The sequence below is a fragment of the Panthera leo genome, chromosome C1 (genome assembly GCF_018350215.1).
Source record: "Panthera leo isolate Ple1 chromosome C1, P.leo_Ple1_pat1.1, whole genome shotgun sequence".
NCBI lineage: Eukaryota > Metazoa > Chordata > Mammalia > Carnivora > Felidae > Panthera > Panthera leo.
In genome coordinates this window covers 186,558,534-186,702,712 of record NC_056686.1, presented here as the reverse complement: position 1 = coordinate 186,702,712, position 144,179 = coordinate 186,558,534, and the positions used below count along the sequence as shown (strand labels likewise).

Sequence of the window (144,179 nt, the reverse complement as noted above, 5' to 3'; positions counted from 1 at the left end):
AGGCGCTCCTATAATTCAGTTTTTAATTCAAGGGATGGTTTCCAGATAATTTTATGACACATTGACTTATAGTTACAGAAAATATGATTTCTGGCTGCTCTGTATAACTTTGGTATTTAGTAAGGGTATTTTAATGTGGAGGAGATGCTTTTGAAATCTATACCTAGTTTAAATTTGTTACTTAGGGGGCGCCTGGGTGGCTCAGTCAGTTAAGAGTCTGACTTTGGCTCAGGTCGTGATTTCTCGGTTTGTGGGTTCGAGCCCCACGTCTGGCTCTGTGCTGGCAGCTCAGAGCCTGGATCCTGCTTTGGATTCTCTGTCTCCCTCTTTCTCTGCCCCTCTCCTGCTCACACTCTCTCTGTCTCTCAAAAATAAATAAACATTTAAAAAAAGTAAATTTATTAGTTTGCAAACTATAACTAGTATTGGCATATTCAAGGTTCATAGTTGTAGCAAGAATAATTCAAAGGTGTTTGACAGTATTAACATTTGAAAAGATAACGATCAAGAAAATAAAGTACCAAATGGGTCATTTTGGTGGTGGTGGGAGGTAGGGTTCAGTTGCATCATGCAAGCCTCTTGTTTCTTAAGTAGATACAAGCAATGTGAACTGGAATCCCTTCTGCCCAGATTGCAGCCTTTCAAAATTTAGGTTATCATTTGAGACATCTTTGGTCATTTTGACTGTTAAAGACACGAGTGTGTTAAAAACTTCACCAAGACATGATTTCAGTTTCGTGTGGGTAGGTGGAAAGAGTACTATTAAACTACTTTTTTTGTTAAAAAACATGGGTTTGATGCAGTATTGCTGCATCCATTCTAAAGGAGTTTCCAAAGAATATTTCTGACTTGTAAAAACCTTCTATAATCCTGTATTAACATGACACTAGGTAAGGTATGAGTTAAAAAAAAAAAAAAAAAAAAAAAACAACCACAAAGGAAGGTAAAGAGTGGTGATTATTGAGATGGTGTAAAAGAAGGCCTGTTTTTGTGTAGTATGAGGTTGAACCCCTTTCTCAGACACTCAGAGGAGTGCTGTGAGGATTTTAATGACTTTTAGATCATTTAGCCCTTTTTATAATTTTGTGGAATTAAACCTTGCACATAGTCCAACTGTATGAGAGATTTTTCTGGTAGAGCTTTTTGGTTTTTTTTTTAAGCAATTTTTTTTCTTGTCACTCTTCTCCATTGATCACCAGATGATTCAGTCATCAGTGATAAGAAAGTAGTAGATTTTGTAGGATATCAGTCCTTAAGAAAATACACCAGGGTAACCACAAATAAAATAGTAACAAATTCTGGCATGGTTCTTTTTAGTGTTGCATTTATTTTCCTATACCAATCTCTTACTCATTTCTCTGTGTATATCATAGTGCTGTCTTTACCTTATGTCTTGATGTTTCTTGCATCACACAATTGGTAGATAAGCTGAACAGTTGGTAAAGTAGCTGAACTAATTGATCCAAGTGGGTAGAACAAAAATATTTAAATTAGTCAGGTAATTACTCCTTGTTTGGGCTCTTGTAAAGTTATTCTTTAATGTATTAAAGACTTTTTTTTTTTTTTGAAGGAAACGTATAGTTCTCTCAACTCATGAGAAAAAGACTGGGTCTGTTTCATAGAATTTCACTTGGCTGCCAGTGAATTATGTTCAAAGAGATCAACTTTAGTCTCATTAATTCCACAAATTATTCAACTCATGCTTCCATTATTACATATTTAAACTATAAAAATTATTAAATACAAAGATTTTTTTCTTCTGAGTCATCATGCATTTCTTTGTTTCACATGAACTCCCTATTAGGAAGGTGGGGGTTAGACCCAATAATGGCATCTGGGTGGGTAACTTTCATTCCAGGGTTCTTCCACAACTTAAATTTTTGTTGAGCTGAATTCTTAACTAAACTTAGGACAATTGCCCAAGCAAATATGTAACAAAGATGATAATAGCAGCTCTTAAAATAGCAATAAAGTAAAATAATCCAGCTGCACTTTAGTGGGAAAGGGATAAACTGTGGTTTATTAATACAATGAAATACTATCCCTTAGTAAAAATGATGTATACTTATTAATGTGGATATATCACAAGTGTATAATAGTGAAGAAGCAAGTTGCTAAAGGATGTATATGATATGCATTTATGTAGTTTTTTTTTCTTTTTTCTTTTTTTTTTAAGTTTATTTTTGTGAGAGAACATGTGCATGCTCGCATGCGCTGGAAGTGGGGGGGGGGGAGAGAGAGGGGGAGAGAGAGAGAGAGAGGGAGAGAGAGAGAGAGAGAGAGAGAGAGAGAGAGAGAAAGGAAGAAAGAATCCTAAGCAGGCTCCACACTGTCAGCACAGAGCCCAACTCTGGTCCTGTTCTCAGGAACCAACCATGAGATCATGACCCCAGCTGAAATCAAGAGTCAGATGCTCAACAACTGAGCCACTCAGGCACCTGGCATTTATGTAGTTTTAAAACAGTATAGCTTACATTGGTATATATTGATAAATATGTATCTAATGAAAGTACATGAAAGTATAAGACTGTATATGGAAATGAGACACATTAAGTTTAGGAATAGTGGCTAACTCTGGGAGATAGGTTTGGGTGGTGCTCTTTCAGAAATCTGTGTAACTTTTCCTTCTATTTTAAAAACAGCTGAAGCATTTTGAATATAAAAATACGTTAATATATGTTAAAACTGAGTGATGGGTAGGTACATGGATTTGCTCATTTTTTTACAGATTTGTGTATGATTTACAGTTTGTACCATCCCTGGACTGGTGGCCAGTTTTTGTAAATAAAGTTTTATTAGAACACACACACACACACACAGTTTGTGAAACTAGCACTTGAAAAATTTTAATTTAAATTCTATATAATTAAAGAGAAATTTTGTAAAAATACAATTTTTATTGGGGTACCTGTATGGCTCAGTTGGTTAAGAGTCCAGCTCTTGGTTTTGGCTCAAGTCATGATCTCACGGTTCGTGAGATCAATCCCTGTGTCCAGCTCTGCGCTGATAGCACAGAGCCTGCTTGGGATTCTCCTTCTCTCTCTGCCCCTTACCCCCTCAAATAAATAAAACATTTTTAAAAAATACAGTTTTTATGTGTAATTAGGGCTTTCTTCCAGTATGTTTTATTTTACTTTTTAGTCTCAAAGTAGTTGACTCTGGAAAAAATAATTCTTTTCTTTCTGCAATAGGGAAAGAATGTGTCAGTGTAGTTCCACCGTGTAAAGCTTTTCTAAGGAGAGAAGACCAATTATTTAGTCAATTTTATTTTCCTGTTTGACTTGTGCCCCTGGGAAAATGCTTTTCTTAAGATGAGGAATACTGCTTCTTATAAGGCTGCAGAGGAATTTAAATTCTAGAGACTCTTGGGGAATGCAGGCATATACTGATCATGACCTCTCAAAGGATAGGGAAGCAGATTATATCATAAAACCCTAAAAGGAATTTGATCAGAGTGACTCAGATGCAAAATTACCACAGATATCATGTGGTCATTAACACTTTTTAAAGTTTGGGTTGGTTATATTTTATTACAATGTGGTAAAACTGATTTTATACTGTGAATGCGGTGTCTAGTTATTGCTCAAAGAAAATTAATTCTCTCTTTATAGGTATCAATAAGTAAACATGATGAGAATGCGTTAAATGGTTTGAGTAGTGAATAATAAATTTAATAGCCAGTTCCTAGTATAACCTCAGTGTTTAAACTTGTGAGTTAAAAATATTTCATCCTGATCAAGAATACCTGTTGCTAGCTCTTTAAAAATAAGTGAAACCTATATCTCCAGAGCACTGTTTTTTGGCATGTATACTCCCTGTCAAGTTATGTGGCCTTGTGATTACCTTAAGCTCTAGATGTTATTGATTGATAAAATAAGCCAACATGCTTTGAACCGTGTTTCTGTAATATTGCCTTTTTTAGAAAAAATTGTGGCCATTTAAATGAAAGAACAGTGGCAAAATATTAAAGGAATAAACAATTTGTATCAGCAGTTATATTCTATCATATAATAACAGACACGAATTGTTGCAGTACCTGAGAATTTGAAATTCAATTCCTGGTATTTTTTTTTTTTCTAAATATAATTTATTGTCAAGTTAGCTAACATACAGTGTATACAGTTTGCTCTTGGTTTCGGGAGTAGATTCCCATGATTCATGGATTACATACAAAACCCAGTGCTCCTCCCAACAGGTGCCCTCTGCAATGGTCATCATCACCCATTTCCCCTCATCCCCGCCTCCCCTTCAACCCTCAGTTTGTTCTCTGTATTTAAGAGCCTCATATGTTTGCCTCCCTCTCTGTTTGAAACTATTTTTAACCCCTTCCCTTCTTCCATGGTCTTCTGTTAAGTTTCTCAAATTCCCCATATGAGTGAAAGCATATGGTATCTTTCTCTGACTTATTTCATTTAGCATAATACCCTTCAGTTCCATCCATGTTGTTGCAAATGGCAAGGTTTCATTCTTTCTCATTGCCAAGTAGTATTCCATTGTACATACAAACCACATCTTCTTCATCCATTCATCAGTTGATGGACATTTAGCTTCTTTCCATAATTTGGCTATTGTTGAAAGCACTGTGATAAGCATTGGGGTCCATGTGCCCCTATGAGTCAGCACTCCTGTATCCTTTGGATAAATTCCTAGTACTGCTATTACTGGGTCATAGGGTAGTTCTATTTTTAATTTTTTGAGGAACCTCCACACTGTTTTCCAGGGTGGCTGCCCCAGTTTGCATTCCCACCAACAGTGCACAAGGGTTCCCGTTTCTCCACATCCTTGCCAACATCTGTTGTTTCCTGAGTTGTTCATTTTAGCCACTGTGACTGGTGTGAGGTGGTATCTCAATATGGCTTTGATTTGTATATCCCTGATTCAATTCCTAGTATTGTACTACCCATCAAAATGTTTTATTTTATTTATCTGGAAAAATTTACCTTAAAAAAAATTTGCATTGGATACAAAATGGAGCTAGGTGGGCATCACTAGGCATTTATTTTACCAAGTTTAAACACAACCTCCCCCCGCCCCCATGGGTAATATCCATTTTAGAGGATTTTCACAATCAGTAGAGTGCAGTGTTAGTACTTTATAGGGTGAAAATAAGCAGGCCATAAAAAAGACTATGAATCTTAAGTGTCCCTGATGGCACCAAAAAGTGTCTCCATGTACTAAGGAGAAAGAGGCTGTTCATTCCTGGGTTATATAACATTTGTGAACTGACATGAAATAAAAGGATCTTAATTGTTAGGGAATACCATTAGCAAATTATGAGTTTCTGCTGTGTAATTAGACACTTTACTTTTATGTATGATACTGACTTTTATTACAGGTACTGGAAATCTTCTACATCATTTGGAAACCCATGGATTGGAATTTAAGACAAAGTGCTATCTTTCATGGAGTACTCACTTAAATGTAGCCTGTTTGTACCTAGTGATTACTATGGATACGAGAATGTACCAATGAATAAGTCATAGTTTCTGACCTCTCAGGAGTTTATAATATATTTTAAATCAATGATTTTGGGGGGGGGGATTATTCCATTAGTAACAACATTATAGATAATAAGTACTTTCTAGGCTAGCCTACTGACTGACTTTATTCACTGCATTAACTTACTGGATTCTTGAACTCTGGGTCAGTATTTAAGGGGCTAGTCAGCTCCCATAGTGGTATCAGGCATTGCTTTCCAGTTAGGGCTGGGAGAGCTGGGTTTTGAAGTGGCCTCATCCTTTGGTGATTGGTTTGTCAAGGCTGCAGTGCAAGATGAGTGTTCTCAACCTTCATTAGTGGATGGTAAAGGCTTTGGTGGTGGTATATCCAGGAAGTAGCAGTTGTTGGTGTATAGATTAGTTGTAAGTCAGGTGTTTGAGTCAAAAGTTGCCTTGATCCATGTGTCAATATATTGACTGAGTCTCTAAAAGAAAATATTTATTCAACAATAACCATGTGTGCAATGCCATAGTGTCTTAAAAGTATTGTTTACTGCATCCACAAATGTAAACTGTGGTTTACTACATTTTAATAAAATGCAGCCAATTCAAACTTTAAAAAGAAAGTGTAAATGCATGAAATCTGTAGTAATTTTATTTTGCATTCAGTGTATGTCCAAGTTTCTTTCAGGGCATTATGATACAGTTTACCACTCTATTATTTATTGTCTTTCTATCTTAATGTCTTATTATTCTAATCTCCAAGTATCATTACTCTTGTAGTTACAGTTATTGCAATAGTTTTAATCAATATACCTATTTTAAACCAGTAAGTGAGATATGAGGATAAGACTGAAAGTGCTCAACTTTGCTGCTTTTTTTATGCTTTCAGGGTGCTGTCCATATAGAGAGCCATCATTCTTGTCAGAAAGACAGAACATGATAGCATGTAAACTCCTTAAGGACAGGAACTCCTTTATTTATGTGGGCCTAATCTATCTACAAATATTTATTGAGTACCAACAGTATTATACATCAGGACTATGTTAAGTAGCTGGGCTATCCTAGAGAATAAGATATTTTTGGCTTTCATAGAAATTTTAGACTGGCATACCTGGAACATAATAGATGAAAAAAATACATGTGGTGTTGTTGAAATTTTAGCATTTGAGAGTTAATATGCTTATGACTCATAAATTTATCTTTCACTAAATCATTAAGGGAAGAGGACTTTATCCAGAGAATAAAGTTTATTAGAGATGAATAAATAGAATCCTACATGATTTTAATTTTCTCTTTGCATTTGAGAGAATAGTCCACTAGCACATTTCTGTTCCACATTAATTTTTTTAAAATTTGTATTCTGCCTTGTTTCTAAAAGGATTTAATGCGGTATATGAAAATGTATAGTATGGCAAGATAAAATAAAGAAACGGAATGACTGGAGCCGGGAATGAGATTAGAATAGATAGCACACATATACTGGGAAGTCCTACTCACTTACACATGCTTTTTCTCTCAACACTGAATCTGTAATCCTGTCTGTATCTGTTAAATATATGTGTGTATCTATAATCTATATCTGTTTCCTTTCTTATTAAAATGTCAGCCCTTCCTCTTGTGAAAGATCAGTCCCAAAACGTGTTCTGGATGTCATCCTTTTCATTTTGTCCAGGACTTTGGTTCTGCCCTCTGTCCTCTTGAATCTGGGATTGGTGTCATTGTCAATGCAAACATGTTCAGCTGTCTCTCACCTCCCCAACCATACACATACAGGAAACACCCTTTATCTTCACATTCTTCTCCAGCTTCTGCTCTATTTCTCTGTCATTTCAACAGAGTTTTTCAAAAGAATTCTTTATATGAACTTAATTTTCTTGTTCTCACCCCCCATTTATAGTCAGCCTACTCCAATCTGGTTTTCAGTCCCCTGCCACCACTGAAACTTTGACCATGCTCAACAGTGATATCTGTGTTGGCATATCCACTGGACAGATTTTTGTTCTTAACCTGAGACCCCAGCTGCATTGACCTAATCGACCAGGCCTTCCTCCTGGAAACACTCTGCTTTGCTTTTATGTGCCCACAGACTCATGCTTCTTCCACCTTTCAGATCACTTCTCACTCAGTTGTCATTGCTAGTTCCTCATCCTATCCAATCTGTAGATGCAGAAGCTCCTTACAGGTTGGTCCTGTCCCTTTCCTTTCTCCTATTACACACCCAGTGATGTTGTTATCCATTGCTTTGATTTCACATATTATCTATATGCCTTCCCAAGTTTATATCAATAGCTGAGACCTTTTTTCTGAACTCCATACTCACATATTCAGCTGCTCTTCATAGGTACTCTAGTATTTCTCACTGCCATCTTGAACATAAAAAAAAAACTTCTTCAGACTCCTATCTTTTTTACTTTTCCCGTTTTGGCAAATGATACCGCCAACACACAGTGGTTCAAGGCAGAACCTAGAAATCATTTTTGATACCTCCTTCTCCTTTATCCTCCACTTACGTCTAATATATTACCAAGTCGTAGTTGTTCTAGGACAAAGGACCTCTCATTTGTTTACTGTTTTCTCTTTTACCAAGTTGGCAGCCTTTTATGAAATTAAAAGCGCTCAGGCTTCCTTCTTCCAGTGAGAAGATGAGCCAGGTGAGTGTTTGCAGGCAGGCTACTCCCTGCAAAATTAATCTGGGCACTATATGCAAGTATGTTTACCATAAAATAGACTTAAAACTTTTGAGACAAATGTAAATCATCACCATTAGAATACATAGTTAAAGCACTTATAGAAGGTCTTGTAAGCAACGCAGCTTTCCAGTATACTCTTCAAGATGAAGTTGATGTTAAAAGTACATAAAAGAAACTAAAGGAAGTATAAAATAGTTAAAAGTTGCGGACTCTCACCAAAAATGATAGTTGTTTTAGATTACAGGTTTCTAGTGGCACCTGGGTGACCTCAGTCAGTTAAGTGTCTGGCTCTGGATTTCAGCTCAGGTCATGATCTCGCAGTTCGTGAGTTTGAGCCCCACGTGGGGCTCTGTGCTGACAGCTCAGACCCTGGAGCCTGCTTCAGGATTCCGTGTCTCCCTTTCTCTCTACTCTTCCCCTGTTCGTACTCTGTCTCTCTCTCAAGAATAAATAAACATTAAAAAAAATTTTAAATGAATCTGGTTTTGTAGTGTAATTCATAGAACTTAATAGCTGGAGGGAATGCTAGAGTCTCTTTTGCTCATTTTACAGGTGACTTTGATCTCTGGAAAGGCTGTGCAAGGCAAAAGAGGACCCCGGATTTTTGACTGTACAACACACAGTTTCTTTTTTTTTTAATGTTTATTTACTTTTTGAGAGCGAGCGAGCGAGAGAAACAGAGTGTGAGCGGGGGAGGGGCAGAGAGAGAGAGGGAGACAGAATCTGAAACAGGCTCCAGGCTCTGCACTATCAGCACAGAGCCTAATGCAGGGCTTGAACCCACGACCCATGAGATCATGACCTGAGCTGAAGTCGGACACTTAACTGACTGAACCACCCAGGCGCCCAAACACAGAGCTGGTTTAATATAATAAAGACCTATGAAGGAAAGTTACTATAATAGAAAAGTAGCAGAGTTTAGGGATTCTGTTCCTCAAAGGAATGTAGAATGAGAACCTTAAAATTCACCTGGTAAGATATATCCCCAGAAGAAGCCCCATGATTAGACAATTTTGTAACGATTAAAAATGTGAAGCAATGAAAGAGGATACAAAAATCTAAATGCGATTTGAATGCTTGAGGCAAATCTTAAAGATTTCCTGGATTGGGGATCATAAAAATATTAGAAAAACAAAAATTTTGGGTTTACTTTCTCTATATGGATACATAGTTGAGAAAGAATGTTAGATTAAATAGAGTTGGTAAATGCCACTAAATGCCATTAAATATAAATTTAAGTATGTAAGGTAAAACTTTATAACATAAGCTTCCCACATTTATCTGCAATATTTTTTTTAGTTATGTTTCCTTAGCAGTCATTTCTTTTTCCCTTTGCTGTCTTTGAGACTTAGGCAGACCTGTCTTCTTGTAAGTCAAACATAATAAATACCATTAAAACAAAGTGAGATAGATTTATAAATACTAATCTAGGAAGATGTGTACAAAATAGTATATTGGCTAGCTTTCTGTTTATTTAACAAATTGCTACTAATCTAGTGGCTTAAAATAACACAGACTTATTATTTTGCAACTCCTTAGGTTAAAAGTGTAACACCAGTCTTGCTGGGCTAAAATCAAGGTGTCAGCAGGGCTGCTTTCTTTTCTGGGGGCTCATGGAGAGAATCTGTTTCCTTGCCTTTTCCAGCTTCTAGAGGCCACCCCCATTCTTTGGCTTATGCTCCCCACCTTCCCTTCTTCAAAGCCAGCAGTGAAGAATCTCTGACATGTTTCCTTCATCAACTCTCTTTCTCTCTCTCTTTCTCCTTTTGTCTCCCTCTTCCACTTTTAAGGATGTTTGTGATAACCACGCAGATAACCAGGGTAATCTCCCTCTCTTAAGGTCAGCTGATTAGCAACCTTAATTCCCCTTTGCCCTTAACCTAACTTATTCACAGGTCTGGGCATTAGGATGTGGACATCTTTGGGAGCCATTATTCTGTAGCATATATAGTATTTATATTGCCTAGTATTTATAGTTATTTACTATAATGAAAGTTTCAGAACAGTTTCTGTGGTTTTAATTCCATTTGGATTTGAAAAAAATGTGTGGTGGTAAAAAAAAAATATGGCATAAGATGAAAACCACATTAAGAAATCTTTGTATTCAAAAAATGTGGCACTAAAAGAGGAAAAAGGTTGACTGTTTTATTCACTTCGCTAAAAGGTTCTCAACATTTTTGATTGTCAGGTAGTAGGATAAAATCCACTTTACATCCAGTGAATCAGTGATGGGAGGCAAAGTGTGCTTGTGCACTTCCACACCCTCCCAGAGGAGTTCTCTGCTTTTTACCTGGTACTGTTTAACTTTAATCAAGGGAGCAGTTAGTTACTCCTTGATCTCTGACAGATAAGCACAGGTTAGATCTGTCTTCAGAATTTCTCTGTAAACCGTGAACTGTACATTTTAGTAAAAGCTAATCATCATCACACACAAGGCATAGTACCACTTAATCATCATATTTATTAAATTAATAGCATTTATTAAATCTATTCAGGTATATGTTCTGTTTACATGGTACCCTTCATCCAACTTTGAATGATTCACCATCTTTCTAAAATAAGCATTAGGTAGAGAGTAATTTCCTCCAGATATACAGATGGTAAACGGTAAGAATTCACAGGCAACCTGGAGTAAACAGATGGCTCTTACATCACTCCTGCTGGTGTGGGCTGTTTTCAGACTACAGTGACCATGCCATATCCTTTGCAGAAAAACCATACATTTGGCCCGAGTATTTTTATGGTTCTCACAAATAAAACATCATTGCCTATATTTTCATGATTTTTTTGGTGCCCTTAAAAATGTGAATTTTTAGTTGAATGCTTTGAGCATTTTTGTCTGCTTGTTTATTTTCTGTCTCTTCATTAAACAATGAGTTTCTAAACTGATGGGTCATGATATTCGTGCCATAATTTTCATATAGCTCTTTACTATTAAATGGCGGATTTTGAAACAGCTATTTTATTTTTTTAATTAATTAATTTATTTTGATAGAGAGCAAACAAAGGTGGGGTAGAGAGAGAGGGAGAGTGAGAGAATCTCAAGCAGGCTCTGCACCACCAGTGCAGAGCCCCATGTGGGGCTTGAACTCATGAACCTTGAGATCATGACCTGACCTGAAATTAGGAGTTAGATGCTTGAGTGACTAAGCCACCCAGGTGCCCCTGAAACATATTTTAAAATCCAAATTTCTTTCTTCCAGCCCTTTGGACTGTGGTTTTGAATGGAGGTTGATATGTGGAAAATACTGCTAGTTCCAATAAATAGAAAAGATACTAATTTTAATGGTGTGATTTTGTGTGTGTGTGTGTGTGCATTGCTGAAAAATGTAAATTAAAACTACCTGAGTCTGAAACATTACTGAAGAGATTTTAGAAATTCTTTCCCAATTGGTATTTACATGTTCATGTGTTCCAGAAGCATTTTAAAAGTAACCTTAATGTATATGAAATGAATATTTAACACTGAGTTTTCAGATTGAACTTCCTTCTTTATACTAAAAGCCAAAACCTGTTGCCTGACAAAGTACATCTTAATCGTAGGTAGTCTTTTCTTCCTTTGACATTATATTTGGTGGTCAATAGGCATTTTTATAAGCTCAGTGGGCAGGCTCAGTCTAGATATTCAACTTTGGCAGGCGGGATATGAAATAGTTGAAATAGTTTCACTGCATATTTATTGCCCAGTGAATGTGCACTTGTTAGAGGGCTGTCCTTTTTTTTTTTTTTTTTTTTTTTTTAAATCTGAGAAACGAAGTAGCAAAATATTCTTTCATTGCTCTTTGTGCTTACCTGTATTTTGCCATTTAGGTCTTTATATGCCTTTTGCAAAAAAGAAATGATTTGGTGATGGAGTGCTGCTGCCCCTGACCGATGGACTCAAAGAAGAGAAGGTAAAACCATTTTTTCCTTCTCCCTTATCCTTCTAGGAAAACGCAAACGATTCTACATATGTGTAGCTTCTCTTCAGTTTAATTTCTTGTTCGTGGTTAATAAGTAGGAATAGTGACATTTGTGTTGATTGGTAAAGAGAGAAAGATACTAAAATAAAGCTGATTAATGATCAGCTTTGTTGCTAGTTTCTTATGCTTATAAAAAGACACGAGGTGTCTTCATCATCTTAAAGCTTTTGAAGCCATTTTTTCCCACAATTTTAGATCTTCAGACAAAGCCTTATTAATTTTAATCATCTTCTATCCCTAGAAAACTAGTCATGGATGATATTTAAAAAGGAGGATTAAGTTTGCAGCTTTCCTTTCATAAAACCATGGTTATGCCTAATCATAATTTAGAGGAATATTACCTAGCAAAAATAGAGAAATCCCTAGGTATTATAAAATAAATAAAACCACAAAAGTTTCTGTGCCTCATTAAAAAATTGGCACTAGTGTTCTAGAAAAAAAGAAAATGAAAAAGTATCATCAGTGGCAAGACAGGGAAACTTGGTGTAAAGGAAATGTAGGGTGTTTTATTACGCCTCTTTCTTGGAAGGGGAGGCAATTATAGTATGGTTGTTATTATGAAGTTGTGTGTTTTATGTTCTTTGCACTAGAGTCATCACATGGATAGAATTCTTTGGCTAAAACATGAGTAAAGCACGCAGAGTTTTACTGTTGCTGGTATAAATTTGATTCTTAAAAATTCAAATAGCAATTATAGAGCTTACTCAGTGTAACGTAAAATATGGATCACTGTTCCTTCTTACCAGATACTTTTTAGTACATTAAAAACTAAAATTTTAAAATAAGACTCCAACTTGGGACATGCTGTAACTTTACTATCTAAACAAGGACTTAATATATTGAGAAGTTAGAATCTTAAAATTTTGTGCTATTAAATCTAAAACTTCAAAAAATAGCCCAGATTTTGTTTGCTCCTTAGATAAAGTAATTTGTGGTTTAGATTGTCCTCAAGCGTTTTATGTAAACAGTTGTTTTATTTCTGCCCCTGTGTCCTAAGCAAAGCATTAAATAGGTGCTAAACCATCTGACCCAGTCACCTGTGCTGGTAAAAGGTACAGATCTAATGAAATATCCCCCCAAAATACAGTTTTAATTACAGGAAAAATGAAGTGGTTTTTCTTAATGTTTGTAGCTCAGTAGAGGCAGAAGGATCCAAAGAAAGAGGCCTGGTCCATGTCTGGCAGGCAGGATCCTGTTCTTTAGCACCAGAGAGATTGCCAGGCTGGGGAGGAAAGACTGTTCTTCAAGCAGCCCTGGGAGTGAAACATGGAGTTCTTCTGACTGAAGGTATTGAAAAGTGTGGCTTAACAAATTCTAACTGAAATGCTAACAATACCTGGGTGTGTAAGGGAGTTACTGGACAATACCTGGGTCAGGTAAGGGAGTTACTGGATACCAGGAATTCTTAATGAAGTTCATTGGGGCTTAGACGTTTTTTGTTTTCAAAACATGTCCTTACTTCCTTTATCAGAAATCAGAGTAGTTCTTAAATTTGAGATACATTGTAACTAGAATAAAAGGGAGAATTATAGTTTGTAAATTTTATAGCAATAAGTACATGAAAAATTAACTTTTGAAACATTCAGAAACTCTTTTGTTGGACCTTTGTTCATTAAATGTGTCAGAATGATAATGCTAATAATAGCTAACGTTTATTAAACAGTGATGCGTGCCAGGCACTGTACTGAGCACTTTATGTGTCTTACCTGATTGAGTTTTCACACAACCACCTTATGAGGTAGCTAGTGTTGTTGTCCTCACTTCGCAGATGAGGAAGTTGAAGGTTAGGGAGGTTAAATAATTTCCACAAGCCCACACAGCTATTGGAGTGTCAGAGTCAGGATTGGAATTCAGAGAGTCTGATTCCAAAGCCTCTTTTTAAGCTGCTTGGCTGTCTTGTCTCGGTACAGTTTTTCTTAGACATAAACAGCAGCTCATAAAAACATGTAATAAAATAAATCTATAAGAGATAGAAGCATAGGTTATAGTTTATAGAGTTGCCTTTAATTTTGATAGCAGTTTACCAACTCAATCATGGCAAATTTGGTTTGAGCTGGGACTGCCATCAACTAATTTATAAATTTCTGTTCCATAAGCATTTATTAAGTAGTTGATAATGTTTTGATATTTTCATTGTAGGAACTAAGGGAAAACAAATTCTAAGAAATAAAGCTTAAATCTGACCTTGGTAATTTTATGGGATACACATGGAATTCTTTCTAGCCTCTTTTTTTCTTTTTTTTAACTTTTTAATTTATTTTTGAGAGACAGAGACAGCGTGAATGCGGGAGGAGCAGAGAGAGAGGGAGACACAGAATCCCGAGCAGGCTCCAGGCTCTGAGCTGTCAGCACGGAGTCTGATGTGGGGCTCAAACCCACAAGCCATGAGATCATGACCTGAGCCAAAGTCGGACACTTAACCGACTGAGCCACCCTGGCACCCCTAGCCTATTTTTAATTATATCACTTTCATTGTAATGATATACAATAAGAATATTATTATTAGGCCAGAATTTGGAAAAAGCCTTATTGTAAAAAAATGAACTGTTTTCAATACCTACTATAGGGGCTTCAAAATACACAGTTCTCAAGCATGTGCAAGTAGAATTCTCTTGTTTTATTAACTCTTCGGTAAGAGATTCAGGAATCCTTTATGAACGTGATCTTTAAACCTCTAGAATCATACCTAAAAGTGGGACAACAGAGGGAAAACATCTAAAAAATATAAATTGCCTATCATTGTTCATGTTTAAGCAGTGTCCTAGTCTTAAGTGTCAAAGTTACAAAAAAGATCTCATCTCACATAAGTGTGTAGTTTGAAATGGGAAAAAGATCTCTAGTGGTATCTTTTCCAGATGAGAAAATGGTACTCATGGAATGCTGGAAATTTTCAAGCTGCTTTGTCTCTATTCAGTTTGACTATTAGCTCATAATTCAGTGAGGACACTTCATTAAATCACTATTTTTGAGGTACTCCAGGTAGAAAAAAGGGAGGATACAAATATTTCTGTGCACTATTTCTCGTTCTAGTGGAATGATAATCATTGAAAGAGTTGGTGAACTGTTGCAAGTGTGTATTGCTGTATCTTTTGGGAAGAAAAGTTTAAAAGAACTTAATTAATGAGCTTATTTTCTCAGTATTTTTTATCCAAACTGGAAATTCCCTAATAAAAGCTCATGTGTTCCCTCTAGCCACTTTTGTGTTCTTTCTTACATAGATGTTCTGGTGAGTTAACTTGAGTGTATAAATATATTTGCTATTTTTGCCGTGTATAATAGGCCCAAGATAAAGAATGCATTTTATTCATCATCAGCTCAATTGCTGTTTTGTGGGGGAACAAACTCGTATAAATTTATTTCATTATTTCCTTATTAATTAAAAAAAAAATGGATGAGTCTATGGTTATATGGAAAAGGAGGGATAGTTGGCGTGGCTTAGTATTTTTCAAAACCCACGGCCAAGTCTTTATTTCCATTTGAGTTTTTTAGGTAATACAGGTCATGTGCACATGCCCCTAAACTACCACAATACTTCAGAGAGATTATGACTTGATAGCACACCTGGACAGAAACAAGTCCTCATCATTCATGTGCCCAACTCACGGGCCCCTTTACTTGACTTTTAAAGCCAGCCAGTTGCCCTTTGTTCTAAAGCTAGCTAATCATAGTTTTATTGGGGATTTTTTGCTTGTTTTGTTTTGTTGTGAAGATTTGCTTTTTAAACAAATGGCACCTCAGAAATGCTATATCATACACAATGTATATTCTGTGTAATATTTAAAATTATACACGGTATTCTACACGACATGAAGACAACCATGTCTTGTTAACACTGGTGCTTTCTTATGACCTGGAAGTATAAAGCTGATTTCTTAATTTTGGCCAAAATAAACCTCTAGTATTTTTATTCTACTGCATAATTTTCTGCTGCTCTGACCTATTCAAATAGTAGTGAATGTTTTAGATGTTAGTGAATGTATCTATTTTATTCTCTGCTCATTTTATCTTATCATGGTCATTATTTTGTCTTTGAACACTTGGAAACTGCTCCTGTAATAGCCTACAATGGTAGCCACTTATAGTGGATCCATTCTAGGACTTTGTAGGATGAGGCTGAAGGAAAGGAATAATAACCCTTCATTTTCATTTGAAAGTAGCCTCCTCCAGTTGGTAGAATTCTCATTATTTTTCAGAATGTTACAAGGTGATATTTGTTAGAAGATGAATACCTGTGGAATATTCTATGCTTGAACCAAATTCTCTACAACTGTGCTTTTGAAAATTAAAAAAAAAAAAATCAGCAACAACCCTATTTTGTTAAACCTAGAGGGGCCAGAAGTTTGCTGATAAAATTTCTAGTTAATTCACTAACTCCTTCCTTTTTTTTTTTTTTTTTTTTTTTTTTTTTTTTTTTTTTTTTTTTTTTTTTTTTGTAACCTTCAGATGGTGAGGTCTACAGCTTTGGGACTCTTCCCTGGAGAAGTGAACCAGCAGAGATTTGTCCGAGTAACCCCATTCTAGAAAATGCCCTGGTCGGGCAATATGTTGTTACTGTGGCATCAGGGAGTTTCCACAATGGAGCAGTGACAGAAAATGGCGTAGTGTACATGTGGGGGGAGAACTCTGCAGGCCAGTGTGCTGTGGCTAACCAGCAGTATGTTCCAGAACCAAATCCTGTCAGCATTTCTGATTCTGAGACCAGTTCTTTGCTAGCAGTCAGGATTTTGCAGCTGGCATGTGGTGAGGAGCACACTCTGGCATTGTCAATAAGCAGAGAGATTTGGGCATGGGGTACCGGTTGTCAGTTGGGTCTCATTACCACCACCTTCCCGGTGACAAAGCCACAAAAGGTGGAACATCTTGCCGGGCGAGTGGTGCTACAAGTTGCCTGTGGTGCGTTCCACAGCTTAGCGCTTGTACAGTGCCTCCCTTCCCAGGATCTAAAGCCAGTCCCAGAAAGATGCAACCAGTGCAGCCAACTCTTAATTACTATGACTGACAAAGAAGACCATGTGATTATATCAGATAGTCATTGTTGCCCATTAGGTGTGACGCTCTCAGAATCCCAGGTAGAAAACCAGGCCAGCACTGCCATCAGCCCCTCCACTGAAACCCTGGACAACCAGGGAGAAGTATTTGAGAATACGCTTGTAGAAAATGATGTGCCTGTTGCTACCGACGCCACGAGAGGTGATGCCATTTCCTCCCAACAAGACATCATGGGAACAACTGAAATTTCTTCTGCCAGAAATACACCATCGTACCCTGATACTCAAGCAGTAAATGAATACGTGCAAACACTGTCAGATCGTTCAGTAAGAGAGAACTCAGAGAACGGCGAAAAGCCAATGCCATCTCAGGTACCTGCTAAATTTTGTAATATAAAGGCATTTCTGGAGTTAAACCATCTGAAGTTTTGTTTGTTTCTTTGTTTTTTGGCAACTTTAAAATGCTTAAGGCTTGAGTTTGACTATAAATCTGTTTTATCATGCAATCCTAAATAAGGAAAAACCTGGATTAATTCAGAATTACTTTTTATGTTCAAATTCTGCCCTTTAAGATATTGAAAGATATCATGCTGGGCTTCTTTTATAAGTAGCAAAATTTCATTTATTTTTTTCTAGTACTTCTTCTCCCATGGCTAAATATACTGAATTTTGGTGGGCTCCTGGGCACTGTTTTTGGTTTTGTTTTTTCTGAATACTTAAAATTTTTTTTTTTAACGTTTATTTATTTTTGGGACAGAGAGAGAGCATGAATGGGGGAGGGTCAGAGAGAGAGAGAGAGAGAGAGAGAGAGGGAGACACAGAATCCGAAACAGGCTCCAGGCTCCGAGCTGTCAGCACAGAGCACAGAGCCCAACGTGGGGCTCGAACTCACGGACCGAGAGATCATGGCCTGAGCCAAAGTCGGATGCTCAACCGACTGAGCCACCCAGGTGCCCCTCTGAATACTTTTAGTATAACTATATATTAACAAAGATTCATCTCACCTGTACTGTATTAACTCCAGATTCTGTAGAGAGAAGTCCTTTTCTTTTTTATTAGGGAAGATTACTATGTGGTAGATCCCTCAGTTGTAGGCAAACTTAAAACCTCCTGGCATTAAATATTGTTTGGATTTTTTTCAGTTTACTGGGCTTTGTTGTGGGACAGGGCATTAAAATTTTCTTCATCTTATTTAAACTACTGTCATTTTGAAAACTTATAAATGGAGGAAAGCTATTTACCAGTAGCATACAGTAACATTTTAGTCTCCCTGATTAAACCAAATTGTTTTAAAAGGATAATTTGTTTTTTACTCTTTGTGTAAGCCTTTCAGGTTTGCTTTTACCAAAACTCTAAGAAAATGAAACAAAACAGAAACCTCTAATCATAAAAGAACTGTCCTGTGGTGTTTATTCAGGTTTTTGAAACCACACATACCTCTTGATTGTTTATTCGTGTTCTTTACTCTGTCAGGATAAGAACATGGCTTAGAGGTATTTTTAGAAATAGTTTTTATTTCACAGTTTACTCATTGAATCTTGTGGATATCGATTTTTTTTTTAATTAAGCTGTTTAGAGAAAGGTATTATTAAAATCTAAACAGAAACATTCTTAGACTTGAACATGCTTATAAAAAATTTGGACTTTGACTTTTTAGAAGTCGTTCTGCTAATTTATTAAATTTGACATTAAAAGTTAATTGTATACAGTTTATTTTATTATTATTGAAATTGCATTTTCCTTTGGATATATTTTGTTAAATATGTAAATTTTTTGTAGCCTATGCTAATTTTGGCAATGTCTGTTTATACTAAATTTAATTCAGTTTTTGTAAATAGTATCGCAATCATACAGCTAGGACAGGTTTTTTCTCCCATGGCCAGATGTAACCAAAAGACTATCTCATTTTTGTGAAATAAATCATATTTGGCATTGAAGCATATATCTCACAATTGAATTTTATTGATTGACCAGGACTCCTAAAATTATGTCTTTCATCAAAATTACTGGCTATGTATTTTTGTTTTGTTGATTTATTTATTTTATGTGTTGCTAAATATAAGTAGAGGAGCCAGTAAGAACAATAAAGTTGATTGAAGGTAGACTTTCCTTGGTCTGTTGGTAAGAACCCCCTATGATAGTCACCTAAATACCATCATTGTTTCTCTTACGATCCTTCATACACAAAGGGTAAAAATAGTGACCTTAGTTCTTCTCAGCAAGTTATCAGGGAACTGTATCACCAAGGGATTAATAGGCTTTGTATTTACCTTTTGCTTGATATGGTCTATTTGTTTATTTTGTTGACTATTTTAAAGAGTCCTTTGCTCCTCTGAATTTAGTATTTAATTCAGCAAAATGTATTGAGTACCTAAGGTACTGTGCAGGCAACAGGAATTATTTCCTTTAAGAGAATCATAAGTTGATGTTAAAAATTTTGTTTGTGTTTGGCTTTCAATTTAGGACTAATTGAGGAATGTGTATATATGCCCTTTGGGACCTTCTGACAGCGTAAGAGGGAAATTTTTCATTGTGAGCTATGCTAACAAGCCAAAAGCTTTTTTGTGTGTTTAATGACTTTCCTTTAAGTAAACAATGGTGCTTGAGTAAGTTTTAACTGGTGTTCAGAGTAAGTTTCAACTGAGCTTTTACTAAGATATTAGAAAACTTTAGTTTGACTTTCAAATACAGCTGTGAATAACACAAAGAACATTGGTCCCAAATGTTTAATTATTAACCTACCACATTTACTCTGTCATAGTGAGAGCAAAAGTAATCTGTCAGCTTAGATAGGTCCTGGATCATGGAAAATAACACATCCATGAGGCAGCAGAAAGACTTGAACTGAAGAACAGAAGTTGGGAGGCAGATAGGTCAGAGGTATAGCATTTTTTTTTTTTTTTTTTGCCTGTATATGCTATATCTAAATTACTATTTATAAAACATTTTAGGAAAAGCTTTTTTTTAATGTATTTTTTTCTGTATTTCTTAGTAGCAATCTGTGTAAATTTTCTTGAAACTCATCAATAATAATATTTTTGAAATTTATTTTATGTATTGTTAACCCTATCACCCTTATATATCCAGGGCTGTCACAGTGCACCTCATATTAAAGGCTATGTTTTCCAGACCTTTCTTCCCCTCTCTGCTTCTGTGCTCAATGTTATTAAAGCAGCTGGGGCTTACGTTTGAATAGCATGGAAAACCACAACACTCAAACAAAAGGAAGTACTTTTGATAAGGAGCTGTATTTTGAGTATTCCTATCCATATAATGTATTAGTTAAATCCAGTACCAAGAAGGGATACCTTTAAGTTGAAGATAAAGAGACCTTTGTTTTAGAGTCTTATATTTGCAAATATGGATGGTTTTGGTTAAACTTTATACTGATTGCTGATTGTATAAGGGATTATATTTTTATATACTTTTTTGTGTGTATATTTTAGCCTCTTGTAGAAGAAGCAGTTCCTAATCTTCACAGCCCACCAACCACAAGCACCTCAGCCCTAAACAGCCTAGTAGTCTCTTGTGCATCTGCTGTTGGTGTGAGAGTGGCTGCTACATATGAAGCCGGGGCCTTGTCCCTTAAGAAAGTTATGAACTTCTATAGTACGGCCCCTTGTGAACCTGGAACTCAGGCAGGCAGTGGTTCCATAGGCCCGGAAGGTCTGAAAGATAGCAGAGAAGAACAGGTTAAGCAGGAATCAATGCAAGGAAAGAAAAGTTCAAGTCTTGTGGATATCAGAGAAGAAGAATCAGAGGGAGGCAGCCGAAGACTCTCCCTCCCTGGGTTGTTGTCCCAAGGTAAGGAAATAGTCACGTTTTGTAAACTGACTTTTGGTAAATCCAAAATGTTGCTGACATCATGTGCTATATTATAATAAATTAGTAACCTTCCAGATTGCTAAAGCTGACATATTCAAATGTCAGAATTTATTTCATTTTGGTATTTAGGTGGTTTTAAAAGAAAGTTACATATTTCTCTGCTTTAGAAGTAACTATAGAAGCTAATTTTTTGTGTGTTATGTCTGCTTCTGCTTATGAACCTTATTAGGAATCTTATTTTATTGTTCTTGAATGTAGCGATAGCCTCCTTATATCATAGTTGGGGCCTATAGTCCAGACAGATGAAGGTGCAGATGTGGCCATTGGGTAAGTAGGGATTTACTGTATTTGACCTAAAAGTGGAAATAATTTTAGGCTTCAATAAGAGAAAATTTCATTTTCGGATACAATTAGCAATAAACTTCTTCTAATATTAAGACTGTTAAGCAGTTGGTTCTTCAGTGTTTCTCAGTTGGTTCAGGAATCTCAGTCATTTAGATTTTGGCTTCTCAAAATGTGACCTGCACCAGAAACAACAGCAGCATCTAGGAATTTGTTAGAAATGTAGGATCTCAGACTTAACTTCAAACTTGTTGAATCAGAATATGCATTATAACAAGATCCTCAGGTGACTAGTGTATACCTTAAAGTTTGAGAAGCATTGGGTTTACACCAGGAGTTGGTAAACTTTTTCTGTAAAGAGCTAAAAAGAAATACTGTATGATTTGCGGGCCACACAGTCTGCGTTATATAATTACTCAGCTTTGCCATTGTTGCTTAAAACTATCCATAAATAATACATAGATAAATGAGCAAGGCTATATATTCCAATAAAACTTTATTTACAAAGCAGACAGTGGACTCTACCAATCCTTGGTTTACACTATTTTGGGCAAAGCTCTAAAAGTTTCTAGACTATACTAAAACTTTTCTGCTCTGCCCTATTTCTTGCACTTCCACTTACTTATGGCACTGTTGTGTCAATGAGCACTTCTATTGTCCTGCCTTCTAATTCTCATTGCCCCTAGATTTTCATCTACACAAATAAAGGACATTTCTGTTTTGAAATGGGAAAAATATTTGTCAGCCTTAGTGTAGAATTTTGTAAAGCATATTCTTTAGAATGCAAGTTACCCAGGATATCACATAGACTTTCTATATAACCTAAATGTTATACAAAAAGGGATTCTGTAGCCGAATGCTTGGAAGTGGGGCTAAGTTAAATTTAAACAAGTGTTTTAATTGCAGGACTTGTCAGGGCCTTTAGCATGCTAATGTGTGTGAGTCTACAGGGGGATAGAATGTAGTAGACAGCGTTTACCAAACTCATGTGACTATTAAATCTCCATAGAATTTCCTTCACAAAAACCATGTTAGTGTATTTCTTTGAAAACCAAGAGTTGGTCAAAATGGTATCTTTTTTCCCACCCATCTACTCCCTCACTTCATCTCTGATTTGTTTTCAGTTTCCCCCAGGCTCTTAAGAAAAGCTGCACGGGTAAAAACTCGGACAGTGGTTCTGACCCCTACGTACAGTGGAGAAGCAGATGCACTCCTGCCTTCTCTGAGAACGGAGGTGTGGACCTGGGGGAAAGGGAAGGAAGGACAGCTGGGGCACGGTGATGTTCTGCCTAGGTAAGTGCTGCCAGTATTTACTATTAGGAGTTGGCTTTAAGGTCTCTATATCACCATTTCCTCCAGAGGAAATCCTGTCCTTTCTAGCTCCAGGTTATTATATATTATTAATAGGGATTTAAAACAACAGCAAACCTGTCATGTTAGTCTTGAATTTATACGTAACAGTAAAGGACTTAAGTATCCATGGTGTACCTTTCCATCTCTTCTTTGATGTGTATTCATCTTGGAACAGAAAGGGATGTTTGGGATAAGATTGTATTTCATTGAGGGGCACCTGAGTGCCTCTGTCAGTTAAGTATCCGACTTCTGCTCAGGTCATAATCTCATGGTTCATGAGTTCAAGCCCCACGTTGGGCTCTGCAGTGACAGCTCAGAGCCTGGAGCCTGCTTCAGAGTCTGTGTCTCCACCCTACCCCCCCTCCCCCCCACCTGCAATGTCTAAAACATTGCCGTAATGAATCATTTAGTAGTCTTTTGATTCTTAACATTCTGAATTATGATTGTTAATTGGTGATTGATTGACAGAGATTAAATTAAAACCATCTAAGATTACTGATACTATTCAGGAGTAAATTGAATATATATTCGGTATTTTAATTTTTTAATTGTTTTTTTATGTTTATTTTTGAGAGAGAGATAGAGCGTGAGCATGGGAGGGGCAGAGAGAGAAGGAGACACAGAATCTGAAGCAGGCTCCAGGCTCTGAGCTGTCAGCACAGAGCCCGATGTGGGGCTCAGACCCACAAACTGTGAGATCATGACCTGAGCTGTGATATCATGCCCTGACCTCTTAACCAACTGAGCCACTCAGGTGCCCCAGTATTTTTATTTTAATGTTTTCTTTTAAAATGTTTATTAAATTTACTCAAAAGCATTTACTCTGTAATTTGAAAAAGGTCAAGATTCTTGCTGAGCCTTTTTACTTGAATTTGTGTGTATATTTTTTCTTTAAGGCTTCAACCACTATGTGTAAAATGTCTCGATGGGAAAGAAGTAATCTATCTGGAGGCAGGGGGTTACCATTCTCTTGCACTTACTGCGAAATCCCAGGTAGGATGCAAACTATTAAAAACTAATTTTAATTTCATGGAAGGTTAACATGACCAAACTGGACCATCATTTTTTGAGTGTGTACTGTGTGTCAGGCAACAATACTGTATCTCATTTGATCTTTGTAGTGTTTTACATTGCACTGTTTATATTATTTCCATTTTACAGATAAAGAAAGGGAGGTTCAGAGAAATTACGTAGATTGTATAAAGTCACACGGGTGATAGTAGAATTTGATTCAACACTGGTCTACCTAACAAAGAAAGTTTCCATAATGTGCTCTTCCCAAAAAATAGAATTCAAGACTTTCAGGATATTGATGAATTTTTACTTGTTTTTTGATGAAGAAAATCTGTAAATAAAACACTATGAAAAGAAAACAAAAGGTATTTCTTTTTTAAAGTTGTGGGACCTGGGTGTGCTAGGTGGCTCAGTTGGTTAAGTGTCCAGCTGTTGATTTTGGCTCAGGTCATGATCTCACGGTTCACGGGATTGATAGCACAGAGCCTGCTTGGGATTCTCGTCCTTCTTCTCTGTCCCTCTTCTGCTTGTGCATGCATACTTTCTCTCTCTCAAAATAAATAAACTTAAAAGATATGTTTATATGTTGTTAGACTAGAAACAGATCAGTGAAACAGAAATATACCTGTGGACTAGAAATAGACCCAAGTATATATGAGAATTTAGTATAGGATAAGTGGGCATTTCCAATCATTTGACGAAGCAAGACTGAATAATCAGTAAATACTGTTGAACCATTGGCTTCTTATTTGCAGAAGAAAATTAAAGATAACTTCACATAATCTATTTCCAGGTGGATTAAAAATGTAAATGTTAAAAAATAAGACCTTACATGTGTAAGAACAAATTTAGGTGGGGTTTTTTTTCCCCCAGTAACCTCAGGAGTAGCAAAGGACGTGATCATCAAAACCAGAAATTAGAAAGTAAAGATATGTTAGCCTATGTGATAATTCAGACCGTGTAAGTAGCAAAAAACACCGCAAACAAAATTAAGATACATAACAAACTGGAAAAAAACATTTGTAACATATATGATAAAATGTTACTACCTAATACTAAAGAAAAATTGTCGAATGATATTTATATTCCATTCATAAAAGAAGAAATAGAAATGACCAGCGATGAATAAAAAGATGGTCAACCACTTAGTAAACAAATATACATTAAAACAACAGCAAAATATTTTCTTACCTGTCAGATTAGCAAGGATTGTATTTAATACTGTGTGCTGGTGAGGATGTAGGAAAAAGATACAGTGCTGACAAGAACATACATTGGACCTTGCTGGAAGACAGTTTGTTAGTATGTATCAAAAATCAGAATGTGGAGATTCATGGACCCAGACTTCTTTGCTTAGGAATTTATTCTAAGGAAATAAATAAATTTACACAAATTCAAGGATTTTCAATTTTTTATATTAAAAAATTGGAAAGAAATTATGTTTACTTCATTAGGTAATTGAATAAACTACACCCACAGTAGAGTTCTATGTAGTTATCGTGACTGATGTAGCTCTATATTTACTGACATAGAAAAATATCAGTGCATAGCATTAAACACATCCATTCACTTTTTCTTTGTACTGTGACAGTCTTGTACAGTGACCATGAATTGCTTTTAAAACCAGAAGAAACAAAACCATTTTCATTAAACATAGGCACTGTAATCCAGTTTCTTTTGTCTGTAGTGGAACATAGGTACTTGTGTTTCTCCTGCAATGACTCTGCATATATGAAAAGGTGTTCTAGTTATGTCATAGTATTCCTATCTATAGAAAAAAGAATCGTTGGGGTGCCTGGGTGGCTCAGTAGGTTAAGCGTCCAACTCTTGGTTTCCCCTCAGGTCATGATTTCACGGTTTGTGAGATCGAGCCCCGAGGAGGCCTCTGCACTGACTTTGTGGAGCTTGCTTGGGATTCTTTCTCTCTCTCTCTCTCTCTCTCTCTCTCTCTCTCTCTCTCTCTCTGCCTCCCCCACTCATGCTATCTCTCCTTCTCAAAATAAATAAACTTACAAAAAAAATCATGAGTAATTTTTCTTTATAGCACTTATCCGTATTTTTTATCACTTTCTTTGTAAGAGGCAGTGTAAGACAATTCCTGGGATTATATCCTGGCTCTGCCACTTATAAATTTGTGACTTCTCTGAGCCAGTTTCTTTATCGGTAAAGAAAGTATTGTCATGAGAATTAAGCATTAGTTAATACAAAGAGAATGTTGAGAACAATACTTGGCAGGTAGTAAACACTTGAGACATGTTAGTTGTTGTTTAACCCTTGGACTTTGTCTTCTAGTGTACTGTGCTCATTATCTCTGGTCTTGTTTAAAAGGGAATTTTCTCAGTATCTCTTATTTTAAAGAAGAAAGTAATATATGTGTAACTATTGGTGTGTGTATATATACATAGATACACATGTATATGCTGTAGAGGTCCAGAATTGACATGCAAAATCAGATTTACAACTCTTACCTACTTTCTTGTGATTTTCTAATAGGTTTACTCATGGGGTAGCAATACCTTTGGTCAACTTGGGCATTGTGATTTTCCAACAACAGTTCCTCGTCTTGCAAAGGTACTTTTGAGAACTTGGTGATTTTTTATAGCAACTTATTTCAGAATTCTAAGTTATAACACTTAATATTTCTCTATTTTGTGTTTTAAAAAATTAGGATTTTATATTTGTAATCTAAATTTGTTTTCACGTACTTCAAGTTTTTTTTTTTTTTTAAAAAACATGAAGCCCCTTATTTTCAGGCTAAATATTCTTTTTTTTAGATAATATGTTTATATTTCTTTTGTTCTTAGCTTCCATTGTACTTTGAATATTCATAATTTTTTGTCTTTTTAAAAATAAAAATGAAAAGTTCTTTCTTTTAAAACAAATGTTTCTGGGATTGTGATGTTGACTTTTGAGCTTTACACTACCAAATAATGCTTATTACTCTCTGACTTTTCACTTAAGTTTGACTTTTATATAACGTTATGGTGGTGGTATTTTTTTGGTTTTTCTTACACACATCGTCATAGTAGTAAAACCTTTTTATAAATCTTTTCATTTTTTGTAGTCACGCTAAAAGTATGGATGATTTCTTCACTGTGTATGAATTGGTTTTAGTTTTCAGTTTATGTAATGCTGTTCAGAGATTGGTTGCTTCTATCTAGTTCCTGTGATGCAATTCTAGAGGAGTGTCTATACTAAATTCTCATCAATAGTATTGGTTCCTTTTGTTTTTTTTAATGGTATTGACTCCTTATGCAAGGTTGGTTTGTTTTTTGAAGGGTAGAGGGCGAGGAGTACACATAGTGATAGCCTAACAGAATGGAATATGGAACTCCTTATATATTTGTAGTTTGATTGTGCTATCTCCCCCATCCCAAGACGTGCTCCCTCCACTGAGGGACTATAAAAAGGATGGTTCCTTCAACTTCAGGAACATGATTCACATGTAAACTACAGATAATACATATTCCAATAATTCACGTTTTCAGAGTGTCTGGTGCATCTATCACTTCATAAGACTTATTTGCTGCCTTTCCTTCTAGTGCACTTCATTTCACTGAGAGGGAAAGACTTAAATAAAACATTAGGGAACAGTTATTACTTCCTAGTTCCAATCTGAAATGTTTTCAGTATAGAATATTTCAGTGGTAAGCTATTTAATTACTGATATTTTATAACCAAAAAAAATATGGCTTATCATTGTTCCCTGTTTTTTATTTCAGAAAAGCAGAATGTGCATTTATTCTTACCAAGGCAAGTTTCGTAACATAGAATGGAGACACTCTGGAAATCAAATTTTTACTTAACACTATACAGTTAGACAAGAGAGAATAAGATCTTAGTTTTGTTACTCATTAACTGTACATATAAAAATTACATCACTGGGATTTTGGTTTTATATTTATGGGAAAGATGAGAAAGACATTCTGAAGTTGTTCTAATTTGTGAATTAAAAGTCAAGGTAGAATGAGATCTGAATTAGTTTTGATTAGAGACTAGAAAGAGGACTCTTCTGCAGAAATTTTAATCCATTCTTTACAAAGTTAACAGGAAGCCCGTTATTTGGATAGCCTGGATTTGAGGAGATGGTGTCATGCTGGAAGAAGATGGCTGTAAAGTAGTAGAGACATGCACACACACTCACACAGTCACCTAATCACCTAGGATTTGGAGCCCATCTAGACACAAAGAATCCAACAGATTAGAGGATTTTTGCTTATCAATATAGAAATCACAGCTAAAGCTGGGGCTGGAGGTTGGGGCGGTAGTTTTCATAGAACACTTTCTTCAAATGAAATCTGTGTAATCCCATACATAAACTGGATAAACATGGAGCTACTTTAGTTGAAGGATGGAGGGGGAATGGGGACAGAGTGCTGGCACCTGCATTTCCATGGTGGCTCCTGAATCACTACGTGGAATCCTAAACTTTGAAAACCATTGGTTTAAGACAGGGGTTCTCAAACTTCTACACACATTGGCATCACCTGGAGAGTGTATTAAACCAGATTGCTGAGTCTAACCCCCAGTAGTAGCTCGTTGGCCTGAGAGTTTGCATTTCTAACAGGTTGTAGGTGATCGCTGCTGCTCTGCAAAGACTGCTCGTTGAGAACCCCTGGTCTCGGGGATCCCTGTAGATGGGCTTCTAAGGGGTTCTGCCTGTTCCAACATCCTGGGGCTTGGTACAGTGAAGTCACATCTGAGAGGTAGTGAGTTCCAAGTGGGAAAACTGAATTTTAGCACTCAAGGGTTTAGTTGGTTAGAGTGGAATTTTGTCTTGTTAGATTGTTTCTTTCTGTCTTGATTTTTTTTGTACACGGTTCAATGTGAATGGACAGAGGTGTGTCGTAGCTGTCAGAATAGGGCTCTAGAAGTTTCTGTGCCTCCTGATTGTAATACAGGCTAAGAACTGTGGGGACTCCCACAAATAACTATTAAAAATTAGATCTATGGTTTTTCCTTTTTAAATTCCAGTTTTTCAGATTTTTATAAAAACAATCCAGTTCTAAATTTAAAAGCTGAGGGGGTGCCTGGGTGGCTCAGTTGGTTAAGCATCCAACCTCAGCTCAGGTCATGAACTCATGAGTTTGAGCCCCACATTAGCTCTGCATTCAAAAATAAATAAACATTTAAAAAAAATAATAAAAGCTGAACAAGGGATTGCATCTGTGCTGCAATTGATCAGGCACATCACTGGGTGAGTTTTGCCCTCTGAGGTGTGAGTGACTTTGCACCACACCTGTTTAACCTGACATTTCAGTTCTGGTAGATCTGAATTTCTCTTTAATTCCTTCTCTTATCAGATAATTTCTTGCTGTTGTTACAGGTGAACAGTGAAAATGGAGTCTGGAGTGTAGCTGCAGGCCAGGATTATTCCCTGTTTTTAGTGGACACAGAAGACTTCCAACCTGGGTTATATTATAGTGGCCGACAGGACCCTACAGAAGTTGACAACCTTCCAGAGAATCACAGTGGTACTAAGACTCCAGTACTTCTCTCCTGTAGTAAGGTGAACAGGAATTGGATCCTAAGGCCCACATTCTGTAACACACGGGCAGTTTTGTTTTTGTTATTATTTGTATGTATGCCTATTATTAAGTATCTCACTACTATATTTAAAATTGCAAACCTTCCCATCCCCCTTTACTCCTTATCTCCTTTTTCTGACTTCTCTCCACAGTGCCTATCACCATTGAATAACCTATATAATTTACTTTTTTTGTTTATTTTCTGTCCTCAACTGTAAGACTCCTAAGAGGAGAGATTTTAAGCTCTCTCACTTACTGCTGTATTCTCAACAGCAAGTCCTTTATAAGTGTTTGTTGAATTAACACTCTTGTAGGAATATAAAAAAGTATATTTCATAATAAAATTTCTTGACTGCATTCATGGAGCTCTCAGAGGTAAATTAGAATAGAATTGGAGAGATAAGTTTTTTTTTTTTAAGTTTATTTTTGTTTATTTTGAGAGAGAGAGAGAGGAGAGAGAGTGGCAGAGAGAGAGGGAGACAGAATCCCAAGCAGGCTCCACATTGCCAGTGCAGAGCTCAATGCAGGGCTCAAATCCTTGAACCGTAGGATCATGACCTGAGCCAAAATCCAGAGCTGGTTGCTTGGGGTGCCTGGGTGGCTCAGTCGGTAGAGCATCCCGATTCTTGGTTTCGACTCAGGTCATGATCTCGCACTTCGTGAGATCAAGTCCTGCGTCAGGCTCTGTGCTGACAGTGTGAAGCCTGCTTGGGATTCTCTCTCCCTGTCTCTCTGCCTCTTCCCCATGTTCGTTCTCTCTCTCTCTCTGAGCTCTCTCAAAATAAACAAACTTAAAAAAGAGTTGGATGTTTAACTGACTGGGCTACCTAGGCGCCCCAAGAGATGAGTGTTTAATTGTAAACGGGAAGTAAAAATTGCATAGGCCCATGGTGGGCTCATGGCAGACCCAACGACTACCAGCAGTGCTCTGTTTCCCATTCCTTCCCTCTCTGTTAACTTTTCATTTATTTACTGCTGTTTACTCCCTTCTTTTTCATTTGGATTTCTCTGCTTTCCTACTTCCTATCCCTTTTTCATAAACAAACCACTGGCATGTTTCTGGTTTTCTTTTTCCTCATTAAAGTAACTCACATCCTCCAAGTGATAATGCTGTAAGGGAATTAACCCTCAAAGCTAGTACATTCTGGGTTTCTTATTCTTACTGAATAATATATCCTACGGATTGTTTTTTTTATCTTTCATGTTTGTTTTTTTGGCTAAATGTATAAGCTCTGATTGTATAGGGACAACATCTTTCTTGCTAAAGGCAACACTGGCCAAGATTTGGCTCCTGACCTATATATAACCTCTTATTTGAGACATACTAATTTACTCTTTGTAGTTGTTGGCCCTGGCTCCACATTCCCCATGAAAAATTTCAGTCTGGATAAATGATGAAATAGGCTGATAAGACGAACAAGGCTCTAACGTGTATTTTTAGTTACCATGGGGCATTAAGTAGCTTATTGGGTCTGCAGCTTGGTGTTCTGGTTTGTAGGGATCTGTGTATGCATTCATTATTTTTGTTTAGTGGTGTAATAGATAAATGACAAAAAGTCCCTTTTAAAGAAAATCCCATTATGTTGTACTTTTAAGATACAAGATAACTTTTAGACCCTTAATATTTTGGTATATAGCATAGAGATATTTTCTGCTTTCGTTTAACCTATTTCATAAAAAAAAGAAGGTCCCTGAGACATGTATCTCTGACATTTGGATCTTTGTATATTTAGGGTGTCTGTGGTTCTAAACACGTGTAATGTGAAATAAAAGATATTGTGGCAATAAATAAAAGCATAGATATATATAGTTGTGTATAGATCCAGATACACATATATAACAGTGTTGTACTGGTTAACCAGCTGTAAAACAAAACAAAACAAAAAAATTAGCCGTGATTTGTAGTGTTTGCCAATTTGTTTTTGGTAATTTTACTGTTGCTAATTTCAAGCTACTAGTAGTTTAATAACTAACTTGCAAAATTCCTGAATATTTCCCATTTGGCTCTTGCTAGCTGATATTAGCCAGTGTTAGCACCCAAATTGCTGCTAGTAAATTATATTTTACCTTTAATCTTTTTATTCTCTGTTTCAGCTCGGATATATAAGCAGAGTGACAGCAGGAAAAGATAGCTATCTAGCTTTGGTGGACAAAAATGTTATGGGATATATTGCCAGTCTCCATGAGTTGGCTACTACAGAAAGACGGTTCTATTCAAAACTAAGTGACATCAAATCTCACATCCTCAGGCCTCTTCTTAGTTTAGGTAAGTAGAATCTCCCCTGAACTCCCTCAGTTATCAGGACTCTTACCTGTTCTTCCTGTGTCAGAAGTAAAAAAACTTCTTGAGTCATGGTTTATTCCTTTCTTTCCATTCTCTTATTTTTTTTAAGTTTATTTATTTATTTTGAGAGAGAGAGAGAGAGAGAGAGAGAGAGAGAGAGAGAGAGAGAGAGAGAATATCCCAAGCAGGCTCCGCGCTGTTAGTGCAGAGCCTGACGTGGGACTTGTTCCCATGAACTGTGAGATCATGACCTGAGCCAAAACCAAGAGTTAGACGCTCAACCAACTGAGCCACCCCAGGCACCCTGTCCATTCTCTTATTTTTGTACACAGGCAGTCAACAACTTACAAACTGTTTGCACTTTGTTAGTAGCCCAGCTGCCCCTAAGTATTCTACCACTCCCACAGCTCTTTGTCCTTGTGGAAGTAAGATGTGGCACTTTCAGGATATTCATGGCAGAGAAGCAGAAACAGCTTTGGGAAAGTTGATCCTAGGAACTAGACTTCTAAACAACATTTCTAGCCCCACGAGTCCTAAGATGGCTTACATTATACTACCTGATTTTTTCTTTTTTTTTTTTTGTTCTAGTTCTTAGAATTATACCAAGTAGAGATGCATTTAGATTTACAAGTAGTGTTTTAAAATGTGGATAAGAGTGTTCAGGGTCTTATCCCACATTACTACGAATTGGCTAAATCTGACTTCTTTTCTTAGTTGTCGTCAACAAGGAGGGATTGGAGATGAAGAGATAATACAGAGGAAATGGATTACAGTAGTTCTAGAGGGGGGGCTACTGTCCATGTACACTAGATCCCAGGAGTTTCTAGGAGGTTAGAGAGGAATACAAAATGGAGGTGGGGGGAGTGGCCATTGAAGATCAAATTTCATTAATTCAAAAGTTTTTATAAGTTTGGCCCTGCACATAGAAAATAGAGAGGAACTTTTCTTTATCTTTCCTGCACTCCTTGACCCTCTCTGAGGATCTAGAATTCAGGTCAATACTGTGATACTTAAATTCTGCCTTATTAGCACATCAGATTTTCCACATTAGGTTGACATTGGTTTGTGTGGGTCAGCCCATTTTATAATAGGAAAACCACTATTTTTTCAAATAACCAATTTCAATAACTTTCAGAATGCCCCCTTTTGTAAATTAGGGACTGTCTGCATTTGTTTTGTTTTATTTTGGTTTTGGTTTATTTTATTTTATTATTTTTTTGAGTTTATTAATTTTTTAGTAATCTCTATACCCAGTGTGGGGCTCAAACTCACGACTCAGATAGTCACATGCTCTTCCAACTGAGCCAGCCAGGTGCCCCAGTTTATTTTAGTTTTTGATATGTTTTGCCTTTTTAAGTGTTGTAGAGTGCTTGTTCTATAAATTCTTCTCCAGTGGGTGGGCCTAATATCCCAGGAGTTTGGCAGGGGAAAAGCAGCAATCTAAGCTGGAAGCTTCCTGAATTGCTCTAAAAGAAAAGTGAAATCATCCTTGTCCTTGTCCTGATTCCTGATTTCTGTATTGTTTTTCCCTTGTCTGCTCATCAGCCTCAGTGCTTAGAGAGATGTCCTGGAAACAGAAACTTTGGACTGGGAAAAAGCAAATAATCTCCTGGTGCCCTGTATAAAGTTCAGAGCATTCTGGTCAGTCTGATTGGGGGATTGACCTCTCTGCACTGAAGTGTTGGGCTTGTCCAAGGAGCAATAGAGCAGAAGTCAGTACAAAAAGTTGAAAATATTAACCAAGATATAACTACAAAAGTGAGTTTGATTCCTAGCTGTTACTTTCCAGTTGTGTGAAATTGGATAATTCATTTCCCCTTTCTTGGCTTCAGATACTTCTCTTAGAATCAGAGGAGAGTTGGATTTGCTCAGTGGTTCTCAAATTTGGCTGGTCTTCACAATACCCTGGACAGCTTTTCTTCTGAATGTATCCATCCTGGGATCTTAACCTTGGCCTACTGAGTCAGAATCTATAGAATCCCTGTGAATATATTTTTAACAAGTTTCTCAAATGACTGGATTCTATGATCTCTGAAGTTGCTTTCTTTACCACTGATTATTTGAGTTCCACAGTTGAGAGTACGTCTCAACATATTAAGTATTTTTAGAAAAGGAGGATTCATAATCTTGATCATAAGAAAGTATTCAGGTAATGAGTCTTCAGGTTATGTCATCATCATCATATTGTTACAGACAATTTGGGCACTGCAAGTACAGTCCAGCTGTTGCAGGAGGTGGCGAGCCGGTTCAGCAAGCTGTGTTACCTAATTGGTCAGCATGGAGCCTCACTGAGCAGCTTCCTTCATGGGATAAAGGAAGCCAGGAGTTTGGTCATTCTGAAGCATGCAAGTCTCTTCTTGGATAGTTATACAGAGCAAGTATCCAGTCCCGTGTCATGTTCAATCTCTGCAGGGTTATTCTGCCAAGGAGAACAGCTCCTTAATCAGAAGAGACTAGATTAGGGACAGTGATATAAGGTAATAGAAATTGCAAAGCAGTATTTTAATCTTAAGCCAACTATAGTTCTGCATTGCTAAAATTTTAGTTTTCTTTAAGGGGAAAGAGTCTTAAAAATAATTATATTTCCTTCTATAGTTTAGCAAAATGGTTGATAGTCTACTTAATTTACATAAAATATACTATAATAAATATGGTTCTTTAGAGAACAGTGTTGCTTACTTAAGTAAATTATGCTAAAATTAGAAGAAATAAGTAACTGAACAATTATTTTAAGACCAACTGCTAATGGTAAATAATGACTTGTTCCAATGTCTTTTTTATTGTTGTGTAAATGGAGGATTTAAAGACCATACTGTCTTCAAAATAAAGATATTTCCTTAATAAAATCTAGGATAGTTATCCAAAGTTCTTTTCATGTTTTTCAAGTAAAATATACCAAATGTATTTGAAAATTTAAATATTTCTCACTTTTTCTTAATTTGTATATTGACATTGTGACATGAGGCATAATTTGTTATTTTAATGTGTATTAAAATAACATTAATGCTTTGATCTGAAGTGCAAATTTTATTCTTTATTAATACCTCATCCATCTAGCAAATATCGACTGAGTACAAACTAAGTACCAGGCACTGTGTAGAGCTCTGAGATCATGCAGCCACAGTGCAGAGCCGGTGAAAAGGAGTTCATGTTCTATTGAAGTTATTTTTAATATAAGTAATGTTTGTTTATTATTGAAAACTGTATAAATATAGTCAAAAAGATATTTAAAGTTGCCCGTAATCTGATCACCAGAAATAGCCATTCTTAATAATCTTAGTATATTTCCTTTTGCATTTATGCATGTATATACAGATAGATCAGATGCATGTGATTTTAATTCTAAATGAAATTGAATGTATTTGAAGCTATTGTCTGAGAGGAAATACCCGAGTTGAAGCCTTTTAACTCATTGTCTATCAGACATGAAAAATACATAATTTGATACCAATTTACTTTTTTAAACAAGATTTTGTTTGTGTGAAGCTTTCAGCTTTTACTAGTATAGTTCTTTTTTATCTTTTTTTACTTCTTTTGTTTTGTTCTCTGATACTTCAGGACCTATAATTAGAAATGCTTTTTTTTTTTTTTATACCTTGGACTATTTTTTTTTTAACACAATTTATTCATATTGATGGGACAAGTAAAAAAATCCTGATTTGTTTATGAATTTTGAAAATAATTTTTAATTGTGGTAAAATACATGTAACATCAAATTTACCGTCAGGACCATTTTATTTATTTTTGTTTTATTTTTAATGTTTATTTTTGAGAGCAAGAGAGAGAGTGAGTGCGGGAAAGGGGCAGAGAGAGAGGGAGACAGAGGATCGGAAGCAGGCTCTGTGCTCAGAGCAGAGAGCCCGATGTGGAGTTTGAACTCACAAACCTGAGCTGAAGTAAGATGCTTAACCAACTGAGCCACCCAGGTGCCCTAGTAGTACCTTTTTAAGTGTATAGTACCATGGGCTTTTTTTTTTTTCCCGTAGGCTCCATGCCCAATGTGGGACTTGAGCTCACAACCCTGAGATCAAGACCTGAGATCAAGGGTTGGATGCTCCACCAACTGAGCCACGCAGGCACCCACTTTGGGCTGTTTTAAATAGGAATTTACCCTCTTTCTGAAAGTCAATTGGTTCCATTTTGCCATCCTGGGAGTATGGTAGAAGTATACACAACTCAAAACAATATATCAGGACATTCTCTAGCAATTGATCAAAACTTCTAACCGACATTTTCTAAGTTTCACTCGAGCTCTTTGAACATATTTTTGTCTTCTCTATTATTTCTGAAGACTTAATTTTCACTAAAATCCAACAGTTTAAATCGTATTTTCTCAAGTTTGTTAAGTTACCAGAGTAAAATCTACCAAGCAAATTCTAGGATCTTCTGCATAATTTTAGGTGTATTTTAAATTTATAATTTATAGTAATATCTTTACTAAAATGGCTTTTCCCTCCTGCCTGAGTATTGTGATTATCACATAACCTGCCCTTCTTTTCAGTCCTTTACAGTTCATGAATGTTGACATCACAAAACTACTGAAACTTATTGGTGAGATACCAAAAAGTATCTGCTCCAGTTGCTTGTTTGAAAATTCTGAAGAACAAATTTACATTTTAATGCTAACATATGTGTGTTTTCTCTTTTGCTCAAGGTATTGCACATCTATTACAAATTTCCTGGTTATGGGAGGATTCCAGCTTCTTGCTAAGCCTGCCATGTAAGCAAACACTTATCTTCCCATTATTATTCTAACAACCAAAGATCATATTTTATTGTGTTCTGTGTTTTTGAGTGCCTGGGAAAAGCTTTGACTTCGTCATTTTACCAAATGAATCAAAATGTAGACTTTCACTGACTCTTAAAAGGACTGGTATTATTAGCTCCTGATTATCATTGGAAGTAGTGTAGTACTGAAAAAACTACAAGGTCTGGGTCCTTCTTTAGTGCTACCACTTATTATCCCTGAGATGTTAGACAACTCTCTTCACCAAATTGAGCATAATTTTTTTCATCTGAAAGAAGGGAATGTTTTTGCCCTGGCAAGGAACAAATAACGTATGTGATGGTGTAGAGAAAAACACAAAGTGTTGCACAGATAGAAAAATTCTGCATTTAGTTTCTGGATAATAAATATAAAAGCACCTTACATGAATCTAATCATTCTGAACTATGTAGATTCTCAACAAGTGTTGACCTACAGACAAAAGCAAGTTTAAAAAATTCAGATGTATTTTAATAATAAACACATCAAATATGTACTCACAACCCAGATTTCATAGACGTTAGTGTTTTGCCATGTTTGCTTTTGATTTTATATCCTAATAGAGTAATAACATCCCAAGATCATTTCTGATCTTAAAGAGGATAGTTTTAGCATTTCTTCATTAAAGATGATTGCCTTAGGTTTTTTGGTAAATATCATTTATAGGGTTAAAAGATTCCCTTCTTTAAGAAAAAAAAAATGGCTCCCTCTATTCCTGAAAGTTGAAGAGCAATTGATTTTTTTAACGGTAAATATCCTTGAGTTCTCAAGATAAATTCAGTGGCCTGTTTGTATTAGTTTTTCAGTACGTTACTGACATTTGCTAATATTTAAAATTTTTGCAACTATGTGAATGTGAGGTTTTTCTTTTCTTCTGAACTTGCTCGGTTTGGGTAAGAAGGTTGCACTAGCAATTACAAAATGAGTGTGGGAACTTTATTTTCTGGAATAGTTTGCATGAGATAGGGAATATCTGTACTTTGAGATTTTGTGGAATTCATCTATGAAAAGATAGGGCTTTCATGGGGGCATTTTTTTTTTTTTTTTGATGTTTATTTATTTTTGAGAGAGAGAAAGAGGGAGACATAGACTCCGAAGCAGGCTCCAGGCTCTGAGCTGTCAGCACAGAGCCTGATGCGGGGCTTGAACACACGAACCGTGAGATCATGACCAGAGCCGAAGTCGGATGCTTAACCAACTGAGCCACCCAGGCGCCCCTTTGGGGGCATTTCTGTAGGGGATTTTTAAACTACCAGTTTAATTTCTTTCATAATTAGATCTGTTCAGGTGTTTATTTCTTCTTGTGGCTTTAATTATTTGTACTTTTCTGGAAAATTGTTCACTGCATCCAAGTTTTCAAATTTATTGGCGTAATATTTCTTAAGATTATTTTCACCTCCATAATAAATGTAGTTGTTTTTCATTCCTCTTATTTGAGCCTTTTATCTTTTTATCTTAGTTGATTTTGTCAATAGTTTACCTTTTTTAAATCTTCTTTCCAAAGATTAAGCTTTAGTTTTTCCATTCTTTTTCATTAATTTTTGCCTCTTATTTCCTTCTTCTTTCTTTGTGTTCTCCTGTTAATATCTCCCAACTTTGAGTTTAGCATTTAGTTCATTAATTTTCCAATCCTTTAATTTTTCTGATGTACTCATCCAAGGCCATAAATTTCCCTCCAAGTGTTGCTTTGGCTGTATCTTAAAGTTTTGTTTTTATAGTCATTAAATTATAAATGTATTTCTAATTTCTGTCGTGATTTTTTCTTTGATTTGTGTCATGTGCTCATTGATTTTTTTGACTTATGTCATGTGCTCATTCATTTCCAAAATAAGGATTTGGCCTTCATTTTTTTAATGACAAGTTAGAGAGTGTTATATTTTAACCTTATGTAGTAACTTTTAAATCTGTGATCTTGCTATTTTGTTTTATATTAATATAATGACACCAATTTCTATTCTATTTTAACCTGCCTATATTGTATTGTAGTTTTTTTGTGTGTGTTTCTTATAAATAGTAAATTGATGGACTTACTGCTTTGTTGTTTTTTTTTTTTAATCTGAGAGCTTCTGGCTTTTAACTGACAAGTTTACATTTGTTACAATTTCCAATTTTACATTTATAATCTGTACATTATAATGACTAAAAGCTTTTTTAACCTTTAGTGTTGGTGAAATGGTGAATCTTGGCCAAAAAAGTAGGGGAAAATAACTGCAGTCAAACCAATAATTAAATGAAGAAAAAAAAAGGAATGGTTATTTTTGCAAATAGTAATGCTTGAGGAAAAGCGATTTTAGTTAATGCAAAAATAGGTGACTTGTGGTGGTTTAAAAATGGGGTTTTCTTGCCTACTTGAGGGACTCTGGTAGTTGCTGACCCTGGTGCCTTATTTTGCCTTACTTTATTTTTTATTAACCTTCCTCTACTATTTCAGAATTCAGTTCACAGTACTCAGGAGTTGACCTGACTCATTGTCAGAGCAGCTAAAGCAGATGATGTAAATGAAAGCCTCTTGCCAGAGCCTAGACAGGTGGAAAGCAATTGATGAACAATGGGTGACTTTAAGCTGTGGAAGCAAATATGAAGTCTGAATTTGGGCAGCATTTCCCAAACTGTGGTTCATGAACCCCAGGGTTTTACATATTTAAAGGCAATAATAACATCTTTTTACAACTTCTACTTACAAAGTCAGTATTTTAAATTATTTTAAAGGATTTCTTTAAAAAAAGAACTTCTAGAGCATAGCTGGTGAGCCTACATGGCAGTTAGTGGGTCTTGGATATTGATACTCAGACTCCCATCATTAAGCTGGTTTATCATCTAGCTACTTAATTCATGCTAGTCTGATGGTTTGATCATCATGTAGGTTTAAAAAAAATTATTTTAAACATTCCTAAGTGTATAGTTCTGTGGCACCAAGAACATTCGTGTTGTATAAACAATTACCACACTATACACAAAACTTTTAAAAACCACCCCAGCAAAAACACTGTCTGTATCCATTAAGCAACAACTTCTCCCCTGCCCCCCAGCTCCTGGTAACCTCTATTTTACTTCTTGTCTTTATGAGTTTGCCTATCCTAGGTAGGATGTCCTAGGTAGGATATTGATGTAAGTGAAATCATGTAGTATTTGTCTTCCTGTGTCTGGTTTATTTCCTTAAGCATAATGTTTTCAAGGTCTATGTTTTAGCATATACCAAAATTCATTACATTGCATGGCTGAATGATATTCCATTATATACATATACCACATTTTGTTTATCCATTCATCTGTTGATGGACACTTGGATTGTTTCTGCCTTTACTGTATTTATTTTTTGAGTAACAGTTACAAACCTAGCCTTGTAAAGGAAAAGCAGTATTGCCATTATTAGATTAAAACTCCCAAGAGAGGATAAGCTAAACAGTCTCTGGTTTCCTGAGAGCATACCTAGGCTCTTTTGGGGAAGGTCTATAGGCAGGTGCATGAGTGAGTGATGAAGAGTACATGAGTGAGTGCTGACAAGTAATAGGACTTAAAAGAGTTGGAACATCTCTGGTCTAGTACTGTGCATCCAGAAGAAATGTGGTCATAGTGAGTATGTGTTCAACATGTACTGCTTCCATCTCTCAGGAGCACGTTAAAGCAGAACACTTCTGTGGGGTTAAATGAGTGTCCTCAGCTGATCTCAGCAGCAGAACATGGAGGAGGAAGTAGGAACATCCACACAAGCCAAATGTAAATAAAAATCTGGGTCATGTTCCCCAGGGCACTCTCTCTCAGATCTCTTAACTGCACTATAAAACGATCCAATTTGTGCTATTGAACTTTTGAGTACCTGGAAATTATTGCATATTTTCCCTTCAGAGATAATATTTCATAATTTCTGAGTTAAACATTTCTTTTTTCTATAGTTCTCTAAGGGATTATAAAATGTTTCATTTTTGCCTCATAGTCTTTTGTGGCGTTGTCTTGTTTGAAGCCTTATAGGTAAGAATTTTGTAGTATAATGCTTGTAAAGCACTCAAGGGTAGTACCTGGCACATAATTATTGCTTACTAAGGGGCAGATAATAATTATTATTCTGTTCCACCAACTCTTACTTCTTTCACATCTTTTTTTCTTCTTTCACATCTTTTTAAGTATTTTGGTCTGATGAACATAGTCTCAGTGGGTTACTGATCACCATTAAAATTTGCAATAAAATTTTACTAATGAACTTATGTAAAACAATGTAAAAACAGAATAAATGTTGGCTTCAGTTTGAAATCCTTTTGAAGATCTCAGCATTGAAATCTTCACACAGAATATGCTTTACTACTTCCTGTTAATTGTAGTACTGGTACTTATAGCTTTTTATTACTCTTTTGTAATAAACTCTTATTAGGTGAAGGAAAAGAAAAGAAGAAATTAGAAGTATTTTAATATTACATGCCAGCTGTGTTGGAGCGAAGAGCTTTATTTTTCCTCCAGATTTCTGTTTAATACAACTGATTAGAGCAGTTAGTATTGCCATTTATTGCTGTGACTTTTGGCTTGGAAATTAACAGGTAATGAATGGTGTCAGCTAGTCTCCAATTATTCCCCGAAGCAGTGGGATGCATGATTCATTTCCTAGAACTTAGTCACAGTTTGGGATTAAGCATCTCTATTATAGAGTTACTATTGCTACCATATGCTACTTTTTATATGCAAAAATCCTCTATTTTATAGGCAGGAAAATTCTTTTAATTATATCTGTCTTATTTCATTGTATTTATATTCTGCTTTCATAGCACCTAAAAATGTGCATTCTGAAAAAAGTAGTCATCTAGTGAAAAATGTCTATTCAATATCATGCATTTGTCAAACCAAAAGATTAATTAAATCTCTTTTTTTTTTTTTTTTTTCTCTACCTCCAGTGATTTCCTAAATAAAAACCAGGAGCTGTTACAAGATTTATCAGAAGTTAATGATGAAAACACCCAATTGATGGAAATACTGAATACTCTGTTTTTCCTGCCAATCAGACGACTTCATAATTATGCAAAAATTTTGCTAAAGCTTGCTACTTGTTTTGAAGTGGTAAGATCCCATAAATATCCCATTTGAATACTTGGGGAGGCAAGGATCATAGTTGCTTGTTTGGTTTATGCTACCCTAGCATCTCCAACTCCACTAACTTAATATTTATATGTGTCTAATTAAATTTATTTTTCTTTAAGAAAATGAAAGAAGAAAGTTAGACTATAGGTAAATCTAGTTCTCTTTGCTGTGGATTTAGTTTCTTCTCAGGACCTTATCAAGATTAATTGTATTCATTTTGTGAAACTGTGTCTAAAGTTGAGACCCAGTTATGCTACTCACCCAATAGTTGTCAGAGTGCATACTAAGTATGAGTTACACAGAGCTCTTTAAAAGGCCTTCTGTATAATGACATACCTGTAAGGCAGCCGAGTTACCACCTGGCCAGGACTCAAGATAGTTCCATGCCAGGTATTCGAGTTACCTTAGCACATGCTATGAGAAATCACAGTGTTACAGGATTTTCTCAAATGGTCTACTTTCTGTATAAAATTAGTTGGGTGGAGTTCTAGGAAATTAGTACCACTGTAGGTTATGGATGTATGTTAAAGCTGGTCCTGAGACATTCACCTTTGAAATTGTACTAAAATGTGTAATTTCATTTTGTTCCCTCTCTGAAGGACTCCAAGAAGGCATAATGATTCTAGGATCTCTTCTACTTTAGAATCTTTTATTTGTTTTTAAGTTTATTTATTTTGAGAGAGAGAGAGAGAGAGAGAGGGAGAGAGAGAGAGAGAACGCAAACAGGGTATGGGCAGAGAGAGAGGGAGAGAGAATCCCAAGCAGGCTCTGTGCTGTTAGCTGATGCTGGGCTTGATGTCACAAACCATGTAATTATGACCTGAGCCAAAATCAAGAGTCTGAGACTTAACCAACTGAGCCATCCAGGTGCCCCTGCTTTAGAATCTTTTAAATCATGGGAACTGTCTCCTTATTTGGACAGATTTCAGTCTTTAGAGTGACCCAGGAACTAATGTGGGCTTTCAAAATTTGAAAGCAAACCAGACTCTACAGTTTGGCATTTAAGGCCCTTAACAATCTGATATCCTCTTTTGTTTCTAGCCTTATCTACTACCCCTGTGTCCTACATGTTAGTTCAGCTCCATGGACATACATGTTTTTTATTTCCTTCCTGAGACACACTACCACCATTCTCATTACAGGAAATTTTCAAGGCCTGGGTCCAAAGTCATTTTATCATGAAAATGAAGCCCTCTCTGACTATACCACATTCCCTTCTCTTCCCATCTTTTAAGAATTAGTTAATCCCAGGGCGCCTGGGTGGCTCAGTTGGTTGGGCATATGACTTCAGCTCAGGTCATGATCTCACAGTTCGTGAGTTCGAGCCTCACATCAGGCTCTGTGCTGACAGTTCAGAGTCTGGAGCCTGTTTCAGATTCTGTGTCTCCCTCTCTCTCTGCCCTTCCCCTGCTCATGCTCATGCTCTGTCTCTCTCTCAAAAAAATAAACATTAAAAAAAAAAAAAAAAAAAAAGATTTAGTTAATCCCTCCTCTGTGCTTTGCTAATACTGGTGCTATCTTTCTCCATTATCCTCTTATCGTGTTATATCAGTGATCTTTAACCAGGACTGGGAATCAAAATCATCTGTGGAAATTTTTTCAAAACACATGGCCACGTTTGAACACTGCAAATTGTTATTTAGTAAGTCTCAGGTACACCTTAGACATCATATATACATGTACGCTTTTCTAGATAAAAATAATAATACCTAATGTTTATTAAATGCATTCCATGTGCCAGGTACTCAGCATGTTACATGTATTCATTTTATCCCCATATCAACCCTGTGAAATAGATATCATTATCCCCTTTTTACAGATGAGAGAATTGAGGCATAGCTGGGACTTGGTCAAGCTAGATATAACTGACATACATTGTGTTATGTTCAGGTGTCCAGCATAATGATTGGATAGATGTACATACTGTGAAATGATCACCCACAATAAGTCTAATTAACATCATTGCCACATGTAGAAGTATATATCTTTTTAATATTCTGTATGATGAGATGGAAGTACATGAAGCGGCTCTTCTGGGTACTGAAGTTTGGAGGTTTTCCAGAAAAAACACAAGATTACTATTGTTTGAGTTGAGAGCTGCCTTTTTTTTTTAAACTTGAAAAGACAATTGATGGATAACTGTGTTAATTCAGATCTGGGTATTCAGTAGATATTTTCTCAAAAATGAGTAAATGAACCTGTTCCTTCAAGGAGAACAATAGACAGTATTTGTTGCCAGTGATAAAATCTGAACTGTGAAGCAAAAAGTACAATGTGGGAAACATGTATGGGTCACTGAGTTTGGCAGTTTCCCAGTACTTAAAGACTTTTTCTGATGAGATTGGTGATAATATTAACATGGAACTTTTGATGTTGTATAATAAAACGTATCAACATTGGGAAGGTCTGCATAACTCAGTGAAACACTATTTTCCAGAAGTCTAATCCACATGTTAAAACACCATGCATAGGTTAAAGGTCTATTCAAAGTGTAACACAGATCAGTGGATTTAATAGAGGAAGTTTGATTATGTAGAGAATAGAGTACAGAAAGTTTGATTAATGTAGTTTCAGGTTCCACATTGCAGCTACTCTTTAAGAACCACATAAGTTAACAAATTTTGGTTTAGTTTCAAAGGAGAATATCCACTATTAATTGAAATGGCTATTAAAATAATCCTCCCTTTCCAGTTACATATCCTTATAAAGGAAGATTTTCTTCATATATTTCAGCCAGCAGATTAAATTTAGTAGTAGAAATGAAAATCCAGCTCTCTTTTAAGCCAGGTAATAAAGAGATTCGAAAAAATGTAAAACAATTGCTACTTTTCTCACGAAGCATTTTGTTCTTGTTTTGGAAAATATAGTTCTTTTTCACTTAAACTGTTACTGTATTTGAAGTGAGTTAATAAAGGTTATTTTTGTTTCTCGACTTTATTTTCTAATAATGGTAAATATCAATAGATAAACCCACATAAGCAAAATAGAGAGATCCTGAGGCGAAAACATTTGAGAATTCCTGCCCTATCATGAGTACTCTGCTGCTCTCCTCACTGATAATTGCCAGTGTTTGTTTCTTTCCCCTTGAGTTATTCCACTGTTTCATATGTATCTGTGTGTAGTAGAATTTTCTGGAACCAATTTTCTTTCTGCTCAGTTCCCTTTTGTACCATTTCTGTTCTTGATTTGGATTTCCGCCATAAATTTAATATTACATATCTAAAACCACACCAAGGCTACAGATTGTGGACATTTGTTTTATATATTTTTTTCCCTTCCCTTAATTATTGGCTTTCAGACATCTCCAGAATACCAGAAACTGCAGGATTCCAGTTCTTGTTATGAGTCTCTTGCTCTCCATCTCGGCAGGAAAAGGAAGGAAGCTGAATACACACTGGGCTTCTGGAAGACCTTTCCTGGAAAAATGACGGTAAACCATGCCAATTGGCATTACCCCAGCAAACAGCAGGCATATCCATAACAACTGTCATAATTTTCTCCATTCCTCATTTGTTTGTTTATGGTAATAATGCTTTAATGAGCCTTTTTCTAAGGGTGGTCTAAGGGCCACAGCAATAGATGCTGTAAACATCTACCCTCATTTCTAAGAATCCTCTCTGAACACTCACTTTTTGTTTGTTCCTGTTTTTTTCTTAATCTTCTTTGAGCGCTTTTATTAAGTGTTCAGATCCTATCTAACTTCAGGTCCAACACCAACCTAAGCTATGAGCAACAAATTCTCCTAAATGTGATTAGTGTCTTTTTCATTTTTTCCTTGCATTTTAAAATAATTCTGAAGATCGTTTATATATTTGTCTTCAATTCCAGGATTCCTTGAGGAAGCCAGAGCGTCGACTGCTGTGTGAGAGCAGTAACCGAGCCCTATCTCTGCAGCATGCTGGGAGGTTTTCTGTGAATTGGTTCATTCTCTTTAATGATGCCCTAGTCCATGCTCAGGTATGCTGGGTTCCTAACTGTTACATTAATTAATTATACCATCAGTTTCTGTTAAAAGTACTGTGATTTTGCTGAAATTATTGAATAAAAGAGAATGTTTAGCTTGCATTTGTGGTATGGACCAAATTTCAGAGAGCTCTTTTAGTTTTCCAGCTTGAAAATGAGTATCAACCAAGTGGAGTCCTGTGGCAGAGATGGCAGGACCCACTGGCATTAGCTATGTTATGGGGATCATGTGGCTGAGATGGTGCACCCATGTGGACTTAACCATTTGAAAAGGGTTATGTAGCAGAGACACCTACCCCCCCCCCCCCCCCCCCCACATGAGCCTATATGGGTTTTCTCAGCTGTGACTCCATGTTGTTTCTTTCAGTTCTCCACACATCATGTTTTCCCTTTGGCCACATTATGGGCAGAGCCACTTTCTGAAGAAGCTGGTGGTGTGTAAGTGTGTCCCCCTTCCCCGACCCTCACCCTAATTCTCTCCCTTTGCTGTCAAGGTTATTTCCTTAGACATGATAAAAAGCTCAGGAGGCCTCCCCATTCTGTGAAACGAGGCTCACCTTCCCAGCATGTAGATAGTTAAACGGCCTGTGAAGATCATGGCTGATCATGATAATACCTGGAGCAAAGTAACTCTGTGTCCTGTAAGAACCAAACCTAGGGCATGACTGCATTTACATTTAATTGACTCTCCTCTCAAAATAAACAAGTTGTTTTTCATATTTGAGGAGTGATATTATAATGACAGGTTGTCATACCTCCTGGTGTTTATCCTTGTGAACATTTTAGGAATGGCTTAAAGATAACTACACCTGAGGAGCAGTTCACTCTCATTTCATCAACACCCCAGGAAAAGGTTAGTCCATTATGATACTTTGTTTTTATCTTTGGCCTGACTACTTCTGTATCTTATGCTAGGAAAGAAAAGATAAAAATTGTTCTTGCTTGGCTAATGATCCGTAATTATGTCTGGTAAGTCTTCATTAAACCAGGTCTATAGATTTTTTTTTTTTTAATGTGACTTACTTTTAAACATACAGCAGTAAATTCCAAGAGCCAGTCAGCATTACTCATTAAGAAAAGCATTAGGAGACAGAAAAATTATTTAGGAGCTAAGAATTACTAGGAGCAAAAAGTTATTTATCATTAGGACACAGCAAGGAAAGCTATCAGGGTTTAAGGCAGTGCGTGATGAGTTGTTGCTTTAAGGTTATTCACATTTACTTTTTGTTCCTAGACTAAGTGGCTACGGGCTATAAGCCAAGCTGTGGATCAGGCTTTGAGGGGGACATCTGACCTTCCACCTTATGGAAGTGGCAGTAGTATTCAGAGGCAGGAACCACCTATTTCACGCAGTGCCAAATATACTTTCTATAAGGATCCTCGCCTAAAGGATGCAACCTATGATGGACGCTGGCTTTCAGGGAAGCCCCATGGCAGGTGAAAATGTTCAAGATTTATGAGTGGGGTGAAGATGATAGTATGATTCAAGATTGAAAAAGTATTGGTTATCTGAAACATTAATTGATATGTATTATTTTTTGCTTATGCATTTCAGAGGGGTTTTGAAGTGGCCAGATGGAAAGATGTATTCTGGCATGTTCAGGAATGGCTTGGAGGATGGGTAAGAAGATGGTGTAAAACATAAGAGTAAATTCAGTTTCATCCACTGATGACATCATTATGTATTAGGAACTATTTTCAAAACAAATAGATTTTTGTTTTGTTTTTTAGAAATGCATGCAGTGTGCTAGGGCTTATGATGCAGATGTGTGATCATGAAGAGGGCTGGGAATCTAGGATGCAGCCTTGGTTTACCTGGAGTGAATCATTTACCTTGATAGCCTTGTGACCTCAAGTGACACAGCCTTTCTTTCTGTATGTTAAAATGGGACTATTTTCTGTCCATTTCTCAGTGGTGAAGACTGAGTACCTGGGGTAATATTGATGGTGAACTGTTGAGATAATAGTGCCCCCCTTACACAAAGGATATAGAAAAATTTTCCTTTCATTAGTTTTAAATCATCTTTAATTTCTGTGATGTGCTAAAGGAGAAATCTTCTAGATGATATACTAATGGTACTCAAATGACATTATTTTTGTATCAGCTTGTTGTGTTTTCTAACACTAAAAATAATTGCATGATAAACTTACAGCAGTGAAGTATTTTGTATCATGTTAGAGAAGTAATTTATTTTACTATATAAAAAAGGTTATTATATAAATTGGGTAGACGATTTTTGTGTATATGATGATATAAATTTTTATGATTTCTTTTAATTCCTTTTAATGGAATTTTAGAATGTGAGACTTTAGATGATCTCATTTACCACCCCTACCCCCGCTTACACAGGTGAGGTTGCTGGGTACCTGGACTTAACCAAGGTGATGTTGCTAATTAGTGGCAGAGGCTTAGGACACAGGTTTTCTGTTTTTCACTGGACTTGGGGTAAAATACTTGATCTCTCTGTGTAGTGGGATTGATGCCCTACTTCTCTAAGACTTGCTAGATAGCTTAGATAATAAATACAGTTTAAACCAAAACCCCATTTACCCCTTTCCCCCACAGGTAATTCCTTTTTCTGTTCTCCTTGTTAAAATGTTTACAAGTGCATACCTAGAAAAGGCAAATGTGTCCTAAATGCATCTTCTGATGTTTTTTATTCTCCTTGGCAGATATGGAGAATATAGAATCCCAAACAAAGCACTGAACAAAGAAGACCATTATGTGGGCCATTGGAAAGAAGGAAAAATGTGTGGTCAAGGAGTCTATAGGTAATAACATTGGAAAGGTTGTTAGACTGGTGTTGCTTTTTCAAAGAATCATGTAAACTTAAATGTATGTGTAGCCAAAATTTCCAAGGAGTAAATTTTATTTACTCTTTTTTGACTGAAACTGCCTCAAAAGTCTTCTTATAAAGGTAACTTCTTATCTATCACAAGGTGAAAATATTAGGTTATTTATTATTTAATTTTCAACAAAATAGTACAAACCTTAGAAGTCATAACTTTCTCATAGGATCTCCTAGATGTCTTTCCTATAAATTTATATTTATTAAAGAACTCTAATATGGATAAAATATATGATCCTTTCAGAGAGTACTCATTATTTCATTTTCTCATAAGAGATTAATACACATTTTTCCCCATGTTAACACAGAATACCATCCAGGATATCTTTAATTTCTTAGCCTTAGTCATTCAAAAATGAAAAAAAAAAAAATGGTGAAAAATCATCATATAAATAAATAGAGATATCAGTGGGACAGGAGTATACTTTTGAATTTCCTGAACTTTGTAAAAATGAGCCTCAGAATTCAATGTGTTTTTGGTCTTTATCCATTTTTTGTAACCACAGTTATGCCTCTGGTGAAGTGTTTGAAGGCTGTTTTCAAGATAACATGCGTCATGGTCATGGTCTCCTACGGAGTGGAAAATTGACTTCCTCTTCTCCCAGTATGTTCATTGGCCAATGGGTAATGGATAAGAAAGCAGGATATGGTGTCTTTGATGATATCACTAGGTATAGTATTCTCCTTCTAATCTCAAAGTTAGTATGAGAGGATAAGGTTCCTGTATTTCTCCAGTAACAGCGACGTTTTTAAATGTTTATTTATTTCTTTTGAGAGAGAACTTGCATGAGTTGGGGAGGAGCAGAGAGAGAGAGGGAGAATCCCAAACAGGCTCCTTACTGTCAGAGCAGAGCCTGACAATAGGCTCGATGAACAGTGAGATCATGACACTTAACTGACTGAGCCACTCATGGGCCCCAATAGCGATGTTTTTATGAAGGCTGAGCATCTTAATTGGACAGTATTGAGAAAATTTTTAATAAGACACAGTTGGCAGGCATTATTTTATCCATTTGCTTATGAACCAAATGGTGGATTACTTCTTTACAAGATCAAGATCATTCAAAATTAACATTGGTACCATTTTCCTTAAAGCTCCGCACATACGAAGCTTTTAGTGTCTTAGAAGTTACCAAATCTTTGTTATAAAAAGAAAAACCTTTAAAACAGACATAATAGGAGTAAAAGGTCAGAGGGAACGAGTGGAAATTCCCTTTTTGGGTCGTAGAATGGTATCTAAACATCTTTTTGCTTAGGTCTGTTAGGTCAGGGACTTGTTATGCCAATAACCTAGGAATCAAGCTTAAATTCAGTTAACTATACCTTGAGGATGAATGTAGTTCTTTTGCCTCCATATTTGATTTAGTCTGATTTGCATTTGGACTTAATAGATACGTTTTTCCCCCTTCATGTCATTTTCATAATGTGGGATTTTAAAATTTAGATGTTATTACTAAACTCCATGATTATTTAACAATCAGTTTATACTTTGCTTTTGTAGTGGAGATTAGTAAGATTTCTCTGAGTTTGAGTATGTGAAGAATGAGACTTCCTTTTTTTTTTTTTTTTTTTGGGAGAGATTGCTCAGGGGAGAGGGATGGGGAGAGGGAGGAAGGGAGGGAGGGAAGGAGGAGAGAGAGAGAGTGAGAGAGAGGGAGAGGGAGAGGGAGAGGGAATATGAATACAAATCTTAAGCAGGCTCCATGCTCAGCGTGGAGCCCAACATGGGGCTCGATTTCATGACCTTAGGATCATGACCTAAGCTGAAATCAAGAGTCGGATGTTCAACTGACTGAGCCACCCAGGTGCCTCAGAATGAGAGTTTTTATATGATAAACCTCATTTCTTTTTTTTTTTTCCTAGCAACTCCCATGTTATAATTGTTTTTCCATTTCATCCTTACCATCAGTTTTTCATTTTCATTTCTTTTCTATTTCTGTACAGGGGGGAAAAGTATATGGGAATGTGGCAAGATGACGTATGTCAAGGGAATGGTGTGGTAGTTACCCAGTTTGGATTATACTATGAAGGCAACTTTCACCTTAATAAAATGATGGTGAGTAAAATATTTTGCATATACTTACTATTGACTTTTTAAAAATTCTGTGTCCTTTTAAATCATTTTTATTAACGTTCTACCTTCTTAGTACTATTTTTCTTATCTTTTAAAATCATATAAGGCTTTGGGGGATACGGCTGCATGTATTCCTTAAGTTACTTTGCATTTTATCTGTTGTGATTTTTGTTTTGTTTCTCCCCATAGGGAAATGGGGTTTTACTTTCCGAAGATGATACTATATACGAGGGAGAATTTTCAGATGACTGGACTCTTAATGGAAAGGTTGGAAACTAACTTTCTTCTTCCTCTAATACAATCTTATACTTATTTTTTCTTGACCTTAAACAAAAAAGAGCTACCTTGTCATAAAATTCACCTGTTTTAAGAGTACATTTCAATGATTTTTCATAAATATACAGAGTTGGATAGCCATCACCACAATCCAATTTTAGATCCTTTCACGTCATCCAAAAAAGATTTCTGTCACCATTGCCTGCTCATTTGCAGTCATTCACCGTTTCTGTCACCAGTCCTAGACAACCTCCTTTTAGTGGACTCTATAACTCTGTAGATTTGCCTTTTCAGTTTTTTTTTTGCTTTGCTTTGCCTTTTTTTTTTTTTTTAAAGATTTTTTTCCCCCCCCAGTAATCTCTACACCCAACATGGGGCTTGAACCCACAACCCTGAGATCAGGAGTTGTACACTCTGACTTAGCCAGCCAGACATCCCTCAGGTCCTTTCTTATAAATGGATTCATACAATATGAGGGCTTTTCTGTGTGGCTTCCTAGACTTAGAATAATGTTTTCGAGGTTTTCCCATAGTGTGACCTGTATAGTACTTCATTGCCTTTTATTGCTAAATAGTATTCTAAAACCACATTTTGTTTATCGCTTCATCATTGATGGGCATTGGATTAGTTCTCACTTCAGACTATTATGAATATTCTTTCTATAAACATTTGAATACAGTTTCTTATGTGAACATATGTTTTCATATCTTGGGCAAGTGTTTAGGAGAGTAATTGCTGGGTTGTATGGGAAATTGACATTTAACATATCAAGATATTGCCAACTGTTTGCCAGAGTGGCTGCATCATTTTACATTCTCATCACTAATGTATGATGATTCTAATTTCTCTCCATATTTTCCAGTATTTTTATTTTTTGTTTTTTTCTTTTTGCCATCCTACTGGGTGTGAAATGATATTTCATGGATTTAATTTACATTTTCCTAATGACTGGTGATGTAGAGCATATTTTCATGTTTTTATTAGTGATTCCTCTATCTTTTTGTGAAATGCCTATTCAGTTATTTTGATATTTTGACAATTTGTTTGCTTATAGTCTTATTGAATTGTAAGGGTTCTTTATATGTTCTGGATATGAGTTCTAATATCAGATATAGGATTCGCAAATATTTTCTTACAGTCGTGGCTTGTCTTTTTATTTTCTTTCTTTTTTTAAAATGTTGAACCATTTCATTTATTTTTCTTAATGCTTATTTATTATTTTTGAGACATAGAGACAACATGAGCAGGGGACAGACAGAGAGAGAGAGAGGGAGACACAGAAGTCGAAGCAGGCTCCAGGCTCTGAGCTGTCATCACAGAGCTTGATGCAGGGCTGGAACCCACGAACTGTGAGATCATGACCTGAGCCAAAGTCGGACGCTCAACCAGCTGAGTCACCCAGGCACCCATCTTTATATTTTCTTTTTAGTGACTTTTGAAGCACAAAACTTTTTAATGAAGTCCATAATATCAAAAACATTTTTATGAGTCAGGCTTTTGATGGCATATATAAAGAAATCTTTCCTTAACTCAAGGTATTAAGATTTTCTTCTGGGGGCACCTAGATGGCTCAGTTGGTTGAATGTACAACTCTTGATTTCAGCTCAGGTCATGATCCCAGGGTCATAGGATCAAACCCCACATTGGGCTCTGCACTGAGTGTGGAGCCTGCTTGAGGTTCTCTCTTTCCCTCTGCTCCTTTGCCCCACTTGCATGCTTTTTCTTTCTCTCTCAAATAGAAAAAAAAACAACTTTCCTCTGTGTTTTCTTCTAAAAGTTTTATAGTTTTAGCTCTTACATTCAGGTCTATGATTCATTTTGAGGTACTTTTGTGTATGGTGTGGGTTAAAAGTCTAACGATCTTTTTGCATGTGGGTATCCAATTGCCTCAGCAACTTTTCCCACTGAATTTTCTTGACACCTTTTTGAAATTAATTCACCATAAAATGTGTTTCTTTTTGGACTCTTGTATTCCAGCAATGTACATGTCTCTCTTTACGCCAGTACCACACTGTCTTGATTACTATAGATTTCCAGTAATTCTAGTGAAATCAAGAATTATTTTTTAAAATGTTTTGGCTGTTCTGGATCTTTAGCCTTTTCATATAGATTTTAAGACTGGTTTGTTAATATCTGCTATAAAGCCTGAGATTTTGACAGCAATTGTGTTGAATCTATAGATCATTTTGGGAAGAATTGCCGTTTTAATAATACTGAATCTTCCAATCCATAAACATGAAATGTCTCTCTATTTAGATCATCTTTAATTTCTATCAGCTATGTGTTGTAGTTTTTAACGTGTATCTCTTGCATAAGTTTGGTTAACTTTATTCCTAAGTATCCTTGTTAAGGCTGTTGTAAAGAGAATTTTTTTTTATTTTACTTTTTGATTTTATATTGCTATCATATAAAAATATAATTGATTTATGTATTTTCTTGTATCCTGAAACCTTGCTGAACTTGTTTATTCTGCTACAGGTTTGGTGTGGTGTGGTTGTGTGTGTGTGTGTGTGTGTGTGTGTGTGTGTGTATTTGTGTGTATTTCCTAGGAATTCTTGCATACAGGATCATGTTGATTTCAAATCAAGGCAGTTTTACTTTTTCCTTTGCAATCTGGAAGGCTTTTCTTTTTTTTTTTTTTATTGTCTGATGGCACTGGCTAGATTCTCCAGTAGAATGTTGAATAGAAGTGGTTAGAGTGGATATCCTTGCCTTAATCCCTATTTTAGAGGAAAATCATGGGGTGCCTAGATGGCTCAGTCAGTTAAGGGTCTGACTTTGCCTCAGATCATGATCTTACGGTTCGTGGGTTCGAGCCCCACATCGGGCTCTGTGCTGACAGCTCAGAGCCTAGAGCCTGCTTTGGATTCTGGTCTCCCTTTCTCTCTGCCCCTCCCCTGCGCGCGCACCCTGTCTCTCTCTCTCTCTCTCTCTCTCTCTCTCTCTCTCTCTCTCTCTCTCTCTCTCACATAAATAAACATTAAAAAAAATTACAGGAAAAACACTGAATCTTTCACCATTAAGTATGATGTTAGATAAAGGTTTTTCATAGATTAATCAGATTGAGATAGTTCTGTTCTTAGTTTGTTGAGAGCTTTTGTCATGAATACATCTTGGATTTTGTCAAAGAACATTTTCTGTGTGTTGAGGTGATTGTGTGATGTTTGTCCTTTTTTAATATAGTGTATTGGTTGCTTTTCTGGGATAAATCATAGTTGGTCATGGTATATAATACTTTTATAATTTGTGAGATTTAATGCTAATATTTTGTTGAAGATTTTTGCCTCTGTATTTATGAGAGATAAGGGTCTATAGTTTTCTTTTCTCATGATGTCTTTGTCTTTGGTATAAAATTAGCCCCATAGAATGAGTTGGGAAGGGTTCCCTTCTCCTTTGTTTTCTGAAAGAGTTTGTGAAATCTTGGTATTATTTCTTCTTTGAATGTTTTGGAGACTTCACTGGTGAAATCATCTGGGCCTAAGCATTATTTTATGATAATACTTTTAGTTTCTAATTCAGTTTTCTTTAAATTGGTCTATTCAGATTTTCCATTTCTTTTAGAATCAGTTTTGGCAATTTGGTTCTTTCTAGGAACTTTTCTGTTGTATTGAAGTTCTCAGATTTGTTGGCATAAAATTGTTGTCTTAGTTTTTTCTTAATCTTTTTTAATTTCTGTAAGATTGCTGTAGTATCTGTTTCATTGACTTTGTAATTTTATGTCTTTTTTTTCCTTGATTAATCCAGTTAAGTGCCAATTTTGTGTATCTTTTCAAAGAAGCAAATTTTGGTTTCATTGATTTTTCTCTTTAAAAAAAAATCTCATTGATTTCTGCTCTAGTGTTTGTTACCTCCTTGTTTTGGGTCTGTTTGCTCTTCTAATTTTATAAGGTAGACTTTTAGATTACTGATTTCAGATCTTTCTTATTTTCTAATACAGGCATTTATAGCTATAATTTGCCTCTGGGCACTAGATTGGATAAATTTGGATAAGTTGTTTGTTCATTTCATTCAGCTCAAAATATTTTACCAATTATTCAGTGATTTTTTTTTTTTTCTTTTACCCATGGATTATTTTCATACAGTCTTTTTTAGAGATGCATAGTACGTATACTTACCACCACCCCCCCCCCCCCCCCCCCCCCCCCCCCCCCCCCCCCCGCCCTGCTAGAGAACTGGGGACTGCTAATGAGTTAAAAAAGGAAAATGTATTAGGGGCACCTGGGTGGCCCAGTTGGTTAAGCATCCAACTCATGATTTATGCTCAGATGATGATTTCACAGTTGTGAGATCCAGCCCCACACCAGGCTCTGCACTGGGCATGGAGCCTCCTTAAGATTCTCTCCTTCTTCTTCTGTCCCTTCCCTTCTTGCACATGCATGCTCTCTTTTTCTTTCTCTAAAAAAATAAAAAATAATGGAACATGTTAACCAGTTGGTGCTTTTTTTTCTCTTGATTTTTTAAACTGGAAATACTGCTTCTAATTCAACATTTTCTTTTACTTTACCTAGGGAACGCTGACTATGCCAAATGGAGATTACATTGAAGGTTATTTTAGTGGAGAATGGGGATCTGGGATAAAAATCACCGGAACTTACTTCAAGCCTAGTCTGTATGAGAGTGATAAAGACAGACCCAAAGTTTTGTGAGTAGTGTTAATTGTGGATTAATTATTAAATGTTTTGAGTTGTCTTGATTATATCAAAGCTGCTTAATATTTTAAATGCAGAACAAATTTTTAAAGTCATTTTTTAACAAAATGTAACCTCCTTATATTGCCAACTGCCACTGTTACAGATAGCTGAATCTTTAGTCTTGGCTTAGATTATAGTCATGGGTATTTAAAATAAAAGTTCTGTGTATGGGAGTGGTTTTACTGTTAGTGATAAAAGTATCCAAATTAATTGGAAGAGAACATTGTTAAGTGGAATCCCTATACAACTTGATTCTAAAAAGTAAAAGCTAAGCCTATATATGTACCAAGTGGAATAGTATATTCTGCATATGTAGGGAAAAAAAACAAAATCTTTATCTCTAAGTGTGTTATGTTCTTCAGGTTTTTGGCATATATCTATTTTCCTTTTTTGATTCCAGCATTAGCTTTTTGTTTGTATTATGGTAGATTCTCAGATTCTTTGTTCTGATGGAACCTTGATATGTTTTCTGTTACTCAGTATTTTTAGAATTCAGTATGTAATGCATTTCACAGTTCTCATTATGAGATGTGCAAAGCACAGGAAGTCCTTGTTTTAACAGGAATCAGTTTTACAAAATTGATTATGGGGAAATGTAGAAACAAAGGAGTCAATTCTGATGTGCTTCATACTTAACCATTTATACACTTTAGTATCTGATAAACATTAAGTAGCTAAAAACCATTTTTTAAAATTTTCAGTGTTTATGAAATAGAACCACCATCAGTGTGGGCAGTTGTGTTACAGAAGCATTCCCAGTTGTATATCAGAAAGTTTCTGTTCTTTAGGATTTTTGCACAAGAGATTAATAAAAGCTTGATGTGACTTTATTAGCAGGAAGCTAGGAAACCTGGCAGTGTCAGCTGATGAGAAATGGAAAGCAGTCTTTGATGAATGTTGGCGTCAACTGGGCTGTGATAACCCAGGCCAAGGGGAAGTTTGGAAAGCATGGGACAATATTGCTGTGGCCCTGACTACCAATAGGCGCCAACACAGAGACAGGTGAGTGAATGCTTTGCCCAGCATAGTATGGTAGGAAGTTGAAACTTAACAAGTAGTCAAGGCTTGCCACATTTAACTTAAAAATATAATTTAAGTTTCAATGATGTATTTCTGTTCTGGGTAATTTAGATAAAACACACCTATCTTTATCTTCTACTGAACTCAGCTATAATACCCAGGCAATATATGAACAGCTGTTCTACAAGGTAAATATCAGCTAGTATATTGAGGAGGAATACCTGAAATCAAAGTACCAAGTGAGTTGTTTTGTCTTTTTTTTAGTTTTGAGTTTTTTAACTTCAGTATCCCTCACCCTGAATTCCATTAACCTGAAAGCTTCAAGTAAGTACTATGATTTAGACATAACTTGAGGAAAAACCCTTTGCTTTTGGCTCAAGATGCAACAAAGAGACTCCTAAAGCTCAGATAGAGTGGAGGAGATACATACGGGTTTTCTTTCTCTCTTTTTTTCTTCATTTTCTCATGCTTCAGCCTCCATGTTCTTCTGGGACAGGGGTGGCAGTGGGATTTGCTAGAGCAGCCAGGAACAGGGAAAACTCTTGGAGGACTGGAAACCTCTTCCTCCACTGGTGGATCCTCAGGTGCAGTAGTCATGGCTGAATTCCATTGCTTTTCTGGCCTCTCTCTCTATCCTCCCACCCCTTGGTCCTAGAAGTGGCATGTTGACAGAAGGGAGCAGTTTCTGACCTGAGGATCTAACAGGGGATCCAGAAAATGCTGGGGAGGTAATGGAGAGAGAAGAGCTCTACAAAACAACCCTGTAAAGTTGTTTATGAACTCCTGGGCTCACCCCAGACCTGCAAATATGTGGATTTGATCCTAATTAGCAGACCAGACACTTTGAGAACTGAGCTAATAGGTAGACTTTCAACCATGTCCCAGAGTGACCACTGAGTGATGTGCTCACAGACATACCTAAATAGAACTGCAAAGGCTTTGAGAAGTGAACTGACATTGGCACCACTGCCCACAGAAGACTGAATCAAAAATATTAGCTGTTTCAGAGGTTCCCAAGATCACCTACATGTTCAGTGATTGACTAGAGGGACTCATAAGACTCATCATAAAGTCATGCAGGTAAGAGTTACTACAGCAACACAGTAAGGAGCTATGGCCAGATCATAAGAGAAGAAGACACAGGCAGAGTCTGGAGGAATCCATGTGCAAGCTACCCATGCTCTCACCCTTCTGTGAGGGGTCACACAGAGCACACCATCCTTCCAGCAGTAAAATGCAGCCACCATTTACAGTCTTTCCGCCTAGGAACCATTAGAGACTCAGTGCCTAAGGTTTAATGGGGGGGCCTGGTCACATAGGCACTCTATGCTTAGCAACTACCAAAATTCCACAGTCCCAGAAGGAAAGCAGATAGTCACCATAAATCACATTGTTAGCATAGTCTATGGACAGCAAAATACTCTTATCAGGTAGGGAACAATTCATGTCCATATAGGGAAATTTAGGAAGCAGATCCTTCTAAAGATAATAGTTTCAAGCCTTCCATGTGTACTCTGTTATGCCTGTCAACGTTTTTCATAGGATAGAAACAAGACCCAAAGTGTCATAACAATACTCAAAAATGTCCAGAATATAAACCAAAATTACTTGGCAATCAAAGAACCACCAACTTATTTTGGGAAAGATGATAGACACCAGTGACTCTGCAACGTAGATTTTAGTATTATGACAACTTAAAGCAGGTATTATAAAAATGCTCAGATGAGCAATCACAAACATCCTGGAAGCAAATACTAAAATTGAAAGTATTAGCAAAAAAATAGATATAAAGAAGAACCAAATCAAAATTTTGAATTAAGAAATATAATAACCAAAGTAAAATCACTAGGAGAACTTACTAGCAGAATAGAGGTGACAGCAGAAGAGTCACTGAACTTGAGAACAGATTAATAGAAACTATCCAAACTGAACAACAGAGAGAAAATACATGGAAAAAGAAAATAAACAGAGCTCTAAGGAGTCTAGTACTTGTGTCCTTGGAATCCCAGAAGGAGAGGAGAAAAATCGTGAGGATGAAAAGATATTTGAAGAAATAATGGTTGAAACCATCCCAAATTTGGTGAAAGACAAATGTGCAGATTCACGAAGTTGAGCACCCTGTGTGCTGAAAAAAAGATATCCGTGAACAGACATGTCAGTCAAATTGAAAAACAAAATCTAGTTGCATGAAAGCAACTAGAGAAAAAAAGGGCATTACATAGGGGGGAAACCGCCATTTAAATGCTTGCATATTTGTCATCAGTATCTTCTGGAGACCAAAAACAAGTGGCACAATTTTGAAGTACTGAAAGAAAAATTATAGATGTACCTCTTCATTTCTCTTTTTTCTTTTTCTTATTTTCTCTCTGTTCTCCTTTTCTCCTAACTTTTTCCCCCCCTCCATCTGCTTTTGTACATATTTCCTTATTCTTTAACTTGGCCAGTAACTCCCACAAGCAATGCTTGGAATTTGGACCCAAAGAATTTACTAATCCCTTTGTATTGAAAGAAGTTTGGGTTCTTTCCCCTCCTATATTTGGTATAAGTGGGAACTGAATATAGTGTTTTATTCATGAAGTTTACGATTTTTGCCTTGTATTCTTTCTATTAGTAGAAGAAATGGAAACTCCTAGGATTGATGAAACCTGTGGACTTTCCCTTGTGTGTGATGCAGAGGGTCAGCCTTCACTGATAGAGCCTGTCAGTTTAAACATTGAGACTTTGGTCCTGTAGTTAACCTTGGTTAACTGTTGTTGGGTGTTTCCAGGGAATGAGAGTGAATGAACTTTTATATAATAAAACATGTTGCTATCACAGAGGTCTTATTTATCTAAAATAGTATAATAATGTACATCATTTCTGATCAGTTGTAATCTGATAATAGAATACCATTACCAAAAATGTCTGTTGATTATTACGTATGTGTTTTATCATAGCCTCTTCGCTCAAAGCTTCCCTTTACCCATTATGTACTTACCTCACCACCTGTTGTAGCATCCTCATGATCTCCTTACTTGAGCTCATTTTCCTTTTTCTGCTGCCATTTCATTTGTTTTCCTTTTTCCTCACCCCTTCCTCTCTTATTTTCCATTTTTCTCTTGTCATTAACAAGTCTGTTACCAGTTTTCTCTTCAAGCTAACATAGTATCACCTAACACCATGGTTGATTCTAAAGCAAAATCTTCATTAATTAATTGTAGTTGGTATGAAGTAACATTAAATGACACTGGAATGACTTAAAAAAAATCTAATAGCAGGTCAGTTACCTATTATGAGCTCTTTGGGCCAGGCACTGTACTGGGTACTCCATTTTGTCCTTACTTGGTGATAGTGTTTCATGTGCACATTACAGTTTGCTTTTGTTTGTTCATTTGTTCTTCCTTCCTTCCTCTCTCTCTTTTCTTTTTTCTTTTCTTTCTTTTTTCTTTCTTTTGTCTCTGTTCCTTCCTTCCTTCCTTCCTTTCCTTACTTAATTTCTACACCCAACATGGGGCTCAAACTTAGGACCCTGAGATCAAGAGTCATAATGCTCTTCTGACAGAGACAGCCAGGCGCCCCTCTTGCTTTCATGATATGAAATACATAATGGGCTTTCTGTTGTCTTTTTACAGTCCAGAGACATTAAGTCGTTCACAGACTCAAACACTAGAGAGTTTGGAATTCATTCCTCAGCATGTTGGTGCCTTCTCTGTGGAGAAATATGATGACATCAAGAAATATTTAATAAAGGTAGAGTCAAAATTACACCGGTCTTATGAATTAATGACACAACTACCACAGTATATCATTCAAATCTGCTCACAGGTTATTGGTGCCCTAATCCTATTTTTGCTTTCTAAGTATTTCTTTTTTAATTCTCTAACTACTAAAAGCACATTTTCACATGAAGATTGCTGTATCATGATGATAGAACTTTTTAAGTTTTGTAAAGTGCTTAAGAGGGTTCTTGAGAACAAGGGTCAAAGTTTAAAATTGATTTTTGTTGGTAACAAACTAGAGATTGTATAAATAAAGCATGCTGCCCTCACCCCATGGTTATGCTCTTTGCTTCCTTCTCAAGTCCTGTAAGATTAGCTACAATTTAAAGTATGACATGCATCAATATGGGGTTGCAGGAAGGAGTATTAAGAGAAATCAAGGGAACTGAAGAGTATTTCTTAAAGGTAACATCTGTTTTTGTGAAGTTTATAGTTTAATTATATTTATCAGTATATCCAAAGCTATTTTCCCAAGATGTTAAAGGCATTCTTTGATTAAGATTAGGAATTCCTACTCTATATGTAGACTCAACTCTTTTAGAAAAGTTAAAGTATTTGAATTTTTCTCGTCCAAAAGTTTAGTCCTTGCCAGTTTGAAAATTGTCTATCATTTATGAAATTGTTTTATTATTTATTGGTTGACTGTTTCTGTTGTTAGTCATTGACTTCATTGATCCCGTTCCTGTTCAGGCCTGTGACACTCCTCTGCACCCCCTGGGCAGGCTTGTGGAGACACTGGTTGCAGTTTATAGAATGACATATGTGGGTGTGGGAGCCAATCGCCGGTTATTGCAGGAGGCTGTGAAGGAGATTAAGTCCTACCTTAAGCGAATTTTCCAGCTGGTGAGGTAAGAGATCTTTCTCATTGAAGTCTGCAAACTGTGGAATAGTGGTTAATGCTAATGCTTGGATGTCTTCATCCTGAATCTAGAGATTACAACAACTTTGTGAAGAATCATTGTTTCCTCTTTATCACAGAAATTATTCATCAAGAAAATGGTTTTGTGCCACAGATCCTTAAATAGATTAAGTAATGAAAATGAAAACATGTTTCATGTTTTTACTTTATGTTTATGCAATAAACACAGCAAAGGAAACCATCAACAAAATGAAAAGGTAACCTAGTGAGTGGGAGAAGATATTGGCAAATGATATATCTGATAAGAGGTTAATTTCCAAAATATATAAAGAACTTACATATGCAACACTTTTATTAAAAAAAAAACACAATCTGATTAAAAATGGACAGAGGATCTGAACAGACAGTTTCCCAAAGAAGACATACAGACGACCAACAGACACTTGAAAGAATGCTTGACATCGCTAATCACCAGGGAAATGTCTATATTCTCATAGGCTTCCATTCTAGTGGAACATATGGAAACATATGGTATGTCAGGTGTTGGTAAATGTGACAAAAGATGGAGCTGGAGGTAAGAGGCTGCTATTTTAAACAGAGGTTCCAGGAGGCCTAATAAGGTAACACCTGAGCAGAGACTTTGAAAAGGGAGAAAGGAAGCAAATAGAGCATCTTTGGAAAGAGTTTCACGTAGGAAATTTAGAATATGTGAAATTCAAGATCCTTTATCGGGTTTAAGCCAATAAGTAATTACTATATTGAGATAATTATATGAAAATTTATAAATTTGTCTCAGAAAACTTCCTTCTATTATTAGCTTCGAAACTGATAGATGCATTTGGAAATGTCTCAGATTAGAGGGGGCAGCGTAATCCACTAAAAAGACCAGTGGCTGGGAGTGTTTCAGCTCTGACATTAGTTAGATGGGTATGATGAAGATAAGTTTTTGACCTTTTTTAGTTTTCCCAAATATAAAATAAGGGGCAGAGGCAGGGGCAAGGTATAAGTCTACAAAAATAGAAGATTGGAAACTCCCTTTGAAGACTCAGGGTTTAGGTCTGAAAGTAAAGAGGACAATAAAGTTGTTTATAGTAGAGCTCATCATTTGCATATAAGAGTTCAGAGATAAAATCTAGGGCAAATTCAAAACCTAGGAAAAAAAGTCCTCTTAGCAGCTTGATCATGTGCAAAAATTTTTTAGCAACTTGAATTTTAAAACATTAAAAATTTTTATATTGATTTTCATTTTTTCTTAATGTTGAATATTTAAGTCATTTTCAGCTAATATTTGTTTATACCCTGAGAATAATAGTTTCTGCTTAAAGATTCAATATGAATTGACCTCAAATGAGATTTGTCAGTTAGAAAAACAGAATTTCTCACTTTTTAATAACTAGACAGAAATGGGGTGCGTGGGTGGCTCAGGTAAGCTGATCTCAGCTCAGGTCTTGATATCAGGGTCATGAGTTCAAGGCTTTCATTGGGCTCTGTGCTGGGCATAAAGCCTACTTCAGAACCAAAACCAAAAAACACAGCACATGAAGATTTTTTAGTGGTATTATTCATTAGCTACAGCCTTAATTTTATCCTATAAGAAGCATCAGTTAAGAATCTCAGGAAACTAAAATATTTACTTGATATAAATTTTGATTTCATAGGTCTTTAAATAGATGAAATAATAGAAATGCATTTTTACTCTTTTTAGACATTCTAGAGGTATAATTGTTTAATTGTGTTTTGTTATTCCTTAGATTCTTATTTCCTGAGCTTCCTGAAGAGGGCAGCACAATTCCTCTCTCTGCTCCTCTGCCAACCGAAAGGAAATCCTTTTGCACTGGGAAATCAGATTCCAGATCCGAATCTCCAGAGCCTGGGTAAATGGAGTTGGGTAGAGATAGTGAAGAAAGAGGGTGGGTGATCCTATCCAAAGAATCCCAAGGAAGAGTTTTCTCTAGATCTCAGTTTCCTTATTTTTAAAATAATGTGACTGGACTAGGTAATCTCTGAGGTCCCTTTCAGGTCTTAAGTTGTATTAGTCAAACCCCAAAGAAGTGCACACATGAGTTACTGGGCTCTGAGCCTGCTGAGCAAAGTAACATCATGCTCATCTAGAATAACCACAGAGAATCATTTTCAAAATGGAAACCAACTAGGTTTTCAGTTAGATTTTGAGGTATGAAAAGAATTCACAGTTGGTCCAAGATATAAAACTCTGGGGCCATAGGTAAGTTCTTCATGTTAGCTCCAGATAAAAACGCAGAAAAATGTTAGAACTGTTTCTTTATTCAAAATGTCCCATCTTCCTTTCAGCTTGAAACTGAAACTCTTTGATTCTATATTCAATTTTGATATGAATGCTTCTCCTTCTCCAATATTTTGTAGTTACGTGGTGACAAGTTCTGGGTTACTGCTTCCTGTACTACTACCTCGGCTCTACCCACCACTGTTTATGCTCTATGCCCTGGATAATGATCGTGAGGAAGACATTTACTGGGAATGTGTACTACGACTAAATAAACAGCCAGATATTGCTCTTCTGGGCTTCCTTGGGGTGCAGAGGTAAGTACAGTAGTTATGAGTAAAATCAAATGGTTTAATTTAAGATGCAAACAGTGAGGGGCACCTGGGTGGCTCAGTCAGTTAAGCGTCCGACTTCAGCTCAGGTCATGATCTTACGGTTTGTGGATTCAAGCCCCACGTCAATTTCTGTGCTGAGAGCTCAGAGCCTGGAGACTGCTTTGAATTCTGTGTCTCCCTCTCTGTCTGCCCCTCCCCTACTGATGCTCTGTCTCTGTCTCAAAAAGCATTAAAAAAATTTTTTTAAATGCAAACAGCATTATTAATTGAATCTATGATTTGCAGTTGATTCACTTACTTGCATATCTATTATTCAGCAAAATAGTGACATTTAATCTTTATTTTTGAGAATTTTTGGAGTGGGGTATAAATCTTGATTATTCTTCTGAATGTGTTTTATTTGTATGTGTGTATGAAATGTTTGTGTGTGTGTGTGTGTGTATATATATATATATATATATATATACACACACACACACACACATATATATATATATGTAAATTTTAGCTATCCCATCTGGTATTTTGCTGTTCTTTAAAACAAAATACATGTTTATAGTTTCAGAAAAAATTAATTGTATTTAGTCTTTGATGTTCTTCCTTCCCTTCTTTTTCTTTCCTCACCATGTACAATTTGTAATTTAAGTTTTAGAAGTGCTTTGTTGTAGAGCATTGTTTCTTGTTATTCCGGGAGAACACATTATCCTTTCTTCTAGTACGGTGATAAAGCTGATCACCCCAGCACCATTAATTATATATTTGTGTTCTCAAAAAAAGTGAACAAGCCTTAATCAGAAAGTAAATTTTTTCAGTGGAATAATTTCACATTAAAAATGAGATAAAACTGAGTGAAGGAAAGATTTTGGCCAATACTTGGTAATATCTGTAATGTATAGGGTTATTGTAGTATTCATTGACATATCTCTTAGGGACAAGATAGAAGCTCTTAAATTACTTGTGGAATGTTTATTAAAACTATCTCTGGGGACGCCTGGGTGGCTTAGTTGGTTAAACGTCCAACTCTTGATTTTGGCTCAGGTCATGATCTTGAAGTTCCATGGGATTGAGCCCTGTGTCGGGCTCTGTGCTGGTAGCACGGAGCCTGCTTGGGATTCTCTCTGTCTCTCTGTGTCTGTCGTCTGTCTGTCTCTCTCTCTGTCCCCCTCTCCCCGCCTCCTTCCCTCTCTCTCTGCCCCACCCGTGCTCACTTGCTCACTCTCTCAAATAAAGTAAACATTTTTTAAAAAACCAGAACACTTTATCTGTGGAATAGTTATTTTAAATGGGGACAGGGAAGGCAATGTAGCCTCAACTGTTTTTACGGGGATTAATCTGCTCTAAGTAATAACTTGTATTAACAGTGTGGATTCTATTGTAGGAAATTTTGGCCAATGACCTTGTCAATCCTTGGAGAGAGTAAAAAGGTATAGTAGATTTCAGTGTCCTCAGCAAATATGTTTCTCTTTGATGTGGGGTGTTCAAGATAGCAAAAAAATTCCATTTTACTTTGGTAGAATAGTACCCAAGCATGAGTTATTCACTGAAGAATCGTGCTGTGCCATTATTTTTTATTGTTACTGCAGAAGACAGCTTTCCTCTTTGATTTTCATAAATTCTCTTTTTGCAGGTTTTGCCAACCACAAAAGATGCTTGTTTTGCCTCAGCTGTAGAATGTCTACAGCAGATTAGGTAATCTCTCGTTTGCTGAAAATCACATAAATCAAAGTAGTAGTTAGTCTATTAAGATGTTAATGAGATCTTATCCTAACCTAAGCTCTAAGTGCTCCTTTCAGTCCTAGATGGTGTCAGACTCAGCCTGGAGATCAGAAAAGGCTCTTTTGAGACATTTGGCTTACCTTTTACTCTACAAGTCCCTTGTATTTTCAAAAAAGGTGGAGAGCCTACCCAGAAATGTATCTACATAATCACATCTTTAGCCAAGTGGAAATTAACCAAACTTAATTACTCAGAGAAGAGCATATATTAGAAAAATAAGATCCTGGGTAAAAGGAGATAATCTATGACTTAGTGAATTCTTCCATAAGAACCATAGATCGTCGGAGGCTTCTTTTCTCAAAAAACTGTGGGATTACAGTGGTCATCCCTTCCAGCAACTCATTATGCCTGAAGTGTCCAATTTAAGGCACCCCAGGAGGGTATATTGTCAAACAATATTTAATATTAAGCAGTTCATAGGATTTTTTTTTTTTTTTTTTTTTTTTTTAATAACAACAGCACGACATTTACCCCATCAGACAAACTTAAGGTCATCCAGCAGACTTTTGAAGAGATCTCTCAGAGTGTCCTGGCATCACTTCAGGAAGACTTTTTATGGTCCATGGATGACTTGTTTCCTGTTTTCTTATATGTGGTGCTACGGGCCAGGTGACCAACCTTTTCTGACTTTATTACAGTGACTCATTTTAACAAGTGCTTTTTCCGAATTGATGACAGTAATATGCTCCCCTACTAGGAAAAAAAAAATTCTGTTTACCCATTTAAGTATGGTGAGCTGTTCTTTATTTTCCCTCACATAGATTCAGAAGGAAGATATACATATAAATAGGAGTAACTCAGTATCTTTATTTTATTGGGCAGGATTAGGAATTTAGGCTCCGAGGTACACCTTATTGAGGATCTCATGGACCCATATCTTCAGCATGGGGAACAGGGTATAATGTTCACCACCTTGAAGGTAAGTATAGGTGATATTTAATTTTTTTAATCTTAAAATCTGTCCTTAATTTGCCATATTATATATCTATCATTAATCATTGTCTTCTTTATACAGAGGTTTAATGCAATCATTAAATGCCTTTAGAGTACATATTGTTAATATTTTAAAATATAATACATTAAAAGTAGAATCAGTTCTTCTTCAAAATACTAAAGCACATTACCCAATCTTCCCTATAAATTGACCATTCAAATCATTACAAGTGCTTATAAAGGTAGACCATCTTTATAAATGTAACTCTAGAAAAGAAACAGAAAGGATTCTTAGTGTCCAAAAGTATTTGGCACTAGAGTTATTTAATGGAAATGAGGTAAAACACAGAAGGCAATATGTATGTAATGAATATGAATTGTATCTTCTTTTTTCTCCATGTATTTACTGTAACCAGTATGTTACAAATGAGATTCTCTAGTATGAGTAGTCTAGGGTTTGTTGGAAGTTATTTTAGTTCCCTACCTTGATTTTTCTTGGAATTTGGTAGAATAATTCTGTGTGTATATTGGAAGAACAACAAATTGAAAATGGCATAAACACTTCTGAAAAAAAGGATTAGACCCCCTCTGCCAGTTAGTAAACTTTCATAAAAATACAATAATTAAGATAGTATGTTCCTGTTACAAGAATGGACATTACCTCTAATAGAAGGGATAGCTGTTGTAAAGGCAGCGTTATAATAAAAATTTCACATGTAAAAATGGAAACATCAGTACAAAAATAGAAAAGAAAGGAATTATTTAATAAATGCTTAAAGTACTGGGATAGCTTATTACCTGTTTTGGAGGGAGGGTAGAATCAGGGCAGAATCACCTGCATTGCAAACTATAGATGCTTTTTGATTTTTAAGCAAAAGGAAGAGAGAAGGAAAGACAGGCAAATTAAAATGAGAAAAAGAAATTAGAACTTAATGTCAGGTTTCTGGCTTGGGTTAATTGTTTGAACTTTTCAACTGAAATACCATTAACATTTCTATTAAATTGAAAAGGGTGGTGGAGTTGGGGAAAATAGTGGCCACCAATGATTTACATTATTAGTATTCATGTTCTATGAAGAGCATTTCTCACATATCACCAAGGGAGAAACAACTAGTACAGTTATATGTAGGAATATCCTCGACCTCACTGAAAATCAGAGTACTGTAGATTTAAACAAGGTGCCATTTTGTGCCTACTAAATTAGCAAAGATGTTTTAAAATTATACCCAGTGCTAGTAGGGGTATAGTGAAATCAGAATTATTCCCATATTGCTGACAATGGATTAAATAATAATCACCTTTGGAAAACTTTTGTTACTAACATTGATATCAGCCACATCAAAAATGTTCTCGGAGTTTGAGTAAACGCACTCCTGGGGATTTATTCTGAGGAATTAAAGAATGGACAACATTGTGTTTGGTTTGGCTGAGGTGTACTTTGTAGTGTGAGTAACTCCCAACCTGGATACTTTCAGAATCACTGGGAATGCTTCTTAAAAAGTTGTTCCTGAAAATTCTGACTCACTGGGTCTGGAATGATACTTAATCTTAATTTGCAGTTTCTTAAACATACTAGATGATTCTGATTACAGTTGTTTGTGTACCTTATAATGATCAGCATATTCTAAATGTCTGATCAGTAGTGGCTTAGCCAATTAAGGTATTTCTACTCATTGAAGAATATTAAACAGCTTGTAAAAAGTTTGTTTTGAGAATTAGAAAATGTGCAAAATTTTATCTCCACTAATTACAGCTGGGCAAAATAGACATTGGATATGGGGACTAGAAAACAGGGAAAAAGAAAGCAACCAACTGATTTGGTTGGAGCTATCAGTATTAAACAAAGATTTCCTTTCTTTAGTCTCCTGTGCATTGCTATGTTTGTATAATTTCTTTCCAAGTAAATTTTAAATTGTTTTGAACTTTTTTTCAGGCGTGTTACTACCAGATCCAGCGTGAGAAGCTTAACTAGGATGCAGAACAGCCTGACAACTGGATTATCTGTAGGGTGTTTAGCACCATCTGGCATCTTCCTGTAGTGGCAAAAAAGAATGGTGTTGAAATTAGGACGTTGTATTATTTTGGTTGTTATCTCTGAGCCTTACTAATGGTGATAGCTCTGAGTCCAGAAAAAAGACTGTATGGTTTCAAGGGAGGAATGAAAACGACATAGGATTCAATTAAACCAGTCCCTCGCCTATGTTAAGTTCCCAAAATATCACACATTTACTGTTTGGAAAAAGAGGATATCCCTTCCTACAGTAAAGACTATGCCAGCTACATGAAGTCGTAAGAGAAGTTCTCAGTATAGCTTCTTACATTAAAGAAGTTAATAAATATTTTTGAGTTTCGGGTTTGCCTGCAGTTACCCCAGGCCCTTTTGCAAGGAGCAGATGGTACTTGAAACTATTGTAGCCACACTATGCCTTCCTGAATTCCTTGCAGTCACGTGTGCATCATGCTTCTTTGCTGAAGGAGGGGGAAGAGGACCTTCTAAAACTGCAGTTTTAACTTTTTCTAAGCTTTTCCACTAGGTAGTGTTCATGATGGGAGAGGTTCTATGCAGTGACTACCGCACCCTGACCCCAAACATGGAACACATCTAAATAGGAGTCTTCTGCCTCCTGATTAGGAAGAACATAGGAAATTTGTTCTTGGATTCCTTACAGTGCTATAGAGTGAATACACTGGAATTCAAACACTGACTCGGAGCTGCTATGGAACCTCATTTGTCCATGTGCAAATGCTGTATTCCGAGGCCCGTGAATGAGAGCCTGAAGAGCTTTTGCATGTGGGCTGTGTTTTGGAGCAGGACTAAATTCTGGGAAATAGCATCCATCCTTGATCTAGCATTCTTCCCTCTACCTCGCACTGAACTCACAGAGGGGAAGAAAAAAGGAAACAAGCTTTGGCTTTTCCCATCTCAAAAGTATTGTAACACCTCAACATTTTAGTGTTTTGCTTTTTACCTTTTTTTTTTTTTTTAATGTCCTGTTGTAAATGGTTGGTTTACACTGTACTAGTAACACTAGTAGTTGTTTTGAATAACATAGGTGCTCTTCCTCATCTCATCTCCTACACACCATGGTGAGCATACAGAGTGTCCTCCAGATTTATGTTAACATCAGCAGATGTTAATCAGTTTTGAAAAAGGATCATGGTTTCTGCTCTACTTTATAATCAAGACGTGTTTATTAAAATACTGTTTTGGAATGTTGGCTGTAATGTAACAGCAATTTTCATAATAAAAGACATTCATCTCTATGAGGTTGTTTTATGATTGCAAAAGAAATAACACAGGGCATCCTAAAAAAATTTTTTTTTAAGTTTATTTATTTTGAGAGAGAGAGAGAGAGCGCCAGCAGGGGAGGGCCAGAAAGAGAGGGGGACACAGGATCCGAAACAGGCTCTGTGCTGACAGCAGAGAGCCCAATCTGGGGCTCGAACTCATGACGAGATCATGACTTGAGCTGAATGAAGTCAAATGCTTAAGCAACTGAGCCACCCAGGCATCCCAGGGCAGCTTAAAAACTTAAACCCAGCCTTAGTTTTTGTTTGTTTTTTACCCAAGTTGTAATTCATGACTCTTTGTATTGGCTTCAGAGGTCCTTCTGGGGTTTTAGAGATCTCTCTCTTTAAAATGAAAGTAAATTTATAATTATGGTAACCACCTTTGCTGACCACAAATTGACTTTCTGATCCTAATACCCCAAGGGCGGGGGTCTTAAATCTATTATTTCTTTGAATAAAAGGTATATTTTGATTCTCACTGGTTATTTTTTTTGTTTTTTTTCTCCTAAACAGATTCGGGTAAGGGAAGAGAAGATGTTTAAAATTCTGGTTGGAAATATTAGGCATTAGTTAGCCCACCTCCCAGTTGTAATGTCTTCTCAAGAAGCCTGTCCATGTCACCGCTGCTCTGTCTCAGAAGGTGGCTACCCATTATTGGAAAAGGACCAACACTTGATTATGTTAAGCACTTTGCATTTCCATTAGGGATTGTTTTGATTTTGGAATAAACACACAGATTCCACATTTGGCTCTTAAAGGCAAATCTACTGAAGGCCTTGACCCCTTAAGAGAGAAAGAGAGAGAGACAGGGATAGTTGTAGAAATGAATGAAGACTTGAGACCCACTGAGAAATTCTCAAAATTGTGATAGACTGGCTCAATTCTAAGAAAAACATGTTTTAAATCATCCTTTTATTGGAGTTTTGAGTGACACTGGCCAGTTACTTCATATATACCTTTTAGATAGCATATTTAAAACCATAAATTTTCAATTCTAAATCTCCAGGCCACTATTTCTAAATAGAAATACTAGCACTTGTGCAGCAATTTACAGATCTTTCACATGCGTGATGAATGCTCACAGCAGCCCTGTGAGGCAGGCATTAGCCCCGCTGATTTTGCAGACGAGGAGTGGCTGGGATTCACTCACTGCTAGAGCTGGGACTCTAGAACTTCCCTAACTTTAATTCCATGGCTCTTTCCTACTGCTGCTGCCAGAGATGGAATATCATAGCTTGGTGATGCATTAAAACATCATAAAGTAAAAAATGAGTTGAAAGTGAAAACTTTTAATAAAATTAGGTGTGTAGGATAAAATATGGTGTGCTCAAAACAGTCACAGATGTATCACATTCTCCACTGGTATTTTCATCAACAGTGGAAAGCAAAGGGAAGCTACCCATTTAATTTCAAATAAAGGGACTAAAAAACCTCTGACAATGGCCATTTGGTCTTTATCCTCTGATGTCAGCAGTACCCTTTCTTTTGTTTTTTTTCTGGGATATCTGCTTCCCACCAATCCCTTGCTGCAATATAAAATTTTCAAATAAAGAAGTAACTCCAGTCTGAGATACAGAATGGATAACTATTAAGTTCAGGACAGTTGGTAGGGAAACTTCCAGAAGGAACTACTTTTTTATAGGCCTCATTATTATTGGCTAAACAGTCTTCCATCATTTTCTCACCATAACATGAGAAATCAGGTTAAAGGTCAGCTTATTCTCTGGTATCTCCACAGTTGTTGTTTTGTTGTTTTTTTTTTCTTTCATTAAAAATGCTATTGTCTGGGGGCACCTGGGTGGCTCAGTAAAGTGTCAGCCCAGGTCTTGATCTCGGGTTGGTGAGTTCAGTCCCTGCATTGAAATCCATGCTGGGCATGAAGCCTACTTACAAAAATAAGATGCTGTTGTGGGGTGTCTATTATCGTGCTATCGTCAACAAAAATAAACTTTTTTGGTGTTAACTGTGCTGGCATTTTGAGAGAAGGTATCAATGCGAAGGTTGAAAATGGTATGTTACACCTCTCAGTACAAGGAATGCTTAAAGATTTGTGACAGGGGAAGCTTAGGAGTAATTTAGTGGTTAGGCTGGGTTAGGCTTCTGTGGATTAAATCAAAGAGGATGTGCAGAGATTTTCTCTAGAACAGTGAGGTGACTTTGGCAGCTAATAGCCCACGAGTGTATTTTCTACCAAAGCGTTTCTCTGGATAGGAGCAACGTTGGATGTTTGCAGTCTTACAGGTGAGAGACTCTGCCAAATGATTCTGGGTTACCAGAAGAGATCTATAAATGTCTGTGCTTCTGTTAATTTTTAATAGCTAAGAAGAAAATTCTGGGTAATGTAATTCAAACAGTTTGGTTTCATTGTAACCCAAATCATATGGTGAATTCTGTGATTTTGAAAGAGCAGATTTTGCTTTGGGAAACCATGTCTTAAGTATGGAATAGTGAGTTGTCATGTAGACTGAGTAAAATTGAGCATTTGTCCTAGCCCTAGCCAACAGCATTTTGACCCTGGGGAAGCTGGGCCATTTTTGTATGGGCCATTACTTACTAAGTTTTCAAGTGCTTTCTCAGGCTTGGTCTACTAGGAAGCATTATTTTGAAAAATGAGCTTAATGGGGTAGAGGGAATGGCATTTAATAGTAATCACTACATTTTTTCATGTTCATGGAAATACTGATTTTTAAAGTAATATTTAAGGCAAATTCCTTATGAGTCAATAACACTAATGCAGCTTCTCGGTTAATAAGAACTGGTGCTCCTTCCTGTGTTACTTATTTAGTCTAGAATTGCATATGGTTGGCTATTTACTTGCAGCCTCAATCAAGAATTCTCGTTCTCATGACAGCAGAAATAAGTAAGTTCTAACTACAAAGTTGGTCCAGAAGTCACGAAAAAGCAAGGGAGAAGCATTATGTTGTCTTTTGCCAGTTACTAGCATTTTTCAGGGCTAGTCCTGGAAACAAAAGAGGAAACCTTTTGATTTTACTACTTGTGAGCTCTACTGAATACCCCCTCTGAATGTCAGATTCCTCATCTGAAAAATGAAAGTTAACTTTGGATGATCTCCCAAGCTCTCGGCCCCCAATTTCAAAGTTTGGTAGGGAAAGAGGTTGAGGTCAATATAGCCAAGCTGAGGAAGAGAGGAAGAGAGGAAGGGGAGGCCTTTGGAGTCCAGCAGCTCCCGCCTCAGGACTAACGTCCCAGCTGTTCTTGAACTGCTTGGGAAGGTATCAGCCTTGTACTTCCGTATTTTGGCCTCCTATTTTTCTGCTTTTCAACAACTGGAAATAACAGCCCAGGTGTTGTTACAGGTGCTGAGGCTTTCAGTGAACCAGAAAGCACGAGGTCCACTCTCCAGGCCCTCTGCAGACATGACCCACACAGGAGCTGCACACTGAACAGGTTAATGCGTAAGAGAATTGCAAAGCAGATTGTGAACTGAAGTGTCACAACAGTTTTTGTAGCCATAAAGAGAGAGGGAAAACCATTTTCTGATTTTTTTTCTACGAATTTTTGTCTTACCTTGGGCTAATACCAGGGACTGGGTGGTTTAAACAACAGAGATTTATTTTCCCACAGTTCTGGAGGCTGGAAATCTGAGATCAGGGTGCGATCATGGGCAGGTTCTGGTGAGACCCCTCTTCCTGGCTTGAAGAGAGCCTCCTTCTCGCTGTGTCCACACCTGGCAGAGAGACTGACTGGAGAGCAAGCTCCCTGGTGTCTCTTTGTACAAGGGCATTAATGCCATCACGGGGGCTCGTCTAAACCTAATCATCTACCAAAGGTCCCATCTCCAAATACCATCACAGTGGAGTTAGGGCTTCAACAGCTGAATTTGGGGGAACACAATTCGTCCATAGCAAATTTGTCTTGGGAACCTAACAACGACCAGGCAAGCAACGTTTTTAGAATTCACCCAAGCTGTGGAGATGAAAATTACTGTTTATACCTCCATGGGTGAGGAGATTTTAGTCAACATGAGCTTTTTAGAATATATCAATTAGTTATCTGTGCAACCCTGGAGTTAGATTTATTGGAAGCTTTCTTAATCAAACGACTACAGAAACCACAGTTTATTTGTAAATCTCCTTCACAGTAAGTTCATCTCAGGACTGCACTGTCTAGCGCCCCCAGCTGCTGCATAGATAGGTCTAGTTTGGCACACTGTCTTTTGGGCATCAAATATGGAAGAAATGTGGTCCACCCTACATGAATAGCAGTTGGATTGTTAATCTGCGCTGCCTCTCTAAGGGTACGTAATTTGTGAGGCACCCTTCGGGTAGTGTTTTCAGCAGTTGCCTGAATATGATGGCTTGGTGCCAGACCCATCTGTTTGCTCTGATTTTTCTCTGGAAGATGCTCCATCTTTCTTTTCAGTTCCCTACCCTAAACGTGCTCCCATCTTGGGAGGAAGGTGAGTCATACATGCATATGTTGAACTAAGTGATTCAATAGAGGCTCAAAAACTAGAATAGAGGGAAAGGACAGGGTTTAACCTAACTCATTTGGGGCTGGGCAAAGTGGGTGGTGGTGGGCGTGGCGAAACATGTTGATCTCAGGTTTTCTTAGAATCTAGCAAACTAGAATACTTTAGTGTGACTGGGAAAGAATGTGCATGGGAAAGTTGTCTAAAATCTCATAACAGCTTTCCGTGTTGCTCTTCTCACTGTCTTGGAATTTAGAGACAACCTAATAATGATCTTTTTCTAGATGGCCTCCCTGGTTCAACCCCACAATGTCTAAACTCTGGACAGAAGTTCTCAACCACATCAGATGCAATATCCCAGTCTCTAACAACTAATTTGAAATCCTCCTTTAAAAGAATCCTGATTTACCCTTTATTCTCCTACTTTAATAATACCCACATGCCCTTGGTCCTTACAATTTTGGTGCACTCCACGCCAACATCATTTTAATTTTTTAGTTTATTTTTTTAGTGAGCTCCAGCTGGGGAGAGGAGCAGAGGGAGAGAGAAAGTTTTGTTTTTGTTTTTGTTTTTAATTTATTTGTTTTGAAAGAGAGAGAGAGTGAGAGCACATGCATGAGAGGAGGAGGGGCAGAGGGAGAGAGAATCCCCAGGAGGCTATGCACTGTCAGTGCAGAGCCCAACACGGGACTCCTACTCACCAGCCATGAGATCGCAACCTGAGCCAAAATCAAGAGTCTGACGCCTAACTGCTTAACGGACTGAGCCACCCAGGCACCCTCCCCAACCCCCTGCATCAGGCCAACTTCAAACTGCCAGCACCTGTACCCACTATCTGAAAGTATGCATGTAGCAGGCTGGAAGAAATAGAAGTAATGTTCTCTAGGAAAAGCTCTCAACCAATCACTGGCAGCATTGGTGTATAAATATCCCCACTGTCTTGTCCCATATTTTCCCAAGGATTTACTTGCTTGGTACACCTTTCACTGACTTTGTCTCCTTGCTTTGCCTTTTTTTTTTTTTTTTTAATGTCATCGTTCACATTTTATTTTTTTTAATTAATTAATTTTTTAAATTTACATCCGAGTTAGCATATAGTGCAATAATGATTTCAGGAGTAGATTCTAGTGATTCATCCCCCTATGTATAATACCCAGTGCTCATCCCAACAAGTGTCTTCCTTCATGCCCCGTACCCATTTAGCCCATCCCCCCACCCACAACCCCTCCAGCAACCCCCAGTTTGTTCTTTGTATTTAAGAGTCTCTTATGTTTTGTACCCCTTGTTTTTATGTTGTTTTGCTTCCCTTCCCTTATGTTCATCTGTTTTGTATCTTAAATTCCTCATAGGAGTGAAGTCATATATTTGTCTTTCTCTAATCTCCCTTAGCATAATACCCTCTAGTTCCATCCACATAGTTGGCAAATGGCAAAGTTTCATTCTTTCTGATTGCTGAGTAGTACTCCATTGTACCACAATGCCACATCTGTATATGCCACATCTTCTTTATCCATTCATCTGTCAATGGACATTTGGGCTCTTTCCATACTTTGGCTATTGTCGACAGCGCTCCCCTTGCCTTGTCTTAATATCCCACTCTACTACTGGCGTTTCCTGGGATCACTTTCCAAACAAATCATCCCACTAGAATCTTTGTCTGTGTCTGATTCTGGGGAAACCCAAAATAAGACACTTACACACAACCTCAAAAAAAGAAAATCCATCTATATCATGTCCTAAGAATAATAAAAAGGAGACATTAAATAAATGTAGTCAATAAGATATTGTATATTTCAATATACAAATCTGGAATATCACTACACCATATATATCACTATATATAATGAAATAACACGTTTGCACCTATAAAAAAATCCACCAGGATGCAGCAGCTTTGAATGCAGACACAGATAAAGGCAGATAGTGTGGTGTGACACTGTGATACCCGAAATGGTATGAGCAGCCTTAGCACTATTGACATGATTTTCTGAAATAGTGAGCAACTTGATAAAGTCCAAGCAAAGCAAATTCATTTCTCAATTACAGTAATACCATTTCAGAAAATTCAATGTATATTATGCAAAAATACTTTGTGTTTATAGGTAAAGAAAAGTTGGGTTCTAGGCTCTGATAGTTATACAGTTTTTTGTTGTTGTTGTTGTTGTCATTGTTGTTGTTTTGAGCAACATCAAAGTCCAGTGAGGTGTTTGAAAATTATACCAGGTGATTTTTCATCATATAAGGCAACTTCTCTGAAGTTGTGAGCATGACCCCTTTGCCCTTATTTTCTTAATCCCCATTTTGCTGGCTGAAATGTAGAAGTGATGTTTGGAGCTCCAGCCACCATTTTGGAACAGGAAAATGAGAACCATACCACACCCCAGGGTGGCAGAGCAGTGAGCTAGAAGGAGACTGTTCTCTGAGCACTTCATGGAGCAAGGCTGCCCTACCAGTCCTGAATTTTCTCTGCCTCTACATTTTTACATAAGCAAGATATAAATTTCTACTCTGTTTCGCCACTATTGTGTTTCTGTTTCTTGAAAATAAACCTTCTGAAAGCAACGTAGAAAACAACCTTTAAGAGTATGCCTCAGGAGTAGCCATGACTTTTGCCATTATGATCAGTACCATGAAGAACTACAGGTGCAGTGAGAGAGAACAGGGCACCTGAGTGGAGTCAAGCCAGGGAAGCCTCTTCTGGCTCTGAAGGATGGTAAAATTAACTTGGCAAAGAGAAGGGAACAAAACAAATATTTGTTTGTTACTTGCTAAAAAAAGAGAAGAGTGGGAAGACTGTTTTATGAAATTGTAGTGTTCTCTCATAGGGGTTAATTTAGGGAGTAAGCTCCACAGGGCAAGTGTTTTCTTTGATACGGATCCCAGAGTATAGCACAGTGCTTGACTTGCTCAATATAAATGCTATTGAAAATATATTCCAGTGCATGAGAGCTGCATGGCCAGCATGACTGAGTGAGCTGTGTGCTGCGAGCTATTGGTCTGCTCCCAGTTCCGAATTCCTTCTGAAAGCTTGTGCAGGGAGGAGGGATACAGACAGACAAAGGCACAGATCCACCAGACAAGAAGAACATGAAGCCCTCTACGGCCACCAATCCAGAGAATGGTATGTGGTATCAGGACTCCTTTCTAGACTGGAAAAGCATTATAATATCATTCTAAATATGAGATCAAATTTAGGGGAAGGGATTCTGATAGATTTTGTGTGATTCTTTTTTATTTTATTTTTTAATGTTTATTTATTTTTGAGAGAGGGAGAGTGCGAGCAGGGGAGGGGCAGAGGAGAGGGAGAGAGAATCCCAAGCAGACTCCTTGTTGTCAGCATGGAGCCCAACTTGGGGCTCCATCTCATGAACTGTGAGATCATGACCGGAGCCAAAATCAAGAGTTGGAACCTGAACCGACTGAGCTACCCGGGTGCCCCAGATTTATTGTGATCCTTATAAGGACATTGTTGTACACTTTAGAGTGTCCTACTACATCTACTAGTGATGAGTGTAAGCAATTTTCAAGTCAGGATGGAAAGAAATTGGCATAGTGAGTTTAGAACCTCTTTTTTTCTCTAATCTCCCAGTGTTTTATTTAAACTTAGAACTTCACAACTTGTTCACATTCAAAATATCACTACAATAAATAGTTTCTATTTGTAAAAAAATCAAGCATTCACTAAAATCTGTTCAGTTTCTTTAATCAGTGGAATCCTGAGATTTGTATTAAAAACCTATGGACCAAGTTTTTCAATCACATTTTCAATAAGAACTCTCAAAAAGGGTGAAGACAAAGACTATGTATGAATTTGAGAAAGAAGATCCAGAGAACAACTAGATAATTTTGGAAAAAACCAAAGGCTGATAAAAGTAGGGAAGGGAAAGCAATTTTGCTCTCATAAAACCCTACATCTGTATATACTATGATCTATTATTTCATCTAATGTTCCCAACAACCCTATGGGAAAGTTAGCAACACCCAATGGGAAAGCTAGCATATTCTCATTTTGCCCCAAGGACTGGTTTTCAGATAGTTGTGTGACTTTCTGAAGCTCACACAGTGATAGAACAGGGCTTGAAACCTGAGTCTTTGGCCTTAAATCCAGCATCATCTCCTTCCTCCATAGTCACTAGGACATCCCGGCTGTCTGAGTTGTCTTTCATACTTACACCTGCCTTTCTTCACCCCACACCGACCACCCCATCTCCACCCTCGCCCTTTTCCAGGTCTCTCCCAGATCCTGAGGCTTGTGCTACAAGAGCTGAATCTGTTCTATAGCCGAGATGTGAATGGAGTGTGTCTCTTGTACGATCTTCTCCATTCGCCGTGGCTGCAGGCTCTGCTGAAGGTGAGCACCTCATTACCCGGAAGCCTTTGCTTACTGTGGGAGCTGGGAACTGCTTACCCAGCTGTGCCACTGGTCAGTTGTCAGGAAATTCCAACTTGGTAAATGTTCTTAGAAGGCCAATTCTTATTCTGAGAATTTCCAACATGGGGGTGGGCGTCCCCACACCAACAACAATTCTCGGGATACTACTGGATGTCCTACTATTCATCTCAATTCTGACACTATCTACCTGGAGATAGCATCGGATAGCATCGGATCATATCGGAGATAGCATAGGTGAAGGGTTCAGTCTCACAAGACTGCTGTACCCTCCCCCCATTTCAGACATCAGTCACAAGCCAAGATGGGTACCTGTACTTCTGACCAACTGTCTATAAATCAGAGGTTTCATAACCTCCTCCTTGGGTTCCATTAATTTGCTACGTTTCCCTTGCTAGATTACCAGTTTATTATAAAAGGATATAACTCAGAAACAGCCAGATGGAAGAAATAAATAGACCAAGACTTGTGGGAAGGGATGAAGAGCTTCCATGCCCTCTTCACTCTTCCCTAGATTGCCACATGTTCACAAACCAAAAGTTCTACCAAACCCAGTCCTTTTGGGCTTTTCTGGAGGCTTCATTACATAGCCACGACTGATTAGATCATTAGTCACTGGGTGTAGATTCAACCTCCAGCTGCTCTCCCTTCCCCCAGATTTAGAGGTGGAGGAAGGGGGTGGGGGTGAGGTGGGACTGAAAATTCCAACTGTCTAATTACATGGTTAGTTCTCCTGGCAACCTGCCCTTAACCTTAGGTGCATTCCAGAAGTCACTTCATTAACATAAAAAAAGAGCACTTTTCCTTGCTTAGGAAATTCCAAGGGTTTTAGAAGCTCTAAGCCAGAATCAGGGCCAGACTAAATAATGTAATTCTTATTATAAATCCCAATATCACAGCAATTCTCAGAGAAGAGCTACACAAACCTATTAGCTTACGAAGGAATTTAATTTAGGTGGGGAAGTATACAGCAGCTCCTCTTTTCTCTCCTAGTTCCTTTTCGTCCAGAGGACCATGGGATCACAAAGCCACCACCACAAATGGCCATCAGCACCTTTAGCATCTGTCTACAACCCTTTGTCCTTGAGGCTAAAACTCAGTACAAATAAAAATGCTTTAAAAAAATTATTCCTGTTTCTTAAAATCAGGAAATGAGATATATGCAGTTCTGTTTAGACATTTAAATTTTTTCTTTCTTTCTTTCTTTCTTTCTTTCTTTCTTTCTTTCTTTCTCGTTCTTTCTTTTTTTGAGAGAGAGGGAGAGAGAGCGTGCATGCGCTGGAGCGCAAAAGAGCTTGTACACGCGCACTAGTGGGGGAGGGGCAGAGGGAGAGGGAGAGAGCATCTTAAGCAGGCTTCCTTGGGCTGAGCCTGACTAAGGGCTCCATCTCACAACTGTGAGATCCTGACCTGAGCTGAAATCAAGAGTTGGACACTCAACTGACTAAGCCACTCAGGCACCCCAATCTTAAATTTTTCTTACCTTGAAAATTTCTTCTTCTTCTTTTAAATTTGGCTATAATTTCTTGCACTGTACAATAACATCTACTATCTAATTATAATTTTGTTCAAATGTTATTTTTAAGAAAGATTATCTTTTGGGGCGCCTGGGTGGCGCAGTCGGTTGAGCGTCCGACTTCAGCCAGGTCACGATCTCGCGGTCCGTGAGTTCCAGCCCCGCGTCAGGCTCTGGGCTGATGGCTCGGAGCCTGGAGCCTGTTTCCGATTCTGTGTCTCCCTCTCTCTCTGCCCCTCCCCCGTTCATGCTCTGTCTCTCTCTGTCCCAAAAATAAATAAAAAACGTTGAAAAATAAAAAATTAAAAAAAGAAAGATTATCTTTTAAAGTTAATTTTTGGATGTGGGTGTGTCCTTCAGCTAAGTGTGAAATGTGGTCAATCTTCTGATGCTTGTTAATATATTATTTAAAATAAGAGAAAATGGTGGGGTGCTTGGGTGGCTCAGTCAGTTAAGCATCCCACTCTTGATTTTGGCTCAGGTCATGATCTCACAAACTGTGAGATCGAGCCCAGTGTAGGGCTCTGCACTAATAGTGGGGAGCCTGCTTGGGATTCTCTCTTTCCCTCTCTCACTGCCTCTCCTCAGCTCTTGCTCTCTCAAAATAAATAAATTAAAAATGAATACAATAAAATAAGAGAAAGTGGCAACATCTTTAGCATGAACAAAGAGGTACACTCACAGAACTTGTTTTAAAAGTCTTGATTTCTTCATCTATTCATCTATTGTTGGACACTCAGGTTGTTTCCATGTCATGACTATTGTGACTAGTGCCTCCGTGAGCTCGGGGGTGCAGAGACCTCTTTGAGATCGTGATTTCTTTTCCTTTGAATATATACCCAGAAGTGAAACATACAATGGGATGTTATTCAGCCATAAAAAAGAAAGAAATCCTCCCTTTCGTGACAACATGGATGGACCTGGAGGGCATTATGCTAAGTGAAATAAGTCAGACACAGAAAGATAAACATCATATGTTCTCACTTCTATGTGAATCTAAAAAAGCAGAGCTCATAGATGGATGGTTGCCAGGGGCAGGGGCTGCATAAAATAGGGAGATGTTGGTCAAAGGGTACAGACTTGGTTATGAGATGAGTAACTTCTAGGGGTGTAATGTACAGCATAGTGATTATAGCTCATAATACTGTATTATATACTTGAAAGTTGCTAAGAGAGTGGATCTTAAATGTTCTTAACACACCCACACACACCCACACACGCAATCATAATTATGTGAGGTAAAGCAGATGTTGACTAACCTTACTGTGGTAATCATTCTGTAGCACATACATATATCAACTCAAAATACTGTGCACCTGAAACTCACACCATGTTACCCGTCAGTCAGTTTTCTCATGAAAACTTGGGAGGAAAAGCCCAACCTGATTCCTATCAGGCATGTTTTCCTCTTGGGATTAAGCTCAAGCAGGAGTTTTCCTGTCACTAAAGGGATTCCCTTGCTCACCTGTGCAGATGGTGTGTGCCCCATGTGCCCTGCCTCAGTTCATCAGCCTTGTGTCTTCCGGGTAAACCTGAGCACTTGGCACAGGGGCGGCATGAGGAAGCACTGTCATCCCTGATCTAGATGGTAGAAGGCTGGGCCTAACTGGCCTCTTGGGCCTCATCCCTCCACCAGTAAGAGAAACCAGATTCCTAAAATAAGAAAGGCCTCACTGCAGAGCTGAGCATGCCTGGGCATACTCAGCCAACTGTAGATCCTGCTGTGGAAAAAATTCCTGGGGTCAGCAGAGGCGAAGTTGAAATTTTTATAAATGAACGTTTACTGGAGAATTAAGAGAGGAAGAGGAAATGAATGGAAGATGAGAACAGAGCAATAAGCACATATAGTGTGCCCGGCCTCTTGTTCACACACTCTGCTGAACCCCAAGCCACATGGCCGGTGCCCTGGCACAGAGGTTCTTACAGGTCTCTGGCCCCAAATCCCTATTGGTCCCAACCCTGGAAAACCCACTTGTCAATATAACAAGAGTAAAAGTTTGAATTTCCTTTTACCAGTGATGGTGGCTGGGGAAGACCAATTTCTAGTGGCGGCCAGTAATTAAGCCTTTGAAGCATTGAAACCACCAAACTTGAGCCCATATCTGTTAGACAGTGAGTGACACCTTATTAAAGGCCAGTCACACAAGCCACTCAACTGCTTGCACCGTGGACCAGCCTGTCTCTCCCCTTGCAGACCTTTCAACCTGAAACATTAATAGTCACGTTATCAATATGTCATTCTCCCACCGTTGCCCTTCTGCAGGTTTATGATTGTCTCCAGGAATTTAAAGAAAAGAAACTTGTTCCTGCCACAACTCATGCACAGACGTTATCCTATGAGGTAAGGTGGTTTTTTAATCCACAGAAGAATAGGGCTTTAAACGTGAAGGCATTTTACTTGCACTGTTAATTTAAATGAATTAAGGACCTAATGGGAGAGTTTGACTGATTATTTTGTATTGCGTAAGTGTTTCTAACTGAGCTTTAATAGAAGGGAGAAAATTAGCCAGCACTTCAAATTTAAACAAACAAACAAATGGCATTTTAAGCATATGTCCATTTCTCTCTTTTTCTCCTAAATCTTAGGCTCAGTTTATCCCATGTAATCCTTGGGTAATGTTGTTATAGAAGTGTTTCCCAAATTTATATCTCTAGCGGGGTTCTTTGCCTGAACTCTTATACCCACTGACTTCTCCCCATTGTACTTAAATGCATGTTTAATGGACCCTTCAAACTTAACATGGCCCATGAGCTCCTGATGGTCCCCACACCCAAAGCTACTTCTCTCCTAACCTTTTCCATCTTAGTAATGACACCTTTGTTTTTGTAGTACTCAGGCCAAACTCCTTGGGGTTATCTGTGACTTTCTCTTTCTTTCATACCTCATACCCAATCTGACAACAGATTCTTCAGGGCCAGTTTCAAAATATATCCAGAATCTCATCACCTCCACTATGCCACATAATAGAAACCTTCATCATCTCGTATACAGATAACTGCAATATAGCCTCCCCCCTTGTCTCCTGCTCTTGCCCCCACCCCATCCCCATAGTCTATTCCAGCATAGTAGTTGAAGAATTCCTCTTGAAAGGGGTGTCAAATCATGTCACTTCTCTGCTTAAAACCTTCCAATGACTCCCTATCTCAGTGTACACATCACAGTTCTTAGATAGTCAAACATAATATAGTTCCCATTCTCTCTTTGACTTAACACTCACTGCTCTTCCCCTTGCTCACTATGGTCCTGCCAGATTAACCCCTGTGGTTGTTTGAACCAACATGCACCTGCCACAGGCCTTTTGCACTGCTATTCCATATGTCAATAATGCTCTTGGCCATATACTCACATGATTTACTTCCTCATCTCCTTCTGGTCTCCATAGAAATATTACCTTCGCACTAAGGCTTTCTCTGGTCACCCTACCTAAAATTGCAACCCCTCCCTGTCCACCTTCCTGTTTTATTTATCTTTTTAACTCTCATCACCATCAAAAAAAAATATGGGGATTTTTTTTTTTTTTTTTGAGAATGGGGATTTTTGTCTGGCACTGTATTTGTATCACTGAAAACAGTACCTAGCACATAGTAGATGTTCAAAAGATATTTATCAAATGGATGAAAAAGTGTAATCTATTTTATTATTTATTGCCCAAACTGTATTAAAATAAATATTAAAAAAAAAGAAAGACTTTACCCTCCACTCCAGTAATCAATAATTCACATTGTTCTCAGTTATTCCCAGGAAAACACACATATGATATTTTATTGTTGTAATTGTAGTGAATGGAGGTAAAGCTTAGTAAACTATTTATTTTCATTTGACTGTATGTAATGAGGCTCAACTGCTGAGAATTTATAGAGCTCTGTAAAGTCTTTAAAGGTCTTATGTCCTATCAGAAAGCAGGTCTACACCTAAACCATGGAAAAGAGATCAGAATTTATTCTGTTTAACATTTTTTATTGCAGTAAACACTAAAATTGGTAATGAAATAGTAAGTCCTAAAATACAAACTACTATTCCCATTTTCCATTTGATGGAACATCCACAGGATTGGGCTCAAATACCTGGAGAACTCAGGTACCTTAACCTGCCCATAAAGCATTCATGTTAACAAACAGTTTTAGCGCCACTAGAGGGAAATTGCCTTGGTACATATGATATGACAAAATCATGTTAGTTCTTCCTCCAAGCCTGTAATATGCCAGGACTGGGGCACTGAAGTTTAGATCTACCCCAAATCTTGAATTCAACTTGCTGTAGTAAAGTTTAATGATGAAGGAAAGATTCTGGGCCCCGACTTTAAAGATGAAAATGAAGATTTCAATAACAGCTTGTCTTAGGTTAATGTGCTATATCTGTTATCCAGCCTGGGTGAGGTTAACTAGGTGATGAATATTTTAAAAAATTTTACAGTGTACACTTTTTTTACCAACCAGGTAGTGGGGATATTACGTGAAACTCCTAAATCCCCTGAGACCCAAGAACTGAGACAAATCCTCCAGGCTCCACATTTTAAGGCAAGTGCTTACTAAAATAGATAAGATATGCCCATCTGGTGCATAAGCAAAGTTGGGAAGAAGAAATAAATGTGGCAGAAAATTCACTTTCTGAATAGACATTCTATTACTGCACACGGGTGACCAACAGATTGTTCTTAAAGATGTGGGACTCAGATGTGACTGGCTCTGTGTTGTTAGCCATGGAGCTAAACCTGCCAGAGTTATGAGGAGACATCCGGAACTTTCCATGTGTCTTGTTGCCCCCCTACAAGGCCATTGTCCCTCTAAAGTTCTGGAGGACAATCAGGGTAGTATACTTCCTTGTAAATATTTTAAGTTTTAGATAAAATGTATGAAGATGTTTGGAAAATATAGTATAAGGATGATAAACTCAATGAGAGGTATATGAAGAACAATTGATTAAAAAACATTTGATTACAGAAAGGAAACCTATCTCATAGCACTTACAGAATTTGAGATCATTTTATCAACAGATGAGAATTTTAAGAGAAGGTCTGTGTTTGGAGCAATGGAACTTATGAGTCAAATTTTTAGTTTACAAGATAACCCTAGAGAATTTTCTCTGAGTTCCAGTGAAGTTCTGTCCTCCAATCTCAGACTGGGCTATCAAATGACTACTTCCCCACCCGATGAAATAAAAATTGAACAAAATGGGCCATTAGAAGGAACTCTTTGCTTATACCCTAAATCAGGAAGCTACTTTTTCTCATTCTGTTCCTCATAGGCTCTTGGGAGTCACTGACAAACTAAACCAGCAAGATGTTTTGATTACTATCCCCCATTCTGCTTTAATTAGAGAAAATATTACAAAAGTTATTCTGTAGTTCAAGCTTGTAGGAGCACCATGGATTACATGGATTTGCAGGAAATGAGAAGTGACAAAACACATTTTAGCAGAAATGCAAGAATATATTATATATCACTTACCCTCTCCCTGCCTTGCTTCTTTTAAAACGGGGACAATAAATATAGCTGCCTCACAGAGTTATGGTGAAGACTGAGTAAAAAAGGCCAGCACATAAAAGCACATAAAAGGCCAGCGTGTACGTGTTGGTTGTTGTGGTAGTAGTGATGGTGGCGGTGTCTTGGACAGAGTATTGGCTCCCTGTCTTCTAAATGCGTATGTCCTATGTGTGACGTTTACTCACCTTGCCTTCTCTGTTCCTAGGCCTTGCTCAGTGCCCATGACACCGTGGCTCAGAAAGATTTTGAGCCCCTTCTCCCCCCATTGCCAGACAACATCCCTGACAGTGAGGAAGCAATGAGGATTGTTTGTTTGGTGAAAAACCAACAGCCCCTGGTAAGGAAATCACTTTATCTTTTCGTTAGAATTATACCATGGTTAATTGTGAACCAAGTGTTAATTATGAACTAAGGGTTGATTGTGAACTCTATTATCTCTAGTAGTTATTTAATATAATGTTAACTATTCTTGTCTCTAGTCACAGTATAGTTTCAGGCATTCAGAAAATGTGAGGGGATCCAAGAATGGCTGAAGCATGTCCTAGCAACTTTTGCCTGTGGCTTTAAACACATGATACATTATCATGTTTTCTCTAGGAAAGATTTTTGCTTAGTGTTTTTCTTTGTTGAAAAATCTGTGAGAAATAAGACTTATTTTATTATATTTATTGTTTGGCTCTCTGAGGTACATACATTTCACTAAATTCCAATGTACTTATCTAAGTTTTTTTCTCTTTATTGTTGGGAAGCTAAGTGAGGTATTAATTTGATTTTCTAAGAAGTCTCTTTGATTAGGTTGTAATGGTGAGAGCTTTCTTTATCTTTGTAAGGATCTAAATATTCTTTTGTATCTATGTGGTTGGATAGAGACTTTGATAGGCCAAGGTTGAATGAATGGCCTTGTCTTTTTGATGGCATGGTATGGCCCTGGTTGGTATAAATATCCTCTTCTGACCAGACCAGAGGCATATTGAGGGAAGCCACCAGAAAAATGGTCATGTTAGGTAAAAGAGGGATTCCACTGCACTCTTTCTCCAGGGAGCTACCATCAAGCGCCACGAGATGACAGGGGATATCCTGGTGGCCAGAGTCATCCACGGAGGGCTGGCCGAGAGAAGTGGTAAGCTGAGCAGCAGAGTATGGATGTGACCAGAGAAATAGGAAACCATTACTTGTTTAGTCTTCTTTCCAGGGAAACCCAGCTTTCCTAAACAAGGTCAGGGCCTCTGTGCATTGCATTGGTTACTAGGAAGGAGGGAATAAATATTCCAGAAAATCCTGTTTCCCTCCTTCACTGAGGCCCCATATTAATGTTCTCTCAGTTTACATTCTTGTGGTAATCTACCAAGCTAAGTATTATCAGGCCATTCTGCAGAAGAGGAAACTGAGGCTCAAAGAGATTAAGTAATGTATGCACTGTTTTCAGTTAGACTCAGGATGCAAGTCCGGGTCTGTCTGCTCTATAGTCCCAATTCTCTCCCTTCACCTGGTCCTTCCGCTTGCAACAAGGCTCTGTTCCACCTTGAAATGCCTGATGCTTGCCTTTTCTACAAGTGAACTGAATTTCCTTCCTTCCACGGCTGCATTTCCGTGCCTGCTGCCCCATGTCCTCACTTCCCAGGGCCTTGGAGACGGGATGGGCTTCATACCCCAACATTCTTAGAGCAGTGGCCCCAGGATTTCCTAGTTGCTAAGTCCACTGGCCCTTCCTTTGGCCTCAGTTTTATTTTTACTTTCTAGAATATTTGGTGTCATTGACCATAACTGTCTTGAAGTGTTCATCACCCATGGTTTCTGTTCCACAACATCATCCTGCTTCTCACCTCTCCCTCCGACAACTCCACTGTTTACTTCATACTTCTCAAGGCTTGATCTTAACCCCCATGTTTCTCCATGTTTCCTCTTTTGAAGAATGCCCCTCCCCTTTCCTTTTCATTTATCATTTACTCATGATATCTTCATTTTACAGCATCAGATTAGCAGAAATAGAAATATCACCATCACTTAATACCCAATAAAGAGGTATAAAATGCGATTCTCTGTGCTTTGGTGGTGGTGTACTCCAGAATAACCAGCCTGTATTATTATTGTTATTATTTCAGAGTAAATGTTTAAATGTTAGAGCATGCTTGGCTTAATGAGTTTGCTAAAAATCTTTGGTACAGCTACCTCTATTTTTTGCCAGTTTCCTTGTATCTTCCTTTGTTTTGTGTTCCTGTTTGCCTAGGGCTGTTATATGCTGGAGACAAACTGGTGGAAGTGAATGGAGTTTCAGTTGAGGGACTGGACCCTGAGCAAGTTATCCATATTCTGGTAACAGTCTTCTGTTTGCCTTCTCCACGACTCAGTGCAATGCTGTGGCTGACCTGAGCCTGTCTGGCCCATGGTGTGTGTGCTGAAACATGAGGGGGGTTTGGTCCTTTCTCCAGACCCCCAGACCTTTTCTGTTTCTGCTGGGAGACTTCTCTTGCCAAGCTGCTCTTTTGGCCTCAGTAAGGCTCTGCCAATCCCCCCAGCCCAGGCTCCTTGTTGCCTGAGATGCTCCTTTGGAAACTGAAGCTGGGGTGGCCAGAGTGAGACTCTGGAGGAGTGTCTGAACCTGAGCAAATTACCTTTGCTCCCCTAACATTTTTATACAGCTGAAATCTATTCACCGTCTTCCTTGAGGTAGCTTTGGGGTAGAAAAGATGTCAGGGGAGGCTACCCTATGGGAGGGGGAATTCCTTGCCTGTCTTGCCCACCGTCATTGGTGGTTGAAACTGGGGATTTACGACCAGTTTATGGTTTAGGTTTCTTTTAGGTCCCATTTCCACTTTTCAAACCTTTGCCTGAATCACAGTCCAGCTGTCATAGCCATAGTGGTATGCCCCCCACCTCCCCCATGCACACCCCAAGTGTGGGGGCTGACATGGATTACTATTTATCATAGTGGTTCTCAAACTGAGTTTTGGGGGGAACCCTAAATTTTCATAGATGTGCCTCAGGGACTACGTGAGAGGTGGGATTATAGGGAATATACTAAGCACCAGAACATTGTGCAAACCACATGCTATGAGATGCTGCACATGAGCTTTAAGGACTGTCAGTTGCAGACACACATGGCTCCACCTCAGCCATTTTGGTGCCAGCTTCAGAGCCAGGATTGGTGGGGTTGTGAAATTTCTGAGCGACATTTGTTCCTCTCTGGATCTCTAATACCTGCCACAGTGCACGTGACAGGAGGATCTTGCCTTCTCCATCAGTCTAATAGGTTCTCCGTCTTCTCAAAATGTTTGAGGGCCCCCCTTCCCCCCATGAGCTTAGAGCTTGTCCATCCCCCCAGAAGACTTGGGAGCCCTCTTCTTCCCCATCAGACTGGGCTGCCTGGCACAGGAACAGGTGTTCGGGAAGTAATTACTGACTCAAGTTTGAGGAGGGAAAGTCAGATCAGGACCTCATCTCCTTCCCCAGTGTCTGTGGGAAGAAGACCTTGCTGAATAAGGTCACAAGATGGAGTGTTCCTGGGGGAGGCCAGGCCTCGGAGTGGGGTTTAGCAGGCCAGGAACTCTGGAGCCCCATAGCAGGGCAGAAGCTGAGCTAAATTTCTTCCTAATTTCCACTTCTGCATGGTGATATTTAGCTATTGAACCCTTGTAAAAGTCCCTGTGGGGGATGTCACCCTTAAAACTGGGCACACTGTGTTATAACTCCATCTGCTAAAATGTCATAACCCAGTGAACTCTGTGATTTGTTATTCTCCCCCTCCCCTTTGACATTTTCTAGGCTATGTCTCGTGGTACAATTATGTTCAAGGTGGTTCCAGTTTCTGCCCCTCCTGTTAATAGCCAGAAGATGGTAAGAATACACTGAGCCTTCATAATCACATACAGGAAATCCTCAAATAACAATAATAGTGACTTAATATTTTGTATCATACTACCCTCCTCTATAATGTGTTGAACATTTGTTCAATACTGTGTTGCACATTTTGTTTTGAGAGACAGATAGAGAGGGAGAGCACAAGTGAATGAGGGCAGAGATGGATAGAGGGAGAGAGAGAATACCATGAAGGGGGTGGAGAGAGAAACAGGGCTCACCTGAAATGGGGCTCGTGTTCACCCGAAGCAGGGCTTGAGCTCACCCCATGCGGAGATCAAACTCATGAAGCGTGAGATCATGACCTGAGCTGAAGTCAGATGATTAATCTACTGAGCGACCCAGGCACTCTGGACATTTTTCAATATTGATGACATGAGAGGCAAATGAGTAAATGAATACAATAAAAGGAGATGGAGTACAAGAAGTTAAAAAGTAGTATCAAGAATGGGAAACACTTGAGCAAAAACTTCTCAGTTCTAAGAGATTCTGTTGGCAAAGTCACTTTTTTGGTGGATCTTAGACTCAGTTCAAGAGGCAGGTTCCCCTTTTGGAGAGTATGGGGAGGAAAGATAGTAACAGTAGGTAGAGGAGTAGAGAAATGGTTTTAAGTCTTGACAGCCCATGGGCAAGGGTTCTTTTGATGGGACCATTTTGTACCTACTGTCAGGTATATGTTCGTGCCATGACCGAGTACTGGCCCCAGGAGGATCCTACTATCCCCTGCATGGATGCAGGGTTGCCTTTTCAGAAAGGGGACATCCTGCAGATTGTGGACCAGAACGATGCCCTCTGGTGGCAGGCCCGGAAAATCTCAGACCTTGGTACCTGTGCTGGTCTAATTCCTTCTAACCACCTTTTGAAGAGGTAAGGAAATTCTTACTTCTGGACTCAGGACTGAACTATCAGGACATAAAATGTTTCTCAGGCTTCTGTTATTGTATTTAAGATTAGGTAAAGAGTGACAAGCAGATAGATAAACATATACACTGGTCTGTAAATCCAAAAGTCAACTTATCCATATGCCCTAAGCATTTTAAATACTCAGGAGACCAGAAAAATCATATCATATAGAAAAGAGAGAAAAGCACTTGTGAAACTCAAAAAGATAGTTCTAACTCCCTCTATTAATCATTCAGGCCTGAATTGAAATGTCAGTTATTGAATCTGAACCCACGGCTGTCATCTGTGTGTCCTTGAGATCTGAGGGAATGAGTAAAGATAGAAAATAGAAAAGGGTCCAAGGCCCAGCTAATGTTAAGAAATTGAGAGGAAGAAAAGGAACTAGCAAAACAGATTGAGGAGTGACCAATGAGGCGGGATGAAAATCAGGACAGTATAGTGTCTGACCAACCACGTCAGCTGCTATAGAGAGGACTGAGAACTAACCATTGGATTTAGCAATATGGCAGTCATAAAAGCAATTTGAAGAAATTATGGCATGAGACATTTTAGTACAAAGCAGAGCAGAACAATGGAAGAGTAGCTGGAGAGGAAAGGGGAGTGGTGTGAAAGAACTTTTTTAGATGAGGTACATAATGCTCGTAGGAACAGTCCAGTGAGAGGGAAAATTTTATGACAGAGAAAAAGAAAGGAACTGCTGTTGTCAATGTCCTTGAGCAGACAGACGGAGACATGATCTAGTACAGTTGGACAACACAGGGGTTAGAGGTGCTGACCCCCCATGCAGTCAAAATTCTGCATATAACTTCTGACTCCCCCAAACCTAACTACTAATAGCCTACTGTTGGCCAATAATATAAACAGTGGATTAACACATATTTTATGTTATGTGTATTATATACTGTATTCTTATAATGAAGTAAGCTAGAGAAAAGAAAATATTAATAAGAAAATCATAAGGAAAGGAAAAACACATTTGCAGTACTGTACTTGTTTATTGGAAAAAATCCATGTACAAGAGGGCCTGCTTAAAGGTCAACCATATACAAGTAGAGGCGTTGGCCTTATACAGGATCATAAACAGTAATAGTAACAGCAGAGAATCCAGAATGTGTGGACATAGTTGAGGGTGAGGATATGGCGAGAGCTTGTGGAAGTTCTCTGATTGTCTCAGTGAAATAAGAAGGAATGTTGTAAGCTGAGAGTGAGGTGGGTAAAGAAATGCTGGGAAAGAGAGAGGAAGAATGATGAAAACATGCACCTCTCCTCACGTCCATGGTCAGGGAAATCAGCCAGCAGGAAAGAAATCAGCAAAAGCTACTCAACACGGCTATTCCCCTTCCCCCAGAGCTTGTTTACCAGCACACAGCTGTCAATGGAGAGGAAACAAGCCGCCTCTTAAAAGATGCAGGGGAGCAGTTCCCTCAGGAGACCTGGGATTTGGTTAGAGCACGAGGGCGAAGGGCTCACCTACTCACAGTAGGGCTGAAGTCTGGGAGGCTTTGTTGAAGACTGACTTCGACTTCCATGGGGTGTGTGAAAGGGCTTCAGGGAAGGCGGGTGGTAGACAGAGCCTTACAGGGATTAACATGCAGAGGATAAGGGATGACCCAAGCTTTGGGGGACTGACATAAACAGGGATAAAGGCTTTATAAGGTTAGTCCTTATGGTCTCAGGGCAGAAAGCAGTGAGGAGGCTCAGGTAGGGGTCTTGCAAGGAGCCCACAGAAATGACAGGCTTATTGGATTAGCGCGCAAATAAAGGATGCAGAAGGAATTGAAATCCACGTGGCTCTAAGGGATTGAGCATCAACAACCTGGGAGGGGAACCGGAACATGCTGTGAAGATTCAGAGACCAGGTGAAGCAGGCTTACCCACTGGAGAGGCAGGGGCCTATGGGTCAGTCGCTGAAGCTCTGGGGCCTGTGGCCAGATTTTTCAGTCGAAGAGTTGCTCTGAAAGGAGCCTGTAAGACAGGAAAAACGTGATAAGAAAACCTGTATATTTGGAGAATATTTGACAATGTGTTTGGAGAAGAAATCTCCCTTTTCACTTGGGTAGAAGCAGCAGAATTCTAGGAAGCACTGGATCTATTTCACCTGAGTTAACCTGAGTTGGTTTTTTTTTTTTTCCCTCATGGTGTATTTCTTTGTGCATAGGAAGCAGCGGGAGTTCTGGTGGTCTCAGCCATACCAGCCTCACACCCACCTCAAATCCACCATATGTGAGTGTGCTGATACCTCAAACCCAGCGTGTGCATCGTGGGGAAGCCTGCTCCTTCTCTCCCAGGGCTGGCTTCCTGCCCAAGAGAGGATCTCTGACTGTCCCCACTGCCCAAATAAGCTCCTAGCAGCCATCTGAAATCCTACTCTGCACCTTCATGCCTTTGGATTTATAAGAGTTTTCAGTTTATAAAAATGCAAATGTTCCTGTGTTGGTGATACCTTCTGTGATGGCCCCCCAACTCTGAGTGCCTCGAGGTCTTTACAGCTAGCTTATACATTATACATATGCTGGTGAACAAGGCTGCACACACAAACCTTCATGTGGGCTCTATGCAGGGGGGTTAAATTTCACACTATTCAGAAGCTCTGATGAACAGTCGTGTGTGCATTTGATGAATAAACATGGGACTGAATTATTACTTAATCAATGCAGTTTCCTCGCTAGATGGTAATATTCAAACGGCAGTGGGGGAATGGTTAGTAAAGGTATCCATGGTGGCAAAGCTTGTGAACTACTTGCCACCTGAAAAGAGGGGCTGCAGCTTGGCAGAGCTCAGCTGGAACTGTCTGAGCAAGGCCCTTTCAGAAATGGCCCTCACCAGCACCCCCCTCCCCCCCAAAAGGAAGTAAGGTTGGGGGTGCCAGGAGGGAGGGAGAGGGACCTGAACGGGAGGCTGCAAGGGGACTAAAGCAGACAACAGTGTCAGTGTCACCAATTGGCCCATGGCAAGTCCTTACTTTATTACTCGTCTAAGCCCAAAATTAGTTTTTCTTCTCTTTTTCTCTTGAAAATTTATGATGACAATCATAGAGACATTTTTGAAAGAAGAAAACTCTCTTATAATTCCTTCAGAGTGGCAATGTTTATTTATTTATTTTTGAGAGAGAGAGAGGGAGACAGAATCCCAAGCAGGCTGTGCACTGTCAGCACAGAACTGATGTGGGGCTTGAACTAAAGAACCCAGAGATCATGATATGAGTGGAAATCAAGAGTCGGATGCTTAACCAACTGAGCCACCCAGGTGCACCTATCTTTTTTATTTAACTTAACATTTTATCAGAAACATTTTTCATGATGTGATCTTTATAGTGATATTTTAGTTATTTCTTTGTGTTTTGAAAAAGGTTTTTTTTGTTTTTTACCAAACCAGATTGAGGTACTTCTTTAATTCAGTTTCCTATTTCATTTCTCAAAGCCACATTGAAATGCTAATAAAGCTTCTTTTTTTAAAAACATTTTAATGTTTATTTATTTTAGAGAGAGAGAGAGAGACAGAGCATGAGTGGGGAGGGGCAGAGACAGGGAGACACAGAATCCGAAGCAGGCTCCAGGCTCTGGGCTGTCAGCACAGAGCCTGATTCAGGGCTCAAATTTACAAGCCATGAGGTCATGACCTGAGCCAAAGTCGGGTGTTTGACTGGGCCACTCAGGGGCCCCTCTAATGAAGCTTCTAATCAGCATCTGGTAACTAGTAGGACCCCTAGTTGATGTTTAATTGGCTCCTGTAGCCTAAGTGTGATTTACGTTAGACTTTTGGAAAAGCCCATCCTGAAATATGGTTTGTAGCCCCTATTCTTATACTCACAAATCTCTAAGTCCAGGAACCTCAAGGGTGGAGCCACTGACTTAATTGGTCACTTTTCATAGGGTTGTTTCTCATGGGGCATGTTCAGTTTCTAAATTATTAGATCATTCCTTTTCTTTTTAACTGTTTTAGATGATGCTATAATAAGTATTATTTTGTATCTTTCTGATTAATGTTACCATAGAGGGGAAAAATCTCAGGAACAGGTTATTAGGAGGTATGGGCACTTTTATTTAACAAGACTTACTGAAAAATTTGCAGATGGCCATCATAAATATATTACTAAAGATGCTCATACAATTAAGTTGTCGCTGTTCTGTCTTTTTTCTTTCTTTCCTTCCTCTCTCCCCCTTCTGCATTCCCCCTTCCTTCCTTCCTCCCCCTTCCTTTCTTCCCTCCTTCCTGCCCTCCTTCCTTCACTCCTTCCTCCCTTCTTTCCTTCCTCTCTTCCTCCCTCTCTCCCTTTTATTCCAGTCAAGATTTGAGTTCCTAAAATATTCTGAACTAAGTGCATTAATTCAGAAATGAATAGAACACAACCCTTATAGAACTTTAAGGAGGGAAGGGAGTGGGATTTGCCAGAAGCAAAATCCCCATTTCCAACAAGATTCATAAATGTATTAGTTTCTATAGGATACATATTTATCATTTCATTACAAATTTTTCATTTATCATTTGAATAGCCTTCAAATTTCTATAGATTAAGCCTAGAACATTAATTAAATGATTTTGGCACTTTGCTTTTCTTATTGTAAGTTAATCTGAAAAACTATAGCATTAACTATTGTGCTCTCTCTCACTCTCTCTTTTTTTCCCCACTTCCATTATTTGTCTGTATCCAGCAATTTCTATGGAAGAAGGTAAGAAATAGTATTTGAAAAAAGAAACCCTCATCTCCAAAGTCTTGTAGAACTTTTGTATAGTTTTGTTAATTCACTTCAATTCAGTTTAGCTATTTATTAAGCTCTTCCTATATACCTAGTAGTGTTCCAATCACTAAGATCTTAATTTGTCAAAAGATGTCAGTCAAAAGAAAGCACACATGATGTAATTGTCCTAACACTGAGAGGAATAGGAGAAAATAGAGATAACATTTATATGCAGCACATGGTAAAAATTCAATAAAAGTTGTGAAACTGGCTTGCTGTTTTGTGTCAGCTGTTTTACACACACTGTCTTAAAAATAACCCTGTAAGGAATTCGTGATTGTTCCCATTTTATGGATGAAAAGATTGAAGTCCAAAGAAGGTAAGAATATTGCCAGATGTTGCAGGCAGTGTAGTCTGGATTGAAGCTTCTGTTTCAGAGGCAAATGGAACCTCCAGTTATTACTTCTCTCTCTGAGCCCAGACACCCACATGACTCATTATGATGCCACACACACACTTACAAAAGCAAGAAGGCAAGATGCTATCTGCTTGTGGAGGGGAAGAGAGGCTAGAAGAGCACTCCCCTAGGCACCCCCACAGCTCAATCCTGAAACTGGAAATGGGCAGGTCTTTGGAGAGGCGGGGTCTCTGAGTTCTTGGTGGGTAACAAGCCCACTGTCTTAATCTGCTCAGGTGGCCATAACAAGATACCACAGACTGGGTGGCTTACACAACAGACGCTTTTTTTCTCACAGTTCTGACAGCCAGAAGTCTAAGATCAAGGTTCAGCCGGTCTGGTTTCTGATGAGATTTTCTGGCCTGCAGATGACTGCCTGTCCTTTTGGATTGGGGCCCCAATCAATCTTATGACCTCATTCAACCTTAAAGGCCCTGTCTCCAAATACAGTCACACTGGGGGATAGGACTTCAACATATAAATTCGAGAGGGATACAGATCAGCCCATAACACCTACCCTTTGCCTATAGTGTGGAATTGTTGATTCTGAGAGAATAAAATCAGTGTCTGTCTTGGATCCCAGGCTTGCAAGTTAGAAAAATCAGGGCTACTTGTGCTGTTACTGGAAATTCACTCGTGTAAATTCCTCTGTAAAACAGGAATAATAATAGTAGTTTTCTTTGATAAAAAAACAAAAAAACAAAACATAAAACCTCTAGTTATGTCTTAGGAACTAATAAATTCACTGTTGTTATAAAATACTAATCTGAAATGTAATCTCTGAATAATTATAAGGAATTGAATGGCAGCTATGTTACTTGTTTATCTGTGCCACTACCTCTATAAAACAGTATTATTTTGTAAAAATTTTTATATTGCATATGTTACTTAAAAACCGTAGTTAATGATATGGTCTGTAAGAAGGTGGTGATAGGTTTATTATGTGACTTGATAATATTATAGCTTATTATACAGATAATTACTTGTACTTTTGGAACATGATAAGACTTATTTATTAAACCACTATTTATTTCTCACCTAGGAAGTGCTGGGCACTATGGTAGGCACAAGATGTATAGTGCTTTCTGAAAAAGAATTATTTTTTCAAAACGTACATTTACATTAACTATTTTCATATTAAAAGGAAAATTCAGTTCAACTTAAATAATTTGTCATGTACCTATTCTGTGCAAGACACTGTACTAAGCTCTGTAAAATATGTAAAAATTAGCAGACAGTTTATGCTTTTAAGGTACTATCTAGGAGGGCAAATAAGACAAATACTCAAATGGTTGTATTATATTACATCTATATATTAGAATAGATGTGTAGTAGCAGGGAGTTCAAGGTAGTAGGAAGAAAATGCTATGCAGTTCATGGCAGAGATAATCATTTTAGTTAATGTTTGAGATGGACCTTGAAGCATTACAGGCAAAGGGAACAGCATAAGCAAAGGTACAGAGGACTGACTGATGGTGGCTACTGTAATGGGAATATAAGATATGTGAAGGAAAGAAATGGACAATAGCCTTCAAAGTTGGGTTTGGGTCATGTTGTAGAGGGTTTTGAATATTAGGTGGGGTCGGCTTTAAAAGTTATGGTCTCTTATTCTCTTATATATACCCTAGTTAAAGGTAAAAATAGTTAATTTTTTAACATTATTTTTATATATTATAATATATATTATTTATTTATTATTTTAACATTTATTGAGTGCTTACCATACACCTGAGCTTTTCATACACTATCTCAGTTTATCCTCACTTACATGGGAGGTATTGCTACCATCTCCATTTATAGATAGAAAACTGAGGCTTGAGGTAAACTAATTTGTCCATTCATAAAGCCAATGCTTTTAAAATGTTAACCATTTTATGTTATGTTGCCTTCTATACGATAGATTTTCATTGAATATGGTGGAGTCCTTTTTATCTCTCCAAGTGAGCAAGCATAAGGAATATGCTTGTTGTAAGAGTAACATTATTGTAAGGTGGTCTGAGTTTACTGACATAAGCCTGTACGTTGGGAAACTCATACATTTTAAGTTCTATTTTTCCCTTACTGTCCTCTTTTATAGAAGATGACATGAAGATTGATGAGAAGTGTGTGGAAGCAGGTAACATTTCCTTTTGATAGAATTACCACCAGAAGGCATATGAAGCACTTCAGCAGTAGATTCTCTGACGCAGAGTTGGCCAAATGGAGCAACAGGTTTCCTCTGGAAGAAATGTGTAAAATGAATTCCCCTGCGCCTGACTTTTTCTGTGGTTCTGGCACTTGGAAGGGAGGCACAGCTGTGGGAATGTCTCCAGGCTCCAAAACCAACCTTCTACTAAGTTCTAGAAACCAGTGTCTTAGAAATGATCACAGGAACATTCAGTAATACTCAGGTGTTACATTCAGTAACATTCAGGTGGAATGTCTGGAAACCACCATGCTTTTGTGAAATACTATAAAATACTGAAATGCCAATTTTTAAAAAGCAACATATAGCTTTTGTTATTGTTTGGTACCATCTTCTGGTGGATTCTAGTATAGATAAATAGAAGTGGGTTCCAAATTTTTGAGAAATATATGAAAACTTTTTACATTTCTATACTTAATTTTTTTTTTTTTGTAAATTGGGAAAAGGTTTTCCAAATTTAGTGGCATAATGAAGATTGGCTCAAGAATCACCAGAGTATTGTTGGGACAGTAGTTGGAGAGTCCTTAGTCAGATAAGTGAATTTGTCTTGGCTTTCTGGGCTAATCTAGTTTTTAGAAATTAAAGAACAATATGAAATCTTTAAATTGTGGATATTTTAAAGATTCACATATACTTCCCAGAACAACTACAGAATAATGCTGACACCATATTTATTTTGCCAGGTACACATTCGGGTTTTTAAAAACTTGCAGTAATATTCATTTCTTTCTATAATTTTAATTTACAATTTTTATTAGGTAATACATTCACATATTTTATAATTCAAAAACTTCCAAAGTATAGAGTTCCTCCCTTTCCCTTCTCCTCTACTCAGTTTTATTTCTTGAGGCAATAAATGCTCTCAGTTTCTTCCTGATCCCTCCAGACATATTCTGTGCATGTAAAAGCAATGATGTATATTTTTTCTCCTCTCCCTATCATCATCCTTACCATTCTTTTAAAAATACCTTTAAAAAGAACACAACAAAAAAGACTTTTTGATGGTACACTATACAGACTCTTCTGTCCCTGGCTTTTCTCCTTAGCATTGTATATGATTCCATCTTAGTACTTAAAGAGCCTCTTCCTTTGTTTTTAACACCTTATTGGTTAAATAAATTATTGTGCATTTATATAATCACTTATCAGTAGATGTTTGAGTTATGTCCAGTCTGTTCTATTACAAACAATGCTACAACAAATAGCTTTGTAAATATATTGTTCCACATGGTATGAGTAAACCTTAGATGCAGTATTGCCTGATCCAAGGACGCAAGCATTGGTAATGTTGCTATATATTTCAAATTGCTCTCCCTCTACATTCTAGTTTCATGATCCTTAATATCTCTTTAAAATGCTAAAAAGAACTGTTTTAACTGAAAGTTGGTTTACATAAAATCTTTCCTTATCGCCTACACAAGCCTATGCAATCAAACCAATATACTCACTCTCCTTGCCACATTCCTGTTGCTTATGGTTCCTCCCCACCCTCTACCCTGCCCCAACCTTCAGTCAGGGTGCATCTCTCCTCCATCTGAAAGCCCTCTAATAGCAAAGCTGTGCACTGACAATCCATTGGAGTTTCCTGTGACATTCTACCTTTCCCTTCCCTCTGAGCCTCTTTTACATTTTATTTAGTCTCTTTTATTTTATTTTATTGATTATAGCCTCATACAGCATACCTGCTTATTGTCATAGCCCAGCTACTTAATACCACATATCTCATTTAAAAGTTCAATATGCCATAGAGACACCACTGACTTGGCCTTGATTCAGGAAAGATTTTTAGAAGTTAGTGTGTATGCAGAAGCATAGGGTCAGGGAATTCATCTGTTAAAGTACAGGCTCAGTATTGATAGTAATAAAATGACACTTTTGGTTTTTTTTTGTGTCCCCATGGGAAACCATAGATGAAGAAACATTTGAATCTGGTAAGTAAAAAATGAATATTTGGTATTGATTTTTAAGAGTGTATTCCAGATATTGGTATAATTTAAACACACATCTAGGGATATGATACAATAATTGTTTAAATACCTCAACAGTATAATTGTGAGATATTACAAGCTTCACCTTAGCCAGTGCTTCTTTTGGGGCATTTTGGAGCTCTTTGGGATCATTTTTTGGTTGTCACATTGATTTGGGGCACTGGCCTTTAACTGGTAGGACTCAGGAATGCCAGATGTCCTGCAGTGTGTGAGACCATCTTGCATAATATTTTTAATGTCCTATTGGACAAAACACATTACAAATATAAATGAGCAGTTCCTTAACACACAATAGTGATATACATTTTCATAAGACATAACATGAAAAGCTCAGTTGTTTAGAAGACAGTCACTATGGAGAGAGACATTTGAACAGGATTAAAGAAATTGCCTCGCAACTATTGAATAATTTACTCCACACATTCTGTCCGCTCCATACTGATAGTAAATAAACTAGAAAGTGAAGTATCTATGCTGATTGATTATTTTCTTTTACTTTAAAATGTTATTTGTTATTATTGATGACATATGGTATCACCAAGTGTGTGATACCAACATCAGAGTAATGTTGACATCATTAGTAATGAAATAGGTCTCACAGAGTATTTTGAAAACTGGCAGCCTTTTGGAGCATGTTAACATTACTCAACTGCTCCCAAGTATATTTCCTCCTTTTCTCCAGTTCATCAGATTATAATTGCTTTGGTATATTATCCCTACTTCAATTAAGGCAATTTCCCTTTTATATACAAGTAAACCTGGTCTGTCATTACTTATCAGAGCACTTTTTATTTCAGAATTTACTGTTACTTTGCCCTTCTATTTTTCTATACTTCATATAAGGAATATTTTCACTTCCTTTAATCCATGCTTCATTATAAGTGGGTATAAGCATCTAATAGTTTCTTATTCATAGTTTCTTATGTCTTCTAGAGAAGTCATGCCTGAGGATTAATATTTTGAAATACACATTTTTAAAATATAAATGAATTCTTTTTAATTTTTTTCTTTATATTACAGTTAGAGTATTGCATTGGTTTTTAAAATTAAGTGTGCAATAGATTATATTAATTTGATTTCATAAGAATCGAGAGATTGCCACAAATATTGGTTATAAAAAAGATGGCACTAAGACATATAGAGTTGAGAACTATGCACCTAAATTATTTACTTACCATTTATGTTGTTTCTAAATTTTCTAGTTTTGGGGTGCCTGAGTGGTTCAGTCAGTTAAGCATCCAACTTCAGCTCAGGTTGTGAACTCACAATTCATGAGTTTGAGCCCCCATATGGGGCTCTCTGCTGTCAGTACAGAGCTCACTTTATATCCCAGGTGCCCTTCTAAGTAAATAACTCTTGATACTCATTCATGATGCTTAATTCTGTTACTTAGAGCTCTTAGTGGGCAGTTACATTTCTTCAGTTTTGATCTCAACTCTTTTCTGAATTTAGTGTCATGTGACCTTGAATTTCTCTGGGAGGTGATGATATAATCTAATTAGGGATGCCAATTAAAAAAAAGTAACAGAAAACATGGATATTTAAGATATCTAGAAAACAAAGAAAACAGCACACTTTGTGTTTAGTTCCCCTTGTCTCCAATGGGCTGGCTGGAGATGGACATGTGTCACTGGACCCAGTGAGGAGTAAAGAATGAGGATGCTTAGGCTAGAGGCTGCTGCAGCACCTCTGGAGCAGCAGCATATGGCCTCTGGGAGAGAAGGAGAGAGGAGGCTCAAATCAGTTGCCTTCCTATAATTTCTCTCTCTCAAGCCCCATTTTAAGCCAACCAGTGGAGAGGAGTCTTCATAGATAAAATCTTCAGAGAGAATGTAGATAAGTGACTTGCAGAACAAATCATAGTCCTCAGAGCAGCACAGTCAGGTCCCACGAGTTCCTGAGTCCCCAGTTGTATGTTGTTCATTTGCCTTGCCAGACCTACCCAGGTTACAACTTTCTCTAAGAGAGACATAAAAGCCTCATTTTTGTAACTTGTCTTTAGTGGATGGCCAACTCGATCTTCTCAAAGACTTAACTTTTTCATGTCTGTTTTTTCACTTGTCCAAATATCCAGAGGAGCTTTCAGAAGGTAATTGTTTTTATTTCCTGGGTAAGCCAAACAGAGCTATATTTAAGATCTTTCAGTGCCTCCATGTGCATACTTGACAGGATACACTTTAAGATAAGATGTATTTTGAGGGTGAAAGCAGTGATGAGTTATTCAATTTCATAGAAAAATATTTAAAAGTGAACAATGAAAGTAGTTAAGCTTTATGAATATATTCCTGAGTAAACATTTCCTTTTAAACTTACTGACGTATTTCAGTGCTTACTTAATAGAAGATGGAATTAATTTTGGTGTGTTTTCTTTGTATTTTAAGATGTACATGAAAGAAAGGTTAAGAAGAAAAGGTTGTATATGTTAATTCATTCTATGAACAGTGGCTCTTTACATAGTACTTCAATGATCAGAACAGAGTTGCATAAGTGAAAAGGAACATCTATTAGTAAAAAGTAACTTGAAAATGATATTTTTATAACATTTTTTTCCTGGAGTTTATATGAATTTTTCTGAGACTGCAGTGGAAGCAGAGACAGGAGTTTAAATAAGTTCTAGATGCTTCAGAGCCACTGGGATCAGTTCTCCTCACTCTTGTTCCTCAGATTCTTGGACAGCCAGACACAATTGGCAGCCATAGAGCAAATACTAATTTTATACAGAATAAACCATTTTATCAGGTAGAAACTTAAAACCCCCCTCCAACAAAGGGATTCATTAAAGGTCCTGCAGAATACCATTTCCACAAGTTTAAGCCAAAGCCAGTTCATCTGTTTCCTGTTTTAAGTCAGTTTTCTTTGGGCATGTTTAAAAATGTATACCAAATTTTTATTTGTTTTGACTATGACTCAATATCTTTCTTGTAACTTTAAACAAGCCTAAAATAGCTCTTTGTTTTAATTATACTTGACAGAATATATTCTGTGTATTGCTAAAATTCTGGAGAGTATTTCTGCATAGTTTGGGGCATGTGATAGGCTGCAGAGTGCTTAGGATATTCTTTAATAAGCCATTCAGGATGAATTCAGCTGTGCTGACATCTACTGAAAGAGAGTCACTTGCAGATTTGAAGATAATTTCATGCATCTGTTCTAAGTAAACTTCTCTTTCTCCTCCTCCACATATTCTGTTCTTGCCATTCTCTGTGTTTCAGACAAGGAGGAATTTGTTGGCTGTGATCAGAAGTTCTTTATTGGTAGGTGATGATTAATAAGAGGTGGGTCTTTGTCACTTGTTAACTTTTTAGTCATACCATCCTGACTCTTCTGAAAACTTCTTTTGTTGATGGACATTTCCAAACTTGTTCCTTGTTCTGGTTTCCCTCTATCCCCCCAATTTTTTTGGGAGGTTAGTATTCTGATGTGTTGATCATTCATTATAATTCATCTGGTTTCCACTGGATATCTCTTATTATTCAGCAAACACAAATCTTTTGTTTTCTTCCAGACTGTTTCATGATATATTTATCTTACTCTAAAGAGACCAATTGTCTGACTACCAAACTTAACTTTGATGACCACATTTCTATATTCTGTCAACTTGGCAGAGGTTTCTGAAGGACCCCTTTAAAGGCTCATGTAAAACCACACTGGGCCTCCTTTTCCATGAGACAGTGGGGCAACAGCAGGATCTATAAAGTGAAATGTTGGTTCCCCGGGCCAAGATGCACATTAGAATCATTGAGAAAGCTTAGAAAAACAACAACAACATGGAACCACTTTTCTGTATCCCTTTGAGGTTAACTCAGCCCCAACGCCATTAAGTATGCTAAAAGGGAAGGCATCTGCACAAAGGTGGGAAAGAAGCAGCCTGGGGTGGGGCATCACTGAGCAGTATTAGGAGAACGTTTATGCAGGGGATGATGGTGGTCTGGTACAGGCTGTCAGAGCCAGAGCAATGTGAGGAGGACAGCTGCCATCACTTGGGTTCTGACACCTCACAGCCTCTACAAAGATGGCCTCCTCACCTAGCTTGGGTTCTGACACTTTCTGCCAGGTTGCTGACACCATCCATCCCCATCCTGCACAAGTGCTCTTGACTAAGCAGTAAATGTATTGAGGACAATCAGTGTCAGGTTTCTCACTGAGAAACATACAGAAAGTGGGGAGGTGGTGGTGGCTGGAATAAATCCCGCAATGTTGAGGTGGCTTTGTGGGTATTGGTGTGAACTCATGGTGTTTGACATATACAGATACAGATGTAGATGTGTGTGTGTGTGTGTGTGTGTGTGTGTGTGTGTGTGTGTGTGTGTTTGTGTTTATACATATACATATAGTCCCTAGCTCTACCTATTGAAAGGACCTGGGAACAGCTCTTTTTTTAAAAAAAATACCAGAAAGCTCTGTGATTCAGCGGGCAGGTTAAGCAGGATTCTAGGAGTTCAGAAATCATGGTTAAAGCGTCCAACTCTGCCACTGATGACATAGTTGTGAGCAGCCCCCTAACCCATGTCTTAGTGTATCCATCTGAAAACTGTGAGTGATCAGCCTGCTCCCCCATTTCTATCCTGGCCCAAGCCACTATTCTCCCTCATCTGGGGCACTGCAAGGGCCTCCTAGCTGCTCTCCCCTGAGCCCACACTTTACATCCTCCCCAAGCAACAGAGGAATTCTTCAGACACATAAATCAAACCATGTCACACCCATTTCTCCACCACCCAGTGACTTTTCATCCCATTTGGATCACAGTCCAACACTCTGCTTCCTCTCCAACTCCACTTCCTACCCTTCTCCCTACTGCTCAGGACCCTGCCCTACGCGAGCCTTTCTGTGCTTCCCCAAACACTCCTCTCTCTGCACCTTAGCAGTTGACGTTCCCTTTGCGTGGGCTGCTTTCACCCCCAGATGCCTCCTGACTGGCTCCATTACTTTATTCCCGTGTCTGCTCCATGTTACCTTTTCACACACGCTTTACTTGAACTCCCTCACTCCCCATGAAGAAACACCCCCATCACTCCACTGCCCCTTCTTCTAAGCACTTATTTTTGTTGATGTGTTTACTTTTGTTTCTCCTCCTCCATAAAATGTAAATGTCATGAGGAAATGAGTTTGATTTAGTTGACCACTAGAACCCCAGCACCTGGCACATGGTAGGCTCAGGGTGCAACTTATTGGCAACATGTGGGGGCATTTTGTTATTTTTCCTTCTGTTCTCTTATTTTCTACCTTTAGACAGACGTGATTATGTTAATTAACACTTGCTGGTTGCAGTCACTGCAGGCGCCATCAGGCGGGGCAAGAGAAATAATCTCTCCTACCTGGATGTAACATCCTGTGCGTTTCCACCCTCCCAGCTGGCTTCCGCCGGAGCATGCGCCTTTGCCGCCGGAAGTCTCACCTGCGCCAGCAGCACGCGAGGGTCTGCAGTGCCAGCGGCTGTCTGAGCGCGTCAGGCGCCCCCTACGAGGAGGTGGTCAGGTACCAGCGACGCCCTTCAGACAAGCACCGCCTCATAGTGCTCGTGGGTACGTCTCAGGAACTGTGTCTCTCCTCCCCCATAATGAACTTTTCCTTCTAGAGTCAGTGGTTTTGTGTTGGGAGTGGTGGCAAAACTAGAATTCTTTAGGGACGCCAATATAAACACCTTTAAAAAAAAAAAAAAGCCTGTCTTATATGTGTGTTTATAAATAAAACTTTATTGTCTCATGTTTTTATTGTTTACAGTTAAATGTGGTATGCCATGATATACTGGGGGTATTAACAGGTTGTATTATGAAATTTTGTTTTGTCTTTTTTTGACCTGTTTTGAGTTTGTTCTGTAAGCATAGGTGAGTATTCCCCCAGACTGCATTATCAGTCTGTATGAGAAATAAAAATCCTTGGGGTGCCTGGGTGGCTCAGTTGATTAAGCATCTGACTTTTGATTTCAGCTCAGGTTGTGATCTCACAGTGGTGGGATTGAGCCCTGCATTGGGCCTCCACTGCAGGGCATGGAGCCTGCTTGGGATTCTCTCTCTCTTCCTCTCTTTCTGCCCCTCCCTTCCTCTTGAATGTGCTCTCTGTCTGTCTCTCTCTCAAAATAAACATTAAAAAAAAACCACAGTTTATTTAAAAAAAAGAAATAAAAATCCTTAAGATCTATTTCCCTAAGAAATTTGTAACCACCTTCTTTAGAAAAATGTTTAAAATTTTCTGGACTATATATGGTGCTAAAGAACAGGGCAAACACAGTACTGGGGTGACGTGCTTTTGTGACCAAGAGCTCTGCAAAGCTGGTCCCTGCAGCTGTAGTAACTAATGTCTTGCTGCCATCTCTGTGTATTCCAACTGTAATCAAGGGAGGCCCCTGTAGAGCAGAACAACATGCCCTACAGCCGGGACCGGCTACATAATTTGCAGAGCTCAGGGCAAAATGAAAATGCAAGGGCTTCTTGTTTAATGATGATTAAGATTTCAAGAAGGCAAAAGAAGAGCATTAAACCCAGTGTAGTATGCTAAGCCTGGGCCCTATGTAATTGCGTGAAGTCAGCTCTGATTCCAGTTGCACACAGAGTGTTGACTCAACTATCTATCAGGAAGTATGTCTGGGGGCGTCTGACTCTTGATTTTGGCTCAGGCCATGGTCCCATGGTTTGTGGGTTCGAGCACCAGGTTGGGGCCTGTGCTGACTGTGTGGAGCCTGCTTGGGATTCTCTCTCTCCTTCTCTCTCTGCCCCTCTACCACTCGCTCTCTCTGTCAAAATAAATAAGTAACTTAAAAAAAAGGAAATATGTCTGAATTCTATAAGTCATGGGACCCATAATTATAGGGGCTGATTTCTGGGTTGTGATGTGATGGAAACTTCATTTGACAGGAAAGGCAGATTGTCTCAGATTATCTGAAATGAGGCCAGAGAATTTTCAGTGTCCGACATTAGATGAAGGTTGCTGAGGTGACTGGTTCCTGCAATTCCCCAGCTTATTTCTAGAATGTTGAAGAAGTGTGGGTTACTCCATGGGTCACCAGGAAAATTCCTAAGAGCATTCTGGAATTGTTTCAGTTTGTGAGAAACTAAAAACATTTCCCAAAAAATTTGCTCTCAAGTTTTTTCAGTAGAAGAACTGAATTGATGATTTTACCACATAATCATATTGATTCACATCTTATAATTTCTGCATGTGACTTTCTGTATTTAGGACCTTCGGGCGTTGGAGTAAATGAACTGAGAAGACAACTTATTGAACGTAATCCTAGCCATTTCCAAAGTGCTGTGCCACGTATGTGTAGTTTTTCTTTCCTAGCAGTTCATGTTTCGGTAAAACTGTCTTTGTCTCTGCAGATGCACTGATCTCAGTTAATATGCCATGCCATTTTTGTTGTAAAAATATATCAGACACTAGGGATAGTCCTTGTATAATATTTCTAACTATATTTATTTTAATAGAGGGAATTGATTTATTGACATGTAGGCTTTTAAAGGGGGACTTTGTCTCTTTTCCATTTCTCAATGACTATATAGATGACTCTTCAGGAAAACTAATATTTAGCAATAATAGCTAACATTCATTAATTACTTACCATCTTCCTGGCACTGTGCTTGGCTCTTTAAATGCCTTATTTTATTTTGAAAATTTCAATATATACAGATATAATTTTATATAAGTCTGTATATATGATTATATCATCCATGGCAGGAAAGAGCATGTGCATGTAGGTTCTTCCTCTTCATCTGAACGCAAGAGAGAGGAACTTAGAGAAACCACTTAAGAGCTTTGCATGCGTTCCCTGCAGTTTGGGGGGCATGGAAGACTGATGTCAGAATTATACCTGAAAAAATGGAAAGAATTTAAAGGAGTGGCCAATGGCTATAGTCTGGGAAGTAGCTACCCTTTTAGAAATCACAAGTGACTAGCTGGCATAGGGATGGATTTGAGATACTCAGTGGCAACGGTGGTGGTGATAGGGTTTGCAGAATAACCCAATGCATCTTCTAGGAGAGCAGAGCCAGATTTAAATATCTACCAGATTTAAATATCTAAAAGGAGCCTATAGTCTCCAGCATCAGTATCAGTGAAGTGAGAATTTCCCTGCTCTTTCCTCTCCTTTCTGCACTGTAACTTTGGACAGTTAGAAAGCTGGAGAGGAATAGTAGAGAGGCAATGAAAGGGAGGAGAGGAATCCTATTCCCTTTCCTGACTTCTGGCTTCTCTGACTGCAGGCTTCCCTGCTTGCAGCAAGTCTGAGCCAGGTGTGGGGAGGAGAAGCCTAAAATAATCATAATTTTGATTATTACATGGGAATGGAATTTTATTAGATCAAGACTGCGTTTGTGGCACAGGTGATGGTGGCCTTTTTTTTTTTTTTTTTTTTTTTTTTAACCTAAGAGTAATGAGAAGAGTCCTGATAACTGCTTAGATTTTCGTCCAGGACCAGGAGAAGGTCTTGTCCCACAGAAGGCAGTAGGTGACAGAAAAAGTTGCTTTATAGGGGTGCCTGGGTGGCTCAGTCAGTTAAGCGTCTGACTCTTGGTTTTGGCTCAGGTCATGATCTCACGGTTCGTGAGTTCAAGCCCCACATTGGGCTCCGTGCTGACAGCATGGAGCCTGCCTGGGATTCTCTCTCTCTCTGCCCCTCCTCTGCTCTCTCTGTCTCTCAAAATAAATAAACTTAAAAACAATTTTTAAAAAGTTGCTTTATGATCATATACCATAGGTTGTGCTTTCCAAACACTGTTCACATGTGTAAGAATGGACATTGATCTCCAACATCCAATGTTTATAGCAACACTACCAACAATAGCCAAATTAGGGAAAGAGCCCTCATTCCACTCATATGTGGAATTTAAGAAACAAAACAGATGAACGTAGGGGGAAGGGAAGAAAAAATAAGATAAAAACAGAGAGGGGGGCAAACCATAAGAGACTCTTAAATACCGAGAATAAACCAGGGGTTGCTGTAGGGGAGGTGGGTGGAGGGTGTGAGTTAAATGGGTGATGGGCATTAAGGAGGGCACTTTTTTGGGATGAGCACTGGGTGTCATATGTAAGAGATAAATCACTGAGTCCTACTCCTGAAGCCAAGACTATACTGTATGTTAACTAACTTGAATTAAAACAAAACCACAGAAGAAATCACCATTTTTCAATAATCTGGATAAAAATAAAATGCCCACGGAAAATAGAATAATTGTAAACAGTATAGCTAGTCATCATTCAAATGAGAAAATGTTGCCCATATTTTGCTTTCTAAATTGAGTGAATAGTTTTAATCTTAAAATGAATACATCTAGTTATGCATCAGTTCACAGATTTTAACCTACCATATAAAATATAGTCCAATAGAAGCCATGGAGAATTAGTAATCTTAGGTTTATATTTACATAATTTATTATAACCTGAGAGCTATAGTGTTTTACCAGAATTTTTTTTTTCAGTACAAAGCTATAGGAGAGGTGGCATAACTGTAGGAATTCTAAGGATCTGCAGAGAGCCTTGAATAAAGAAAAAAAAAGATGACTCTCAGATGACATTTGTTTTTTAAACCTCTTGAATGTCCATAACTCCTTTTATCATTTAGGGTCTATGTCAAGTTCCTGCTTTGTCATTTCCATGTGTTGATATTATCAAGTGTTCATATATTTCGTTCTTAAACTTTATCAAGTACAAATGCAAATATGCCATTTTTTTTATGAACAGGGAGAATTTGTGGCAATGCAGATTAAGGGACTAGAAGCTTTGTGGTATATATAGGACACAGAGTTGGAACTCTGGTTCGTTCATCTGTGTGTTCTAGGAAGCTAATATATCCAGAACAGAGGCACTCAGTACATGTTCGTTGAATAAATAGATGAACAGAAAATGAATCACTTTCAGTTATTCAATGAGCTCCTGTGTTCTATACCAAGTACTATTTAACTTGAGGAATCTATAATAAAAAATGGGACGGGGGCGCCTGGGTGGCTCGGTCGGTTGAGTGTCCGACTTTGGCTCAGGTCATGATCTCACAGTCCGTGAGTTCGAGCCCCGCGTCGGGCTCTGTGCTGACAGCTCAGAGCCTGGAGCCTGTTTCAGATTCTGTGTCTCCCTCTCTCTGTGACCCTCCCCCGTTCATGCTCTGTCTCTCTCTCTGTCTCAAAAATAAATAAAAACATTTATAAAAAAAAAATGGGACTGAATCCAGACTCCACCAGTCTTTCCCTTCTGGAGTTCCCTAAAACTAATCACCATCTCCCTTGGCTATCAATGCATTTGGGCAAGACTGCAGACAGACTGTCATGGGCTTTCTCCTTTCAATTCAGAGACAATCTGGTGTAGCAGAAAATACTAGTCTAGGAGGAGTCAGAACACGTAGGTTCTTGTTTTCAACTTTGCTTTTCATTAGTCTTGTGTACATGAGTAAGTTACTCTCTAAAATCTTCAGTTAGTTATCAGTAAACTATGGTGATGAAATAGCATGTCATCAAGCTAGCAGTGTGAGCAATGAAATGAGATCTTGGGAAATGCATTATCTAAACATAAGATATGCTACCTGGGGGCCTTTAGGCATCTTAGGGCTCACATATAATTCACTCATGCCTGTTTTTTAGTACGAGCAGCTATCCCTTAGGGTCTCCCCATCCTAGCTCAATACCTAATACATTCGTGTCCACACTGTGATTACTTAATAAAGATTTATAGATGAACTGATTTTGATGAGAACTTCTATTTTCTTATCACCAATTTAGGCTCCGTCTTTTTGGTTCTAGCATTTTATTTACCTGTTTATGTATTCATTTATTTACTTTGATTAGAAATATTTATCCAAATGTATATTGGTAATAAACCAAAACATTTCAAAGATTTGAAAACATTTTTTTAAATTCCATTTTTTGATAGATACTACTCGTTCCAAAAAGAGTTATGAAATGGATGGACGTGAGTATCATTACGTGTCAAAGGAAACATTTGAAAGCCTCATGTATGGTCACAGGTAGGCTATACATTCAGAATCTGATTCTCACCTTTGGTTATTTTACCTTCAAAATACATGCCCCATTTTTATGCATTATCCAAAGCTTCTGGGGCAATTCCTTTTGTTTCTGAAGAGTTAAGCAAGGAAATGCAAATTGATCAACTACTACACTAACTTATTGGGTTGGGAGAGGGAGCAGAACTGAGTTGCCAGTCTTAGAGACTTTGGAGAAATAGTGGAGTCCTAGATCTCCTAATATTTTTTTTCTCCTATTGATTTTCTCCTATTGATAATTCTTCTTGTGCTACCGAAGTCCACATATTTATGTTCTATCTCGTTGGAGTTTATCTTCATGTTACTATAATAGTATTTTACTTGTAGAAAGAGTTCTTGTTTTCCTTGTGGCACCCTTGCAGGATGCTCGAGTATGGTGAATACAAAGGCCACCTGTATGGCACCAGTGTGGATGCTGTTCAAGCAGTCCTTGATGAAGGAAAGATCTGTGTCATGGACTTAGAGCCTCAGGTAGGTCTATGGTAGAATATTTCCCATCTCCCCAAAGTAATGAATGAATGTCTTGCATTTTGTGCATATTGCTGTAGATCGTAGTTGAGACATTTTATTCTTTTAGCCTTTTAGGGATAAGACCACTTACCATATCTAAGAACCAGGATCTTATGTAAAGGAACAGTTGCCAATATCTTGTCTTTAGTTAGGGAATGAGTCTTGCTTCTCAGATACAAAAAGAGAACTGAGCTGGTGATAAAGAAAAGTTAGAATCCTGTTTTGACTTTGATCACAAAGGCATTAAGGAAATTTGTGGAGAGAATAAGATGTTGTTTTACACAAGGAGGTGAGGTTCCCATGTTGTCATATCTGTAGCTACCTCTATGAGACTATATGTGGAGTGAAGCAGGAGTGAGCAAGTTAGGATAAAGAACACACAATGTGTAGGCTCCATTTTTTGATCCTTGTATTTTGTGGGATTTTTTTTTTTTTTGTAGTCATTTTAAATATACCACGTGTACTAAAGAGAATCAGAGGATAAGACAATTGTTCTTACTTGGGTCAAGGCTGGTGGTCAGTGTGAAGATGTCAGTAGTATCCAATATAAGATAATAGCCAAGAGGAAGGGGAAGTGAGGGTGAAACAGAACTGATCCACCTGCAGAGTTTGTCTTTGCCTCTTTCCCATGAGATTATTTATAGGATCCTATTCTCAGATTTCATAAGGGTGTCATGACTAGTGAGAGGAAGAGCCACAATTTAAACTTCATTTTAATTCTAGAACCCCATCTCTTAATTATTAAAATTTTTATTTTTTAGAGTTGAAGACTTGAGGGCAAAGGAGAATAAATAAAAATAAATTGGCTGAAAATAATTGCTAATTTCTGGTCTTAGAAATTTTGAGAACATTCATGTTGACTCTAGGAAATTAAGATTTCTGTTTTTAAATATGAACCTATTTTTTTTGTGTAGGGTATTCAAATAGCTCGAACCCATGAACTAAAGCCCTATGTCATATTTATAAAGCCATCTAACATGAGTTGTATGAAGCAATCTCGGAAAAATGCCAAGATCATTACAGACTACTTTGTGGACATGAAGTTCAAGGTAAGATACAGAGAAAATAGATGGATGTATTTTTTTTCTAGTAAAAAAATAATCACCGTATTATTTTCACAACATTCCAGTGTTAAGGAATGTGATTTTTGTTTCTAATGAATAATGAAATGCCCTATGGTTTGTCCTTTTTACTGGATATCATTTGTAGATATTAAAATAATGTTTAATAAATGCTATGATACTATTATTTTTTTTTCTAGTCTGGCTTAAGTTAAAAAAAAAATGACCTCAAGCCACAGTTTGCAAAGCCACGTGGAAACTGGGTGTGCACAAGCCTGATGTTTATATTTTATTATTTATCTTATGAAAGAGTTTGAGAAGTTACTTTTAAAATGTTGTAGTGAATATATCTTATATGTAATATGAGTTATCTATATAAAATATATTTCTAAATGCAGATATTATGTATTAATGATGATGGAAATAATAGAGGGGCCAAGACAGGTGGGATTTATCAGTGAACTCTTCCTGGAATAACTAGTTTCTTTCCAGTTTATTTTTTTCATTAAATCTGCCTTAACTATTTTAAGTCATCATATACATTCAGCAAGGTGTGTAAATCTTATGTATAACAGCTTAATGAATTTTTACATGTGCATATACCCAGATAACCATCACCTAGATCAATATATTACATCCACTTATTTTTTTGTGTATATGGTAAAAGACACATAACATAAAACATAACATCCTAACCATTTGTAACTGTACAGTTTAGTAGTGTTAAATATATTCACACTGTGCAAGAGATCTCTAGAACTTTTTCATCTTATAAAACTGAAATTAAACATAAGGAATACGTCATAAGTTTGCATGTCTCCCTTGCACAGGGGCCATGTTAATCTGTATTGTTTCAAATTTAAGGGGTGCCTGGGTGGCTCAGTCGGTTGGGCGTCCGACTTCGGCTCAGGTCATGATCTCGCGCTCCGTGAGTTCGAGCCCCGCGTCAGGCTCTGTGCTGACAGCTCAGAGCCTGGAGCCTGTTTCAGATTCTGTGTCTCCCTCTCTCTCTGACCTTCCCCCATTCATGCTCTGTCTCTCTCTGTCTCAAAAATGAATAAATGTTAAAAAAACTAAAAAAAACAAATTTAATATATGTGCTTCTGAAGTGAAAAACAGGTATATTTGTATAATCCTTTGTTATTATTTCTGTCTTCATATTTTTTTAAGTGACTACTGTATGAAAATCTGATTCTTCAGTTTGCGTTTCAGACAGTGGAGTCCATGGATAAATTCTCTGAATCTCATAGGCATTTAAAATTGTGTTCTCATTTTTATGGCAAGCTAAACAAATCAACAAAATTGTTTCTGGATCATGAGTATTGTCATCTTGTAAAGGAGTACTGCCACAACATTGCAGTGCCTGCATTTGTATTTGTGTTTATTTTTTACTTTATTTTTTAAGTTTATTTATTTGCTTTGAGAGACAGAGAGAGTGCGAGCAGGAGAGGGGCAAAGAGAGAGGGGGTGAGAGAGAATATGAAGCAGGTTCTGCGATGTCAGCGCGGAGCCTGACCTGGGACTCAAGCTCACAAACTGTGAGATCATGACCTGAGCTAAAAAACCAAGAGTCAGATGTTTACCAGATTGTGCCACCCAAGCTCCCCCCTATTTGTTTTTTATGATTGCACTGTCAAAAAGCTGTACTGTTTTAATTGTTATGGACAAATAAGAAAATAACAGCAGTGAAGTTAATGCATTAGTTCCAAGGAAGGCCAAATGACTCTCACTAAATGAACATTTCACAATAGAGGAAATCGATATCAAAAGTGAATTAAGTCATGGCATCATGAGGCAAAGGACAATTAGGGTATGTCTAATTCAATAGAACTAGGTCACCATCTTCATGTTGAAAGTGGCAGAATGATATCATTCTTATCAGTATTTAGTTTTAGAAACTGTATTTTACCTTCTAAAATTTCATTTGAAATTTATGTGTAAGTTTTACTTATATTTAACTGGTAAATTTCATTTTCTTTCTTTCCCTTTCTTCCTCCTCCTGCTCCTCCTCCTCTGCTGCCGTCGTCGTCATCGTCATCTTCTTCTTCTTCTTCTTCTTCTTCTTCTTCTTCTTCTTCTTCTTCTTCTTTGTTATATATGGTTTGAAAGCTTCAAGTGTTTAGATAATAGAATAATATAAGTCCAAATAAGAAGTTGAGGGGGTTGTTCTGGCTACCAACTGTTACTTAGTTTTGCAAAGTCTTGACCAGAGAAACATTTAGTAAGAGTAAAGATAGAAACATACGTTTTGTCGTTTAGAATAGAGGACGTTTATTTGACCTAAGTGTTTTTATAAATAGTTTCACAACTGAATATAACACCAAAACAAACTGTGTATTATTTATATTTATCTTATTAAGTCTGTGCTATCCATATTTTTTCATTTCTCCTGAAGGATGAAGATCTACAAGAGATGGAGGATTTAGCCCAAAAGATGGAGACACAGTTTGGCCAGTTTTTTGATCATGTGATTGTGAATGACAACTTGCAAGATGCCTGTGCCCAATTGTTGTCTGCAGTTCAGAAGGCTCAGGAGGAGCCTCAGTGGGTACCAGCAACATGGGTTTCCTCTGACACTGAGTCTTAATGAGGCTTCCTGCTTAATGCTGGGGTTTTAACAATATTCATCTGTTACAGAGCTCTGGAATAACAGCTGCAATCTAAAACAGCAGGATTTGCTCCATTATAATGTGTACAACTTTAAAAGTGGTGCAGTTTATTAATTAGTCCGGTTTGAAAAAAAAATTTGCATTGTATGTATGTAGAATTACCTCCTTGGCTTTCAGGAAAAAATGTTTTCCTTTACCTCATATGCAGCAATGGTAGGAGTATGAACAATGTTAAGCCAGTGAGTATGAGAACCTTTCATAGATTTCATGCGGTTTTTGTACAATTCAGATAAAAGAGCTTCCCTAAATAAAATAAGTAGTATTTAATTTCAGAAACTGGATTTTGCCTCGTGAAACTTCTATTTTATGAAAATGGCTTTTACTTGACTTAGCAAGAAAGAAGGGTTAATGTACACATTTCACATCTAATGTGAAAACTTACAGAAAAGACACTGCCCTCATCATTTATAAATCAATCTACAAGGAAAAAAATTATTCTTCTGTTCAGAGCTGTAACAATCACTAATTTGCCTAAAAGCCAACATCCATATTATGCCTAAACTAGGAAAGGGCAATTGACTTTAGTCCTAGAGACTCGTATCTGAGAAAACCACAAGGTGAGGATGCTATTCCATGAAGTCTTATTTTTCTTTCTTCCCTAGATCTTGAGACTTGCAGTCACTCTTATTGGCCCTGTATCTGTTTATCTTCTGCATCATTCTCTAACATTCCCCATACCCACACCATCCCTCTCTCTATTCCTCCAATCTCTTTCTTAACTATAAAAGAAACCAAGTGCATACTTCAAGGTATTTGTAGTTCTTTTTTACTTAAAGTGATTATCTTAAAAAAACAACTACCAAAGGGGGAAAAAAAAACAACCAAGGAAAAAAATTAACCCCCCAAGAAACCCCAACCAAAGAGAATTAAGTCATTTTTAATGATACTTAGGTTATCTCGGATTTGATCTTCTGTTTTTTTGAGAAAACGTTTTCCTAAACTTGATTTACAGAGATGGAAGATAAGCAACTGGCGAAAATTTGAGAATTGCCTGTATCAACAGAGACAGACAGACACACAGACACACACCCACACCCACACACCTGGAAAAAAATCTGATACTAGCCTGTATCAATACATACCCACCCTGAAACACTGGGCTTGTGTGTGTGTGTGTGTGTGTGTGTGTGTGTGTGTGTGTGCGCGCGTGTGTGTGTGTGGTGTGGGGGCGTGGGTGTCTCCCGCATCTTGTAAAGGTGGTACATGACTTGTGTCTTTCCATAATGTCAGCTTTATTCACTCATAAAGCAGGATTTACACAATTTTAACAGATGCAGGATTCCAAACTGAATGACATTTCACTACCTGTTTAACTTGACTTCACATATGTGACACAAGATAAAGTCACAATAAACAAGATACAAGGGTAAGAAGTTAAAGAATCAAACGCCAAGTCAGTCAATGAGTGCCTCCTTCAGATGAAAACTCAGTCTGGTCCGGGTCAGCTCTGGTTGCTACCTGCACATTATGTTCAAGCAGTGGAGTGGTCTCTATTATGTTCAGAGATCAGTTTCTTTTTTTTTAATATTTCAATTGATATTTATTCATATTTGTCCATGTAAGGTAAAATGTTTTTTTCTTTTTTTTAAATATAAAATTTATTGTCAAATTTGTTTCCATACAATACGCAGTGCTCATCCCAACAGGTGCCCTCCTCAATGCCCATCACCCACTTTCCCCTCCCTCTCACCCCCCATCAACCCTCAGTTTATTCTCCGTTTTTAAGAGTCTCTTATGCTTTGCCTCCTTCCCTCTCTGTAACTTTAGCCCTTCCAGACTTCTGGTTCTAGGGATGATCAGTGCCTGGCTCTTCTAGGCAATCTTGGCATTGCCGATTATCAGTTCTCGGTACCAACAGAGTGTTTTGGGTTTAGCGGTATCTATTCTCTGCTCACAGCCCTTGACTGCCTACTTGATTCATTCATTTCTTCACTGCTTGACAAAAGTGATTCCACCAGGCTCACTACAGGGCTAACAGCGCCCCTCCCCAACTCTGACGCCTTGGTGGGCGGGGCTTGACACAGCGAAGGCGGGCAGAGACCTGGCCCCCAGAGCTGCGGCCTAACCCGACACCGCAAAGCCCCCGCCTGACGCAGGTCCCGGAGGCACGGTCGCGGGGGCCAGGCTCGGGCCGCCGGCCGTTGCGTTGAGAGACCCCGGCTGGGAGAGCGCAATGAGGGCGGACTCGGGGCTCCGCCTGGAGGCCGAACCGGTGAGCGGCTCTTCGGCCACGGAAGTGGCAGCGGTGGAGGGTGCTGTCCTAACGCTTCAGCTGGCCCTGAGGCGGGGCCATGCCTAGGGCTGGGGATCGCAAAGGGAGAGCACTGCCAGTGATGTGTGCGCGTCCACCCATTTGGTGCTCACAGGATTAGACTGGAGCGGGCAATAGAAGTTCTCCCCGACCCCGGGACCCGAACTCCTGGAGCCAGGGGAGAAGCAGGGCGTGAAGTTTCTGGTGGCCTGAGCGCCCGATGTTGCTATGACAACGTCTCTCTTCGCTGCCTTCCCGCCCCCTGCGTGTTCCCGGGGTGCCAGCGAGGTCTCTCGTGCGGATTCCTCCCGGAGGGCATTTACCTGCCCAGGAAAGAGATCGCAGTTTCCTAGCGGAGACTTAATCATGGTCTTTTCCCACCTCCCAGGAACAAATCACTGCAACCACTTGGGAAACCATGGGTGGAACCGTGATTGCTGTCCTATGCCCGCTGGAGTCTCTTTTCCTTGGCACGTCAACCCCCACTCCGACGTCCCCTTTTCTGCAAGGCTAGATTGCAAAGGCCCAACCAGCTCCCCGCGCTTATCCTCGCCCCCACCTTGCAGAGAAGGGCTGAGAGCCACAGCAGCCAGTGCCGCGCAGTCCAATGACGCACGGCGCCTGCGCGTGGCCTGCCCGGGCGGGAGTGAGCAGGGGACGGGGTGTGAGCTCTTCGAACCTGGAGGCTGAGCGCCGCGGGGAAGCAGGGTTTTAGACCGAATGGGAAAGAAGCAGGTGGTAAGCGAGCCTTAGTTATGTTTGAGCTATTAGGATTTTGTGTTCAGTCGAGCTGTCCTGCTTTTATGGGGCTTAAAGTTGGCTTTGTGGATGGGTGACACGTCATTTTTGCGGGACTTTTGAAATGTGGAACGTGTGAACTGAATCCTTGGACAGAACGCGATCCATAGCATCTTTACAATAGCGCTTTCTTATGACTATCGTTTTTTTCCAGTTGTAATTTTAACTACCAGATGGTATTAAGACAGCCTACTTTGTCCTAATCTCGTAGCATTTGTATTAATACACCGTTTGAACGAATGGATTGCTAAATGGGACGATCGTAGAACAAACTAAGAGTGTCTAAAATGTAACCCTTTTGAATCATGCCCTCTGCAAGGAGCATGACACAGTTGGGACATTAGATTGATTTTGAGGTATTTCTGTTAGTATTTTATTTTGAAAGATCGCAGAATGCTTCTCTAATCTCTGAACTGCAAACACTTTCTCTTATTCATGTAAAGTGGCATTTATAACGGGTGTGGGTGTGTGTGTGTGTGTGTGTGTGTGTGTGTGTGTGTGTGTGTAATTCTTTCTGCCCTAAAATGCATTCCTCATGCTGTATCCAGAGTGATTTCTTTAAAAAAGTGTGTTACTCTGTGGCATACAACCTCCACTGGCTTCTCGTTTAAATTAAAACAAAATCTGGACACCTTTTGTGTTCAAGACCCTAATGGTAGTGCCTGGGTGGCTCAGTCTGTTAAACCTCAGACCCTGGACTTGGGCTCAGATCATGATCTTACCCTTGGTGGGATCAAGCCCCTTGTTGGTTCTGGGCTGAGAGTGGGGAGCTTGCTTGGGATTCTCTCTCTCCCTCTCCCTCTGCCCTGACCCCACTCAGGTGTGCACTCTCTCTCTCAAAAAAATAAACTTAAAAAAAAAGACCCCAATTAATTAATCTGGCCCCTGCCTATCCTTTGTAACTGTGCTGCAGCTTTACTGGCCTTCTTTTAGCTGAAACACTGTAATTTCTCTTAAAAGCCTTTGTGTTTGCTCCCCTTTGGCTCCTTTCTTATTCAGGTCTCAGCTCAAATATCTCAGAGAGACTTTCCCTAACTAAAGTAGCACTCCACATCCTCCCTCATTTTTGTGTGTGTGCGAGTGTGTGTGCATGTGTGTGCATGTGCATATGTGTAATCTTCTCATACTTAACTACTAGAAAGAAAGTTCCATAAAAGCAGGGATTTCTCTGTTTTGTTCATTAATGTAACTGTAGTCCTTAGGACACAGCCTGACATGTAGATAGAAAGGAGTAGTAGGAAGGAAGGAATTTTATATGAAATTTAGAAATTGTTAAGACAAATTTAGAATTGCCCATCTGATTCTCAGTAGTACTTCTTGGGTTTCATTTGATGAACAGGGTTATCAAAAGATTTGAAGTACATGAAGATGTTCTGAGGCTTTTACTTACAAGCAGTTTTCTTCTTCTCCCCATAGCGTCCTCCACGAGCCCTTCCACCTGTGCCAAGGTAAAAATAAGTTAGTTTTATTTTTTATTGAGTTTTAAAAATGTAAAATGAATAAAGTGAAAAAATTGACTAGTACAATTGCAAAATTATAATAATTCAGAGAAAACTTCTTGAAAATTTTAGAAAAAGGCTTCCTAAAAGTTTAAAGGTACACAATTCTTGAATCATTAGGATTACAGTTATAATTAAATGTTCTGTTTCAAAGCCTGAATGTCAACATGGTAAGATAATGGATCCATTCTGAATGTTTTAATGTCTTGTTTATAAGACTTTTGATCCTCTTTGGGTTGCTAGAATAGTTTCTTCAGTTTAAGCTGGTTTTAATCAGTGACAAAATAAGAATTCTTAATCTGCTTAATCCACTTTATTAATAGACAGTAGGTAATATGTATATGTAAGTTCAGAAAATATTGGGGTTATTTTGTTAACAGTTTTATTAGCTTTTTTACTTATAAAAATATGCTAGTTTATAAACTAGCTGGCTCTGTGAAAGCTTATTTTTAAATTTACAATGACTTAAGTCAGTTTTCAGTGTAACAATATAATAGATTTCTAATTAATAGTTTCTTTTTTTTTTTTTGTCTTTGTCCTAATTAAATTTGGTCGGTGTCATGTAAAGTGCTATTCAAGGTGAGTTAGTTCATCCTTAATGTAAAACTTTTAAAACTGGGAGTTCAAAAGTTAATTTGATTCCTTCATGTTTTTCTTAAAGTTGAATCTGAATGGTGTAATTTATAATATTGCAATATACTTTTATCCTTTTAGCAAAATATCCTTATGACTGCTATTTTTTAAATGAAGGTTGATCTATAGCACTAGTTATATGAGTGATACTTTACCTTACAAATATGAAAGCACTCATTCCAGGATGGAGTCACCCACAACATGACCATTGGCTAGTTTATAGTTTTGTAATAGGGATGACATTGTCTTTTGTCTCATTTAATCAGGGTAGACTGGGCTATGCTATACCAACCTCAAAATCTCTAACTTAATATCATACAAGGTTATTTCTGGTTAATATTTCTAAGTACACCGTGGCAACAATCCAGGCCAGTTGCCTTTCACCACTCTTTGCTATGACGTCATGATTCAGGCTACTTCCATTCTGTGGCTCTGCCATCTTAACATACTTCAGCAAAGGAAGAGAAAGCTGGAGAGTTACTCACTAGCTCTTTCAATGTTTTGGCACATCGGTTCTCACAGTATATTGGCTCAACCCAGTCTCAGGCCACACCTGGGTGCAAGGGGGCTGGAAAACGTGGGTGATCAGATGAATATTTTGTGAGCCCACTTTTCTAGTATTAGAAACGTCACTGTTTCTTTCTTTCTTTTTTTAATGTCGCTGTTTCTAATATTACTGACCAACAGTGAGCTACTGGCATTATACTATAAGCTTTCTTTGATTTTGTCAAGTTCTTGCCTCCTTCCCCTAATGTGTAGAAGTTGGCTGGACCTAGGGAAGAGAGGGAAAGGTCTTCCCTACTAAAAGTTCCTTTTGACTGCTCTCTGCATTGAAATTTAGGCAGCCTTTTCTGTTTTTTGTGTGTGTGTTTTATAGGTGATATTCCCCTTAGTCGTCCTAAGAAAAAGAAGCCCAGAACAAAAAACACACTAGGTAAGAAGTTGTTCTTTTTTTGTGGGATCACAAGACTTTCTAGGACCTTAGGCATGACAAACATCACCAATGAGGTAGAGGCAAAGCCCCAGAAGTCCCAAGTCACTGCTGTGTTGAGGATAGAATCAAAGTCAGTTTAAGGAAGTGGAAGGTGATAGTGAGGAACAAGGCAGTGGGCAGCCTGAAGAGTGTCTAGAAGCATTCGTGGAATAAAGGATTGTACTACTTAAACTCTTACTTCCACAGCATTCTTGGACTCTTTGAGGTCTTTTATCCCTAGACAACGTAAATTGTCTTAAGCTGTGATTGATTTCAGACCCTTGAACAGGATACTGGATTTAGAGACACAATGTCCTGGGATCCCTAATTTCAGTCAAAGAATCTCTTCATTAGCAAGAGTCTGAAGTCAAGGCCATATTAGCCATGTGTTAGAGGTTCTACAATAAGCAAGTTTTGTGAACTTTTTGTCTTAGTTATCCACTAATACTCCTGGATGTTCTGTCAGTAACTTAAACTCAGCATGTTCAGAATTCATCATTACCTTCAACCATAAATCAATTTTTTACTTCTCACAAATTTCTGTTAATGGAATCCCCCATTCTCCCAGTCACTTGGGCTCAAAACCTCAGTCAGCTCTAACTCGTCCCTCCACTCTACTTGCTGCCTGTTACGAATCTTAAGATGTGAAAATATCTGTGTCTGTATGTAGAGATAAAATAAAAAACAAAAACAAAAACCCTTGAGTATTGATTTGATGTATTAACTACTGAATTTATTTTAATTTATAATGTGATATAAGTGTGGGCTAAGACCAATTCTTATAGGCAAAGATGTAACAAAAGACAGTTAGTCATCATTTAGGAACTATTCTAGTTCCATTTTTTTTTCATCTTTTTAAGACTCAGTGATCTTTGGTTAAATTATCCTGTTTTTTCCCATTCCACTTGTCTGCAGGTAGCGCTTCTTCAGAAGGCCTTGTTCAGGCTCCTGTTCATAAGCCATCTGAGGGCAGTGAGCCACCAGCTAAAGAATCCACAGAACAACCAAAAGAAGCTCCTGTTCCAAGGAGGCAGAAGAAGACGAGGCTACCTCTTGGTATGTGAAGAGACCAAGGTTAGGTTGTGATACTAGTTGTTATATTGGGGGTATAATTTAAAATTTCTCTGTTCCCATTTTTCCTCACCTGTATCCCTTTACTTTTTTCTTTCTTAAAGTTTTACCACTGGAGTAACTCTAATAGGTTAGGTCAAGAACCCTTTAGAGAGTCTCTTTTTTCATATTTCTGTATATTATGAGGGAAGGAATACAAATATGGGATTAAAACAGAAAGTTCAGATTTTGGTGTGTATAAGAATTTAGTATGTGATAAAATGGACATTTAAGATGAGTGGGGAAAGGATAGATTCAGTTAATACTGAATCTATGAACAATGCAATGAAAGAACAGTCATCATTTATTGAGTCTTGCTATGTCCCAGGGGCTATTCACAAGGTAAACAAAATACTGTCAGATATCAAATTGGCAATGCTTTTTTTCAGATTATAAAATTTAAAAGTGTTAGATGAAACATATATACACATATACATATATTACATATATGTATAAAAATTGATGAGGAAGGGGCACACTCATATACTGCTGCTAAGAGCGTAAATTAGTATAGCCTGTCTCAACTGCTAGAAATAGAAGTAACTCCACTAGCCACAATAATTAAAGGATGGTAACTTCAGCATTATTTATAGGAGTAGAAACTGGTAATAACCATAGCTAACAAAGTGATACTGGCTAAATAAATCATATTTTATCCATTTAATGGAAACCAGGCCTCATTAAAAGGATTGTTAAGGTGAAATAGTGACGTGGAAAACCATCAGTAATATACTGTTGAGTCATTGTACTCATACATATAATACATATAATAGTATATACATTAATATACATACATATTAATATACATACGTACATATAATAGTATATATCAAAAGATCCTATTTTTGTAAAATATGTTGTATTAATTTCCCAGGGCTGCCATAACAAATTATTATAAATGGAGAAACTTAAATGAACAGAAATGTATTCTCCAACAGTTCTGGAGGATAGAAGTCCAAAACAAGGTGCCTGCAGGGCCATCCTCCCTCTAAAGGCTCTAGGAAAGAATCCATCCTTGCCTCTTCTAGCTTATGGTGGTTATTGGCAATCCTTGATGTTCTTTGGCTTGTGGCAATATAACTCCATTTTGTTTTCACATTTTCCCATATTTTCTGGTATAAGGATTTCAGTCATTAGATTTCAGGCCCATCCTAATTCAGCATGATCTTATCTTAACTTGATTATAACTGCAAAGACCCTATTTCCAAATAGAGTCTCATTCACAGGTACTGGGGATTAGGACTTGAACATATCTTTTGTTGGGGGACACAGTTCAACCCAGAACACATGTATATGCATGCATCTATATAGTAAAAACAATGGAAAGATATAGCAAAGGTAGGTTTTTTGGAAGAAGGAATTAGGGATGATTTTTATTGTCTTTCTTCATTTATTTTTTACTAATTTTTCAAATATTGAGCATTATGACTTTTATAGTAATTAGAAGAAAGATAATGGGTTTTGTTAGAGTAAAACAAAGGGAAGGAATGAGGATTGGGAGATTAGCTCTTTCCTACTAGCATTGGCCCCTGATGAATAATTTATTACAAAATAACTACCCTGACCAATTACTTATCCTCTTAGAAAATAGTAGGTCCTGATGGGATGGAAGAATTACAGGAGGAGAGGGTAGGAACTAGAAGAGTTCATAGTATGGAGCACAGTTTTTAGAGGCAAGTTGAAGTAGGATGCTGCAGTGCCCAGGGACAGTGAGTATTTATGAAGGGGAGAGGGCAGAAGAAGGAAAAAGAGACAGAAATGACGATCAGACAGTTTTATGATTTCTTTCATTACTGGCAGTAAATATAGTTGAATTAAAACTACCACCATAGTTAATTTAGTTAGGGTACAAATTTGAAAATCAAGATGGATACCAGTACCTAGTTTTACAATTTATGAAAAATGTATTTACAGAAATGACCATTTTTATTTTATGTATGTATGTATGTATGTATGTATGTATTTATTATTTTTAGAGAGAGAGAGAGAGAGAGTGCAAGCAGGGGAGAGGGGTAGAGGGATAGAGAGAGAGTCTTAAGCTGGCTTCATGCTCAGGATGGAGTTGAACGGGATGCTCAATCCCATGAAGCTGTGATCATGACTTGAGCCGAAGTCAAGAGTTGGATGCTCACCTGACTGAGCCATCCAGGCGCCTCTGACTTGGCCATTTTTAGAAAGTTATGGACCCAACTAAGTTCTGGGCCAAAAAAGCACCTGTCACTGTCATTCCAGAATGTACTCATCTATGCAAGTCCAGCTTTCTAAATTTCTGGGTACTTAATTTTGTATGATTTTTATTTTGTTTCATCTGGATGATTATGGTATGCTTTACTTCTTTGGTATTTCCAGTTTGGGCTAAAGTGTTTTATTAAAATAGAATTCTGGGGGCTTTGGGGATATTCCAGGAAGCCATTGCCAGTATTTTCACATTGGAAGAATAGCTAGCTGATGAGAAGACTCCATTGACTTACTTAAACTTAATACCCTGTGCTCAGGAAAGAGTTAATATAGCAAGCCTGAAACTGCTCTTGTTAGAAAGGCCTACTTGCATCTTCCTCAGTTTCTTTCATAAGCTTTCTATAGTTTTCAGCATATAGATCTTTTACTTCTTTGGTTACATTTACTCCTAGGTATTTAATGGTTTTTGAAGTCATTGTAAATGGGATCGATTCCCTGATATCTCTTTCTGTTGTTTCATTATTGGTGTATAGAAATGCGACCGATTTCTGTGCATTGATTTTATATCCTGCAACTTTGCTCAATTCCTGTATTAACTCTAGCAGTTTTTTGGTGGAGTCTTTTGGGTTTTCCATGTAGAATTTAATGTCATTTGTGAAGAGTGAAAGGTTGATTTCTTCTTTGCCAGTTCGGATGCCTTTTATTTTGTTTTATTGTCTGATTGCTGAGGCTAGGACTTCTAATACTATGTTGAACAACTGTGGTGAGAATGGACATTCTTCTCATGTTCCTGATCTCAGGGGAAAGCTCTCAATTTTTCCCGATTGAGGATGATATTAACTATGGAGCCTAAGTGTTCATCAACTGATGAATGGATAAAGGAGATGTGGTATATATATACAATGGAATACTACTCAGCAATGAAAAAGAAAGAAATCTTGCCATTTGCAACAACACGGTTGGAACTAGAGTGTATTATGCTAAGCGAAATAAGTCAGTCAGAGAAAGAGATATTGTATGATTTCACTCATAAGTGAAATTTGAGAAACTTACCAGATGATCATATGGGAAGGGAAGGAAAAATAAGATAAAAACAGAGAGGGAGGAAACCATAAGAGACTCTTAAATACAGAGAACAAATTGAGGGTTAATGGGGATGGGGAAAATGGGTGATGGGTATTAAGGAGGGCACTTGTTGGGATGAGCACTGGGTGTTATATGTAAGCGATGAATCAGTGGAATCCACCCTGAAGCCAAGACCACACTGTATACAACTAGCTTGAGAATAATTAAAAAAAAGAAAAAGAAAGGCCACTTGAAAGGTTGCCTCTTCAACCTCTGGAACATGGATGATAAGCAGTTCCCCACACTTAAATAAAAGTTTCCCTAAATTATAAGGGTGGTTTGCTATGCATTTGTGTACACAACATGATTTATGCTGAACGCCTGCTTTCCTTCTGGGAATCTGGAATTTGGGTATGTGCTAGGCAGGGAGTGCCTATGTGATCAGGTGCCAATGAAAGCCTTGGGTGCTGAGTTTCAATGAACTTTCCTGGTAGAGAAAGTGTCATACATGTCACAGCTTGTTGCTGGAGGAATTAGCGCATGCTGTGTGACTCCATTGATAGATGACTCTTGACAGCTTATACCTGGTTTCCTCTGGACTTTACTCCATGTGCCTTTGCCCTTTGCTGATTTTACTTTATGTCATTTCACTGTGATACATTGTAACTATGAATGTAAGGACTGGTGAGTGTAATGCCTTCTGAGTCCTGTGGGTCCGTTGGGTGAATATGTGATCTGTAGGTAATCTTGGGGCTCTCCCAAAACTCTGGGTACTGGATTACATAATTTTTCCCATATTTTTGGCATTACAATTTCTGTTTTTTTGGTGAGCATTTAGAGGTATAACATTATAAAAATTAAAAATTAGTAAAATGATGAAAAAATTTTGGTCTAATTAGAATTATTTTATTTTATTTTTTTTAATTTATACCCAAATTAGTTAGCATATAGTGAAACAATGATTTCAGCAGTAGATTCCTTAGTGCCCTTTACCCATTTAGCCCATCCCCCCTCCCACAACCCCTCCAGTAACCCTCTGTTTATTCTCCATATTTATGAGTCTCATCTGTTTTGTCCCCCTCCCTGTTTTTATATTATTTTTGTTTGCCTTCCCTTATGTTCATCTGTTTTGTCTCTTAAAGTCCTCATATGAGTGAAGTCATATGATTTTTATCTTTCTCTGACTGACTAATATTTAGCATAATACCCTCCAGTTCCATCCACGTAGTTGCAAATGGCAAGATTTCATTCTTTTTGATTGCTGAGTAATAATCCATTGGATATATACCACTTCTTCTTTATCCATTCATCCATTGATGGACATTTGGGCTCTTTCCATACGTTGGCTATTGTTGATAGTGCTGCTATGAACATTGGGGTTCCTGTGTCCCTTCGAAACAGCACACCTGTATCCCTTGGATAAATGCCTACTAGTGCAATTGCTGGTTCGTAGGGTAGTTCTATTTTTAGTTTTTTGAGGAACTTCCATACTGTTTTCCAGGGTGGCTGCACCAGCTTGCATTCCCACCAACAATGCAAAAGAGATCCTCTTTGTCTGCATCCTCGCCAACATCTGTTGTTGCCTGAGTTGTTCATGTTAGCCATTCTGACAGGTGTAAGGTGTTATCTCATTGTGGTTTTGATTTGTATTTCCCTGATGAGGAGTGATGTTGAGCATTTTTTCATGTGTCGGTTGGCCATCTGGAGGTTTTCATTGGAGAAGTGTCTATTCATGTCTTTTGCCCATTTCTTCACTGGATTATTTGTTTTTTGGGTCTTGAGTTTGATAAGTTCTTTATAGATTTTGGATGCTAACCCTTTATCTGATATGTCATTTGCAAATATCTTCTCCCATTCTGTTGGTTGCCTTTTAGTTTTGCTAATTGTTTCCTTCACAGTGCAGAAACTTTTTATTTTGTTGAGGTCCCAGTAGTTCATTTTTGCTTTTGTTTCCCTTGCCTCCGGAGACGTGTTGAGTAAGAAGTTGCTGCGGGCAAGATCAAAGAGGTTTTTGCCTGCTTTCTCCTCAAGGATTTTGATGGCTTCCTGTCTTCCATTGAGGTCTTTCATCCATTTTGAGTTTATTTTTGTGTATGGTGTAAGAAAGTGGTCCAGGTTCATTCTTCTGCATGTCGTTCTCCAGTTTTCCCAGCACCACTTGCTGAAGAGACTGTCTTTATTCCATTGGATAGTCTTTCCTGCTTTGACAAAGATTAGTTGGCCATATGTTTGTGGGTCCATTTCTGGGTTCTCTGTTCTGCTGCATTGATCTGAGTGTCTGTTCTTGTGCCAGTACGATACTGTCTTGATGATTAAAGCTTTGTAGTGTAGCTTGAAATCTGGGATTGTGATGCCTCCTGCTTTGGTTTTCTTTTTCAAGATTGCTTTGGCTATTCAGGGTGTTTTCTGGTTCCATACAAATTTTAGGATTATTTGTTCTAGCTCTGGGAAGAATGCTGGTGTTATTTTGATAGGGATTGCATTGAATATTTAGATTGCTTTGCGTAGTATTGACATTTTAACAATATTTGTTCTTCCTATGCCGGAGCATGGAATCTTTTTCCATTTCTTTGTGTCTTCTTCAATTTCTTTCATAAGCTTTCTATAGTTTTCAGTGTATAGATTTTTCACCTCTTTGGCTAGATTTATTCCTAGGTATTTTATGGTTTTTTGTGCAACTGTAAATGGGATCGATTCCTTGATTTCTCTTTCTGTCGATTCATTGTTGATGTATAGGAATGCAACCGATTTCTGTGCATTGATTTTATATCCTGCTACTTTGCTGAATTCATGGATAAGTTCTAGCAGTTTTTTGGTGGAATCTTTAGGGTTTTCCATATAGAGTGTCATGTCATCTGTGAAGAGTGAAAGTTTGACCTCCTCCTGGCCGATTTGTATGCCTTTTATTTCTTTGTGTTGTCTGATTGCAGAGGCTAAGACTTCCAATACTATGTTGAATAACAGTGGCGAGAGTGGACATCCCTGTCTTGTTCCTGACCTTAGGGGGAAAGCTCTCAGTTTTTCCCCACTGAGGATGATATTAGCATTTGGGTCTTTCATATATGGCTTTTATGATCTTGAGGTATGATCCTTCTATCCCTCATTTATTGAGGGTTTTTATCAAGAAAGGATGCTGTATTTTGTCAAATGCTTTCTCTGCATCTACTGAGAGGATCATATGGTTCTTACCCTTTCTTTTATTGATGTGATAAATCATGTTAATTGTTTTGTGGATATTGAACCAGCCCTGCATCCCAGGTATAAATCCCACTTGGTTGTGGTGAATAATTTTTTTAATGTTGTTGGATCTGGTTGGCTAATGTATTGTTGAGGATTTTTGCATCCATGTTTATCAAGGAAATTGGTGGTCATGATCACCCCCTTTTTAGTGGGGTCTCTGTCTGGTTTTGGAATCAAGGTAATGCTGGCTTCATAGAAAGAGTTTGGAAGTTTTCCTTCCATTTCTATTTTTTGGAACAGTTTCAAGAGAATAGGTGTTAACTCTTCCTTACATGTTTGGTAGAATTCCCCTGGAAAGCCATCTGGCCCTGGACTCTTGTTTTTTGGCAGATTTTTGATTACTAATTCGATTTCCTTACTGGTTATGGGTCTGTTCAAATTTTCCATTTCTTCCAGTTTCAGTTTTGGTAGTGTATATGTTTCTAGGAATTTTTCCATTTCTTCTAGATTGCCCATTTTATTGGTATATAATTGCTCATAATATTCTCTTATTATTGTTTTTTATTTCTGCTGTGCTGGTTGTGATCTCTCCTTTTTCATTCTTGATTTTATTTATTTGGGTCCTTTCCTTTTTCCTTTTGATCAAACTGGCTAGTGGTTTATCAATTTTGTTAATTCTTTCAAAGAACCAGCTTTTGGTTTCATTGATCTGTTCTACTCTAATTAGAATTTTTAAAGTTCTCTTGTCTTATAAGTTTTACACATTATATGTTCTATGGCTCTGTGTTGTAGTAACTTGAAAATTTAATATACTTTTCTATGTTGTAGTAACTTGAAAATTTAATATACTTTATTTTCAGAATTGGAGACTTCCTTTGCCCAAAAGAAGGCATCCAATTCATCTTTATTACGAAATGAAAATGGTATTCATATGGAGCCAACTGAGGAGGTGGTTATTCAGAAACCTCGAAGGAAGACAAAGTAAGAATTATGTGTCCTTCTAAATATTCTTCAGGGACACTATGCTACTTAATTCAGAGCTCTCAAGTTGTAGGTTTGGATTAAGTCATATTAAATACGGTAATTAAGATTACAAAAATATCAGTTAAACCAACCTAATGATAGATTTGAAAAGAGTAAACAACTGCAAATGTAAAATACTATACTTAAATTAAAAATTTAGGAGCTATCTCTAAAAAAGATGAACATCAATAGAAGATATTATATGAATAGCAAAAAGTTAGATACTAAACATACTGAAATTTGAAGGTAATATTAATAAAATGGGCTATTGTGATATATTTTCTCATGTTAATAGAATTCAAATTGTGATTATTTCAGCAATAAAAAAAATGTGTATTTTAGCATAGGAAATTAAGTCTCAGATAAAATAGAATGGGATACTTTAAATAAGTTATATAACACTATTGTTTATTTTTGGAAATTACCCAATAAATAGTGATCAATATTTGTATACAATCCTATCATTTTAAGTTTGGAAAGAACCTTACAAATCTAGTTCAGTCACTTCATTTTCCAGAGGAGAAAACTGAGGCCCACATAAATATATGTGACTTGCTGCACATAACAGTTAATAATCCATTTGAGTAAAACCAAATTTCTCGATTCCCAAGTCTAGAGCTCTTTTACAGGTACCTCCTTATGTGTGTCTGTAAAAATACAGTAATAATCCATTTTTCTTACATTCTTCCTGATTACAGGAAAACCCAGCCAGCAGAATTACAGTATGCCAATGAACTAGGAGTAGAAGATGAAGACATAATTACTGATGAGCAAAGCAGTCCAGAACAACAGTCTAGATTCACTGTACCCACTGGCATTAGCCAGCCTGTAGGCAAAGTGTTTGTGGAAAAAAGCCGTAAGTACTTCCTTGTGTTTGAATATGAGCTTTTTAGGAATGATACAAGGATATCCTTTTGCCTAGGAATTATATTTCTGGAAATCTGAATTAAGGAAGTAAAAATATGAACAAAAATTTATAAACAAAGCTAACCATCGTATTGTTATTCTTGAGAGTGAAAAACTGCAAGCAATATAAATATAAAATGGAAGGGGCATGATTTCAGTCAGTTATGGTGTGTCTGTATAATAAAATCTTCCATACCATTAAAAATAATGTTTACAGAGAATTTTTAATTTCATGGAAAGATTTAAAATTGTTTTAATGTTTTTATTTTTGAGAGTGAGAGAGAGACAAAGAGAGACAGAGCATGAGTGGGGGAGGGGCAGAGAGAGAGAGAGGGAGACACAGAATCTGAAGCAGGCTCCAGACTCTGAGCTGTCAGCACAGAGCCCAATGTGGGACACAAACTCGTGAACCACGAGATCATGACCTGAGCCGAAGTCCGATGCTTAACTGACAGAGCCACAGGCGCCCCAATTCGTGGAAAGATTTAATGAAAAATAAACATACACACACATATGTAGTTTGAGCTCAACTGTAGAAAAATGTATAGGACAAAAGACTAGAAGGAAATATGCCAAAATATTAATGTTGGTTGTTTCTGGGTTATGGGATTGTGGGTAACTTTGAAAATCTCCCACCCACTTTCACCCATTTCTTTATTTTTTGTTGTACTTTATCAGTTTTCAATAATGATGGTGGTGTTGGTGGTAGGGCAGATAATGATATGATTTTTATACTTACAAATAAATGATAGAAAATACATGATGGTATTACCATATTAAATAAGAAATACAGTGTTGTAGCTCCATATTCTTTCTGACATTGATTATAAAACTCCATTTGCAGTGTTTAAGAAAAACATATGGAAAGCATGATCATGACCACACATATCCATGAATATGCTATGAATATGCTGCTTAAAGAACTCAAATGAAAAATAAACATTGGTATTAAAATTTATAATTTAGATTTTATGTAAATTATTTTAGAATTTGTATTCTATAAGATCCCATGTGAGGCATTTTGGAGTTCTTAGCCAGTGAGAGACTTGTGATCCCGAGAGGCTGACTTAGACAGGGTCTCGATGTAGGTTAGTGCAGAACTGGGACTTGAGCTGAGGTTATATGACTATTCTAATCAAGCACTTTTACTAGTATACTATGTTGGTTTTTAATTTACTTCTGTTTTTAAGCAATATCACTCAATCCTCACTTTTAAGCAATATCTATTTTTTATAGTCTGTTTTTAAGCAATGTCACTGAATCCTCATTTTTATTCTTGTTTCCCTTAGCACAGAAACTTCCCTCCTAGAATAACTGACCATAAAAGACACCAGTTGCCTGCCCAGAAGTTGTCTTTTCTGAGGGAAAATTAGGTCTTGCACCTCTGTCTTTCATCCTCCCAAATACTTGACAGCCAGATTTGGCAAAGATAATTGAAATGGAACCTTTCCTGCTTCCTGAGGTCTGTTTGTGCATTGGTAGATCTACAAGAAGGAGCCTTGTCAACAGTAAAAGGATAATGCTCTGCTCACACAGTGTTGTGGTGCTGACACTTGAACAGATACTTGTCACAGGAATTTTATGTTTATAAAACAACCCCTTTCCACTCTGTCATCACAGAATGCCATGCTACACACACTGGCATTTTTTCCTAAGAAATTTGAAGTGTTTTCAAACATTGACTTAGCTTTATAGTGTTGGCATTTGAACTTTAATAAACTAACATCTCAAAATTAGAATATTTTGGATTATGTCATGTTAAAGGTTTCTAGACTTTGTTCTGGGTGGAAAGTTCATTATTTCATTAAATGTAATTGATTTCCAAAACTGTTACTTTAACATCTATTTTGGGATGAGAAGGAAATATATGGACTTTGTTTATTTTTCTTAAAGATAAAAAAATAGTATATTTAAGCAACCAAAAGAGAAGAGCCTTCTGAAATCGGGACTGGATCAGGGAGAGTTTTTAGATAGAAAAACCACAAAATCTCAGTCTGAGGGTTCTTACAGTGTGAAATAATGTAAACAGCCTGCCAGGGTTCAATGTTACTAGTTGTTGATAAGTGTGTAATGTGTTCTTAGGGAGATTCCAGGCTGCTGATCGTTCAGAGTTGATAAAGACCACAGAAAATATAGAGGTGTCAATGGACGTGAAGCTTTCCTGGACGACCAGAGATGTTGCACTCTCAGTGCACCGGGCTTTCAGGTGACTGCTTTTGTTGGACTTTTCTTAAAACAGATATTCCATAATTTTTTTAAAAATAAGTCTTGATTGTTCTATACTGTGAACAAAATTGACAACTTAAAATAGTAAATAGGTATATTTTTTAAAATATTTAATTGGAGTTAAATCATCTGCCTATCAGTGTGATAAAAAGAAAAAGCTTGGTTTTAGTTTTGTGAAATGTTAAGTTTTATTCTTACATGTGAAGAGATTTAAAAAATATTTTAGCTTTTTGCTTTAGTAATGCGTGTGTAATAATTAAACCCTTTTCCATTCAGGATGATTGGTCTCTTTTCCCATGGCTTCTTGGCTGGCTGTGCTGTGTGGAATATTGTTTTCATATATATTCTGGCAGGAGATCAGCTTTCTAACCTCTCAAACCTTCTGCAACAGTATAAGACCTTAGCATATCCATTCCAGAGTCTTCTCTACTTGCTTTTGGCTCTAAGTACAGTTTCAACTTTTGACAGGTAAGATTATTGTGACTGCACATCCCTGTAACTTTTCTTCAGAAATGTTGAGCATTGTCCCTATGACAGTTTTCAAAAGAGAATTAATATTACTTTGACTTTTTTTTTAAAAGCCAGTCTGTTTCCATTTTTGGGGGGCAGGTGGGGATGGGAATACTCTCAACAAAAGCATCTCCCAAATCTAAACCCATTCCAGCATCAACTCTGAATTTAAAATTTCTTCCAAATATAGTCAATGAAAACAGTTCCAAATATCATCTTCCAAATCATCTGAATCAGGTATAGGTGAGACTCTGGGTATTGTGTGAGTTTCCTAGGTTTCCTGTAACAAAGTACAGTTGACCCTTGAAAATCTCAGGGGTTGGGTGTGCTGACCCCTTGCAAGTCAAAAATTGATATATAAGTCTTGACTCCCTCAGAGAACTTAACTAATAACCTACTGTTGACCAGAAGCCTCACCAATAACATAAATAGTTGATTACCACATATTTTGTATGTTATATGTATTACATACTGTATTCTTGTAAAAAATTAAGCCAGGAAAAACAAAAGTTATTAAGAAACTCATAAGGAAAATACATTTACAGTACTGCACTATATTTATTGAAAAAAATCTGCATGTAATCGGACCTATGTGGTTCAACCCTGTGTTATTCAAGGGTCAATTGTATTACAGACTGGGTGGCTTAAAGCAACAGGGATTTATTCCGTCTCAGTTTGGGAGGCTAGAATTCTGAAATCAAGGTGTTGGCCAGGTTGGTTCCTTTCTGGAGGGCTGGATCAAGAGTCTCTTCCACGTCTTTCCTTAGCTTCCAGTGGTTACTGGCAATCCTTGGAGTTCCTTGGTTTGTAGGCACATCACTCCAACTTCTGCTTTTTTTGTCACGTGATGGTCTTCCCTTCTCTCCTTCTAAGGACGCCAGTTGTATTGAATTAGGGCCCATTCTAATGGCCTCATATTAACTTGGTTACATCTGTAAAGACCCTATTTCCAAATAAGGTCATGTTCACAGGAAAAGGGGGAAGGGGCTAGAAGTTCAACATGTCTTTGAGAACACAATTCAACCCTTTAAGAAAAACAACAACTTAAAGCCTAATGATATGGGTAATACAAAGAGGTAGAATCTAATGAAATTTTGCAGTTCATGTTTAATTTGTTAAGAATGTCTTAACTCCAAAAGAATATTGACTAAATATTAATCTAGTTAAGTGTTTTATGTGGCTTTTGTAAATAAGATATTCTTTCATGTGTGTTTATATAAACTGTAGCCACTTAAAGCTTAATAATAGACAATGTATGTGGTAGCACTAGAATAGAGAAGGAAAAAAATGATAGTCAAGAGAGTACAGTTTTGTGAGAGGTTTACAAATGCACTGTGACAAGCGGATTTTGTATTTTCTAGGATCGACTTTGCTAAAACATCAGTAGCAATCCGAAATTTTCTTGCTCTGGATCCTACAGCTTTAGCATCTTTCTGTGAGTAAATAGTTTAATTTGATAATTGTGTAATACTTGAATTACACTGTAATTTTGAACCAAGAAAAGTTTAATTTTACTTTTAGAAAGATTTTATGTTATTGCTACTTATAAACATTACTTATAGATGTCCAGTGGAATTTGCAATTAAAAAAATATGATAGGCATAATTTTGATAGAATTGTTTTCCAGTACAGGTTGATCTAGATAGCTTTTAAAAGCTTGATTTGTCTTATATTTTGTAATGTTTCAGTTTTGTATTTTCTACTTGATATTAAACAGATTCAGCTGGCATGGCATTTCAGTAACAAATACTATTTTATATCTTTTTGATAATTTGGAATACATTTTGTTCTAAATTATGAGAGTATTAATAAAACTAGTTTTAAGACCTTGAGTAAGTAATTTAATTTCTTAAGAGACCTTTAGGTTCTTATAATTTCTAATGATGAAATAATGAGCATCTCAAAATACCCTTCTGCATCTATATTCTTGAAAATTAAAATAAGGTTAGCCAGCCTATTGAAATTGATCAAATGAATTTCTTTTATGTCATCATTCCCCAAAGTATAGAGTTTTGACCTTAAAGTAATCTATAAATTCAAAATAAACTGGGTTGTTAAAAATACATTAGTAATTTCATTTGTCTTTTTCTCAGTGTACTTTACTGCTCTTATATTATCTCTGAGTCAGCAAATGACAAGTGACAGAATTCACCTTTACACACCTTCGTCTGTTAATGGTAGCCTCTGGTAAGAACTCACAATAGCATTAGCAATTGTTGATGTAAAATAACAGCAACAACCGGAGTAATGGTACTGTTCTTATCCTTCTACTCTCTTACGTGTTTTCATTTAAAAATAATAATGAAGGCCCTGTTTTTGTTTCCAAAATTATGGTAAGAAAATACCTATTACCTTGGTTAATGGATAACGATTGCTATTGGATTGCATTTTTAATAAAATGTACTCTTTTTATAAGTCTGTTTTAAATCTATTAAGTTACGGTTGTAAGATCAGTCATAGACCATGAACTGGAGAAGCCTTGTACCTTTGCCCCCAGTCAGGGGCCTAATACTCCAGAATAGTGATGGGAGTGGGTAGCTGGGATGCAGTCAGAAATGCTGCTAGAAAAGCAATGCTAGAAAGAGAACAATCTAGGGAGAACCAGCCTCCACAGATCAGTGGCCAGTCATGAAGCTGACAGGTGAGTTGAGAGTCAAGTTCACAAAACTGAGAGGGGCAGTCTTTTTTGTGAGAGTAGCTAAGGACATGAGTAGCACCACAGTAGATGGAAGGGAAACCTAGAAAATTTGTTTGGCGATAGAGTTCAGTAACCTTTGAACCTTTATTCTCATGGTGTGTGCGTGTGTGTGTGTGTGTGTGTGTGTGTGTGTGTGTGTGTATTTTTATATATATATGGTGTATTTTATAGGGAAATTATATGTTGTATACTTATTTCATGCTTGTTGTTTCTCTAGGTGAGAACTAATTTTTTTAAAGTTCCTTAAAGAGATATATTTGGATATATGAACCTAAATGAAGATATTTCTAATGAGTGTTTGTGTGTCTTTAGGGCAGCAGGAGTTGAGGAACAGGTTCTCCAGCCATGGATTGTAGTGAATCTGGTGGTGGCCCTTCTGGTTGGACTATCATGGCTTTTTTTGTCTTACAGGCCAGGCATGGATCTTAGTGAAGGTATTAAAGAAGAAATAGTATAAGAATATCATGAAATCTTTTGACTTTATAAATTTTCTTTTATTGAATATAGCTTATAATCTGATAACAAAGCTGTGTTTAAAGTAAAATAATGAAAGAAGAGTAACAGTAAAGTGGTGAAACAATGCCAGGAGAAGCAGTGAGAGTCTAAGAGAGTTGGAGCCCTAGAGTACTCAGTGAAAGTCTTCTGTGGCCCATGTACATATTTATATTTAGGAGGTAATTCTTCTCTTGGAACCCTTCAAGTATTTTATAGAGAGTCTTTGCTCTTCATTTCTTTTGATCTCCTTCTGATCAAAGTATCTCTTAACTTGAAATAAATCATGCTTCATCTATGTAGCTTTTATCAGACATATTCATTCTTACCTCCTCTACCTGGCACAAATTCTTAACCCTTCATTGTCTAATGAAATATGTAGTAATCCTAGCTTTAGTGTGCTTGGTGGAAAGTGAGATTTACTAATCTATTGTCCCCAGACCCTTTTTGGAACATCTGGAGAAGGGGAATCATATTAGCAAACTGATAGCCCTTGAGAACTGCTTTAGGAACTGCTTAGTATTTCTAGTGTAACTTGTATTTCTTTAGCAGATGTTCCCGAGTTTCACCCTTGAATCTCTTTGATATTTTCTGGACTTTGGTTATTTATTCTTGATTGGTTAAATATCCTGAGCCTTTGTGATTTGATCAACTAATTATAACCTCAGAAGTCTAAGAAATGAGAATCTTTCCAATATTTCCATTTGTAAAAACTAAATCTGGTATATTCTTATTCACAAATGTACCTTTTGCATCATAATTCTCATGTTTCTTCACTGAATATTCTGTTGCTTTGTTTCTTTTGGAGTATTTGAAGTATATTTACAAGTTGTCTGAGGCTTTATGTATTTTGCTATTTCCTATTTTCACTCAGCATAGTTTTGTCATTCAAGGAATTTTTCATGTAATATTTATATTGGAGGACTTTATTTTACTAAATTCCTAAGGTCTTCTTTTTCTTTATGTCTTGATATTTTGATAAATTAGACACCTATATGCTAAGTAACAGTTTACATGTAGAAATGTCAACTAATAACATTCCACACTATGATTGGGATTGAAGCTGGATCGAGCTGGCTTTGTGCAGATTTCTGGGATCCTGCTCTCTTTTAGGGCCGTGTGACTCATAAAAACATTTTTATTTCTATGTGGATAAAAAGTGTAAATATAAAATGAGGATGATAATAACTTGCTTATTGGGTTGTTATGGTGATTAAATGGGATAAGACATTTAAGATAAACGGGCACACGCCTCGTGTCAGTCCCAAGTCCTTGCTCTTCATCTGCCCCTCCATTGTAGGTTATCATGGTCACTACAGAATTAGACATTTTAGCTGTTTAATAATCCCAGGTTCTCTAAGTGACTTAAATTTTCTGGTAAGCATTATTGTCTCCATTATATATGTTTTATTTTTCAGTGGTTTACAGTACATTTAAAATTTAAACATTTTAAAATGCACTATTTGTACATTTGTCATTTACTTGCCTTTTATTTATTTTTTAAAAGTTTATTTATTTATTTTGAAAGAGAGAGAGCAGCATGAGCAGGGGAGGAGCAGAGAGAGATAAAGGGAGAATTCCAAGCAGGCTCTGTGCTGACAGTATGGAGCCTGCTTGGAATTCTCTCTCTCCCTCTCTCTCTGCCCTTCCTCTGTTCTCTCTCTCTCTTTCTCTCTCTCTCTCTCTCTCTCTCTCTCTCTCAGAATAAATAAATAAACTTAAAAAAAAAGTCGGATGCTTAACTGAACCACTCATGTGCTCCTCACTCACCTTTTAAATCAGATTTCATTATTAAAAATTCTTATTTGTACTTGAGAGTTTTCTTTATATGTATTAAATATGTCAATATTTTGAGAATCTGTAAACCTCTTTTTGAGGTACTGGGAAACCATTTTGAGTAAGATCTGTTGATTTTCTCTCCCAGAGTTGATGTTCTCCTCTGATGTGGAAGAATATCCTGAAAAAGATAAAGGACTCAAAGCTTCTTCATGATGCCAGCTCACCTTCAGAATAATAATGACCCAGTATTTAGAATTTTTCCTATTCTTGTTTTTAAATGTATTTTTATAAGATGTGTGCAGGTGTATTTGGAATTGATTTTTTGATTATATAGTACTGAAAATTTTCTCAAGATTATGGAAAATGTAAAAATTGTATCTCCAATTCATACCCAAACATTAATCTCTTTAGCATTATCATCTTAATGACAAAGGAGGTAATGAGCTAGAAAACAGCAGGTGAATGTGTTTATTTCCTGTTCTCTCAAGTTAGTTGCATTTATAATCATTACCTTGAAAAGCTCTAATATAGAAAAAAACATTAGTGTTACAAAATATATATCAGGTTTAAACATAAAATTTAGGGAGTAGGGAAGAAGGGGTCAAAAGGCCTTTATGTATTTTTAATGTCTCCTTACTGAATAAAATATGAAATTTGTCTTTTTTGAAACTGGCTTGGTGGTTGTGATTATATATCATGTAATAAGTATACTGTAATTTAACTTGAAAGATGCTTTCCTTCATGACTAATAAAATGTACCTCTTCTGTTTGAAAAGTTTCATATTGGAACAACACCAAAATAAAGAGCTTTTGCATAGCAAAGGAAACCATCAACAAAATGAAAGACAACCTACTAAATGGGAGAAGATATTTGCAAATATTTGATATATTTGATAAGGGGTTAATATCCAAAATATGTAAAGAACTTCTACAACTCAACACCAAAAAACAAATAATCTATTTAAAAAATGGACCTGAATTGACATTTTGCCAACAAAAACATACACATGGCTAACAGATACATGAAAAGCTGGTCAACATAATTAATCATCAGGGAAATGCAAATCAAAACCACAAATGAAAAATCACCTTACTTGTTGAGCGTCCGACTTTGGCTCAGGCCATGATCTCGCGGCTCGTGAGTTCGAGCCCCACGTCGGACTCTGTGATGACAGCTCAGAGCCTGGAGCCTGCCTCAGATTCTGTGTCTCCCTCTCTCTCTGCTCCTCCCCCACTCACACTCTGCCTCTCTCTCACAAATAAATAAAAACATTAAAAAAATAAACATCACTCTCTAAAAAAAAAAGAAAAGAAAAATCACCTTACATCTGTGAGAATGGCTAGATTCAAAGAGACCAGTGATAATGAGCATTGGGGAGGATGTGGAGAAAAAGAAACACTTGTGCGCTGTTGGTGGGAATGCAAATTGGTGTGGCCACTGTGGAAAACAGTATGGAGGTTCCTCAAAAAATTAAAAATAGAACTACCATATGATCCAGTAATTCCACTACTGTGTATTTGCCCAAAGAAAACAAAAACACTAATTCAAAAAGATATATGCACCCCTTGTGTTTATTGCAGCATTGTTTACAATAGCCAAGATAGGGAAGCAACCCAAGTGTCTATCCATCGATGAAAGGATAAAGAAGTTGTGGTATAAACATGGAATTGAATATTACTCAGCCATAAAAAAGAATGAAATCTTGGCATTTGTAGAAACATGGATGGACCTAGAGGGTATAATGCTAAGTGAAATAAGTCAGAGAAAGACAAATACCATATGATTTCACTTGTGTGTGGAATTTGAGAAACAACAAATACAAAAAAAAGAAGACTCAAATACAGAGAACAAACTGGGGAGGTGGGTGGGAGGATGGGTAAAACAGATGAAGGGGATTAAGAGGTGCAAACTTCCAGTTACAAAATAAGTCACAGGGATAAGAAGTACAGCATAGGGAATACAGTCAATAAAATTGTAAAAATGGTGACAGAGGATAACCATACTTACAGTGGTAAGCACTGAGTAATGTATAGAATTGTTGAATCTTTTTGTTGTACACCTGAAACTAATATAATACCGTATATTAATTATACTTCAATAAAAAAAGTTTTATAACCATAAAAGTTTTTTTTCCCCTTAAAAACCCATATCAGTTTTCCCATATCTGGCTGCACATCAGAATAATTTAGGGAGCTTCAAAAAACATATAGCAAAAGAGAAGCTGAGTGGAACAAGAATTCAGGGAAATAAATGAGAGACCTGTGAGCTTATTGAGCGATCTCAGTTGACCTCTACACTGCCCTTTGCTCTGCCTCTTTTTTTGTGCAACAAGAAATAGGAGGAGAAGTCACCACACCTTTTCTCAAGCTCTCTGTCAGAGACATCTCTGGCTCTTGAGGAAATCCCATTCTTGAGATGTGCCCTGCATGGAAAAAGGTCTCTTCAGAGCCATATTCATTGGTGTCTCAACTGGTATGAGACCCTAGAGCTTAAGACAATAACAAGACAGACTCTCCATGGGATGCTATATCTCAAAGGCTATCAAGCACATCAATAAAGCTGTTGGGCCTGCCTGATTAGCAAGCAACTGAATGTTGTGGAAGGGAAGAGGACTGACCAATTGACTAGGGGTGGATGGCTCTAAGAATAGGTCTAAATTTGGTGCGAGCACCATATTAGAAATATCTTGCCTGGGAGACTGGAGCTGCTGAAAAGGGGATTCCCTGTGCTGACACAGAATTGTGAGTCTGCTGGCAATTCTGAAGTCATCCTGCCAGTTCCAGCTTTTGCTGTGATCAGGGATGGTTATGCTGGCAACAGGCTGGTGGTGCAGAAGTTCGTGATCCGCCCTGTCAGCAAACTTCAGGGAAGTCGTTCATTAGCTCTAAAACTTACCACACCTGAACAAATGCCATCAAGGAAATATGAGAAAACCAGTGTAGGGGGTTGTGGTAGGCTGGATAATATTCCCCAAAGATGTTCATCTCATGATCCTGGAACATTATATTGGCAAAAGGGATTTTGCAGATGTGATTAAGGTCGTTTAACCCTGAAATGGGGAAATTGTCCTGGAGTATCTGGTTGGGCCCAGTGTAATCACATGAGTCCTTAAAAGCAGAGAATTTTTCCTTTATGTGGTCAGAGAGTGAGATGACAATGGAAGAAGGGCAGAGAGTTATGTTGCTCATTTTGAAGGAGGAAGGGGCTACAAGCCAAGGAATATGGGTGATCTCTAGTAGCTGAGAATGGTCCTTGGTTGACAGCCTGCCAGTAAATGTATGTGGGCTCAGTCCTACATCTTTAAGGAACTGAATTTTGTTAAGATCCCAATGAGCAACAAAACAGATCTTCCCCTAGAACTTCCATGAAGGAATTAAACCCTGCTGACACCTTAATTTTAGCCCAGTGAGACGCATGTCAGACTTCTGACATACAGAATGTTAAGATAGCAAATGTGTGTTATTTAATCTGCTAAATTTGTGGTAGTTTGTTATGGCAGCAACAGAAAGTTAATACCAGGTTGAAGGGAGTTTTGCTCCTAACATCCTAGAGAATAAAGACACCCCAGAGCAGCTATGGAATGCAACTCAGAAAGCTGGCTAGGTGGGTAGTAGTGTAACTGGCAAGGGCATAGTTGCCTTTAAATTCCTCAGGTCTGGGAAGTATGACCCAGACTTCAAATTTCCCAATCACCCTAGCAAGTACATATTTCCTGAGCAGCTGGTGGACCTGTACAAGCCTATCAAAAAACCTTTGGCCATGATGATTGGGAAACTTTGAGGAAGTTCACTGCTAATATGTCTCCATAATTGGCTCAAAGTCATCTTTTTTCTCACTTTTCACCCTGTATCGAGTGTGGGTAGAGTGGCTTAGTGGAGTTTCTGAGGTGTCAATAGGCAAGATCCCCAATGAGGCTTTTGTTGCTTTTTGGGGTGCAATACATTCAGTAATTGGAGTGGCCTCTCCCCACTCCCCATGAGCAGAACAAAACATAGCCTTCTAGGCCCATCTCCAGAGATTCAGATTCAGTAGGTCTGAGATTCAGTAGGTCTTTTTAGAAAAAGATTCCCCAGGTGATTGTGATATAGCTAGTAGACTAGCCAGCACTTGGGACCTCTGGCCTATATACACCATCTGTAATCTATTATGAAACATAAAGCTTGGCTTGTGATAGATGATGTGATTTCAATCAAATTGCTAGAATTGTGAAAGGACAAAAAAATGAGAAAATGAACAAAACCTAGTACCTGCTTTCTAGAGGCTCATTATCTAGTCAAAAGTCATAGGTAGGCATAGGAGTTAAAGAATCTAGGAAAGTATTGTGGGTAAGGTCGCGTGTGGGCATGTCCTTTACAGGATGGCTGGATTTCTACCGGTAAAGATGGGGGACAAGGAAAAGACCATATGAATGAGTGAACTCTGAGAGCTTTTTATTTGGAAACTATCAAATGTAAAAATGTTGAAAGACCAGGATAATTGTAGCAACTGTAATGTAGATCAACCTAGGTTTAATAGTTGTTAAAATTTTGCCACATTTGCTCATTTGTTTTATCTTTCTTTATACACCCTTGTTTTCTTGCTAAATCTTTTGAAAGTTGCTAACATCATGTCACTTCACCAGAATATGTAAACGTGAATCCTCCGAAAATAAGAACATTTGTTTACATAGCACATCTTGTTGAAATAGCTGGAAAATAGTGCATTCTCAAATTTCCCCAGCTGTCTCTCAAGATGTAGTCAAGGTTTGCACATTTCATTTGGTTGTTTTATCTCTTAGTTTTAAATGGTCTTCTTACATTTTTTTCTCTCCCCCATGACGTTTTTAATTGAAAAATTTCCTGAGATAAATGTAGACTCATGCATACTTGAGAAATAATACAGAGAAATCCTTTGTACGCTTTGCCAGTGTCTCTAAATAACATTTTACAAAACTGTAGTATGATATCATATCCAGAATATTGACATTGATAAAACCCACTGATCTTATTTAAATTTCTCTAGTTTTACTTGTACCACTGTGTGTGTGTGTGTATTAATACAATGTTACCAGTTGGGTAGGTTTGTGTATCTACCACCATAGTCAAGATATCGAACAGTTCCAGGGTGCTTGGTGGCTCAGTCAGTTGAGCTTCCGACTTTGGCTCAGGTCATGATCTCATGGTTCGTGAGTTCAAGCTCTGTGCTGAAGCTCAGAGCCAGGAGCCTGCTTCAGATTCTGTGTCTCCCTGTCTCTCTCTGTCCCTCCCCGACTGATGCTCTCTCTCTCTCAAAAATAAATAAACATTAACAAAAAATTTTTTGTAAAAGATACTGAACACTTCCAAAAACCACAGGAGTCTTTCATTGTTGCCCTTTTATAACCACACCTATTTCCCCATCTCTGCACCTCTAACTCCAACCCCTGGCAACCGCTAACCTGTCTTTTATTTATAACATTTTGTCATTTCAAGAGTGTTATAAATGAATCATACAGTATGTAATCTTTTGGGATTAGCTTTTTTCTGCCCAGGAAATTCATCCAAGTTGTGTATTCATCTCTTTTCATTGCTAATTTGTATTCCAAGATAGGTGCTTGTTTAATCATTTACCAGTTGAAAAACATGAGTTGATTTCATTTTTTGGCTATTATGAATAAAGCTGCTATGAACATTTGTGTGTGGGTTTTTGTGTGAATGTAAGTTTTTGTCTCTCTGGGAAACTGCTCAGGAGTGCAATTGCTAGCTTGTGTGGTAGTTACATGTTTAGTTTTTTTAAGAAATTGTCAAACTGTTTGCTAGAGTGGCTGTAACTCAAAGAATCCAAACCATTTTGTTTTGGAATGTCCCACCTACATTTTGCATTTGTTTGATTTTTTCCTAAGAGCATCATTCAGTTTGTTCTCTATCTCCTGAATTTCCTGTAGACAGAAGGTTAGGTCTAGAGGTTTGACTAGATTTAGGTTAGATATATATTTTTTAAAGTTTATTTATTTATTTTGAGAGAGAGAGCGCGTGTGCGAGCACATGAGCCTGCGAGCAGGGGAGGGCAAAGACAGAGAAAAAGAGAGAATTCCAAGCAGGATCTGCACTGTCAGCACAGAGCTGGACACAAGGCTCATACTCATGAACCAGGAGATTATGACCTGAGCCAAAACCAAGAGTTGGATGCTTAATCAACTGAGCCACCCCAGGGCCCCAGATTAGATACTTTTTATGTTGCATTATTACATGAACCCTAAAGAAGTCATAGTGTGCTGCTGGGCAGCAAGTCTCATTGGCACAATGATTAAGTACAACACAGCATAGACCCCAAATGACAACAAATGTGTATCAAGAGCTTTCGGTTCTTGTGCCATGAGCCCTGAGGAGTACAAGATGAGAATCAGTTTCCTGCCCCCATTGAACTCTATCTTTTGAAATTAACTAATTCTATTAGTGTGAGCCCA

At 37.6% G+C, this 144,179-nt stretch overlaps 3 protein-coding genes and 1 pseudogene across 10 annotated transcripts in view; 3 read left to right on the top strand and 1 right to left on the bottom strand.

Annotated features, from left to right (window-relative positions):
• The window catches only part of ALS2 (alsin Rho guanine nucleotide exchange factor ALS2), a 71,063-nt gene extending 1,767 nt beyond the window's left edge, over positions 1 to 69,296 (top strand). For 2 of the 7 annotated variants that reach the window (XM_042949742.1, XM_042949741.1), the window contains exons 2-35: positions 11,942 to 12,024; positions 13,226 to 13,380; positions 16,537 to 17,453; positions 20,528 to 20,885; positions 22,373 to 22,541; positions 23,498 to 23,594; positions 26,109 to 26,186; positions 28,942 to 29,124; positions 31,238 to 31,409; positions 33,621 to 33,801; positions 36,082 to 36,147; positions 39,805 to 39,909; positions 41,073 to 41,235; positions 44,555 to 44,686; positions 45,085 to 45,213; positions 45,587 to 45,657; positions 46,006 to 46,072; positions 46,454 to 46,656; positions 46,775 to 46,840; positions 47,893 to 47,991; positions 48,575 to 48,739; positions 50,013 to 50,124; positions 50,332 to 50,409; positions 54,927 to 55,060; positions 55,944 to 56,111; positions 59,741 to 59,858; positions 60,578 to 60,735; positions 62,498 to 62,620; positions 63,129 to 63,305; positions 64,702 to 64,747; positions 64,951 to 65,012; positions 65,559 to 65,708; positions 65,922 to 66,018; positions 67,966 to 69,296. In XM_042949742.1, the coding sequence (XP_042805676.1) occupies positions 12,005 to 12,024; positions 13,226 to 13,380; positions 16,537 to 17,453; positions 20,528 to 20,885; positions 22,373 to 22,541; positions 23,498 to 23,594; positions 26,109 to 26,186; positions 28,942 to 29,124; positions 31,238 to 31,409; positions 33,621 to 33,801; positions 36,082 to 36,147; positions 39,805 to 39,909; positions 41,073 to 41,235; positions 44,555 to 44,686; positions 45,085 to 45,213; positions 45,587 to 45,657; positions 46,006 to 46,072; positions 46,454 to 46,656; positions 46,775 to 46,840; positions 47,893 to 47,991; positions 48,575 to 48,739; positions 50,013 to 50,124; positions 50,332 to 50,409; positions 54,927 to 55,060; positions 55,944 to 56,111; positions 59,741 to 59,858; positions 60,578 to 60,735; positions 62,498 to 62,620; positions 63,129 to 63,305; positions 64,702 to 64,747; positions 64,951 to 65,012; positions 65,559 to 65,708; positions 65,922 to 66,018; positions 67,966 to 68,004 (5,058 nt within the window). In that variant the 5' untranslated portion in view covers positions 11,942 to 12,004 and the 3' untranslated portion in view covers positions 68,005 to 69,296. Of the gene's footprint in view, positions 1 to 11,941; positions 12,025 to 13,225; positions 13,381 to 16,536; positions 17,454 to 20,527; positions 20,886 to 22,372; positions 22,542 to 23,497; positions 23,595 to 26,108; positions 26,187 to 28,941; positions 29,125 to 31,237; positions 31,410 to 33,620; positions 33,905 to 36,081; positions 36,148 to 39,804; positions 39,910 to 41,072; positions 41,236 to 44,554; positions 44,687 to 45,084; positions 45,214 to 45,586; positions 45,658 to 46,005; positions 46,073 to 46,453; positions 46,657 to 46,774; positions 46,841 to 47,892; positions 47,992 to 48,574; positions 48,740 to 50,012; positions 50,125 to 50,331; positions 50,422 to 54,926; positions 55,061 to 55,943; positions 56,112 to 59,740; positions 59,859 to 60,577; positions 60,736 to 62,497; positions 62,621 to 63,128; positions 63,306 to 64,701; positions 64,748 to 64,950; positions 65,013 to 65,558; positions 65,709 to 65,921; positions 66,019 to 67,965 lie in introns of those variants that run through there. The other 5 variants (XM_042949743.1, XM_042949744.1, XM_042949745.1 and 2 more) reach the window with 5 other exon arrangements.
• Positions 69,297 to 76,779: 7,483 nt separating this feature from the next.
• On the top strand, positions 76,780 to 114,703 carry MPP4 (membrane palmitoylated protein 4; the record flags this gene model as incomplete). The annotated part of the gene is made up of 21 exons (XM_042948701.1): positions 76,780 to 76,876; positions 77,985 to 78,106; positions 81,925 to 82,002; positions 84,099 to 84,179; positions 85,351 to 85,482; positions 86,184 to 86,265; positions 87,373 to 87,458; positions 88,908 to 88,979; positions 89,671 to 89,867; positions 92,062 to 92,126; positions 94,556 to 94,573; positions 97,117 to 97,155; positions 99,135 to 99,155; positions 101,287 to 101,301; positions 102,425 to 102,466; positions 104,564 to 104,734; positions 106,386 to 106,466; positions 110,064 to 110,157; positions 110,556 to 110,664; positions 111,618 to 111,752; positions 114,160 to 114,703. Coding segments are annotated over 21 exons (1,929 nt in total), but the record flags the coding sequence as incomplete, so codon positions are not given.
• On the bottom strand, positions 112,550 to 112,649 carry LOC122229006 (annotated as a pseudogene).
• Positions 114,704 to 116,302: 1,599 nt separating the features above from the next.
• Positions 116,303 to 138,423, top strand: TMEM237 (transmembrane protein 237). 2 transcript variants are annotated; one of them, XM_042949725.1, is made up of 13 exons: positions 116,303 to 116,645; positions 118,899 to 118,930; positions 119,550 to 119,560; positions 120,492 to 120,548; positions 121,503 to 121,643; positions 128,981 to 129,101; positions 129,842 to 129,999; positions 132,132 to 132,255; positions 132,552 to 132,743; positions 134,147 to 134,220; positions 134,879 to 134,972; positions 135,796 to 135,917; positions 137,900 to 138,423. In XM_042949725.1, exons 1-13 carry the CDS (start codon positions 116,607 to 116,609, stop codon positions 137,965 to 137,967), a joined length of 1,233 nt encoding a protein of 410 aa, XP_042805659.1. In that variant the 5' UTR covers positions 116,303 to 116,606; the 3' UTR covers positions 137,968 to 138,423. The 2 variants fall into 2 exon arrangements, with proteins under 2 accessions (XP_042805659.1, XP_042805660.1); XM_042949726.1 differs by lacking the exon at positions 116,303 to 116,645 and adding an exon at positions 117,369 to 117,422.
• The last annotated feature ends 5,756 nt before the right edge of the window (positions 138,424 to 144,179 follow it).

Excerpts from the sequence above, each read along its gene's own strand:
- TMEM237 (XM_042949725.1), top strand. The coding sequence starts at position 116,607 with ATGAGGGCGGACTCGGGGCTCCGCCTGGAGGCCGAACCG. Across the intron at positions 130,000-132,131 it reads AGTGTTTGTGGAAAAAAGCC|GGAGATTCCAGGCTGCTGAT; the intron begins GTAAGTACTTCC and ends ATGTGTTCTTAG. Across the intron at positions 134,221-134,878 it reads TACAGCTTTAGCATCTTTCT|TGTACTTTACTGCTCTTATA; the intron begins GTGAGTAAATAG and ends TCTTTTTCTCAG.